The sequence below is a fragment of the Anabrus simplex genome, chromosome 1, assembly GCF_040414725.1.
Source record: "Anabrus simplex isolate iqAnaSimp1 chromosome 1, ASM4041472v1, whole genome shotgun sequence".
Taxonomy (NCBI): domain Eukaryota; kingdom Metazoa; phylum Arthropoda; class Insecta; order Orthoptera; family Tettigoniidae; genus Anabrus; species Anabrus simplex.
The window spans coordinates 13751913-13896091 of NC_090265.1; the positions used below are offsets into that span (position 1 = coordinate 13751913).

At 41.6% G+C, this 144179-nt stretch overlaps 1 protein-coding gene across 1 annotated transcript; it reads right to left on the minus strand.

The window, feature by feature from the left end:
* Window positions 1-59090: 59090 nt before the first annotated feature.
* LOC136859298 (hemolymph lipopolysaccharide-binding protein) lies at window positions 59091-121344 on the minus strand. Its single transcript, XM_068225265.1, has 4 exons — window positions 121324-121344; window positions 111098-111413; window positions 91725-91899; window positions 59091-59297 (listed from the first exon to the last, which is right to left on the minus strand). The coding sequence occupies exons 2-4, from the start codon at window positions 111411-111413 to the stop codon at window positions 59294-59296; spliced, it is 495 nt and encodes a 164-aa protein (XP_068081366.1). The 5' UTR covers window positions 121324-121344; the 3' UTR covers window positions 59091-59293.
* Between the last annotated feature and the right edge of the window lie 22835 nt (window positions 121345-144179).

Genomic DNA, 144179 nt, shown 5'->3' on the forward strand with positions numbered 1-144179 from the left:
GGTAAACAAAGCCACGTGTTTTTTGACAGCCACGTGATATTTGACAGACAACAACGCATCTCTAACCTCAGTACTGCCATCTTGACGGGCCTAAACCTCAGTGGTACCAACTTAACCTAACTAGCGTGAATAGGTAAACAAATCCACGTGCTTTTTGACAGCCACGTGCTTTTTGACAGACAACAACGTATCGCAAACCTCAGTGCAGCCATCTTGACGGACCTAAACCTTAGTGGTACCAACTTAACCTCACTAGCGCGAGATTTCAATTTGTAAACAAATCCACGTGCTTTATGACAGCTGTCATCCGCCATCTTTAAACTACAGAGCACCGTGCTGCCCTCTTTATCGCAGTAGCTGCAAATTCGTCACCTGTCATCGGCATTGCTGCCATCTTGGCGGGCCTAAACCTTAGTGCTACCAACTTAACCTCACTAGCGCGAGATAAACAAATCCACGTGCTTTTTTGACAGCTGTCATCCGCCATCTTTAAACTATAGAGCTCAGTGCTGCCCTCTTTACATACTTACCTTTGAAATGTGGTGGCAGACAATTCCACGTGACAGCAGCCATCGTTGAGCACAGTGCTGCACTCTTTGTGGTGGCGGTAAATTCCACGTGCTCTTGTTTGGAAACAAACTCACGTGCTTTTTTCTGACAGCTGTCATCCGCCATCTTGCATCACAAACCTCAGTGCTGCACTCTTTAGTTAGATACCTTTGAAATGTGGTGGCGGCAATTTGAAAAATTCTACATTCTCTTGTTTGGAATGCGCTTTTTTGACAGCTATCATCCGCCATCTTTAATCTAGAGAGCACCGTGCTGCCCTCTTTAGCTACTTACCTTTGAAATGTGGTGGCGGTAAATTCTACGCGCTCTTGTTCGGAAACAAACCCATGTACCTTTCTGACAGCTGTCAACCGCCATCTTTAATCCAGAGAGAACAGTGCTGCACTCTTTAGTTGAAATGTAGTGGCAGCAAATTCCACGTGCTCTTGTTTGGAAACAAATCAACGTGCTTTTTTGACAGCTGTCATCCGCCATCTTTAATCAACAGAGCACCGTGCTGCACTCTTTAGTTGAAATGTGGTGGCGGCAAATTCCACGTACTCTTGTTTGGAAACAAATTCTATGTGCTCTTCAGCTGTCATCCACCATCATTAATCAAGAGAGCACCGTGCTGCCCTCTTTGTGGTGGCGGATAATTTGAAAAATTCTTTTTGACAAGCAGCCATCTTTAATCCAGAGATAACAGTGCTGCCCTCTTTAGCTACTTACACATGAGGCGGTTAATTTGAAAAATTATATTTGACAAGCTGTCATCTTTAATGAAAAGGGCATCGTGCTGCTACCTTGCGGGTAATTTTTACGTCACAGCTGTCATCCACCATCTTGCATTGCTAACCTTAGTGCTGCCCTCTTTAGCTACTTACCTTTGAAAAACATCTATTTGACAAGCTGTCACCCGCCATCTTGCATCGCAAACCTCAGTGCTGCACTCTTTAGTTGAAATGTGGTAGCGGATAATTTGAAAAAATTCTTTTTTTGACCAGCAGCCATCTTTGAGTACCGTGCTGCTATCTTTATCGTAGTAGCGAGCAATTTAAAATCTAGATGCTTTTTTCTAACAGTTGTCATCCGCCATCTTTAATCTAGAGAGCACCGTGCTGCCCTCTTTGTGGTGGTGGTAAATTCCACGTGCTTTACAAAGCCACGTGCTTTTTGTCATCCGCCATCTTTAATCAAGAGAGCGCAGTGCTGCACTCTATGTAGTAGCGGATAATTTGAAAAAATTCTTTTTGACAAACAGCCATCTTTATTCAACACAGTTACCGCTATCTTACATCGCTTACCTCGGTGCTGCACTCTTTAGTTGAAATGTGGTGGCGGTAAATTCGAACAAGTTTAATCATACATCGGGGGAGCTAGAGTAAGCACGTGCTGCAGTGATGACGTCATCATGCATGTTTAGACTTCTCCGTTTTCTTAAGAGTATGTCGGTGTAAAGGAATGCAATAAGTATGCATCATAAAAACAAGAGTTTGCATGTGCTGCAGCGATGACGTTATTGTAGGTGCGCATGTTTAAACCCGTTCGTTGACTAAAAGCTTTAGTCTTCGAGAAACAGTGATGGAGAGTGGAGTGCAAACATGACGAAAACATTAATAGTTGATGTGCAAGTCTTTAAAGTAAACGGAAACAAATTTGTGTTTAAAGAGGTGGCTGTGTTAGATTGCAGTGTGTTGCGGGCATCAAAACTTGTTAGTTTAGTATTTAGCCCACCGTTCCCTTACTGTTAACAGATGAAGATAAAAAGCAGACTCAGTGGATTGAAAACAATTTAGGTTTGAAGTGGGAAGAAAATGGAATACCTTATCGTTTTCTACCTTTAATGATGAATGCACATTTGTCAAGAGCAGATCTTGTTCTTTTAAAGGGTTGTGAAAAGAAAGAATGGTTGCGTGATTTTCTACCATCATCGTGTGAAATTATCGACATGCATGAATTGGGGTGCCCATCATTTAAAACTCTTCCGAAAGAGCATAGTAGAGAAACAAGTAAACAGTCTTTACAACATGTAAGCATGCTCTTTGATTGGTTGTGTTGCAGTGCATGCCGGGAAGTAAACAACATATGTAAACTGCAGTGTCGAAATAACCTTAGTGTAAAAGAAACATTTGTAGAGTAAAGATATCATGTCATTTCTAACAGATGCTAAGTGTAACGCAGTTGAAAAGGCTATCGTAAAGTTTTATTCATGCAAAAAGAAACTAAACACTTTTACTGAAGAAGAGTTAAATGCATTACCAAAGGCATTTTTGGTTAATGTAGCTGCGAATGCTGTAAAGAAGATTTGGGATAAGGTGCCTCGTGAGTGGACTCAAGATCCTGTTTTGTCAGAGCTTCAAACGTGTAGTTTACATCATGAACACGTGAGTTTAGGTAGAAGACCTTCTGTGAGACAGTGCCGTACATGTGAACTAATAAAAATGTATCACGGGCCTAAAGCTAACGAGTTGTCTTCGCTTATAAACACTTATCAAGGCTGTAGAGAGAGTAAACAAGGAAAAGGTGAAGAAACGTGCTGGGAAAAAGATGAGGAAGTGTGTTGGACGTGGACTCATCAATAGAGTGATTGATCTTCTTTTCTTCGTGCTTCATCTCCCCTGCGGCCCTAGAACACGTTCGCCTGACACGTAGTTACACGCTGCCTGCATAGAGTATGTCGTGTAGCTGTTAGAATCTGCTTCGTAAAGTTATGCTGTGTGTGTGTGTTACTACCTAGTGCTTTAGCTGCTCAGAAGATAGCAGCACTTGTCGTTGTTGATCTAATAAAACCAAAACTGAGTGACAAAGACCGTAAAATAAACAAAGGATGAAAATGTATATATAGTCTAAAATAAATATGAATTGTCAACACATATTACAGGTGTTGTTTAATCCTACAGCATGTCCTAGTGACTTAGAAGAAAGGAAACGTAGAGGATTAAAAGAAAACACACATAAGATTTAAAGTACATCCTCTTTATTAATCCATGAATTAAAGCTGTTATTAAAACCAAGCCATTTAACATACAGTTTATTGCCACGACGTCGAAAACACGTTCAACTAAATAGTGATCAGGATATTTTGTTTTCTGCAGTTCTTCGATGTAGAATCCTCCTTCAATAGGCTGTCCTCTGAGATCGCGAAGTAAATACGTAACTGGATTAGTAAGCTTAACACTTCTGATTTGAAAAATTTCAGTGCTCCAGTTAGGTGTGTATCCTGTTGCAAAGATAGACTTGTGTTTGCTGATGCGAACAAAATCACCTTCTTTAAAGCGATGGCGACGTGGATCAGCTGTTTTAATTACAAGATGAATAGCATTTATACGAGGTGTATTCTTTGTAACAAGACGTGGCTTTGTTCCGATAGTGCGATGAGGTGTATCGTTGTAGGTAGATAAAAGTCTAGGTAGCAGATTAATCCAACGATATGAACCTTGCGCTGTAAATTCTCGCCACATCATTGTTTTGAGTGTACGATTAAAGCATTCTACAACACTTGCCTTGATATTGCTGAACGTAGAGTAGTGTTGAATGTCAAGTAACTTGAGGTAAGAAGAAAAATCCTTGTTGTAAAACTCTTTACCTTGATCAGTTTGAAGAAACCTTGGGCAGCGTTTTGATTCTTCAACAATATGTTTAAATGCTTCTTTAACTTGAGCTGCTGTTTTAGAACGCACGGGTTGTGCAAAAGCAAACTTCGAGTACACATCGATAACAGTAAGTAGATACTTATACCCCTTATTACTAGAGGCATATGGAATCATTTCTACTAAGTCTGCTTGCCAGAGATTATCTTTTCCTCGTGTAATAACGCGTCTGCGACAGAAGGTACGACTTGCTGGTTTATGTAACTCATGTGCGATGTTTACCTTTACAGGTGAGGTCTTCTCTCGACGAGCCATTACAAAATAATACCGGCATAACATAGTTCTCTTTCTATTTCTAGAATTTCTGATCCGTGACCAGTGTGACAAGACTCTTGCGATGCTCTTAAATGTTGTAATCGTTCAACGAGTAAGTTTGGGTCATTCCAGTATCTTACATCCACATACGGCAACAAAGGCTTGTAGATAACCTCAAGACTACGTGCAGTCGGATACAGCTTAGAAATAAACTCACGATACTTGTAACTCTGATTCGCATTTACAGCTTCTGTTCTCTTATAATTACGTCGTGTTGCGTCAGTAGCAAAAAGTATTGCTTTATATTTTTTAAGATCATCTTGTAAAATTATATCCTTGTCAGGTATTCGTGAGAAAAGAAGTTCTAAGAGACCTTACGTAGGTTTATACGTAACACCTTTTACAATGAGTTTGTTGTTATTAATCTTAACATTTGAATTTCCTATCCGGAAACAGTCATCTTCGTAGCGGATACCGTAGGTAGTGTCAGTTTGTCCTGTAAAAATTTTTCTATATAAGGTGCTAAGAGAGATCCATAGGTATCTTGAATGAAAGTTCTAAACTGATTGCGATACTCTGGTGTAATCATAACCTCAGACCAAGATGGTAGATTTTGCGTCGATGTAGTAGGTGTTTCAGCAATAGCATCTGTAGTTAAAAACTCAACACGCTTAGATGGCGTTGTAACATTAAATTCTTCTTCTTCTTCCTTATGTTCCTCTTCCTCTTCTTGATCTACATTCTTCTTCTTCTCTTCCATATCTTGTTCATGCTTTTCTTCATGCTTCTCTTTATGATATGATGTTTGCATAGAAGCAAAACTTGAAGTAGACTGCGGTAATGAAGTAGAATTTAAAATTTCTTTGAGTGGTGTACTTAGTTGTGCTTTTAAAAATAAATCCGTGTCTGCTTGAATACGTTTAAGCTCTTTAAATTTCCGTCGAATATAGTTTCGAGCTTGGATGATATGTTTTGTGATCTCCTTGCTAGATGTTAACATGATGATGGATTTTAATCAAGTAGTTACTGTAATTCTGTGTTAATGCATATAAAATGATCGAAACCCATGCGATATCGTCCATGCTGTACATCACTTTCTTTATCAACAACTAAAAAGCTGTAACGGTGTAATGACCAACATTTAGCACACATACGTTTAAAGTCATCGAATGTCATATCAGTGTTAACATGATCGTTATACACATGTCGCATGTTGCGCTCATCTTGCCGAAAAAGCACAATAACATTTGCGTTGTCGCGTATCAACTGCTTAGGCACACGAGCATAGGATTGGCACAAATAGATGCGATCAACATATTTGTGCCGACCCATACTAAAGAATGCACGAATAACGTTTTGCTGTTCTGTTGCGACATCATCAAAGATCATAAGAGAATTAGGAAGCACTTCGTCTGGTGATGGTACTTGCTCATGCGAATTAAATTTACAATATCTTATTCCATCTTTAACTAGATCGTGCATTACAGTTTGTAGAATAGTATATAGCGGCTGATAGAGTGACTTTGCGAAAACGTAAATATTCTCGAAGCGTACACCATTTACAGAAGTAATAAGTGTGAGTAAAAGATTTGTTTTACCGCATCCCGACCGACCTGAGATAATACATCGAACAGTAAAAGGAAACAACGTTCCATGACGTTTTCTTTTAGTTGTACTAGAACTAGGTAAGATATGTGGTACAATGTCGGTAACAGATAGTGTGTCTTGCTGCTTTATAATCTTCATGATAACTGAATCATAAAGTGCGTAATAGTAATATATATATTACACGAAACAAGAGGCAACGGTTAGTTTATGATTTGCTCTTGACTAGTAAAGTCGTGTACAGCATGGTGAAACAACGATATCCAAACGACATGAAGAAGACGAAAGTTAAATCTGTTGGATGGAAAGATGTTATAAAGGCTGCGCAAAAAGCTATTTGAGTGGAATACAATCCTCGTGTAGCTATTACAAAGGCGTTACGCGCAGCAAGAGCGAGAATTTCTCCAAAGTGCAGAGCAATATTTAGTAAACGTGCACGAATTATTCCTGTACCAAAACGAGGAGGATTTCTTCCTGCGCTGTTTGCTGGCTTAGCATCTTTAGGGTCATTGCTAGGTGGTGCTAGTGCTGTAGCGAGAACTGTCAAAGCTGTAGAAGAAGCGAAACAACAGTTGAAAGAGAGTGAACGTCATCAATCAATCAATATCAATCAATACTGATCTGCATTTAGGGCAGTCGCCCAGGTGGCAGATTCCCTATCTGTTGCTTTCCTAGCCCTTTCCGAAATGATTTCAAAGAAATTGGAAATTTATTGAACATCTCCTTTGGTAAGTTATTCCAATCCCTAACTCCCCTTCCTATAAATGAATATTTGCCCCAGTTAGTCCTCTTTAATTCCAACTTTATCTTCATATTGTGATCTTTCCTACTTTTATAAACGCCATTCAAACTTATTCGTCTACTAATGTCATTCCACGCCATCTCTCCGCTGACAGCTCGGAACATACCACTTAGTCGAGCAGCTCTTCTTCTTTCTCTCAATTCTTCCCAACCCAAACATTGCAATATTTTTGTAACGCTACTCTTTTGTCGGAAATCACCCAGAACAAATCCAGCTGCTTTTCTTTGGATTTTTTCCAGTTCTTGATCAGGTAATCCTGGTGAGGGTCCCATACACTGGAACCATACTCTAGTTGGGGTCTTACCAGAGACTTATATGCACTCTCCTTTACATCCTTACTACAACCCCTGAACACCCTCATAACCATGTGCAGAGATCGGTACCCTTTATTTACAATCCCATTTATGTGATTACCCCAGTGAAGATCTTTTCTTATATTAACACCTAGATACTTACAATGATCCCCGAAAGGAACTTTCACCCCATCAATGCAGTAATTAAAACTGAGAGGACTTTTCCTATTTGTGAAACTCACAACCTGACTTTTAGCCCCGTTTATCAACATACCATTGTCTGCTGTCCATCTCACAACATTTTCGAGGTCACGTTGCAGTTGCTCACAATCTTGTAACTTATTTATCACTCTATAGAGAATAACATCATCCGCAAAAAGCCTTACCTCTGATTCCAGTCCTTTACTCATATCATTTATATATATGAGAAAACATAAAGGTCCGATAACACTGCCCTGAGGAACTCCCCTCTCAACTATTACAGGGTCAGACAAAGCTTCACCTACTCTAACTCTCTGAGATCTATTTTCTAGAAATATAGCAACCCATTCAGTCACTCTTTTGTCTAGTCCAATTGCACTCATTTTTGCCAGTAGTCTCCCATGATCCACCCTATCAAATGCTTTAGACATGTCAATCGCGATACAGTCCATTTGACCTCCAGAATCCAAGATATCTGCTATATCTTGCTGGAATCCTACAATTTGAGCTTCAGTGGAATAACCTTTCCTAAAACCGAATTGCCTTCTATCGAACCAGTTATTAATTTCACAAACATGTCTAATATAATCAGAAAGAATGCCTTCCCAAAGCTTACATACAATGCATGTCAAACTTACTGCCCTGTAATTTTCAGCTTTATGTCTATCACCCTTTCCTTTATACACAGGGGCTACTATAGCAACTCTCCATTCATCTGGTATAGCTCCTTCGACCAAACAATAATCAAATAAGTACTTCAGATATGGTACTATATTCCAACTCATAGTCTTTAGTATATCCCCAGAAATCTGATCAATTCCAGCCGCTTTTCTAGTTTTCAACTTTTGTATCTTATTGTAAATGTCATTGTTGTCATATGTAAATTTTATTACTTCTTTGGCCTTAGTCTCTTCCTCTATCTCGACATTATCCTTGTAACCAACAATCTTTAGATACTGCTGACTGAATACTTCCGCCTTTTGAAGATCCTCACATACACACTCCCCTTGTTCATTAATTATTCCTGGAATGTCCTTCTTGGAACCTGTTTCTGCCTTAAAATACCTATACATACCCTTCCATTTTTCACTAAAATTTGTATGACTGCCAATTATGCTTGCCATCATGTTATCCTTAGCTGCCTTCTTTGCTAGATTCAATTTTCTAGTAAGTTCCTTCAATTTCTCCTTACTTCCACAGCCATTTCCAACTCTATTTCTTTCCAGTCTGCACCTCCTTCTTAGTCTCTTTATTTCTCTATTATAATAAGGTGGGTCTTTACCATTCCTTACCACCCTTAAAGGTACAAACCTGTTTTCGCATTCCTCAACAATTTCTTTAAACCCATCCCAGAGTCTGTTTACATTTTTATTTACCGTTTTCCACCGATCATAGTTACTTTTTAGAAACTGCCTCATACCTGCTTTATCAGCCATATGGTACTTCCTAACAGTCCTACTTTTAAGACCTTCCTTTCTATCGCATTTATTTTTAACTACCACAAAAACAGCTTCATGATCACTAATACCATCTATTACTTCAGTTTCCCTATAGAGCTCATCTGGTTTTATCAGCACCACATCCAGGATATTTTTCCCTCTGGTTGGTTCCATCACTTTCTGAATCAGCTGTCCTTCCCATATTAACTTATTTGCCATTTGTTGGTCATGCTTCCTGTCGTTCGCATTTCCTTCCCAATTTACATCTGGCAAATTCAGATCTCCCGCTACAATCACATTTCTTTCCATGTCGTTTCCCACATAGCTGACTATCCTATCAAATAATTCCGAATCCACATCAGTGCTACCCTTTCCCGATCTGTACACTCCAAATATATCAAGTTGCCTATTATCTTTAGAAATCAGCCTTACACCTAGAATTTCATGTGTCTCATCTTTAACTTTTTCGTAGCTTACAAATTCTTCTTTCACCAGAATGAAAACTCCCCCTCCCACCTTTCCTATCCTATCTCTACGATACACACTCCAGTGCCGTGAGAAAATTTCTGCATCCATTATATCATTTCTCAGCCATGATTCAACTCCTATTACAATATCTGGTACATATATATCTATTAAATTACTTAATTCTATTCCTTTCTTTACAATACTTCTACAGTTCAACACTAACAATTTCATGTCATCCCTACTTGATTTCCAGTTCCCTGTTCCCTTATCACCGCTCCCTAGGCCATCCCGTTTCCCTGAATGTACCTCCCTATTACCCTTCCAAACAAATTTCCTAACTTATACGTACCACTGCGGTTTAAATGAAGGCCATCCGAGCGCAGATCCCTATCTCCTACCCACCCATTAGGATCTAGAAATCTCACTCATAACAAGACGATGGAGGCAATTGCGTTACGAGGCAAAGGTGTGAACATGAAGCTAGCGCCATACAAGAAAGGGCTTGGTATCTACATTTCTCCAAAAAACGTCTACTGAATGCTCTGTCATATCGAGCTCTAACGCATGATGAAATTTTTACGTTTGCTAAACAACTAGGAATTCATTATTTTCGAGGAGTGTATATGCGCGATCAACTACCAGCGCGCCCACGTGAACGTGAAAGTGCCGTAATTAACTTGGACGACAGTCGTGGACCTGGAACTCATTACGTTGCTTATGTAAAACGTAAATTTAAAGTATGGTATTTTGATACCTATGGAGACTTACCTCCTCCTTTTGAGCTCATACGTTACTTCGGAAGCAGTGCAGACATTGTTTACAAGAAAAACCGTGTGCAAAATTTTAATACACGCATGTGCGGACGATTATGTCTTATGTTCTTATATCAAACCCAGACAGTAGAGAAAGTGTATTAGTGTCTACGTGATGACGAACAGTGAAAGAACGTTTGCTGTACGTGGAGAAGGACCTGAAATAACCGTCTATTTTAATCCACCAATCGAACTTAGCTCTGAGCCGCATAGTCTTGGACTACTATCGTTTGAAAGCTATAATAAAATCTATAATGTGCGTGATGGTGTAAACAAGTTCTATTACGATGAGTATGTGCTAACACTACCCTCAGGTAGTTATACAGTAGACGATATTCACGACTATATTGAAAGTACGTTAATTGATCAGTTTGGGGAAGATAGTTTTAGTAATCATAATTACAAGTTCTCAATCACTATAAGCAACATTACACATAAATGTGTTATTGAATCATCATTTAAGATTGACTTCAAATCACAACCTGATTCGATTGGACCACTGCTTGGATTTTAATCGAGGGAGCTCCTACCGAACGTACGTTACGAGTCTGATCAACCTATAAAACTCTTCGATGATTATAATGTGAACATTACTTGTAATATTATTACAGACTTGAATAGTAATCTACAACCTTCGCACGTCCTGCACGACTTTATTGTTACAGAGGAACGTGGATATACTATTTGTGAGAAACCAGCAGTAGTTCTTTATCATCCTGTGTCTGTAAAACACATTAGCAACATTACTCTTAGACTTGTAAATAAACATAATCAGCTTATTCATTTAGATCAGCACGCGTACGTAGCTTACAAACTACATCTTAAACCAGTATGAAAACCATCTATAAAACACGGTGTACATTCCGAAGACATACTACATGTGTGCAGAGACTCATCGAGTTAACAGATACCCATAAGCAGATACTCCAAGATTTAGGACATACACTACTACAACAGAATGGAAGAAATGCTAGACATTACGAATACAGTAGAAAGTCTTGAAAGTGTAGTACGAAGTGAGCTTCATTCCTATCAACCTTTTACGTTTGGATTAAATAACAATGATGAAATTCATTTTATTATTAATCAGCAAGATGTTTACACCTTACCACACGAAAGCTACCTCTATACTGAAGGACTACTAGAAAAGTCTGATGGAAGTGGACCAAGCACTTCACAACTAAACAACCATGCTCTAGCTTTTCTCTTTTCTGAAGCGCGATATGAAGTAAATAATGTTGAAATAGATCGAACGAAGAATGTTGGTAATACAAGTGCAATGAAACTCTACCCTTCTTTCTGTGATGAAGAAAGTAATCTTTTGCGGATGGCTGGATGCTGTCCAAAAGCTACTAACAACTGAATGATTAATGAGGATGGAACTTTTACGGGTATGTTATCACTGAAACACCAGTAGAATCGAAAATAACACTGCATCGTATACTGTGGAGGATTCCACATGTAACCTTATCTGATCGTGAAAAACTTCGATTGCTCAAGATTGTAGAAAATGATACACCATTACCTATACGTTTTAGAAGTTGGGAGCTGCATGAATATCCTGTGTTACCACCTACAAACAAGCATAGCTGGGCTGTTAAAACATCACGTTTTACTGAGAAGCCCTTGTACATAATTTTTGGATTTCAAACTAATCGTAAATTTAATCACGAAAAAGATAGCTCACTGTTTGATCACTGTAAATTAAGACACGTTAGACTATATCTCAACGGAATTACGTATCCCTAGGAAAACATAGACATTAACTTTGAGAAAAATAAGTATGGGATAGTCTATGACATGTTTTGTAAATTTCAATCATCGTATTATCAGAAAGAAGATCGTCCACTATTTACACCTCAAGAATTTAAAAATAAAGCACCGATTGTAGTTATAGACTGCTCTTATCATGAAGAATCTATAACAGAATCTCCAGTTAATATTCGTTTAGAATTTGAAACATCTGAATACATTCCTGCTAACACAGCAGCCTATTGTCTTATTATTCATATGAGTGATGTTACTTACCATCCGCTAACGAATATTGTTACGAGACTATAAATAAGAATAGATCTTTATCATTTTCATTAGTGTGTGCTTCGACATCGTACGCTATGGAACAAAACTGTAAATCTGCATGCTGTTTTACATGCTCATACGCAACATCTTATTTATCTTACACGAGTGAGTGAGGCTATTAAGATGTTCTATAAACATAGATCGTCGATGCCGAAACATCTTATTCAATACTTACCACCAGGATTTTTATATACGTACGCTGCCTCTTACGTACATAATTTTTGGGACATCCTTCCTCTACACAGTAAGATGTCGATTGAAGTAGCTTTATGCAGAACTTGTGAACGACATTACAAGCATCGAGGAGAAAATGGTGATGATGATTGGGATGGACCAAATTCGAGGATTGAACACTGTACACAGTGTATGAATGAACTTTCTCTAGTACCTCATGATGATGATGATGATTCCGAAAAGGAATAACAACAAGGTAAGAAGTATATGATCTTCTCTGTAAAGCATAACATACTTAGTATAATATATTTCTAAATGTTTTGTTTAATTTGAATGTTACAGGAGGCATTTCAGAAGCATACGTTGTCAAGAAGCACACCAACCTTGTCAGCAGCAAAAACGAACACTGTTGTAGTACATTTGTAAATAAATATTTGATCGCATTCAAATATGTTGTACTTATTGCATTGCTTTACACCGACTTACTCTCAAGAAAAACGATCAGGTCTAAACATGCACAATGACGTCATCACGGCAGCACGTGCTTACTCTAGCTTTCCCGAAGCATGTTTAAACTTGTTCGAATTTACCGCCACCACATTCCTTTACACCGACTTACTCTTAAGAAAACGGAGAAGTCTAAACATGCATGATGACGTCATCACTGCAGCACGTGCTTACTCTAGCTCCCCCGATGTATGATTAAACTTGTTCGAATTTACCGCCACCACATTTCAACTAAAGAGTGCAGCACCGAGGTAAGCGATATAAGATAGCGGTAACTGTGTTGAATAAAGATGACTGTTTGTCAAAAAGAATTTTTTCAAATTATCCGCTACTACATAGAGTGCAGCACTGCGCTCTCTTTATTAAAGATGGCGGATGACAAAAAGCACGTGGGTTTGTAAAGCACGTGGAATTTACCACCACCACAAAGAGGGCAGCACGGTGCTCTCTAGATTAAAGATGGCGGATGACAACTGTTAGAAAAAAGCATCTAGATTTTAAATTGCTCGCTACTACGATAAAGATAGCAGCACGGTGCTCAAAGATGGCTGCTTGTCAAAAAAAAGATTTTTTTCAAATTATCCGCTACCACATTTCAACTAAAGAGTGCAGCACTGAGGTTTGCGATGCAAGATGGCGGGTGACAGCTTGTCAAATAGATGTTTTTCAAAGGTAAGTAGCTAAAGAGGGCAGCACTAAGGTTAGCAATGCAAGATGGTGGATGCCAGCTGTGACGTAAAAATTACCCGCAAGGTAGCAGCACGATGCTCTTTTCATTAAAGATGACAGCTTGTCAAATATAATTTTTCAAATTAACCGCCTCAAAGTTAAGTAGCTAAAGAGGGCAGCACTGTTCTCTCCGGATTAAAGATGGCTGCTTGTCAAAAATAATTTTTCAAATTATCCGCCACCACAAAGAGTGCAGCACGGTGCTCATAGAATTTGTTTCCAAACAAGAGTACGTGGAATTTGCCGCCACCACATTTCAACTAAAGAGTGCAGCACGGTGCTCTGTTGATTACAGATGGCGGATGACAGCTGTCAAAAAAGCACGTTGATTTGTTTCCAAACAAGAGCACGTGGATTTTGCTGCCACCACATTTCAACTAAAGAGTGCAGCACTGTTCTCTCTGGATTAAAGATGGCGGTTGACAGCTGTCAGAAAAGCACATGGGTTTGTTTCCAAACAAGAGCGCGTAGAATTTACCGCCACCACATTTCAAAGGTAAGTAGCTAAAGAGGGCAGCACGGTGCTCTGTAGATTAAAGATAGCAGATGATAGCTGTCAAAAAAGCGCATAGGTTTGTTTCCAAACAAGAGAATGTAGAATGTGAGCATGCAGTTTTGTTTAAAACTCCCCTACCCAATTGTGTTTGGCAGTAGGCAAGAGTGCCCGCCATTATAAACAAATGTCCTCATCTAATATGTGACTGGCATTAGGCATAGTGTCCTGCTATTTTGATGGAAACTCACCAGCTTGGTGTGACTGATAGTAAGATGGCTGGCAGCAGGAAAAGTGGCCTGACATTATAATGATAACTGCACAACTCAATTTCGAGTGATAGTAGGGAAATTGCCTGCCATTATAATAAAAACACCTCAACTTTAATCTGTCTGGAAGTAGTAAAGCGGGCTGCCATTTTAACGAAAACTCACCAAATTGATTGTGACCGCGCTCTAGGCAATGGGGCCTGCAATTATAATGTAAACTTCCCAACTCGACTGTGAAAGGCAGTAGGCAAGTAAGCCTGTCGTTATCATCACAAATCCGTAACAAACACTTTATATTGGAAACAACGCATGGGGACCTTTCCATGCTGTTTCTCGGATAACGCTAAGAGACATGCAATTTTAAAACAGTCTTACTGTATTTACTGCATGTACGGTATTTACTTCGATATTCGAATACAATGTAGAATACCGTAGCGAAGCATGGGTACATTTGCTAGTCATTAATAAAATTTCACAAGGTCAACTGACATGAAAACCCACTAAAATCCACACGGATATTACATGATCCGGTTATACCTTCCAAGTCTCATTGTTCAACTGAGCACAAACTTTGTGAAGTCGGTTTGCTTTAAAATTCACTTCTCTGGCACAATACAACACTCTCTCAAAATCTTAAAATTGTAGGAAAAATACACTTCTAGAGTTTTAAAGTTCGTTTACATAATTTTAGGATCCATCTTTACGGCTTGGTTATAACAAAATAATTTACCGACGTAAATCATTACATATCATTTCTTTTCGTTTACTCTTCTACTGGATTTCATACATACATACATTATCATTATAGAATGTTATGCCTTTCAGCGTTCAGTCTGCAAGCCTCTGTGAATTTACTAAACGTCGCCAAAATCCTCGATTTGCAACTAGTGTTGTGGCCTCATTTAGTTCTATACCTCTTATCTTTGAATCGTGGGAAACAGAGTTTAACCATCGTCGTCTTGGTCTACCTCTACTTCTCTTACCCTCCATAGCAGAGTCCATTATACTCCTCGGTAACCTATCCTCCTCCATTCGCCTTACATGACTCCACCACCGAAGCCGGTTTATGCGTACAGCTTCACCCATCGAGTTCATTCCTAAATAAGCTTTTATCTCCTCATTCCGAGTTCCCTCCTGCCATTGTTCCCACCTATTTGTACCAGAGATCATTCTTGCTACTTTTATGTCTGTTACTTCTAACTTATGAATAAGATATCCTGAGTCCACCCAGCTTTCGCTCCCGTAAAGCAAAGTTGGTCTGAAAACAGACCGATGTAAAGATAGTTTCGTCTGGGAGCGGACTTCCTTCTTACAGAATACTGTTGATCGCAACTGCGAGCTCACTGCATTACCTTTACTACACCTTGATTCAATCTCACTTAGTATATTACCATCCTCGGAGAAAACACAACCTAAATACTTGAAATTATCGACCTGTTCTAGCTTTGCATCACCAATCTGACATTCAATTCTGTACAATTCCTTACCTACTGACATCAAGTTAGTCTTTGAGAGGGTAATTCTCATACCATACTCATTACACCTATTTTCAAGTTCCAAGATATTAGACTGCAGGCTTTCGGCACAGTCTGCCATCAAGACCAAGTCGTCAGCATAGGCCAGACTGCTTACTACATTTCCACCCTCCCCGCCATCTTATACCTTTCAGCAGATGATCCATGTAAACTACAAACAGCAAAGTTGAAAGATAACAGCCTTGTCTAACCGCTGCAAGTACCCTGAACCAAGAACTCATTCCACCATCAATTCTCACTGAAGCCCAGTTGTCAACATAAATGCCTTTGATTGCTTTTAATAATCTACCTTTAATTCCATAGTCCCCCAGTATGGCGAACATCTTTTCCCTCGGTACCCTGTCATATGCTTTTTCTAGATCTACGAAACATAAACACAACTGCCTATTCCTCTTGTAGCGTTTTTCAATTACCTGGCGCATACTGAAAATCTGATCCTGACAGCCTCTCTGTGGTCTGAAACCACACTAGTTTTCATCCAACTTCCTCTCAACGACTGATCGCACCCTCCCTTCCAAGATGCCAGTGAATACTTTGCCTGGTATACTAATCAATGAGATGCCTCGATAGTTGTTGCAATCCTTTCTGTTCCCTTGCTTATAGATAGGTGCAATTACTGCTTCTGTCCAATCTGAAGGTACCTTACCAACACTCCATGCTAATTTTACTACTCTATGAAGCCATTTCATCCCTGCCTTCCAGCTATACTTCACCATTTCAGGTCTAATTTACATCTATTCCTGCTGTTTTATGACAATGGAGTTTATTTACTATCCTTTCCACTTCCTCAAGCATAATTTCACCAACATCATTTTCCTCCTCTCCATGAGCTTGGCTGTTCGCAACACCACTGGATTTCATTATTAAAATTATTAACACCATTGTTCTAAAAAGAAAGTTGACCTGTGTTACCCTTTGCAAATTAAATTACATTATATTAAATGAAACCACATTAAATCAAGTCAAATCAAATTGAATTAAGTTAAATCAAATTGCATTCAATTAAATAATTATTTTTGCTGAATCGTCCCTACACGTTACAACTGCGAACCGAACAACGATCTAATTCGCTGACATGAGTAGATCCAACCAAAAAATCAATTTCATCAAAAAACACCACCAGCTGTCTAATTACTATATTCCACCAATAAGAAAATTATACGTTAACAAAATCACACTAATAATACATCTGTAGCGAAGGGCCCTGCAGAATATAAACGAACACAATCCCCCAAAATCTTACAACTACACTGGCTTGACTGCAGTGAGAATAGAACGCCTGCCTTAAACACGTGTCCACAATCAATAAACCACAACAACCACAAAACAATAATTATTTGTGTTGTCAAAATACACATACAAGAAATATAAATCTCGCATGTAAACAAATAAATTCTTGATGACAACCATCAGTGAGAAGCCCAAGTCCGATGACCCGGTCGAGAACCGAAGCGATGTCCCACGTGACATCCAATTACAGCTTACCTGAAATGCGCTGACTTCTAACAAAAATGATATTCAGAAGACGTTAAATATTCAAACACACTTGTGCTGTAGTTCTTCCACATTCAGACGCAGTCACTAGGAGGCTCTTAACTTGAGAGTAAACATTTACCTATCGTCGCTCTCTCTGGCGTCAGCATCCGTCTCGCTATCTCTATGACAATGCAGGTACATATTCAGACTTCTTCAAATACCTTCTAATCTGGCCTGTCTCGGGCTCTCTAACAACATCCAGTGGTTCAGTCTCAGTATTCCTCAGGATCCGCAGTACACAATTCCTTGCCTTCTATTATCAGTTTCATAATATCTCATCTCATATCTCTCACATATTTTCTTCCCCTCACTGCCTTTATCATGTTTAAAATATATCATAGCTCAACAAATCTCTAAATCAGCACAATGAAGAAACGTCGATGCACATGAACTACACTGATTTTTATCTCAACCAAAACGAAATAATTTATCCTCATGCAAAATGAAACATTCACTAATCCTCACTGGCTCGAGTCCGTAGTTCAACACTGATGGTTCTTTCTCGAAGAACAAAAATACTCATGCAACATGCCACACAATTAACATGCTCGCACAAACTATGTTCATAATGCCATCTAATCTTCATCCACATTACATTAACACACCCTGATATATCATTGGAAGATGATTAGTTCAACACACGCTCAAGAATATATTTGAAAGTTAAAATCAACACCATCACTCAAAAATTATATTAAAAAATACACACCCAGAAGGTATTAGCACCACAAAATAACTTATTCTAATCTAGCTGACCCTTGCTACATAATTAACTCAAATAGATTTCAATATTACATGCAAGAAATGACCACGTACAAATTTATTTCTACAGACAGAAGTGATTATTTATGGATTAAATAAAATCAGATGACCATCCTTGTCCGCGTCCGTGGTTGAGCAATGCAACATTCCAGCCTCAGGTGCGCCCATCGATGCTGCGCTCACACCATCATGACGTTGGAAATATGACGGTCCCTAGAGCTCTATTCCATGGCTATTCTTTGAGTACACTGTCCAGAAACAATCCGACTCACGGCACAGTTTGTATATTGCGTCCCGCACAAGACGAAATACACTAAGCATAGGAAACATACAGTATCAGTTATCACACAGCTTAAGGAACACGACAAAATAATCACCTTCACGATTCCGCCTACGTAACAGTTTAGTCTGTAGCCTATTCTCCACCGAAATCTGGCAGTTAATGTTATTTACAAGTTCTAATTTTACTCGCTAGTCCATCATTTATGATATTCAATGATTGCATAACAAATGGCTCGATACTTCACACAGTCATACTTATCATTTTGTGAAAATCAACCATTCATGTTTCCCTTATGGGAAAATTCCTGCGGATTAAGTTCGTTTTCTGCAATGTTACGATTACTATCAGTAGTATAATAAGCGGGTTCGGCCGCCTCCTCCTCCTCCCGCCGCCTCCTCCGCCTCCTCCTCCGCCGCCGCCGCCAAAGCGGGTTCGTCCGCCTCCTCCTCCTCCCGCCGCCTCCTCCGCCTCCTCCTCCGCCGCCGCCCGCGGGAAATTTGAATTTTGGCGGGAAATTTGAATTTTGGCGCGAGATTTGAATTTGTAAACAAAGCCACGTGCTTTTTGACAGCTGTCATCGCCAACAACGCAACGCTAACCTCACTGCTGCCATCTTGACGGGCCTAAACCTCACTAGTGCCAACTTAACCTAACTAGCGTGAGGTAAACAAAGCCACGTGTTTTTTGACAGCCACGTGCTTTTTGACAGACAACAACGCATCGCTAACCTCAGTACTGCCATCTTGACGGACCTAAACCTCAGTAGTGCCAACTTAACCTCACTAGCGCGAGGTAAACAAAGCCACGTGCTTTTTGACAGCCACGTGCTTTTCAACAGATTTGTAAACAAAGCCACGTGCTTTTTGACAGACAACAACGCATCGCTAACCTCAGTACTGCCATCTTGACGGGCCTAAACCTTAGTGATACCAACTTAACCTCACTAGCATGAGGTAAACAAAGCCACGTGTTTTTTGACAGCCACGTGCCTTTTTGACAGCTGTCATCCGCCATCTTTAATCCAGAGAGCACCGTTCTGCCCTCTTTATCGTAGTAGATGTAAATTCATCACCTGTCATCGGCAGTGCTGCCATCTTGACGGGTCTAAACCTTAGTGCTACCAACTTAACCTCACTAGCGCGAGATAAACAAATCCACGTGCAGCTGTCATCCACCATCTTTGAGCATCGTGCTGCCCTCTTTAGCTACTTACCTTTGAAATGTGGTACGTCACAGCTGTCATCCGCCATCTTGCATCCGAAACCTCAGTGCTGCACTCTATGTGGTGACGGCAAATTCCACGTTCTCTTGTTTGGAAACAAAGCCACGTGCAGCTGTCATCCGCCATCTTTAATCACCGTGCTGCCCTCTTTAGCTACTTACCTTTGACAGTTGTCATCCGCCATCTTGCATCGCAAACCTCAGTGCTGCGCTCTATGTAGTGGCGGCAAATTCTACGTGCTCTTGTTTGGAAACAAATTCACGTGCTATTTTTCTGACAGCTGTCATCCGCCATCTTTAATCCATAGAGCACCGTGCTGCCCTCTTTAGCTACTTACCTTTGAAATATGGTACGTCACAGCTGTCATCCGCCATCTTTAATCCAGAGAGAACAGTGCTGCAATCTATGTGGTGGCGGCAAATTCCACGTGCTTTACAAATCAACATGCTTTTTTGACAGCTGTCAACCGCCATCTTTAATCACCGTGCTGCCATCTATGTGGTGGCGCTAAATTCCACATGCTTTACAAACTTATATGCTTTTCTGACAGCTGTCATCCGCCATCTTTAATCTAGAGAGAACAGTGCTGCCCTCTATGTGGTGGCGGTAAATTCCACGTGCTCTTGTTTGGTAAACATAGCCACGTGCTTTTTTGACAGCTGTCATCCGCCATCTTTAATCAACAGAGCACCGTGCTGCGGGCAATTTCATCACCTATCACCCGCCTTTTTGACAGCCGTCATCCACCATCTTTAATCAACAGAGCACAGTGCTGCACTCTATGTGGTGGCGGCAATTTGAAAAAATCTATGTGCTCTTGTTGGGAAACAAAGCCACGTGCTTTTTTGACAGCTGTCATCCGCCATCTTTAACCAACAGAGCACTATGCTGCGGGCAATTTCGTCAGCTGTCATCCGCCATCTTTAATCCAGAGAGAACAGTGCTGCACTCTATGTGGTGGCGGTAAATTCTATGCGCTTTACAAACCTATGCGCTTTTCTGACAGCTGTCATCCGCCATCTTTGAGAACAGTGCCGCCCTCTATGTGGTGACGGCAAATCTACAAAGCCATGTGCAGCTGTCATCCGCCATCTTTAATCACCGTGCTGCCGGGTGACGGTAAATTCCACGTGCTCTTGTTTTTAGAAACAAAGCCATGTGCTTTTTTGACAGCTGTCATCCGCCATCTTGCATCACAAACCTCGGTGCTACACTCTATGTGGTGGCGGCAAATTCTACGTGCTTTACAAACCTATATGCTTTTCTGACAGCTGTCATCTGCCATCTTTAAGCTGTAAAACCCGATTCTCGTGTTAGAAGTTGTAAAACAGATTCTTAATCCGAGTTGTCAGGAAGGGCAACCGGTCGAAACAATAGTGTATGACGTGAGAGGCTAGATACTGCCAGTTTTGCATCAGGAAGGGCGACTAGCCTTAAAACAAATTCTTGTGATTTAAAAATCTTAGTTTTGCGTCAGGAAGGGCATCCGGCCGTAAAACAATAGTTCGTGATTTAAAATCTAAGAAGTGCATCCAGCTGTAAATCCCCGATTCCCCGTGTTAGACGTTGTAAAACAGATTCTTAATCCGAGTTGCCAGGAAGGGGCAACCGGTTGAAAACTATAGTGTATGAGGTTAGATACTGCTAGTTTTGCATCAGGAAGGATAACTCAACAAATTCATGCGATTTAAACACATTTTTATTCCCAAGAGATTCGAACCCGAGACTACCGGGTCAGAGGCATGCATACTGTAGGCTATAGATTTGTTCTACAGTCCTTGAAGCATCGGCACAGTCATTCTGAGCGAGTTGTGTGGAATGCGTGTGTTAGCTGAAATTGTACACGTATCTTCCGGCTCGACCTTGAACGAGGACACTGCGTGCTTGTAACTCGCGAACGTCTTCTTAGCTGAGTCCCATGTAAGCTCTTAAAACACAGTACTAATTAAGGTTGTAAAATATTCTGAAATAGTACTCCTCTGTGGTGTAGTAGTTAGCTGCTACCCTCGGAGGTCCGAGTTCGATTCCTGGCTCTGCCACGGAATGTGTAGCATTTAGCCTATGTAAGTTCCTAACGTAAAATATCATGATTGTACGGAGAGGTTAAAACACACACAGTGCCTACGCCTATCGAAAGAACCTGCACGGTACCGGCATGTAGGCTTCTCCTGGTGAAGGAGACTGCACATGGTTTAACGCCTCCTATCAACAGCCCTTACTTAATGCTGGCTTTTTTGCACACCCCGCCTCACACCATAGTTTTACGACCGGCTGCCCTTCCTGACTAGGATTTTAAATCGCAGTATACGCGATAAATTTGTTGTAGCGGGTTTTATAACTAGATATCCCGGTACCGACACATAGCCTACTCCTACCAAAGAAGCCTGCACAAGGCTTATTGCCTCTATCCGACAAATGAATCACCGTCAAGTCTTGTACTCAAAAAATCATTTTCGAGGGAGTCTGCACAAGGTTTAACGTCCTCACACCATAGTTTTATACGACCGGTTGCCCCTCCTGACTAGGATTTTAAATCGATATCGCGACATAGCCTACTCCTACCGAAGAAGCCAGCTTAACACCTCCATCCGACAAATGAATCACCCTCAAACACTCTTCAATCATTCTCGCTACTTCGGAAGATAGCGGGTTCGAACTGGAAGCCGTAAATGTTAGGCGAGGGACCTGTGCGATCGTCATAACATGATCTAGCTAGATGCCCTTCCCGACGGTATAAGTTGCCAGGATTTGAATCGCGTACCCCGACTAGAAGAAGCCTGCACATAGCTTAACGCCTCCATCCGACGAATGAATCACCCTCAACACTCTTCAATCATTCTCGCTACTTCGGAAGATAGCGGATTCGAACTGGAAGCCGTAAATGTTAGGCGAGGGACCTGCGCGATCGTCATTGCATGATCTAGCCGGATGCCCTTCCCGACGGTATAAGTTGCTAGGATTTGAATCGCGTACCCCGACTAGAAGAAGCCTGCACATAGCTTAACGCCTCCATCCGACGAATGAATCACCCTCAACACTCTCCAATCATTCTCGCTACTTCGGGGATAGCGGGTTCGAACTAGAAGCCGTAAATGCTAGGCGAGGGGGGGTCTGCGCGATCGTCATTACATGATCTAGCTTTAGCTCAATACCTACAGGTAAGGAATACCACGTATGTACCCTCGAGAAGTCGAGGATCACACGCTAACTTTCCAAGGCTCGAACTCTTAAATTCTGACACCTCGGCATCAACAGGAGGTTCGAATACGTCAGCCTGCAGGACTATAGGTGGGAGCTCTTGTTGCATTCGTTCCGACTGTACCCGCAGTTTGTCAGCGATTTTTTCACATCCGCTTGGTAACAAGCAGAATATTTAGCCGCTGCAGTCTGCGCGAAGTGCTTACATTTCTCTGTATGCGTTTATTACGTACACACACATCTCCCGTCTGCTGTGAATATTATTCTTCAGCCTTTATCTTAAGGTAAGGTAGAACTGTTAGTTACTTTTTTTATTTGCAAAGCAACTTCTACGCTAGACATCTACATTCATATATGTTTATTCTTTTTTAGGTACCGTTCGAAAGTACACAATTTTATTCATCCGAGTAACAGTCTGCAGCACGTGCATTTTTTTAAAGGTATGTTTTCGAACTTTGAGTTGTAAAGATAATTAGGTTAGATGATGCATCCTACACTACATTCATATATGTTTCTTCTTTTTTTAGGTACGACCAGAATATTATTATTCGAGTTTCAGGCTTGAACGCACGCATTTTATACATCCGAGTAACAGTTTGCAGCGCGAAGATTTTAAGGTATGTCTGACTTCTATTCGTTGAAACTTGGTTTCTTCTAAAACATCGTAACTTTAGTCTATTGATAAATAGTTGTTCTCTTTAATCCTCACGCGGGGTACGTACATAGCTATGTCTGCCCTCAAGAGGTTGAAACTTGGTTTCTTCCAAAACATCATAACTTTAAGCAATTGATAAATAGTTGTTCTCTTCAACCCGCATACTATAGACGTGGTATAATTTCAAACACGTACACATAGCTATGTCTGACCTCAACGGGTTGAAACTTGGTTTCTTCTAAAACATCATAACTTTAGTCTATTGATAAATAGTTGTTCTCTTTAATCCTCGCGCTATAGACGTGGTATAATTTCAAACACGTACACATAGCTATGTCTGACCTCAACGGGTTGATACTTGGTTTCTTCTAAAACATCATAACTTTAGTCTATTGATAAATAGTTGTTCTCTTTAATCCTCGTGCTATAGACGTGGTATAATTTCAAACACGCGCACACATAGCTATGTCTGCCCTCAACAGGCTGAAACTTGGTTTCTTCTAAAACATCGTAACTTTAGAGTATTGATAAATAGTTGCTCTCTTCAACCCGCATACTGTAGACGTGGTATAATTTCAAACACGCGCACATAGCTATGTCTGCCCTCAACAGGCTGAAAATTGGTTTCTTCTAAAACATTGTAACTTTAGTCTATTGATAAATAGTTGTTCTTGCATACTATAGACGAGGTATAGCTATGTCTGACCTCAACGGGTTGAAAGCTGGTTTCTTCTGAACATCGTAACTTTAGTCTATTGATAAATAGTTGTTCTCTTCAATCATCATGCTATAGACGTGGTATAATTTCAAACACGTACACATAGCTATGTCTGACCTCAACGGGTTGATACTTGGTTTCTTCTAAAACATCATAACTTTAGTCTATTGATAAATAGTTGTTCTCTTTAATCCTCGTGCTATAGACGTGGTATAATTTCAAACACGCGCACACATAGCTATGTCTGCCCTCAACAGGCTGAAACTTGGTTTCTTCCGTAACTTTAGAGTATTGATAAATAGTTGTTCTCTTTAATCCTCACGCTATAGACGAGGTATAATTTCAAACACATGCACATAGCTATGTCTGCCCTCAACGGACTGAAACTTGGTTTCTTCCGAACATCGTAACTTTAAGCAATTGATAAATAGTTGTTCTTGCATACTATAGACGAGGTATAGCTATGTCTGCCCTCAACGGGCTGAAACTTGGTTTCTTCCGTAACTTTAAGCTAATCATAAATAGTTGTTCTCTTTAATCCTCACGCTATAGACGTGGTATAATTTCAAACACGCACACATAGCTATGTCTGCCCTCAACGGGCTGAAACTTGGTTTCTTCCGAACATCGTAACTTTAGTCTATTGATAAATAGTTGTTCTCTTCAATCCTCATACTATAGACGTGGATTTTCTTTAATCTGCATGCCATAGAAGAGGATAATCTTATAATTTCAAACTCACAGCAATGTCTGACCTGTACAGATTCAAACTTGGTTTCTTCTGAACATCGTAAGTTTAGTCTATTGGTAAATAGTTATTCTCTTCAATCCTCATGCCATAGAAGAGGTTAATCTTATAATTTCAAACTTACAGCAATGTCTAACCTCTATAGGTTAGAACTTGGTTTCTTCCGAACACCGTAACTTTAGTCTATTGATAGAATAGTTATTTTCTTTAATCTGCATGCCATAGAAGGGGATAATCTTATAATTTCAAACTCACAGCAATGTCTGACCTGTACAGATTCAAACTTGGTTTCTTCTGAACATCGTAAGTTTAGTCTATTGTAAATAGTTATTCTCTTCAATCCTCATGCCATAGAAGAGGTTAATCTTATAATTTCAAACTTACAGCAATGTCTAACCTCTATGGGTTAGAACTTGGTTTCTTCCGAACACCGTAACTTTAGTCTATTGATAGAATAGTTATTTTCTTTAATCTGCATGCCATAGAAGGGGATAATCTTATAATTTCAAACTCACAGCAATGTCTAACCTGTACAGGTTCAAACTTGGTTTCTTCTGAACATCGTAACTTTAGTCTATTGGTAAATAGTTATTCTCTTCAATCCTCATGCCATAGAAGAGGTTAATCTTATAATTTCAAACTTACAGCAATGTCTACCCTCTATAGGTTGGAACTTGGTTTCTTCCGAACACCGTAACTTTAGTCTATTGATAAATAGTTATTTTCTTTAATCTGCATGCCATAGAAGAGGATAATCTTAAATTTCAAACTCACAGCAATGTCTGACCTGTACAGGTTCAAACTTGGTTTCTTCTGAACATCGTAACTTTAGTCTATTGGTAAATAGTTATTCTCTTCAATCCTCATGCCATAGAAGAGGTTAATCTTATAATTTCATACTTACAGCAATGTCTGACCTGTACAGGTTGAAACTTGGTTTCTTCCGAACATCGTAACTTTAGTCTATTGGTAAATAGTTATTCTCTTCAATCCTCATGCCATAGAAGAGGTTAATCTTATAATTTCAATCTTACAGCAATGTCTAATCTCTATAGGTTGAAACTTGGTTTCTCCTGAACGTCGTAACATTAGTCTAATGATAAATAGTTGTTCTCTTCAATCTTTCATGCTGTAGAAGAGGTTAATCTTATAGTTTCAAACTCACAGCAATGTCTAACCTGTACAGGTTCAAACTTGGTTTCTTCCGAACATAGCAACTTTAGTCTATTGATAAATAGTTGTTCTCTTTCAATCTTTCATGCTGTAGATGAGGTTAATCTTATAATTTCAAACTCACAGCAATGTCTGACCTGTACAGGTTCAAACTTGGTTTCTTCTGAACATCGTAACTTTAGTCTATTGGTAAATAGTTATTCTCTTCAATCCTCACGCCATAGAAGAGGTTAATCTTATAATTTCAAACTTACAGCAATGTCTAACCTCTATAGGTTGGAACTTGGTTTCTTCCGAACACCGTAACTTTAGTCTATTGATAAATAGTTATTTTCTTTAATCTGCATGCCATAGAAGAGGTTAATCTTATAATTTCAATCTTACAGCAATGTCTAATCTCTATAGGTTGAAACTTGGTTTCTCCTGAACGTCGTAACATTAGTCTAATGATAAATAGTTGTTCTCTTCAATCTTTCATGCTGTAGAAAAGGTTAATCTTATAGTTTCAAACTCACAGCAATGTCTAACCTGTACAGGTTCAAACTTGGTTTCTTCCGAACATAGCAACTTTAGTCTATTGATAAATAGTTGTTCTCTTTCAATCTTTCATGCTGTAGATGAGGTTAATCTTATAATTTCAAACTCACAGCAATGTCTGACCTGTACAGGTTCAAACTTGGTTTCTTCCGAACATAGCAACTTTAGTCTATAGATAAATAGTTATTCTCTTCAATCTTTCATGCTGTAGAAGAGGTTAATCTTATAATTTCAAACTCACAGCCATGTCTGACCTCTATAGGTTGAAACTTGCTTTCTTCCGAACATAGCAACTTTAGTCTATAGATAAATAGTTATTCTCTTCAATCTTTCATGCTGTAGAAGAGGTTAATCTTATAATGTCAAACTCACAGCCATGTCTGACCTCTATAGGTTGAAACTTGCTTTCTTCCGAACATCGTAACTCTAGGCTAGCACACTTACCCTTTTATATCCTATTATTACTATGTGTGATGCAAGTGCTAACGCTACATTTATATATTTATTCTTTTTAGAAAAACCATGGAGAAGATTAACCAGCTAGGTCATATTTCAACTCCAACTACCAAGCCGTTAACAAGTCTACCGCTAAATGAGCAATTTAAAGTAATTTCACTACGAAGATTAAAAACGAAATTTGGAGAAAGGATTTTATGTGTCTGCGAAGACTTTCAAGTTTTTTTACCTAATAGATTTAGCGTGCTAACTGATTTAGAAATAGAAGAACTAAATCAACGTTCTATTTTCATTATATATCACGGCATAGAGAACAAATCTTGTGTTATTAGTTTTACTGATGCGTAAAAGCATGTACATACAAGAATTACATCGAGAAAGCAAAAGTATGCAAACATCAATACAAGTAAAATCATTCATGATAAAACTAGTACATACAAGATGTGAATAAATACTGTAGAATTGGCATATTCTTTTATTTTAGATTAGGTATTACCTTCTCCTCCTACTCCTTCCTCTCGAAGAAGAATAAGAGCAAGAAAGAAGATGTTGATTAAATTCGTAAGTATGTTATCGTCTAGCACAGTAAGTATGTTGAGAAGAGATTTTTTTCCTAAACTATGCTTGATTCTAGTCTTGTAATATAGTGTACTACAACATCGCACTATAGTATGTGTATATATGTTTTTTGAACAGTGGTATGTATTCAAGTCTAAACTTGCACACTCTCGCTTTGCGATGCATGTTCGATAAAGATGTACCTTGACAGAGTAAGTAAAGGTAAAGGAAGTTATACACATCAATTAATGTTCTGATCACATGTTAAGGTTAACGACATCGAGTGCAGTGTTCGATTCTAGTCTTGATCACTTATCTAGTGTTTTGAGCACATCAATTAATGTTCTGACTACATGTTAAGGTTAACAACATCGAGTGCAATGTTCGATTCTAGTCTTGCTATGTTTTAATCTCATTTCATAGTCTAATCACATGTTGAAGTTAACAACATCGAGTGCAGTGTTTGATTCTAGTCTTGTTATGTTTTACAATCTTGTTTTTTGCAATGCATGTTCGATAGAGGTGTACCTTGAAAGAGTAGGAAGAGTTCGATTCTAGTCCTGCTATGTTTGAACCTGATTTAATGTTCTAATCACATGTTGAAGTTAACATCAAGTGCAGTGTTCGATTCTAGTCTTGTTATGTTTTACAATCTTGCTTTTGCAATGCACGTTCGATAGAGATGTACCTTCACTGAGCAGGAAGAGCAGCTCAGTAAGTATGTTGAGAAGAGAATTTTTTGTTTTTCTAAACAGTGCTTGATTCTAGTCTCGCAATGCTGTGTTCTGCAACATCGAACACTAGTATGCAGTTCAAGTTGTAATAAGTTTTGAACAGTAGTATGTGTGTGTTCAAGTCTAAACATGTGTCACTGCGGGTATGCGAGCGGATAACAGCCGACGAAATTGCCCCGCATAGGGCAGCACGGTGCTCTGTTCATTAAAAGAGACAGATGACAGCTAACGAAATTGCCTGCATGATAGCAGCATAATGCTCTGTTGGTTAAAGATGGCAGATGACACCTGTCAAAAAGCACATGGCTTTGCTTCCAAACAAGAGCACGTGGAATTTACCGCCACAACAAAGAGGGCAGCACTGTACTCTGTTGCTTAAAGATGGCGGATGATGACTGTCAAAAAAGCACGTGAGTTTGTTTCCAAACAAGAGCGCGTAAAATTTTTCACCACCACATTTCAAAGGTATCTAGCTAAAGAGGGTAGCATGGTGCTCAAAGATGGCGGATGATAGCTAACAGAACTTTTCAAATTGCCCGCTACTACGTGCTTAAGGTAGTAGCCATAAAGAGGGCAGCACGGTGTTCTGCGGATTAAAGATGACGAAATTACCCGCATGATAGCAGCATGGTGCTCTGTTGATTAAAGATGGCGGATGACAGCTGTCAAAAAAAAGCACATGGCTTTGTTTCCAAACAAGAGCACGTAGGATTTGCTGTCACCACATTTCAAACTAAAGATTGCAGCACTGTTCTCGCCACCGGGGCAGCACTTTTCTCTCTGGATTAAAAGCTTTGTTTCCAAACAAGAGCACGTAGAATTTGCCGCCACCACATAGAGTGTAGCACCGAGGTTTGTGATGCAAGATGGCGGATGACAGCTGTCAAAAAAGCACATGGCTTTGTTTCTAAAAACAAGAGCACGTGGAATTTACCGTCACCCGGCAGCACGGTGATTAAAGATGGCGGATGACAGCTGCACATGGCTTTGTAGATTTGCCGTCACCACATAGAGGGCGGCACTGTTCTCAAAGATGGCGGATGACAGCTGTCAGAAAAGCGCGTAGGTTTGTAAAGCGCATAGAATTTACCGCCACCACATAGAGTGCAGCACTGTTCTCTCTGGATTAAAGATGGCGGATGACAGCTGACGAAATTGCCCGCAGCATAGTGCTCTGTTGGTTAAAGATGGCGGATGACAGCTGTCAAAAAAGCACTTGGCTTTGTTTCCCAACAAGAGCACATAGATTTTTTCAAATTGCCGCCACCACATAGAGTGCAGCACTGTGCTCTGTTGATTAAAGATGGTGGATGACGGCTGTCAAAAAGGCGGGTGATAGGTGATGAAATTGCCCGCAGCACGGTGCTCTGTTGATTAAAGATGGCGGATGACAGCTGTCAAAAAAGCACGTGGCTATGTTTACCAAACAAGAGCACGTGGAATTTACCGCCACCACATAGAGGGCAGCACTGTTCTCTCTAGATTAAAGATGGCGGATGACAGCTGTCAGAAAAGCATATAAGTTTGTAAAGCATGTGGAATTTACCGCCACCACATAGATGGCAGCACGGTGATTAAAGATGGCGGTTGACAGCTGTCAAAAAAGCATGTTGATTTGTAAAGCACGTGGAATTTGCCGCCACCACATAGATTGCAGCACTGTTCTCTCTGGATTAAAGATGGCGGATGACAGCTGTGACGTACCATATTTCAAAGGTAAGTAGCTAAAGAGGGCAGCACGGTGCTCTATGGATTAAAGATGGCGGATGACAGCTGTCAGAAAAATAGCACGTGAATTTGTTTCCAAACAAGAGCACGTAGAATTTGCCGCCACTACATAGAGCGCAGCACTGAGGTTTGCGATGCAAGATGGCGGATGACAACTGTCAAAGGTAAGTAGCTAAAGAGGGCAGCACGGTGATTAAAGATGGCGGATGACAGCTGCACGTGGCTTTGTTTCCAAACAAGAGAACGTGGAATTTGCCGTCACCACATAGAGTGCAGCACTGAGGTTTCGGATGCAAGATGGCGGATGACAGCTGTGACGTACCACATTTCAAAGGTAAGTAGCTAAAGAGGGCAGCACGATGCTCAAAGATGGTGGATGACAGCTGCACGTGGATTTGTTTATCTCGCGCTAGTGAGGTTAAGTTGGTAGCACTAAGGTTTAGACCCGTCAAGATGGCAGCACTGCCGATGACAGGTGATGAATTTACATCTACTACGATAAAGAGGGCAGCACGGTGCTCTCTGGATTAAAGATGGCGGATGACAGCTGTCAAAAAGGCACGTGGCTGTCAAAAAACACGTGGCGTTGTTTACCTCATGCTAGTGAGGTTAAGTTGGTATCACTAAGGTTTAGGCCCGTCAAGATGGCAGTACTGAGGTTAGCGATGCGTTGTTGTCTGTCAAAAAGCACGTGGCTTTGTTTACAAATCTGTTGAAAAGCACGTGGCTGTCAAAAAGCACGTGGCTTTGTTTACCTCGCGCTAGTGAGGTTAAGTTGGCACTACTGAGGTTTAGGTCCGTCAAGATGGCAGTACTGAGGTTAGCGATGCGTTGTTGTCTGTCAAAAAGCACGTGGCTGTCAAAAAACACGTGGCTTTGTTTACCTCACGCTAGTTAGGTTAAGTTGGCACTAGTGAGGTTTAGGCCCGTCAAGATGGCAGCAGTGAGGTTAGCGTTGCGTTGTTGGCGATGACAGCTGTCAAAAAGCACGTGGCTTTGTTTACAAATTCAAAACTCGCGCCAAAATTCAAATTTCCCGCCAAAATTCAAATTTCCCGCGGGCGGCGGCGGCGGAGGCGGCGGCGGAGGAGGAGGCGGGAGGAGGAGGAGGCGGACGAACCCGCTTTGGCGGCGGCGGCGGCGGAGGAGGAGGCGGAGGAGGCGGCGGGAGGAGGAGGAGGCGGCCGAACCCGCTTATTATACTACTACTATCTGTGCCTACAGAAATGCTCAATCTAGACTCCACGTTTTTCAAGCGACGATTGTAAAAGCACATCCGACCGGTTCCATTTCAGACTTCCGAGTGAACTCATGATTAGCGCGTGGCGTCGTGCAGCTCGCGTACCTCCGGGCTTCCCCTGTTGACTGCACCATACTTACTGTCTCTGATTATCACGTATTTAACTTCACAAGCTGCCAGGATATGTTAATATAATTTATACGTGATTATAATAATCTTATTCAAATTTTGTAATCATTTATTCTGGATTCCAACCTTCCTTTGCACTGTAATTGTATTGGTACTTCTGCTACCATTCCATGTATTCATTTGTACGCTGCCTTGCGATTCGTCAGTTCAAAATTTCCACCGGTAGCTCTCTCTCATCTCCTTCTCAAGTTTCTCTCTCTACCGAATGGATGATGCAACATCCGCCAATCCTCTACTCGTGTAACTCTGAAGACATGGTGTAGCCTGCCGAATTTCCACATACATCATGCTTCAGTACGGTCTAGTCTTTCTAATTATTTTATCATAACATTTTATTCATATGCCAATGACATGAGCCAAATGAGTTCAATATAATGTTTGTTGACAGTTTCTAATAGACCTGCGACAGATACAACGCAATCGCTTTATCGCAACCGATTGCGGAACACAACCGTTGTCTAATGACATCGTTGCAGTTGCAGTGGCGCTCTCCTGTTGCGTTCTTCGCCAGCACCGCTCAAGTGGCGTTTTACGTTTCACAACCGGTACGCAATATTTGTATGACTTGATACTTTGCATTTCCATTGTAGCTGAATAAATCACGCCATTCCAGAGAGCTGCCCTGCTATTGGCTGAAGCGCCTGACGTTACCGAGCAAGAGAATAGACAGTACCATCCCAGATTCAATGGCTGAAGTGTTGTAAGGAACTACGTTTTTGAGTTAATTTTGTTACTTATTCTAATTACCGTCCAATCAGTTATCAAATGCAGAACATATGGCCCATTAGATGCCGCAACATTTATCATTTAAAATTAATATGAAAACATATGACTTCAAATCCGAATCTATAATTACAGACACTCTTACAAAGGCGATCGTTACGTTCACGAACACGTAGAACATAGGTATTAATCACGGCTCAATACTGTCACAGTTTAAAGAAGATAGGGAAATACGAGCAATATTCCACTTGTAGGTCGTAGGAAGTACAGTGGGCCAAATTTAAAATTATTTCGTTATGAATTTGTAAATTATGTTGATAATTGTCATTTCTATGTTATACACGGTAGTAGATATTTAAGACATTTTAAGAAATTAAATCGTCTTTATGTTACATCGTTGAAATGTAAACCGACTGGCGCTTCTCTCCATCTCTGGATAAAGTCACTGGTACGCTATGTAATATGCAAGTTACTATTTACAATCTGGTTTTTAACTTCAATGATTTAATAATATACAAATGGTGCAGACAATAAATAATTTTATATTATTAAAGCAAACTGTAATTTTAAAGTCCTCTAACCCATGTTTCCAGATTATCTGAATAGATAACAATGTTCAGTAGGTTACAAGCGTGTTGGAAAAATATGATGTTAAAACATTAGTCGACGAATCTATCGTGTTCATTCTAGCTTGGAGATTGTTTACGAAATAAGCAATAGGCCTATAAGATCGAATAACACCATTATTTTCCTCTCTTTATTTCGTGTTATTCGTGTAGGTTTGGAACATTAAAAATACACTTTAATACTTTTTAGGGCAGGTGGAACGCAAGAATTGCCCGTTTTTAAACGCGGCTCTACCATACGTTAAGTCTAAGAAAGTATTCCCCATGAGTAGTATAATACAGGGATTCTGGCGCCTCCTCCCGCGGGAAATTTGAATTCTGGCGGGAAATTTGAATTTTGGCGGGAGATTTGAATTTTGGCGCGAGATTTGAATTTGTAAACAAAGCCACGTGCTTTTTGACAGCTGTCATCGACAACAACGCATCGCTAACCTCACTGCTGCCATCTTGACGGGCCTAAACCTCAGTAGTGCCAACTTAACATAAATAGCGCGAGGTAAACAAAGCCACGTGTTTTTTGACAGCCAACAACGCATCGCTAACCTAAGTACTGCCATCTTGACGGGCCTAAACCTCAGTAGTGCCAACTTAACCTAACTAGTGCGAGGTAAACAAAGCCACGTGTTTTTTTGACAGCCACGTGCTTCTTGACAGACAACAACGCATCGCTAACCTCATTACTGCCATCTTGACGGGCCTAAACCTTAGTGCTACCAACTTAACCTCACTAGCGTGAGATAAACAAAGCCACGTGCAGCTGACATCCGCCATCTTTAATCCACAGAGCACAGTGCTGCCCTCTTTAGCTACTTACCTTCCACGTGCAGCTGTCATCCGCCATCTTTAATCTATAGAGCACAGTGCTGCCCTCTTTAGCTACTTACCTTTGAAATGTGGTGGCGGATAATTTGAAAAATGCTTTTTGATAGCAGCCATCTTTAAGCACCGTGCTGCCCTCTTTAGCTACTTACCTTTGAAATGTGGTGGCGGTAAATTCCACGTGCTTTACAAACCTATATGCTTCTCTGACAGCTGTCATACGCCATCTTTAATCCAGAGAGAACAGTGCTGCAATCTTTAGTTTGAAATGTGGTGGCGGTAAATTCCACGTGCTCTTGTTTGGAAACAAAGCCATGTGCTTTTTTGACAGCTGTCATCCGCCATCTTTAATCAACAGAGCACCGTGCTGCTATCATGCGGGCAATTTCATCAGCTGTCATCCGGCATCTTTAATCTACAGAACACGGTGCTGCCCCTCTTTATGGCTACTACCTTAAGCACGTAGTAGCGGGCAATTTGAAAAGTTCTGTTAGCTATCATCCGCCATCTTTTATCCAGAGAGCACCGTGCTGCCCTCTTTAGCTAGATACCTTTGAAATGTGGTGGCGGCAAATTGAAAAATTTCACGCGCTCTTGTTTGGAAGCAAACTTACGTGCTTTTTTGACAGCCATCATCCGCCTTCTTTAAGCAACAGAGTACAGTGCTGCCCTCTTTGTTGTGGCGGTAAATTCCACATGCTGTACAAACCCATGTGCTTCTTTTTGACAGGTGTCATCTGCCAGAGAGCACCGTGCTGTCCTCTTTGTGCCGGTGACAAATTCCACGTGCTTTTTGACAGCTGTCATCCGCCATCTTTAATCAATAGAGCACTGTGCTGCGGGTAATTTCGTCAGCTGTCATCCGCCATCTTTAATCCACAGAGCACCGTGCTGCTGTCTGTAGTAGTGGGTAATTTGAAAAGTTCTGTTAGCTGTCATCCGCCATCTTTAATCAAGAGAGCACCGTGCTGCCACCTTTAGTTGAACTGTAGTGGCGGCAAATTCCACGTGCTCTTGTTTAGTAAACAAACTCACGCGCTTTTTGTCAGCTGTCATCCGCCATCTTACATCGCAAACCTCAGTGCTACACTCTTTAGTTGAAAAATGGTGGCGGATAATTTAAAAAGAAAAATTCTACAGCAGCCATCTCTCGACGCTAATTACACAAGATGGTGGCTATACATGACTCCTTAAATGTGCTTATGCGAGATAATTGCTATACATAGCTTCTTATGAGACTCCCTTGGGATGCTTGCGCAACATGGCGGTTATACAAGGCTCCTTATGAGACACCCTAGGGATGCTTGCGCAAGATGGTGGTTGCTCTTATGAGGCGGCTTAAGGATCCTTGCACAAGATGGCTAGAGACGCCCCCCACCCCTAAGGATGCTTGCGCAAGATGGCGGACGCAAGATGGCGGACGCAAGATGCCGGACGCAAGAAGGCGGTTATACATAGCTCCTTATGAGACAGCCAGTACTCGATACAACATGTGATCAGAACATTGATTGATGTGTTCAGAACACAAAATAAGTGATCAAGACTAGAATCGAACACTGTAGTCGATGTCGTTAACATCAACATGTGATTAAAACATTGTTTGGTGTGTTCAGAACACTACATAAGTAGAATCGAACGCTGTACAACATGTTAGGGGATACCTTTGTTCCAAGAAGATCAGATTGAAACATAACAAGACTAGAATTGAACACTGCACTCGATGTCGTTAACCTTAACATGTGAACAGAACATTGATTGATGTGTTCAGATCACTAAACAAGTAGAACCGAACACTGTACAACATGTTAGGGGATACCTTTGTTCTAAGAAAATTAGATTGAAACATAACAAGACTAGAATCGAACACTGCACTCGATGTCGTTAACCTTAACATGTGATCAGAACATTGATTGATGTGTTCAGATCACTAAACAAGTAGAACCGAACACTGTACAACATGTTAGGGGATACCTTTGTTCTAAGAAGATCAGATTGAAACATAACAAGACTAGAATTGAACACTGCACTCGATACAACATGTGATCAGAACATTGATTGATGTGTTCAGATCACTAAACAAGTAGAACCGAACACTGTACAACATGTTAGGGGATATCTTTGTTCTAAGAAAATTAGATTGAAACATAACAAGACTAGAATCGAACACTGCACTCGATGTCGTTAACCTTAACATGTGATCCGATACAACATGTTAGGGGATATCTTTGTTCTAAGAAAATTAGATTGAAGCATAGCAAGGCTAGAATCGAACACTGTAAGAACATTGCTTGATGTGTTCAGAGCAAAAGTACAACTTCAGTGATTTACCTATTGTAAAACACACACTATGCACATATCGCATAGCTATCTCGCCTATCACATGCCTAGTATGAAAATCAAAAACACACTGTGCACATATCGCATAGCTAACTCGGCAACACTTCAAATGATTTGCTTAGTATGAAAATAAAAAATCTATACCGCGTAGCTAACTCGTTCATCGCACTGCTAAGACGCTTAGTAATTGCAAATACACTGATATATGTCATACGAAAATCAAGAAAGCACACTGCGTAGCCAACTCGCTCGGGTCACTCGCTTAGTAATTGCAACACGACTAGAACACTGATACACACACGGATAAGAATGTAGCGAGATACTACATACTTACATGTTTAAAAAAAAATTGGGGGGGGGGGTGAAAGATCATAAATTATATGTACACATGTTGTGTCCTCCAAGTTGTAAGACGAAATAGACGCAGTACTGCGAGTTTCCGCTATAGCTGGCGAACGGAAGTAGCATGATATCTCAGCAAAAAAAATAAAAAATACGCGTGAGCTTGCAAGTCAGACACAATGATGGATACCGCGATTCAAATCCTGGCAACTTATGCCGTCAGGAAGGGCATCCGGCGAGCATCTAGCTGTAAATCCCCGATTCTCATGTTAGAAAGAGCAACTTATTGTAAAACATTCTTAATCCCAGTTCTTTGACGTTAGGAACGACAACCGGTCGAAAACAATAGTGTATGATGTAAGAGGCTAGATACTGATAGTTTTGCGTCAGCAAGGGCAACTAGTCTTGAAACAAATTATTCTGATTTAAAATCTTAGTTTTGTGTCAGGAAGGGCATCCGGCTGTAAAACAATAGTTCATGATACAGCGATTTAAAATCTAAGAAGAGCATCTAGCTGTAAATCCCCGATTCTCGTGTTAGAAGTTGGAAAGCAGATTCTTAATCCGAGTTCTTTGACGTCAGGAAGGGCAACCGGTCGAAAACAATAGTGTATGATGTAAGAGGCTAGATACTGCCAGTTTTGCGTCAGGAAGGGCAACTAGTCTTAAAACAAATTCTTGCGATTTAAAATCTTAGTTTTGCGTCAGGAAGGGCATCCGGCTGTAAAACAATAGTTCACGATACAGCGATTTAAAATCTAAGAAGAGCATCTAGCTGTAAATCCCCAATTCTCGTGTTAGAAGTTGTAAAACAGATTCTTAATCCGAGTTCTTTGACGTCAGGAAGGGCAACCGGTCGAAAACAATAGTGTATGATGTAAGAGGCTAGATACTGCTAGTTTTGCGTCAGCAAGGGCAACTAGTCTTAAAACAAATTCTTGCGATTTAAAATCTTAGTTTTGCGTCAGGAAGGGCATCCGGCTGTAAAACAATAGTTCACGATACAGCGATTTAAAATGTAAGAAGTGCATCTAGCTGTAAAACACCGATTCTCGTGTTAGAAGTTGTAAAAGAGATTCTTAATCCAAGTTCTTTGACGTCAGGAAGGGCAACCGGTCGAAAACAATAGTGTATGATGTAAGAGGCTAGATACTGCCAGTTTTGCGTCAGGAAGGGCAACTAGTCTTAAAACAAATTCTTGCGATTTAAAATCTTAGTTTTGCGTCAGGAAGGGCATCCGGCTGTAAAACAATAGTTCACGATACAGCGATTTAAAATCTAAGAAGTGCATCTAGCTGTGAAACACCGATTCTCGTGTTAGAAGTTGACAAACAGATTCTTAATCAGAGTTCTTTGACGTCAGGAAGGGCAACCGGTCGAAAACAATAGTGTATGATGTAAGAGGCTAGATACCGCCAGTTTTGCGTCAGGAAGGGCAACTAGTCTTAAAACAAATTCTTGCGATTTAAAATCTTAGTTTTGCGTCAGGAAGGGCATCCGGCTGTAAAACAATAGTTCACGATACAGCGATTTAAAATCTAAGAAGTGCATCTAGCTGTAAATCCCCGATTCTCGTGTTAGAAGTTGTAAAAGGGATTCTTAATCCAAGTTCTTTGGCGTCAGGAAGGGCAACCGGTCGAAAACAATAGCGTATGATGTAAGAGGCTAGATACTGCTTTTTAAAATCCTATAAGGGCATCCTGTTGTAAAACGGATTCTTGTGATTTAAAATATCGCGTCAGGAAGGGCAACCGGTCGTAAAACAAATTCTTGTGATTTAAACTCCTGCGTCAGGAGGAGGCACTCGGCTTTAAAACATATTTTTAATCCCGGCCCTGCTACGTTAGGAACCACATCTAGCTGTAAAAACAGGAGCTTCAAACATTTACAGTTTTAAGCTTTAGGAACGGGTTATGGGTTACTTTTTTTGTTCTACTGCATAGAACACTATCTTTGAAGTTGTATCGGCGCAGTCATTCAGAGCGAGGTATGGAATGCATGTGTTGGCTGAAATTGTACACGTATCGTCCGGCTGTAGTAACCTTGAACGAAGACACTGCACGCTGATGAGCGACTTGTAACTCACCGTGTAAGCTCCTAACATAAATTATCATGATTGTACGGAGAGGTTAAAACACACAGTGCTAGCATATAGCCCCCTTCCTATCGAAAGAGCCTGCACGGCGTCGGCATGTAGGCTACTCCTGTTGAAGGAGCCTGTACAAGGTTTAACACCCCTCTATCAACAGCCCTTACTTAATACTAGCTTTTTTGCACACCCTCGAAACTGCCTAAGAATGTAATATACTACCGTAGGGAGAGGGTAAAACTCGGTGCCAGCACATAGCCTACTCCTACCGAAGAAGCCTGCACACAGCTTAACGCCTCCATCCGACAAATGAATCACCCTCAACACTCTTGTACTCACAATCAGTTTCGGGGAAGCCTGCACAAGGTTTAACACCCCCATCAACAGCCCTTACTTAATGCTGGCTTTTTGCACGCCCTCAGCCTGCACACAGCTTATCACCCCATCCGACAGATGAATCACTATCAAGATCTTGTACTCACAATCATTTTCGAAGGAGTCTGCACAAGGTTTAACGCCCCCATCAACAGCCCTTACTTAATGCAGGCTCTTTGCACGCCCTCGAAACTACCTGAGAATGTAATATGCAACAGTAGGATCACCCCCATCCGACAAATGAATCACCCTCAACACGGGTTTTACAGCTAGATGCACTTCTTAGATTTTAAATCGCTGTATCACGAACTATTGTTTTACAGCCGGATGCCCTTCCTGACGCAAAACTAAGATTTGAAATCGCAATAATTTGTTTTAAGATTAGTTGCCCTTCCTGACGCAAAACTGGCAGTATCTAGCCTCTTACATCATACACTATTGTTTTCGACCGGTTGCCCTTCCTGACGTCAAAGAACTTGGATTAAGAATGTTTTACAACAAGTTGCTCTTTCTAACACGAGAATCGGGGATTTACAGCTAGATACTCTTCTTAGATTTTAAATCGCTGTATCGTGCACTATTGTTTTACAGCCGGATGCCCTTCCTGACGTAAAACTAAGATTTTAAATCGCAAGAATTTGTTTTAAGACTAGTTGCCCTTCCTGACGCAAAACTGGCAGTATCTAACCTCTTACACCATACACTATTGTTTTCGACCTGTTGCCCTTCCTGACGTCAAAGAACTTGGTTAAGAATCTCTTTTACAACTTCTAACACGAGAATCGGGGTTTTACAGCTAGATGCGCTTCTTAGATTTTAAATCGCTGTATCGTGAACTATTGTTTTACAGCCGGATGCCCTTCCTGACGTAAAACTAAGATTTTAAATCGCAAGAATTTGTTTTAAGACTAGTTGCCCTTCCTGACGCAAAACTGGCAGTATCTAACCTCTTACACCATACACTATTGTTTTCGACCGGTTGCCCTTCCTGACGTCAAAGAACTCGGATTAAGAATCTGTTTTACAACTTCTAACACGAGAATCGGGGTTTTACAGCTAGATGCTCTTCTTAGATTTTAAATCGCTGTATAGTGAACTATTGTTTTACAGCAGGATGCCCTTCCTGACGCAAAACTAAGATTTTAAATCGCAAGAATTTGTTTTAAGACTAGTTGCCCTTCCTGACGCAAAACTGGCAGTATCTAGCCTCTTACATCATACACTATTGTTTTCGACCGGTTGCCCTTCCTGACGTCAAAGAACTCGGATTAAGAATCTGCTTTCCAACTTCTAACACGAGAATCGGGGATTTACAGCTAGATGCTCTTCTTAGATTTTAAATCGCTGTATCATGAACTATTGTTTTACAGCCGGATGCCCTTCCTGACACAAAACTAAAATTTTAAATCAGAATAATTTGTTTCAAGACTAGTTGCCCTTGCTGACGCAAAACTAGCAGTATCTAGCCTCTTACATCATACACTATTGTTTTCGACCGGTTGTCGTTCCTAACGTCAAAGAACTGGGATTAAGAATGTTTTACAATAAGTTGCTCTTTCTAACATGAGAATCGGGGATTTACAGCTAGATGCTCGCCGGATGCCCTTCCTGACGGCATAAGTTGCCAGGATTTGAATCGCGGTATCCATCATTGTGTCTGACTTGCAAGCTCACGCGTATTTTTTTTTTTTTTTTTTTGCTGAGATATCATGCTACTTCCGTTCGCCAGCTATAGCGGAAACTCGCAGTACTGCGTCTATTTCGTCTTACAACTTGGAGGACACAACATGTGTACATATAATTTATGATCTTTCACCCCCCCCCCAATTTTTTTTTAAACATGTAAGTATGTAGTATATCGCTACATACTTATCCGTGTGTGTATCAGTGTTCTAGTCGTGTTGCAATTACTAAGCGAGTGACCCGAGCGAGTTGGCTACGCAGTGTGCTTTCTTGATTTTCGTATGACATATATCAGTGCATTTGCAATTACTAAGCGTCTTAGCAGTGCGATGAACGAGTTAGCTACGCGGTATAGATTTTTTATTTTCATACTAAGCAAATCATTTGAAGTGTTGCCGAGTTAGCTATGCGCTATGTGCACAGTGTGTTTTTGATTTTCATACTATGCATGTGATAGGCGAGATAGCTATGCGATATGTGCACAGTGTGTGTTTTACACTAGGTAAATCATTGAAGTTGTACTTTTGCTCTGAACACATCAAACAATGTTCTTACAGTGTTCGATTCTAGTCTTGCTATGCTTCAATCTAATTTTCTTAGAACAAAGGTATCCCCTAACATGTTGTATCGGATCACATGTTAAGGTTAACGACATCGAGTGCAGTGTTCGATTCTAGTCTTGTTATGTTTCAATCTAACTTTCTTAGAACAAAGGTATCCCCTAACATGTTGTACAGTGTTCGGTTCTACTTGTTTAGTGATCTGAACACATCAATCAATGTTCTGATCACATGTTGTATCGAGTGCAGTGTTCAATTCTAGTCTTGTTATGTTTCAATCTGATCTTCTTAGAACAAAGGTATCCCCTAACATGTTGTACAGTGTTCGGTTCTACTTGTTTAGTGATCTGAACACATCAATCAATGCTCTGATCACATGTTAAGGTTAACGACATCGAGTGCAGTGTTCAATTCTAGTCTTGTTATGTTTCAATCTGATCTTCTTAGAACAAAGGTATCCCCTAACATGTTGTACAGCGTTCGATTCTACTTATGTAGTGTTCTGAACACACCAAACAATGTTTTAATCACATGTTGATGTTAACGACATCGAGTACAGTGTTCGATTCTAGTCTTGATCACTTATTTTGTGTTCTGAACACATCAAACAATGTTCTGATCACATGTTGTATCGAGTACTGGCTGTCTCATAAGGAGCTATGTATAACCGCCAACTTGCGTCCGCCATCTTGCGCAAGCATCCTTAGGGGTGGGGGGCGTCCCTAGCCATCTTGTGCAAGGATCCTTAAGCCGCCTCATAAGAGCAACCACCATCTTGCGCAAGCATCCCTAGGGTGTCTCATAAGGAGCCTTGTATAACCGCCATCTCGCGCAAGCATCCCAAGGGCGTCTCATAAGTATTTATGTATAGCGATCATCTCGCATAAGCACCTTTAAGGAGTCATGTATAGCCACCATCTTGTGTAATTAGCGTCGAGAGATGGTTGCTGTAGAATTTTTCTTTTTAAATTATCCGCCACCATTTTTCAACTAAAGAGTGTAGCACTGAGGTTTGCGATGTAAGATGGCGGATGACAGCTGACAATAAGCGCGTGAGTTTGTTTACTAAACAAGAGCACGTGGAATTAGTAGTATAATAAGCGGGTTCTGCGGCACCTCCGCCGCCGCACGCCTCCGCCCGCCTCCTCCTCCGCCGCCGCCTCCGCCTCCGCCGCCGCCGCCCGCGGGAAATTTGAATTTTGGCGCGGTATTTGAATTTTTAAACAAAGCCACGTGCTTTTTGACAGCTGTCATCGACAACAACGCAACGCTAACCTCACTGCTGCCATCTTGACGGGCCTAAACCTCACTAGTGCCAACTTAACCTAACTAGCATGAGGTAAACAAAGCCACGTGTTTTTTGACAGCCACGTGCTTTTTGACAGACAACAACGCATCGCTAACCTCAGTACTGCCATCTTGACGGCCCTAACCTTAGTGGTACCAACTTAACCTCACTAGCATGAGGTAAACAAAGCCACGTGCTTTTTGACAGCCACGTGCTTTTCGACAGATTTGTAAACAAAGCCACGTGCTTTTTGACAGACAACAACGCATCGCTAACCTCAGTACTGCCATCTTGACGGGCCTAAACCGCAGTAGTACCAACTTAACCTAACTAGCGCGAGATAAACAAAGCCACGTGCTTTTTGACAGCCACGTGTTTTTTTGACAGCTGTCATCCGCCATCTTTAAACTACAGAGCACCGTGCTGCCCTCTTTCGTCACCTGTCATCGGCAGTGCTGCCATCTTGACGGGCCTAAACCTTAGTGCTACCAACTTAACCTCACTAGCTCGAGATAAACAAATCCACGTGCTTTTTGACAGCCACGTGCTTTTTTGATAGCTGTCATCCGCCATCTTTGAGCACAGTGCTGCCCTCTTTAGCTACTTACCTTTGAAATGTGGTGGCGGATAATTTGAAAAATGCTTTTCGACAAACAGCCATCTTTAATCCAGAGAGAACAGTGCTGCCCTCTATGTGGTGGCGGCAAATTGAAAAATTCCACGTGCTCTTGTTTGAAAACAAACTCACGTGCTTTTTTGACAGCTGTCATCTGCCATCTTTAATCTATAGAGCACAGTGCTGCCCTCTTTAGTTTGAAATGTGGTGGTGGTAAATTCCACGTGCTCTTGTTTGGAAACAAAGCCATGTGCTTTTTTGACAGCTGTCATCCGCCATCTTTAATCAACAGAGCACTGTGCTACTATCATGCGGGCAATTTCATCACCTGTCATCCGCCATCTTTAATCCACAGAACACCATGCTGCCCTCTTTGTGGCTACTACCTTAAGCACGTAGTAGCGGGCAATTTGAAAAGTTCTGTTAGCTATCATCCGCCATCTTTAATCAAGAGAGCACTGTGCTGCCATCTTTAGCTAGATACCTTTGAAATGTGGTGGCGGCAAATTGAAAAATTCCACGTGCTCTTGTTTGGAAACAAACTCACGTGCTTTTTCGACAGCTACCATCCGCCATCTTTAATCAACAGAGCATAGTGCTACCCTCTTTAGTTTGAAATGTGATGGCGGCAAATTCTACGTGCTCTTGTTTGGTAAACATAGCCATGTGCTTTTTTGACAGCTGTCATCCGCCATCTTTAATACAGAGAGCACCGTGCTGCCCTCTTTATCGCAGTAGATGTAAATTCGTCACCTGTCATCCGCAGTGCTGCCATCTTTAGCTAGATACCTTTGAAAAGTGGTGGCGGATAATTTAAAAAGAAAAATTCTACAGCAGCCCTCTCTCGACGCTAATTGCATAAGATGGCGGCTATACATGACTCCTTAAGGGTGCTTACGCAAGATGGCTGCTATACACAGGTTCTTATGAGACGCCCTTGGGATGCTTGCGCAAGATGGCAGTTATACATGGCTCCTTATGAGATGCCCTAGGGATGCTTGCGGAAGATAGCGGCTGCTCTTATGGGACGGCTTAAGGGTCCTTGCACAAGATAGCTTGAGACGCCCTAAGGATGCTTGCGCAAGATGGCGGACACAAGATGGCGGCTATACACAACTCCTTATGAGACGCTTTAAGGGTGCTTGCGCAAGATGGTTGCTACTCTTAGCTTAGAGGCTAACGTGTCGTGATAGTTCGATTCATTAAATTTAGGGCTTAAATGCAAAATGTTAAATATATCGAAAACGGTGCACCGTAGAGCAAAACGGACAAAATTTTTCTGCCTAATACCTAGGTTCGCAGTATGAGGAACAAGAAAATCATAGTCTAATGATGGGATCAACGGTTCGGTTCCTACTTAGGCCCTTTGGCATTTGCTCTGTTTTAGCTTGTATTGAAGCGAGTCTTCGTAAAATGATCAGGTCTAGCTATGGTAGAGAGTATAACGTACCGTGCAGGTTCGATTCATTAAATTTGGAGGCTTAAAAGCAAAATGTTAAATATCTCGAAAACGATGCATCGTAGAGCAAAACGGACAAAATTTTTCCGCCTAATACGTAGGTTCGTAGTATCAGGAACAAGAAAAAACATAGTCTAATGATGAGATCAACGGTTCGATTCCTACTTAAGCCCTTTGCCATTCGCAGCTATCTATTTCTACAAGATGGTGGCTGCTCTTATGAGAAACAAGATGCCTTGAGACGTCCTAGGGATGCTTACGCAAGATGGCAGACACAAAATGGTGACTATACATAGCTCCTTATGAGACGGCCTAGGGGTGCTCGCACAAGATGGCGGCTACTCTTATGAAGAAAGCTAGCTTAGAGGCTACTGCGCAAGATAACAGCTGCTGTTATGCATGTGGTGGAGGGCAATTTGAAATTCTATGTGCTTAATCAACAGAGCACCCTGCTGCCCTCTTTAGCTGAAATGTGGTGGTGGATAATTTGAAAAATTCTTTTGACAGCTATCATCTTTAAACAAAGGCGACTATACATAGGCTGTTAAGGCCTTATCATTCTCCTCCTCCTCCTCCTCCTCCTCCTCCTCCTCCTCCTCCTCCTTCTCTACCTCCTCCTCCGCCTCTTATGTCAAGGCATAGCTTTATATCGAACAAGTTTAAACCTGCATCGCGAAGGCAAGCGTGTGCAGCGATAACATTATTGTGCATGTTTAGACTTTCGAAACATAAGAAGAGTAGAATCAAACGCTGTACTCGATACGACATGTGATCAGAACATTGATTGATGCGTTCAGAAAACAAAATAAGTGATCAAGACTAGAATCGAACAATGTACTCAATACATCATGTGTTTAGAATATGTCAGGGGATACGCTTGTTCTAAGAAGATCAGATTGAAACATAACAAGACTAGAATAGAACACTGTAATCGATGTTGTTAACTTCAACATGTGATCAGAACATTGATTGATGTGTTCAGAACACAAAATAAGTGATCATGACTAGAATCGAACACTGTACTCGATACAACATGTGATCAGAACATTGATCGATGTGTTCAGAACACGAAATAAGTGATCAAGACTAGAATCGAACACTGTACTCAATACAACATGTGTTTAGAACATGTTAGGGGGTACCCTTGTTCTAAGAAGATCAGAATGAAACATAACAAGACTAGAATCGAACACTGTAATCGATGTTGTTAACCTCAACATATGATCAGAACATTGTTTGATGTGTTCAGAGCAAAAGTACAATTTTGAAGATTTGCGCAGCTAACTCGCTCGGTAAACGATATAGCCAAAGTATATCTTCAAATTATTTACCTTCCATCATTCGTCTTGTGTGTAAAAATCAGTCGAACAAGTTATCGCATAAACATGGCTGAAAAAAATCGTGATAGGGTATGGAACCCAGGGGTTACATCTTATCAGAAGGGCAAAAAGGATGAAAGGACTCTTCCTCCTCCTTACCGCACATTCCTTGGCTAAAGGGCTAATGGGCTAAAGGGCTAATGGGCTAAAGGGCTAAAGGGCTAATGGGCTAAAGGGCTAAAGGGCTAAAGGTGCAACAACCTCATCGATCGCTATCAGCAAGAACGCTTGTACTTTGTTAAGTGTAGAAAATTAATCTTTATTGGTAAATGGTTTTATGTTCAGAACAAGGAATGGAACCTAGGGGTTACGTCTTACCTAATAAAATCCCCGAGGTGCGATGAGTTACGTTTTTCGAACTAGTGTTTGGAACACTGAACTTTTCAAGATGGCAAGAGTGAGGTTAGCAATGTTCTGTTGTTGGATTTTAAATTCCACGCTACAACATGCATAAGGTGGCAGCCCTTGAGGTTTACTCCCGTAAAGATGGCAAGAGTGAGGTTAGCAATGTTCCGTTGTTGGATTTTTAAAATTCCCCGCTATAACATGCAAAAGGTGGCAGCCTTGAGGTTTACCGCCGTAAAGATGGCAGCAGTGAGGTTAGCGACGCTCCATTGTCCTCCAAAGTGAGGTTAGGGTTCGTCAAAAAGACAGCTGTCAAAAAAGCACGTGGCTATGTTTACCAAACAAGAGCACGTGGTCGTGACGTCACGGTCACGTAGTATGCTGCCTCAGCATGCAAAGTTCAATGTCTGCACCTACGTAGTTAACACTCTGCTATGTTCACAAGATTTTTATACATCACTATTCTTTATGCTTTAAGTTCATTCACATAGGCTATGCTAAGATAGCATCACAAACACATGCGAACTTTGTACATTCTAATGGAATAAGTTTAGTACTGTGTGCGTCATGGATACATGATATGTGCACGCATTTAATCTTGACTATACGTAATGCTGCTGCTTTGTTTACAAGATTTTTATACATTGCTATTCTTTATGCTTTAAGTTCGTGCACGCACAAGCGATACTCGTACGCTCTAGCAGGAGAAGATTAGTACGATATTCGATACATACATTATCGATAGGTGATGTGTACACGCTTTAGAACATAGCTCATCTTTATGCTTTAAGTTCGTGCACATGGGTTAGGGATACACAAAAGCGATTGCTACATGCTCTAGCGGAAGAAGTTTAGTACGATAGTAGATGCATGTAAAATCGATAGGTTATGCTAAGATAGCAGCACACTTACATGATTTTAGCACAATCTAGTGGGAAAAGTTCAGTATGATAGTCGTTTCGTGCAAAATCATTAGGTAATGTGTAAACGCTTCGAAACAATGCTATTCTTTGTACTTTAAGTTCATGCGTACAGGTTATGCTAAGATAGCGGCACAATCTAGCGCAAGAAGTTTAGTACGAGAGTCGATGTATGTAAAATCGATAAGTAATGAGTACACGCTTTAAAACATGGTTATTCCTCGTACCTTCAGTTCATGCATCTTAGTTATGCTAAGATAGCAGCACAATCTAGCGGAAGAAGTTTAGTACGATATTTGTTGCATGCAAATCGATAGGTGATGTGTACACACTTTGAAACATGGCTATTCTTTTTTACTTTAAGGTCATGCGTATAGGTTATGCTAGGATAGCAGCACAATCTAGCGGGAGGAGATTAGTACGAGAGTCAATGCATGCAAAATCCATAGGTAATGTGTACATGCTTTGAAACATGGCTATTCTTTGTACTTTTAAGTTCATGTGTATAAGTTATGCTAAGATGCCAGCACAATCTAGCGGAAGAAGTTTAGTACGAGAGTCAATGCATGCAAAATCGATAGGTAATGTGTACACGCTTTGAAACATGGCTATTCTTTGTATTCTTTGTACCTTAAGGCCATGCGTATAGGTTATGCTAAGATACCAGCACAATCTAGCGGAAGAAGTTTAGTACGAGAGTCGATGTTTGTAAAATCGATAGGTAATGTGTACACACTTTGAAACATGGCTATTCTTTTTACTTTAAGGTCATGCGTATTGGTTATGCTAAGATAGCAGCACGATCTAGCGGAAGGAGTTTAGTACGAGAGTCAATACATGCAAATTCGATAGTTGATGTGTACACGCTTTGAAACATGACTAATCATTGTACTTTAAGTTCATTGGTATAGGTTATGCTAAGATAGCAGCACAATCTAGCAAAATAAATTTAGTACGAGATTTGATGCATGCAAAATCAATAAGTAATGTGTACACGCTTTGAAACATGGCTATTCTTTGTACTTTAAGTTCATGCGTACAGGTTATGCTAAGATAGCAGCACAACCTAGGGGAAGAAGTTTAGTACAATATTTGTTGCATGCAAAGTCGATAGGTAATGTGTACACACTTTGAAACATGGCTATTCTTTTTACTTTAAGGTCATGCGTATTGGATATGCTAAGATAGCAGCACGATCTAGCGGAAGGAGTTTAGTATGAGAGTCAATACATGCAAATTCGATAGTTGATGTGTACACGCTTTGAAACATGGCTATTCTTTGTACTTTTAAGTTCATGTGTATAAGTTATGCTAAGATACCAGCACAATCTAGCGGACGAAGTTCAGTACGAGATTCGATGCATGCAAAATCGATAGGTGATGTGTACACACCTTTTTACTTTAAGGTCATGCGTATAGGTTGTGTTAAGATAGCAGCACAATCTAGCGGAAGGAGTTTAGTACGATATTTGATGCATGCAAAATCAATAAGTAATGTGTACACGCTTTGAAACATGGCTATTCTTTCTACTTTTAAGTTCATGTGTATAAGTTATGCTAAGATAGCAGTACAATCTAGAGGAAGAAGTTTAGTACGATATTTGTTGCATGCAAAATCAATAAGTAATGTGTACACGCTTTGAGACATAGCTATTCTCTGTACTTTAAGTTCATGCGTATAAGTTATGCTAAGATAGCAGCACAATCTACCTGCAGAAGTTTAGTACGAGAGTCGATACATGCAAAGTCGACAGGTAATATGTACACGCTTTAAAACATGGTTATTCTTCGTACTTTCAGTTCATGCATCTTAGTCATGCTAAGATAGCAGCACAATCTAGCGGAAGAAGTTTAGTACGAGAGTCGATGCGTGCAAAATCGATAGGTAATGTGTACACGCTTTGAAACATGGCTATTCATTGTACTTTAAAGTCATGCTAAGATAGCAGCACGATCTAGCGGATGAAGTTTAGTTCGATGGTCGATGTATGTAAAATCGATAGGTGATGTGTACACGCTTTGAAACATAGCAATTCATACTGCTGCTCTGTTCCCAAGACTTTTAAGAATAGCTAATCCTAATGCTGCTCTTAGCGACGTCGAGCTAAGGATTGATTACGTGACCGTGACGTCACGATCACGTGCTCTTGTTTGGTAAACATAGCCACGTGCTTTTTTGACAGCTGTCTTCTTGACGAACCCTAACCCCACTTTGGAGGACAATGGAGCGTCGCTAACCTCACTGCTGCCATCTTTACGGCGGTAAACCTCAAGGCTGCCACCTTTTGCATGTTATAGCGGGGAATTTTAAAAATCCAACAACGGAACATTGCTAACCTCACTCTTGCCATCTTTACGGGAGTAAACCTCAAGGGCTGCCACCTTATGCATGTTGTAGCGCGGAATTTAAAATCCAACAACAGAACATTGCTAACCTCACTCTTGCCATCTTGAAAAGTTCAGTGTTCCAAACACTAGTTCGAAAAACGTAACTCATCGCACCTCGGGGATTTTATTAGGTAAGACGTAACCCCTAGGTTCCATTCCTTGTTCTGAACATAAAACCATTTACCAATAAAGATTAATTTTCTACACTTAACAAAGTACAAGCGTTCTTGCTGATAGCGATCGATGAGGTTGTTGCACCTTTAGCCCTTTAGCCCTTTAGCCCATTAGCCCTTTAGCTCTTTAGCCCATTAGCCCTTTAGCCCATTAGCCCTTTAGCCAAGGAATGTGCGGTAAGGAGGAGGAAGAGTCCTTTCATCCTTTTTGCCCTTCTGATAAGATGTAACCCCTGGGTTCCATACCCTATCACGATTTTTTTTCAGCCATGTTTATGCGATAACTTGTTCGACTGATTTTTACACACAAGACGAATGATGGAAGGTAAATAATTTGAAGATATACTTTGGCTATATCGTTTACCGAGCGAGTTAGCTGCGCAAATCTTCAAAATTGTACTTTTGCTCTGAACACATCAAACAATGTTCTGATCATATGTTGAGGTTAACAACATCGATTACAGTGTTCGATTCTAGTCTTGTTATGTCTCATTCTGATCTTCTTAGAACAAGGGTACCCCCTAACATGTTCTAAACACATGTTGTATTGAGTACAGTGTTCGATTCTAGTCTTGATCACTTATTTCGTGTTCTGAACACATCGATCAATGTTCTGATCACATGTTGTATCGAGTACAGTGTTCGATTCTAGTCATGATCACTTATTTTGTGTTCTGAACACATCAATCAATGTTCTGATCACATGTTGAAGTTAACAACATCGATTACAGTGTTCTATTCTAGTCTTGTTATGTTTCAATCTGATCTTCTTAGAACAAGCGTATCCCCTGACATATTCTAAACACATGATGTATTGAGTACATTGTTCGATTCTAGTCTTGATCACTTATTTTGTTTTCTGAACGCATCAATCAATGTTCTGATCACATGTCGTATCGAGTACAGCGTTTGATTCTACTCTTCTTATGTTTCGAAAGTCTAAACATGCACAATAATGTTATCGCTGCACACGCTTGCCTTCGCGATGCAGGTTTAAACTTGTTCGATATAAAGCTATGCCTTGACATAAGAGGCGGAGGACGAGGTAGAGAAGGAGGAGGAGGAGGGGGAGGAGGAGGAGGAGGAGGAGAATGATAAGGCCTTAACAGCCTATGTATAGTCGCCTTTGTTTAAAGATGATAGCTGTCAAAAGAATTTTTCAAATTATCCACCATCACATTTCAGCTAAAGAGGGCAGCAGGGTGCTCTGTTGATTAAGCACATAGAATTTCAAATTGCCCTCCACCACATGCATAACAGCAGCTGTTATCTTGCGCAGTAGCCTCTAAGCTAGCTTTCTTCATAAGAGTAGCCGCCATCTTGTGCGAGCACCCCTAGGCCGTCTCATAAGGAGCTATGTATAGTCACCATTTTGTGTCTGCCATCTTGCGTAAGCATCCCTAGGACGTCTCAAGGCATCTTGTTTCTCATAAGAGCAGCCACCATCTTGTAGAGATAGATAGCTGCGAATGGCAGAGGGCTTAAGTAGGAATCGAACCGTTGATCTCATCATTAGACTATGTTTTTTCTTGTTCCTGATACTACGAACCTACGTATTAGGCGGAAAAATTTTGTCCGTTTTGCTCTACGATGCATCGTTTTCGAGATATTTAACATTTTGCATTTAAGCGTCCAAATTTAATGAATCGAGCCTGCACGGTACGTTGTACTCTCTACCATAGCTAGACCTGATCATGTTACGAAGACTCGCTTCAATACAAGCTAAAACAGAGCAAATGCCAAAGGGCCTAAGTAGGAACCGAACCGTTGATCCCATCATTAGACTATGATTTTCTTGTTCCTCATACTGCGAACCTAGGTATTAGGCAGAAAAATTTTGTCCGTTTTGCTCTACGGTGCACCGTTTTCGATATATTTAACATTTTGCATTTAAGCCCTAAATTTAATGAATCGAACTATCACGACACGTTAGCCTCTAAGCTAAGAGTAGCAACCATCTTGCGCAAGCACCCTTAAAGCGTCTCATAAGGAGTTGTGTATAGCCGCCATCTTGTGTCCGCCATCTTGCGCAAGCATCCTTAGGGCGTCTCAAGCTATCTTGTGCAAGGACCCTTAAGCCGTCCCATAAGAGCAGCCGCTATCTTCCGCAAGCATCCCTAGGGCATCTCATAAGGAGCCATGTATAACTGCCATCTTGCGCAAGCATCCCAAGGGCGTCTCATAAGAACCTGTGTATAGCAGCCATCTTGCGTAAGCACCCTTAAGGAGTCATGTATAGCCGCCATCTTATGCAATTAGCGTCGAGAGAGGGCTGCTGTAGAATTTTTCTTTTTAAATTATCCGCCACCACTTTTCAAAGGTATCTAGCTAAAGATGGCAGCACTGCGGATGACAGGTGACGAATTTACATCTACTGCGATAAAGAGGGCAGCACGGTGCTCTCTGTATTAAAGATGGCGGATGACAGCTGTCAAAAAAGCACATGGCTATGTTTACCAAACAAGAGCACGTAGAATTTGCCGCCATCACATTTCAAACTAAAGAGGGTAGCACTATGCTCTGTTGATTAAAGATGGCGGATGGTAGCTGTCGAAAAAGCACGTGAGTTTGTTTCCAAACAAGAGCACGTGGAATTTTTCAATTTGCCGCCACCACATTTCAAAGGTATCTAGCTAAAGATGGCAGCACAGTGCTCTCTTGATTAAAGATGGCGGATGATAGCTAACAGAACTTTTCAAATTGCCCGCTACTACGTGCTTAAGGTAGTAGCCACAAAGAGGGCAGCATGGTGTTCTGTGGATTAAAGATGGCGGATGACAGGTGATGAAATTGCCCGCATGATAGTAGCACAGTGCTCTGTTGATTAAAGATGGCGGATGACAGCTGTCAAAAAAGCACATGGCTTTGTTTCCAAACAAGAGCACGTGGAATTTACCACCACCACATTTCAAACTAAAGAGGGCAGCACTGTGCTCTATAGATTAAAGATGGCAGATGACAGCTGTCAAAAAAGCACGTGAGTTTGTTTTCAAACAAGAGCACGTGGAATTTTTCAATTTGCCGCCACCACATAGAGGGCAGCACTGTTCTCTCTGGATTAAAGATGGCTGCTTGTCGAAAAGCATTTTTCAAATTATCCGCCACCACATTTCAAAGGTAAGTAGCTAAAGAGGGCAGCACTGTGCTCAAAGATGGCGGATGACAGCTATCAAAAAAGCACGTGGCTGTCAAAAAGCACGTGGATTTGTTTATCTCGAGCTAATGAGGTTAAGTTGGTAACACTAAGATTTAGGCCCGTCAAGATGGCAGCACTGCCGATGACAGGTGACGAAAGAGGGCAGCACGGTGTTCTGTAGTTTAAAGATGGCGGATGACAGCTGTCAAAAAAGCACGTGGCTGTCAAAAAGCACGTGGCTTTGTTTATCTCGCGCTAGTTAGGTTAAGTTGGTACTACTGCGGTTTAGGCCCGTCAAGATGGCAGTACTGAGGTTAGCGATGCGTTGTTGTCTGTCAAAAAGCACGTGGATTTGTTTACAAATCTGTCGAAAAGCACGTGGCTGTCAAAAAGCACGTGGCTTTGTTTACCTCATGCTAGTGAGGTTAAGTTGGTACCACTAAGGTTAGGCCCGTCAAGATGGCAGTACTGAGGTTAGCGATGCGTTGTTGTCTGTCAAAAAGCACGTGGCTGTCAAAAAACACGTGGCTTTGTTTACCTCATGCTAGTTAGGTTAAGTTGGCACTAGTGAGGTTTAGGCCCGTCAAGATGGCAGCAGTGAGGTTAGCGTTGCGTTGTTGTCGATGACAGCTGTCAAAAAGCACGTGGCTTTGTTTACAAATTCAAATCTCGCGCCAAAATTCAAATTTCCCGCGGGCGGCGGCGGCGGAGGCGGAGGCGGCGGCGGAGGAGGAGGCGGGCGGAGGCGTGCGGCGGCGGAGGTGCCGCAGAACCCGCTTATTATACTACTGGAGTTTGCCGCCACTACAGTTCAACTAAAGATGGCAGCACGGTGCTCTCTTGATTAAAGATGGCGGATGACAGCTAACAGAACTTTTCAAATTACCCACTACTACAGACAGCACCACGGTGCTGTGTGGATTAAAGATGGCGGATGACAGCTGACGAAATTACCCGCAGCACAGTGCTCTATTGATTAAAGATGGCGGATGACAGCTGTCCAAAAGCACGTGGAATTTGTCACCGGCACAAAGAGGACAGCACGGTGCTCTCTGGCAGATGACACCTGTCAAAAAAAAGCACATGCGTTTGTACAGCATGTGGAATTTACCGCCACAACAAAGAGGGCAGCACTGTACTCTGTTGCTTAAAGATGGCCGATGATGGCTGTCAAAAAAGCACGTGAGTTTGTTTCCAAACAAGAGCGCGTGAATTTTTTCAATTTGCCGCCGCCACATTTCAAAGGTATCTAGCTAAAGAGGGCAGCACGGTGCTCTCTGGTTAAAGATGGCGGATGATTGCTAACAGAACTTTTCAAATTGCCCGCTACTACGTGCTTAAGGTAGTAGCCATAAAGAGGGGCAGCACGGTGTTCTGTAGATTAAAGATGGCGGATGACAGCTGATGAAATTTCCCGCATGATAGCAGCACGGTGCTCTGTTGATTAAAGATGGCGGATGACAGCTGTCAAAAAAGCACATGGCTTTGTTTCCAAACAAGAGCACGTGGAATTTACCGCCACCACATTTCAAACTAAAGATTGCAGTACTGTTCTCTCTGGATTAAAGATGGCGGATGACAGCTGTCAGAAAAGCATATAGGTTTGTAAAGCACGTGGAATTTACCGCCACCACATTTCAAAGGTAAGTAGCTAAAGAGGGCAGCACGGTGCTTAAAGATGGCTGCTATCAAAAAGCATTTTTCAAATTATCCGCCACCACATTTCAAAGGTAAGTAGCTAAAGAGGGCAGCACTGTGCTCTATAGATTAAAGATGGCGGATGACAGCTGCACGTGGAAGGTAAGTAGCTAAAGAGGGCAGCACTGTGCTCTGTGGATTAAAGATGGCGGATGTCAGCTGCACGTGGCTTTGTTTATCTCACGCTAGTGAGGTTAAGTTGGTAGCACTAAGGTTTAGACCCGTCAAGATGGCAGCACTGCGGATGACAGGTGACGAATTTGCAGCTACTGCGATAAAGAGGGCAGCAGAGTGCTCTGTGGTTTAAAGATGGCGGATGACAGCTGTCAAAAAAGCACGTGGCTTTGTTTACCACACGCTAGTTAGGTTAAGTTGGTAAAACTAAGGTTTAGGCCCGTCAAGATGGCAGTACTGAGGTTAGCGATGCGTTGTAGTCTGTCAAAAAGCACGTGGCTGTCAAAAAACACGTGGCTTTGTTTACCTCGCACTAGTTAGGTTAAGTTGGCACTATTGAGGTTTAGGCCCGTCAAGATGGCAGTACTGAGGTTAGCGATGCGTTGTTGGCTGTCAAAAAACACGTGGCTTTGTTTACCTCGCGCTAGTTAGGTAAAGTTGGCACTACTGAGGTTTAGGCCCGTCAAGATGGCAGCAGTGAGGTTAGCGATGCGTTGTTGTCGATGACAGCTGTCAAAAAGCACGTGGCTTTGTTTACAAATTCAAATCTCGCGCCAAAATTCAAATCTCCCGCCAAAATTCAAATTTCCCGCCAGAATTCAAATTTCCCGCGGGAGGAGGCGCCAGAATCCCTGTATTATACTACTCCCATGAACACTTTATCTGATGAAATCCAAATTTTAATATAATATACCATGGAATGTTTAATATATTGTTTATAGTTTTCATAAGTTTATTTTCCCAAGAAAAGAAATGCTGCTATCAATTTTGAAAGACTTTTTTCTCGGCTCAGGGCAGTTGGAAAATGGTTTTCTTCTTTGCGTTGTGAGATATATATATATATATATATATATATATATATATATATATATATATATCCAATTGTTATGCTGTAACACTGTGAAATACGTCAATGAATTCAGTTCACTTATATCAGTTTGTATTTATGCTGGATAGAATGATATTCATTACCGACTGGTCGATACACGGAAGGACGTGAGACAATGCCCCGGCGGTTGATGCACCACCTCATTTTTATACACACCGGTAGGAATACGATATTGTGCAACCGTCTGATACAACGGTTGTCTTCAAGCAACGGTTTCGGCGACAACCGTTGTCTAAAAGCAACTGCTTTGGCCAGCACTAGTTTCTAATGCAGTGAGCTCACAGTATTCTGTAAGAAGGAAGTCAGCTCCCGGACGACACTATCTTCACATCGGTCTGTTTTCAGACCAACTTTGCTTTACGGGAGTAAAAGCTGTGTGGACTCGAGATATATTACTCATAAGTTAGAAGTAACAGACATCGAAGTAGCGAGAGTTATTGCTGCTACAAATAGGTGGGCCCTGTGGCAAGAGGGTACTCGGAATGAGGAGATAAAGGCTAATTTAGGAAGGAACTCAGTGGATGAAGCTGTACGCATTATCTGAGGCTAATGGAGGAGGATAGGTTGGACTTTGTTTTACGTGAAGTATTGCCTCGTAAATAACGGAATTAGGGGTCATCCTGTATATCAGCCTGCACGGTTGCTAAGTAACATCACGTCTCGTATATTCGTATTTAGTCATACCAATGTTGGCATTACACCCCACTCTGGGACATATTTATATCAACTAAAATACGCTTCAATCCGCAAAAAAAAAAAATTTTACAGACCGCGAAATCTTGGCATGTAAAACCCACTTTAATGTAGAATCAAATTTGCTACAGAACGCCCCGCCTTTCTGAGAACGTTACCCTTTCTCCATATAATCTAGCGATAAATAAACCTCACTGTTCCCTTTAAGAAAAGCACAACTATAAGGAATTGACTTAGCAGTGAAAATCTACGAATTCTTTCATCTTAGACGAAGCTCAGTGCACTAAGGAGATTCCATTCACTCTTTCTCAGTCGTAAATGGAATCAAATAATATGGAGAAAGGTAAAATTAGATCGGGTTCTCTTTGACTGAAGCGCTGTGTTGCGAATGTTGTTACCTAATCCATTATCAAAGAAACGACTACAGGATACATTAAGTAAATATTTTAACGTTATAGTTAGATCCGTCTGTCTTAATCTAGAACTCTTTTCGTTGCTCTGTTCAATTCCTTCATCTGCGCTTATCAATTTATAAATACTGAGGCATTCTCAGCTTATTTCTATCTATTTCTTCAACCCTCGACTGGCGTTGTGGGATCTTTAAAGATACCAGTGAATTTGTACACCCCTGGCGCTCCCTCTGCTATCGCCGTTCACTGTAGCTGTCACTGCTATCTTGAGTTGTAGCTTTCAGTAAATATTGGTTTTCTCAGGAACTTGATTTAAATATTGAGCGGTACCGTTTACGACCCCACAACGGCGTTTGTGTTACGAAGTTTGTCGTGGCTTGAAATTTTGTATGTGTACATATTTCACTCGAAGTGTGTGTTTGGTACTTTTTCTTCATATAAACCTTGCTATGGCTTCCATGTCTCGCCCTGGCGTGTCAGTGTGTGATCCTAGGACCAGGAGACGTACATGGCCTCTCGCGATTTTCTTCACCATCCTCAATATTATTGGAATAAATTCTTTCATTGTACAGACATCGCTCAAACAGAACATGCCTGTCACTTTCTGAAAACATTGGTCGGACAATTAACAGAACCCTACCTCAATCACAGGCTTGTCAACGACCGACAACTGGAAGAACTGCGAATGGTAGTGTCCAGAATTTTTTATAAGAAAACTGTTCCAAAGCTGCAACCATCCAATCAAAACTCTAAAAGGAAGTGATGTGCACTGTATCCTCGCTCTGCTGAAAAGACGACAAATCAGTACTGTGTGAAATGTAACCGTCCAACCTGCCAAACTTCCCGTTCCGTGGTGTGTAAGGATTGTGCAGAAAGAGACATGTCGTGGGTTTTAAGTGGTTGTGAAAATGACGTAAATGACCGTGTTCTATGAGTTTTGTTTACTATAACACTTAAATGTACCTTTGAATTTGCTTTGGGGCAATGAACATTTAAAATTTGTTTTCATTTAAGTTTAATTCATGGGAGTACGAATTTCTTTTAAAATCAGTAGCGGTAAAACAATTGTGCGATATCTCACATTCAGTAGAGGTGTTAATTTCTCATTTTAGCTAATTAAAAATGTAAAAGGAAACATAATTGACGTGTAAGGGTGTTTGTGATCTTCCATTCTATGGTATAGTTTTCGACCCCACTGCGCCAAAATCTTCACAACGCCAGAAGAGGATTGAGACATGTCTTTATTGTCCCCTTCTGTGTTTCGAAATACGTTTCCCAAACAGTGCTGTCACACAACGCTCACTAATTCTCATCATCTGCTATATAACAGCTTGTAATGTTTCTTCACGCATAATGCACCTTGCGCAGAATTTCCTAAACCTTATTTTAGTGATTAATTGCAATCAACCGCTATTGCATCTAACACCCTTCCTAATTTCGTAAAACGTCTTCATCAAGAAGAAGCAGAACGGACAAGAAACTTACCTCCGACTGAGAGTGACCTGGTACGTACAAGTTGTAAATTGGCTGCTGGTAGAACAGGCGCATCCAAACGGCGGCCCACGAAGGCTCTTTAAAACATTTTAAGAAATGTGAAGAAAATTTACGAAAAATATTTCATAGCCCGTCAAAAAATGTATTAATTTTTACACCCTTTGTAGAACCAAGTCAGTCATTCATTCATTTATTATTTCTCTTTTAAAGAATTCGCTCGGTCAGAACCACTTTTTATGTTAAAATATTAAAATACAAACTTCGGCGGAAAATGAACCCCCACAAATGTCAGTGTTGGGTACTCACCATGGGTCCATGCCAACCTCACTACAACTTAGCATGCAACGAATACCAAGAAATAACTTAATTGCTGTTTGTGTCAGAAGCGGTGTCAAATCTTCGTTCTTTTCGCATTGGTAATACCGCCGGTACACATTGCTACCCACTCGAAAACATATTTCAGGGAACTGCTCCTGGAAGTACGTTGCTAGGATTTTAGGCTCTTACAACTGTACATCATTGTTAACTCCCTCTGAATTGTCGTCGTGCAAGTTGTGTTTTGACTACATTATTAGTTTAAGTTTATCTTCAGGTGATTATAGTCAAATATTAATTAAAATGAACTGAAATTGTTGAGTTCTCTTCTTCCAAATTCAATTGCCCTGAGGATAATAGTGCTTATTTTTAATTTCTCTCTTTTATGCAATCGTCAAATAGTGTTTTAAGATTATTAAACTTTCATTTCAGTTGTACTATACACAAAGTTTCATACAGGTAACTCTGTTCTATTTTACGAAACTGTGCCTATCAGTAAAGTGTGGCCGAATGTGTCCCTCGAGCGCTTATAAATTGGAACAGAACAGTAAGAACAGGAAGACGAAGTAGAACTTTATTCTTGAGCATACAGCTGACAACAAGTAGTACGTATCTTCTTATAGACGATGCTCGCAGATGAAAGCCAGTTTAGCTGCGCAGTTACCGATGAATAGTGTGTTATTCCTCACCAGACCACCGCAGTTCCCTCTCGAGGTCGCTGGTTCGTTCTTCGCCCAGAGAAAGAAGCCCGAGGTGTTAAGGACGTCACCTGTGGAAACATAAGGTGACAATACTTCAAAAGTGAGAGACAAAAACAGTTGTTCCATGAGGAGGGAGGTAGTCGTTAGTCTGCAGAAAGCTTAACAACAGCTCATGGTGGCCAAGGCGAGGTACAGCTCAACGCTGGTTGGGTGTGAAAATCGATGGTGTTGATTATTGTTTTAAGAGGAAGTACAAGTGGGCAGCCGTCTTCTATCAATTTATATAAAATAAGAGTTTTATCAGTGCATTGCTCAGAATGAAAAAATAAGCATATTTCTGTACCGGTCATTTCCACAGTTAAAAGGAAATGCTATTTTTAAATTTTTCGTCATGTCTGTCTGTCTGTCTGTCTGTCTGTCTGTCTGTCTGTCTGTCTGTCTGTCTGTCTGTCTGTCTGTCTGTCTGTCTGTCTGTCTGTCTGTCTGTCTGTCTGTCTGTCTGTCTGTCTGTCTGTCTGTCTGTCTGTCTGTCTGTCTGTCTGTGTATACGCGCACCACGAGAGAATGGATGAACAAAGTTTAATGAGAAGGGTATATAACTTGGGGGAATAAGGCACCACGGTATATGCTGTAATGTATTTGTTTCAGGCTCCGCGAAATGGTAGTTTAGGGGAAGAGAGCAAATCAAATTTTCAAATATTGCTTTCATTAGTGATCCTTTCGGTACATTCTACTGTATACAACAATAGTTGTAGGGAACACAATTTCCCGACCATTTGTGTTTCGTACAGTTTTACCGTACCACCTATGATAACAGACTGTTGTTGCGTCCACGCAGAACATCGCGTCATGTTAACTGGCGATGACGGAGCTTGTCTTCAGGTGGGATTTCGCGTCGACATCAGAGCATGTCGGCAAGGAAAATAGTAAAGGTGACTGCCAAGTGAGAAAAAGTCGTCAATGAACCTAATGGAAGGAGGAAGAAGGATTCTCTACACACTGGATACCCTAATAACAAAACTATACCGGAAGGAACAATAATACAAAACAATATGAAACTGTAAATGACTACAGAGAGTATCAGGTAGATGCGTGTGAGAATCTGAGGAACATCATGAGGGATGGATAATAAATATAAAAATGCACATGCTACGGGAGACGGGTACTTCAGCTGATTAACAGTAATGGAACAAGTTCGTTCCTTTGAACAATGGAGACATCAAACAAGAGGGGAAATGCCTACAAAGGGTGTGAAAACTGGAGACTCCCTAAATCTCACACAGCACTCACACCATGTGAAACTCTTTGTTTCGTTCAAAATGAGCTCCGTTAACACTGAAACACACATCAACCCGGAAGAGCTGATGTTTCCCTACGACGGCGGCTTGCTGGTTCGTTCAGTTCCTGTATGTTTTCCATGATTAAGCCACTTCGTAGAGGTGTAGAAAGTAAGTACCTACATGGAAATAAAATGTTTCTGGACCCATAATATAGTGTCTTCGTCTACGTGTGAGGACTGTTGCGCTCTGTATAGTGTACTACCACAGTGTAAGCAACACGGCGTACACCTGTCTAGTACAGTGTAGGCAGCACGGCGTACATTCATGTACTACAGTCAATAAGTTCGTGGACTGGAACTTACAGTGTGGGCAACACCGAGTACCCATCTGTACTACAGTCAATAGGTTGGTGGACTGACGCCTACAGTGTAGGCAACACAGTGTACACCTATGAACTACAGTCGACATGTTCGTGCACTAGTGCCTACAGTATAGGCACATGGAGTACCCATCTGTAATACAGTCAATATGTTCGTGGACTGGCACCCAGAGTGTAGGCAACACTGCGTACACTCGTGTACTACAGTCAATAAGTTGGTGGACTGGCGCCTACAGTGTAGGCAATACCGCCTACACTAATGTACCGCAGTCAATAAGTTCGTGGACTGGTGCCTACAGTGTAGGTAACACTGCGTACGCTCATGTACTATACTCTATAAGTTCGTGGACTGCCCCCTACAGTTTAGGCAACACAGTGTACACCTGTGTACTACAGTCAATATGTTCGTGCACTAGTGCCTACAGTGTAGGCAACACGGAGTACCCGTCGGTACTACAGTCAATATATTCGTGGACTGGCGCCCAGAGTGCAGGCAACACAGCGTACACGTTTGTACTGCAGTTAACACTTTCTTGGACTGGCGCTAACACTTCAAAGACAACATAGTCTATTGACCTGTCTTTTCGCGTCCTCTTTCCCGTCGTGGTGTTCAGGGCGATTTCGGCTTGATCACCTCAAACGTTTCGCTACCGGATTCCCCTAATTTTTGGCATAACTTAAAATTTCCCTCTTGCTCAAACCACGATATTCTGCCCATGACATTCATCTACCCTTCACAACAGAGAGCGTAGTTCTGCACGCAACTGCCTCTTGCTGGGGCTAACGAAGAAGTGTCACGGCAACATCCAGTGATGCAAACTCTCCACCGTAGTGCACCACAGCGACACTAGATTGAACAGATCACGAACGTAAAGACCCTACGTATACAGCAAAGGAGAATTAATGTGACAACAGTTCAGACATTAGCCCCGAAAACTACAGTATATAAAAGTGATGGTGTGAGGTCACCCCTTTATCACTGACCTTGCGATGTCTTTGAACGGACTGGACAGCATGCCCAGCTTTATGGAGACAACTAAAAGAATGTGCCTGGTTCGGTCCCATGAACACCAATTACAAATCCGAATGGTGCAGTTCAGCTCAGATTGTATTTTTGTGTGTAATACGCCACATAAGTCTTATAAATGAGCCTCGTCCCTTCGCTGACCTCACCGAAGAAATTACAAGTGAGCAGAAAATCAGAATATTCACGCCATCTCACTCGTCGTAATTTCAAAAGGATGTATTACTCAAGAGCAATGGAGGTTCAGGTGCCGAAGAAGATCCCCATCCACATAGTAAAAACATTAAAGAACATCTCTACCTACAGAAGAGTGCGTCAATGTTTAAGATCAAGTGAATAAAAGGATTAAAAATTTCTCTGAGCCTATGATGTAGTTTGTGTTTCCAGAGTGCATACGCCCTGGCAGTTTATAGTAGTGAGCCTTCTCTTGCCAAGAAGACCGGGGATCGATTCTCAGTCATCGGAGAACTCGTCGGCAGTCCACTCAGCCTACATGTAAACAACCAACTAAGAAGCTACTTGACATTGACATAGCGGCCCCGGTCCAGAAAGCTAATAATTACGGCCGAGAGCATTCGTCATGCGTCACCCCGTATACCGTTCTCCAGATGTGCAATGATTGATCGTGGCTGGAGGGTTAGTAGCAATAGAAATGCAGGAGGTCGTTCGAGCTCGTTCGTGAAGTGTTTGAAGGCCCCTGGTGGCGCTGTTATCATTTGAGCACGTCTAAACGGGGAGTGATAATTCACGTCAGTACTAAGGACGTGTGCGTAGAGATCCGAAACATTCACTATCTATTCCGATGCTAAATATGCCTGTTCTGCAATCCAAGGTATGTGCAAGAAGCGTGTTTTCTTGATATCAAACAACAGGATCAGTACTGCCAGAGGAAGCACGAGCAGCCACAAGCCGTGGTCAGGAATGTGAAGGCCCTAACCCTGTCTCCCACTAAAGTTGTGGATATCTGTTTCAAAAGTTAACACCATAATCAACGAGGGCCTGCAGTAAGCGCCGACGTCACAAGCTGTTGCCTCGTCACATTTCGGAATGCCGCACAACGCAAGTGCAGTCTGGCTGCGGACAGACGGAAAATGTGCTGTTATAAGTGTTGCCTACCTTGGAAACTGTAGCAAATCCCGCTCGATTTACTACCAACCTATAGACAACAAACATTGTATGAAGAATGCCAGGAAGGTTTTCATCGCTGGATGCTGCTATAGTGGCAAGTTAACCATTCGCCATGTCGCTAATAATGTGAAGGAGAACTCTACTTACTATCAGCAACGGCTGTTAACTCCTATTTAAAACACAGATACCCCAGCAATGTATGGGAGTGCGAAAAAGTAGGTATGGGTACATCAATAAAGAGCATCCACCTACACCTCTCGTTAAGCTTGTCTGATGTTAGAGAGAATGGAAACCAAACAGCAATCCGTGCAATATCCCCCTGTGGGTGGTGGCGGTAGAATAACACCCACAGTATCCCCTGCCTGTCGTAAGAGGCGTCTAAATGGGGCCCCAGGGGCTCTGAACTTCGGAGCGTGGGTTGGCGACCACGGGGCCCTTAGCTGAGTCCTGGCATTGCTTCCACATACTTGTGCCAGGCTCCTCACTTTCATCTATCCTATCTGACCTCCCTTGGTCAACTCTTGTTCTTTTCCGACCCCGACGCTATTAGGTTTGCGAGGGCTAGGGTGTCTTTCATTTTCACGCCCTTCGTGGCCCTTGTCTTTCTTTGGCCGATATCTTCATTTTTCGAAGTGTCGGATCCCTTCCATATTTTCCCTCTGATTAGAGTTATATAGAGGATGGTTGCCTAGTTGTACTTCCTCTTAAAACAATAATCACGACCACGATCCGTGCAATACTTGTTACTTCCATTCCATTGGAGACACCGATGGGTCACCCATAGACTTCTGCGCATTTGGACTCACATAAAGGGCCTTAGGAGATAGCCGTCCACGCACTATCAATGGCCACTGGAAAGCCTGTCAGGAGGAGTGGTATGGGATATACATGCTATCTTTGCGAAAATGTCCGCCTCAATGGAAATTACTATGTCGGGCTGTAGCCAGAAATAATGCTGGCTTTCTAATTGAGCATTCGTTGGTGGGGACATGGTTTTTCATACGTTAATTACCCTTCAAACATCGTCCCCGGAGACCCCGAACGACCTTCTGTACTAGTACAAGTACCTTTAGTGGTGTGGAAGACGCTGGAGTTGAACTTGTTGTGGAAGCCCATGTGGACCCTGGAGTCGTCCTCAGCTGCAGTGAAGGAAGGATTGCGAGCCAGTATGTCCTGTAAGGTGGTATACTCCTCCGCGGAGTTGATGACAGCCAGCTCCGCGCCCTCTGATCGACAGACCTTCCACGCTTCGCCCCACGTCCGGCCCTCCTTGTTCAGCTTGTAGTGGCCTACATTAGGGTAGTACTCGTAGTCATACCTGAAGCAACAAATCTCACATTGTAGCTACTGGCCCCGACAAAAGTAGGCAAGAAGAAACTCAACCAGGACTAACTCCTATCGAATATTCTCCGCAAGCTGTCAAGAGGATATGTTGTTTCTTGTTGTGTGAGTCATCAGTCCATAGATTGGTTTGATGCAGCCGTCCATGTCTCCCTATTCTGTGCTAACCATTTCATTTCCACGTAACTGCTGCATCCTACATCTGCTCTAATTTCCTCCTCATATTCATACCTTGGTCTACCCCTAACTTTCTTATCACCTACACTTCCTTCACAAACCAAATGAACAAGTCCTCTGTGTCTTAAGATGTGTCCTATCATTCTATCTCTCCTTCTCGTCAAATTTAGCCAAAACGATCTCCTCTCACCAATTCGATTCAGTATCTCTTTATTCGTAATTCGATCCATCCATGTCACCTTCAGCATTCTTCTCTAACGCCACATTTCAAAAGCTTCTATTCTCCTTCTTTCTGAGCTAGTTATCATCCATGTTTCACTTCCATACAGTGCCACGCTTCAGATCAAAGTCTTCAGAAATATCCTTCTAGTTGCTATATCAAAGTTTGAAGTGAGCAAATTTATTTTCTTCAGGAAGCTCTTCCTTGCTTGTGCTAGTCTGGATTCTATGTCCTCCTTACTTTTACCATCGTTAGTTATTTTACTCCCAGTGTAGCAATATTCATGTACTTCCTTTAAGACTTCGTTTCCCAGTCTAATATTTCCTGCATCACCTGACTTCGCGCGACTGCACTCCATTACCTTTGATATGGACTTATTTATTTTCATCTTGTACTCCTTACAGAAGACTTCATCCATACCACTTAGCAGCTTCTCGAGATATTCTGTAATCTCAGATAAAATAAAAATATCATTGGCAAATCTCAAAGTTTTTATTTCGTCCCCTTGGAATGTGATTCCATTTCCAAATTCATCTTTGATTTTCTTTACTGCCTGTTCTATGTAAACATTGATAAGGAGGGGGACAAACTGCAGCCCTACCTCACTCCTTTCTGGATAGCCGCTTCTTTTTCAAAGCCCTCGATTCTTATCACTGCAGACTGACTTTTATACAGATTGTAGGTAATTCTTCGTTCTCAGTATCTGATCCCAATCAACTTCAGAAACTTAAATAGCTTGGTCCAATCAACATTATCGAATGCTTTTTCTACATCTACGGACGCCATGTACTTGGGCTTGTACTTCTTTATTCTATACTCCAAGATCAGACGTAAAGTCAGGATTGCTTCACGTGTTCCTACATTTCTTCTGAAGCCAAATTGATCTTCTCTCAACTCAGCATCAAGTTATCTTTCCAATCTTCTGTACACAATACGTGATAAAATATTGCAGGCATGAGATACTAAACTAATGGTGCGATAGTTTTCACACCTGTCATCACCGGCTTTCTTGGGAATAGGTATAACAACATTCTGCCGAAAATCGGATGACACTTCTCCTGTCTCATACATCTTACACACTAAATTGAATAACCTTGCCATACTCGTTTCTCCTACGACAGTCAGTAATTCAGAAGGAATGTCATAAATTCCAGGTGCCTTGTTCTTAATTAGGTCTCTCACAGCTCTGTCAAACTCGGACCTCAAAATTGGGTCTCCCATTTCATCAGCATCAACAGCCTCTTCTTGTTAAAGAACCCTTTCATCTACTTCTTTACCTTGATATAACTGTGGGATATGTTCCTGCCATCTTTCTGCTTTGTCTTCTTTCCCTAGAAGTGGCTTTCCATATGAGCTCTTAATATTCATACACCTAGTTTTCCTTAATCCAAAGGTTCCCATGATTTTCCTGTATGCAGCATCTACCTTTCCTAGGACCATACAACCTTCGACATCCTTGCACTTGTCCTTCAGCCATTCTTCCGTAGCTACCTTATACTTTCTATCCACTTCATTCTTTAATCGGCTGTATTCTCTTCTACCCTCTTCATTTCTTCCATTCTTGTATTTCCGTTGTTCATCAATCAGGTCTAGTATCTCCTGAGTTATCCACTGATTCTTAGTTGAATTTTCTTCCTTTCTAACATTTCTTCAGCAGCCCTACTGATTACATTTTTCATTACTATCCACTCTACCACTATTGCGTTTCCTTCAGCCTTTTCCGTTTAGTCCTTGCGCACTATGTTCCTTGAAACATTCCCTCACACTATTTTCTTTCAACTTGTCTAGATCCCATCTTCTTGCATTCCTTCCTTCAATTTCGTCAATTTCACTTCATGACCAACAAGTAGTGGTCCGAGTCCACGTCTGCCCCCGGGGCAGTTTATCAATCCAACACCTGGTTTCTGAAACTCTGCCTAATAATAATGAAGTCTATTTGATACCTTCCAGTATCTCCAGCTCCCGTCCACGTATACAGCCGTCGTTTGTGGTGTTTGGACCAAGTATTGGCAAGGACTAAATTATGATCAGTGCAGAATTCAACCATCCGACTTCCTCTTTCGTTCCTTTATCTCCGTCCGAAAACGCCTACTGTATTATCTTCTCCTCCTTGGCGTACCAATGCATTCCAGTCTCCCATTACAATTAGATTCTCGTCACCTTTTACACATTGTATTAACTCTTTTACCTGTTCATATATTCTTTCGATTTCCTCATCATCCGCTATACTAGTAGGCATATAGACCTGCACTATTGTGGTGAGCATTGGTTTGGAGTCTATCTTGACGACAACATTTCTTTCACTATGCTGGTCATAATAGCTTACCCACTGCCCTATTTTCTTATTTATTATTAAACCAACTTCTGCATTTTCACTGTTTGATTTTGTGTTGATATTTCGGTAGTCGCCTGACCAAAAATCCTGTTCTTTCAGCCAATGTACTTCACTTATACCAACTACATCTAACTTTAGTCTATCTATCTCCCTTTTCGGATTCTCTAACGTGCCACAACGGTTCAACTTGTAACATTTCACGCTCCGACTCGCAGAATGTCCCGATCAGTGCAAACTGAACATATCGTGAACACCGTCCCTACTTTCATCACTGCTTCGTCAATAATCATCCTTCACATTGTGTTTCTACTTGAACAATGCACGGTATACAAATTCGCCACTGAAAGTAAGGTTAGGGGGAAGGGGAAGTATTCCGTCCCCGAAGGGATTTCCAGTTTGCACGGTTGGTACCTTATGTTTTTCTACGCGCGCACGCGTAGCCTCATCCCGTTGTCTTGTGTGCATTACGTTCAGTTTCCGTGTACAAGGAGCATCCAGTTTTCATGCTGAGCTGAGTGCAGGATTCCAACTGAGAGCCTGTTACTGCTGGGTTGAACACTGATATGTGTATGAAATACTGAACTTCACTTCAGTCCTATGGGGTGGTTCTTGGCGTGCAGTCGCTACAGTGACGCGGTTGGTCTAGTGGCCATTATAATATATTAAGTAATGTTCCTAATTTCGTCCTCCTTTATTTAGAAGTGGCTATGAGAAAGGCTTTTAAGGCAGTGTGGGACAAGATAATGGGTTACAAGCGTGCAAGTAAAGCGGGTAACATCCTCGAGCAACGCTGAAAGACTACGTTAAAAGGAATAACAGGAAATGTTTTTTCATAACTGGCTTTCAAGTAATTCATTGTGAGGAAAGTGTCGGGAAGGGTTAGAAAGGAAAAATGTATTAAAATTATTTGTACTTTCCATACATTCGGTGGGAGGACGAAATTAAGAACACATTTTTGGTAGTTTAGTTTTGTAGTGTTGAACTTTATGTCAGATATTGACTACCTTATGTTGTAACACTTCCATTGTAACTTGCCTCTAAGTGGGGAATTTATTCACTAATATATACAAAACCAATTTCTAGCTTTGCCCAAAATATTTCTGAAATTATTCAAGTCCCAATCTGTTAAGGGGAAGTAATATGGACCCCTAACTTACCCTAATAGAATCAATCAATCAATCAATCCATCCATCAATCAATCAATTACTCAACATTGATTCAATGGTCGGTTCTTTTCGGGCTAACCACGCTTTCTCCTAACTGGTATCGTGATTCTCCGCAACATTCATTATTGGGGCCTTGATCATCCTCACTGGATAAAACAGCCAGAATTTAAGTCACGATGGCGGTTAAAAATTTGGTGTGGTAGTTTGGGTAGCCACGTAATTGGCCCACATTTGACATGAGCCCGCTTTCTACACAGCATCACCACTGTTTGTAGAGCATGTCGTGTTTCAGATCGTCCGCGACATCTGAATGCTGAAAACCCCGGTCAACGGACAGGAAGAGGAGGACCTAACGTCTATCTCTGGAGCCATTTAAACAAGTTCCACCGAAAGAACCTTCGAAATATAAATGCAGAGGTCTGCAAATCGGTTACACCTAATATTTCCAAGCAATTATTTTAGACAAATGAGGCAATCCACCTAATAAATACAATATAAAATTAGTACTTGAATTTATTTTAATCATGGTACTAGTTTGATCCAGTTGATATTGGGCCATCATCAGTTATAGGATCTTACAACACTTACAAAACTTAATTGGCTATATATACAGGGTGTAACTAAATAGGTGGGAAAGAGGACCTGACATGTGGTTTATTTGAAACTGTGTCCGTGGTACAGGCATTGTTTACACAACACAGACCACTTAACATTGTAGTTGTTTACTACTCACAGTTTCTCTCCAGAAGATGCTCAAAATGACTACAACGAGCTGTATTGCGTCGCATCATTGACTGTCTTACTCATTCCCATATTCCAGACGTCTGTCGTGTCTGCTGACACCATTGCTCTATTCGCTGACGCAGCATTTCGACGTTATTAACAGGTGTGGCATACACAGTGGCCTTCAAATGACCCCATAAGTAGAAGTCTAATGGACTGAGATCGGGAGAACGAGCCCTACCCATTTGTTTGGGAATCGCTGATGTCAAACTGCTCTAGCTGCAAGAGCAAAACACGCCGTGCTCCATCAACCACATGCGCTCAGTTAAATCCAGTGGAACGTCTTCCAACAAACCATATAAATCATTTGTTGAGAAGGTGCAGTATGACGCCCCTGTCAATTTTCCCCTTAAAATGAAAGGACCAATTAATGTGCCACCTATTATTCCAGCCCAAACATTAATACTGACCAGTTGTCGATGTCTGGTTTGCACAACTTCTCTGGGATTTTCACACGCCCAGACAGGAGTATTGTGAAAGTCCTGCACGCCACTTCTGGTAAACTTCACTCATCGGTGAACAGAACAGCAGAGAGGAAATATTGCTCCTGAACACACATCTGTCGTAACCAGGTACAAAATGCTGTTCTGGCTGGAAAGTCAGCTGCACTAAGACCTTGGACTCATTGAAGGTGATAGAGATAAAGGAGCTGTTCTCTTAGAATCCTCCACACTGCCACCCTTGCCGGTAATTCCCTGGTATTGCTCCTATTATTTACCTCAATATGGTTGAGAACTCGTTCCCCTGTGTCAGGTGTTCTTGTGCTCCTAGGTCGTCCATTGTCAGCAACACGTCTGTTAAACGAGCCTGTTTTGCAAAGATGCTCATGTATTCTAGTTGTTCGGTAAACATCTAATAAGAGAGTGTTCCGCATACACACGCCATGCTCCATTTGCTTCATACAGAAGGTGAATCGGGCACCCCTTTGCATCACGACTTGCACTGTACGTGCGCATAATAACAACTGACAACACGTATCGCTCCACTCTAGCTAATGACCTGTGTGCAGGTGTTTACTTTACTAAACAACTGACATCACGTGGCTTTGGATGCAAAAAATGCACACAGACTTGAACAGGGACGAAATATACAAGTGGCCTGTGTGCCCGTCAGAAATGAAGTGGTCTGTGTTATGCACACCATAAACAATGCCTGTAACACTGAAACGAGAGCAATAAACCATATGTTTGTGGTCAGGTCCTCTGTCGAATTCCCGGAGCTTTCCGACATATTTATTTACACTCTGCATATATATAAATAGATACGATAAAACTCGAAAATAGTTTTGATCTAATATTGAATATACACTAAAATAAGTCGCTGTCTTTGGGATGTTATGAATAATTTATTGAACACTTGTATAAAATTAAAAGCAATTGGTGAAGACTTAAGGCAGAATTGATTGATGTTGAATGATATCTTACAAGGGGACATTCCATACTCGTCACCACCGATTTCACTCAAATTTATAGAACATGCAGGGCATGGCTAGAAATGAAAGTACCCAAAGTGGGAACTCCAGATGGCCAAGCGTATAGAAAACAAAAATAAAAATAGAAATGTTGACCCGGCTCACGCACCGGATAAGACACTTACGTTAGTGCGCCCGTCGAGCAGTAGTTGGCGTAGCGGTAAGAGCTTGGGCTAGTAATTCTATGGTCGTGGGTTCGACTCGCCGTGTGGGGAATATTTTTCTCAATTTTTATGTTATTCATTTATTTTAATTTATTTTACTTATGCAAAAGGCATATAGGAAGTCACTCTTTTTAATGAGCGCACAATTGTAGAAAATTTGGAGTTGCAAAATTTACCGAAGTGTTCAAACAGAAATTCTTCTTTTTTTCTCCTGCATCGGCTATCTCCCCTCCTTGGGGAATGTCCCATAAACGTGAATAGTCGTTTCGCTGTAAGATTCGTTTTCACTTGACAAGTGAAGGTTGCTCCTGGCGGCTGTACACAACAATAGGTTCTTGGCGCAGGTAGACAATGACAATGAAATCCCATTCTTTTTACCTTTTCTATGCCTTTTGCGTATAAATAAATAAAATGAATTATTCACCTCTTTGTGTAACTGGAAATGAATAATACAAAATTTGACAGAAAAAACAGTCTCCAGATGGGGAGTCGAACAAACGACCATCGAATTACCAGTCCGAGCTCTAACCGCTACGCCAACAACTGCTCGGCGTGAGCGCTAACGTAAGTGGCTTATATGGTGCGAGAGCCACGTCAACATGTTTATTTTTATTTTCATTTTCTATACGCTTGGCCATCTGGGGTTCCCACTTCGGACTTTCATTTCTAGCCAAGCCCTACATGTTCTATAAATTTGAGCGAAATCGGTGGTGACGAGTATGGAATGCCCCCTTGTTAGTTGATTATGATGATGACCTAATATCAAACTATCAATACGGACATGAAAATTGTAAAATTTGATGCACAAGGAAGTCGGAGTCACATTTCAATGGCGGGTCCAACTATGTATTAATAAAGAAGGTCACCACTTCGAACACAGGCTGTGTTAGCGAACTTGTCTTGACGTACCACAAGTCCCTTTCACCTATGGGTGGGACGGTAAAATAACACCCACGGTATTCTCAGCCTGTCGTGAAATGGGGCTAAAGGGGCTCCAGAGGATCTTGACATGGGAACGTGGATTGGCGACCACTGGGCCCTTAGCTGAGTCCTGGCATTCCTTGCACTTACCTTATCAGGCTCCTCACTTTCATCTATCATATCCGACCTCTTTCACATTCACACCCTTGATGGCCTTGCCTTTCTTTGGCCGATACCTTCATTTTTCGAAGTGTCATATTCATTCTATTCTCCGTTTGGATAGTGTTAATAGAGGATGGTTGTACTTCCTCTTCATCACAACTCTTACCGTCCAGACCTGATACCAAACGTCACGTTTCTGTGCCACATAACCAACAGTGTGAGATAACATGGCAGCGAAGTACGGTCAAATAGAATATGCTCACACTTTATCCAGCCGCTCATGAATTCTCTGTCGGTTCCAGCTCAGCTAACAAGTGACCTAGATACTTACTCGTTACTTTATGCAGAACGTTTGACGTGGAGCTATTGCACGCTTCGACTTTTGTAAAGGTTTCATTCACTGTTGCGAGTTGCGACGAGCACAACTACTCCCAAAGCCATCAGAGCTCTACGGAGTGTAGTCAATGTGCACACCGTAACGGCCCGGTGTTTGTACGTGTGTGCAAAGTGTGGCCTGAAACAACAGTCAAAGGGGCAGAAGACTCGTCATCATACACTAAAGGCTCGTCTACACGGGTGCGGTAGAGTTGCTAGCTTCGCGTAATCCACTTTCCTGCCATCTTTGCTGACAACTATAGTTTTGGTTTTCTTACCGTTGATTTTAAGTTTTGAATGCTTCAGTGTATCACACAGAAGAATCAACATAATGTTTAACTCATTCTCAGAGTTCTGGGATCTCTCCTGTTTCGAAACACAATCCATTACAATAAAAAGGTAATCCTTCAAGTCTGATCCAGCTTTTCTCAAACGCTCTGCGGTTATATGATCAGTGCCTGCTGCCTTTCTCTCTTTTAAGCTTGAGAGAGCTTTCACAAATTGCTGTCTGGTTATTGGAGGACCCATTTTATCACTGTACTCATGTGTTATCTCTTCCAGTACTTCGTTACTGTCTCCGATTTCTTTATCACTGTACAATTTTTCTACAACCTGTGACAATAAAGCTCAGTGAATAGTCCTGTACTATCAACATAGATGAACAATGCACGACAGTGACCTTACTGTCCCCTCCCATAACTATGCACTGCTGAGATCGGCGATACATTTTCTGAAAACTTTGCAGGAAGGCTTCCTTTGGGATGGTGTTCAAAAGCCTCGTCACGTTTCGTCGGATGTCAGGAATATCGTCAAATCTCTTTCCTTTCAAAGCGACATTGGGTCGTGAGAATAGGAAGAAGTCTGCAGGATCCCAGAGAACATCATTCCATGCGTTGTCGTTTCGTTTCAGGGTCGGACCTGGGACACTAGGTTTCATCCTCAGTGAAAATACAGTTCATGAAATTTGCTGTCCCATGCGCCGTTTCGACAAAATCGCGTGAAGCATCTAAATGTGCCTGCTTCTGATCGTCGGTCAAGTGATGTGGCACAAGACGAGAACACGTTTTCCTCTTCCCTAACTTCTGGGTAACAATTTGTCGCAGGGATTGACGGTTAATCTGCAGTTCATCCGCTATCATGCGCACAGTTAATCACCGATCGTTCGTGATTAATGTCCTCACCTTCTCAATGTCTTCGTCAATCACGGAACTCGCCAGTCTTCCGCTACGGTGGTTGTCAGAAACACTCTCCCGGCCTCCTCGAAAACGGGCGAACCAGTCGTACACACACATCAAGGACAGTGCTTGATCTTCATAAACACGTACCAGCGTCGCTTGAGTTTATTTCGGTGTCTTGCCAAGCTCAAAACAAAACTGTACATTGATCCTTTTGCGTTCATGTTCCTGTTCACAGTTCAGAATCAACGCACTAAACGCGCACTGTGTCAAACATGTCTGTACACGGTACACACACGATGCTCAACTGAACAACATTGGGAGCAGGTGGTCAAAACCTGCTGCTAAGCAGGTGCAGCGTTGTGTGTCCCAAATATTGCCGGATCGACCGTTCTGACTTCATTTGCCGAACTTAATTGTCACAGGTTGTATAATATTCTTTCCAACGTTCACATACTTCTTTATTATCCACCAGTAAGTTTCCATCCTTGTTCTTCAGCAGAGTGGGTTTTGTTTTAGGTTGGTACTGCAGATATTTAATTTTATGATATCCTGATCTTGTATTTTATTTCTCGCAACATTTTCAATTTTTTCGGCTATTTATTTTGCCCGCTTTTCTTTCTCTTCTCTACATTTAATTGTGATCTGACATTTTATTATTTTACAGTATTCCAATTTATTTTCTTACCTCACTATATTCCTCTTTTCTATAAGATTTAATATCTCATCCGTCATGCACTGTTTTCATGCTCCAGTTTCCTCTTACCTACAACTTCATTTGTAGCCTCTACTATTCCATTCTTTATCTTGAACCATCATCTTAATTATTCTCATTATCTTGCAATCACTTCATTGGTCATCTCTTTGAATAACTGTTTAGTTTTTCATTCTTCAAACCACCCAAGTGCCATTTTGTCTTTTTGGTTTCCTGTGTTCTTCTTAGCTGTATATTGCATTTAGCTAGGACAAAATTATGGTCACTGTCAACGTCTGGACCTGGGTAACTGTGGCTAGATTTTACTCAATTCCGGTAACGTTGTTTAGCTAAAAGGTAACCGATCTTGTTATCTCGTGCTTTCAGTGTGTAAGTTCTTCTGTTATACACTTCACAGTTACCATTTCGTGTTGTTCACGGAATTCTAAGAGTCCGTTGTCCCTCTGGTTCGTTTTCCTAAACCAAACTTCCCTGTGGTTTTCTTGCCATTGAGTGAGCCAACCGCTGCATTGAAGTCACCCATTAATAACACATTGCCTTCGTCATTGGTCAGCTTGAGTAGATCGTCGATAGTTGTAACTCTCTATCATCATGGGCAGATGTGGAAAAGTATGCCTGGATGACAACTAAGTCCGTAGGTCAACTACTCATCTTTATCATCAAGAGGCTATCACTGATGTCATAAGTGTTTATTACATTACGTGAGAACTTGGCACTTATGATTAGTACTAACCCGTTGAGTCGAAATAATTCTCCGCTGTGAATAACTCGGAATTCCTCAGAGTAGAAGTCTCCATTAACCTCCCATATTGTTTCGTATATATCTAGAGTACTGATATCGTACCTTCTCGTCAATTCCTCATGGCAGCAGAGTGAAACCATGCGTACGTGGAGCTCCTCAAAACTGTGTATTTTAAGTGAAATAGCACGTTAACTCTTAACTGTTTCAAAACCTGGTGGGTTTTGACGATTGTCAAAGGTGTAAATTTTGAAAAGTGATGAGTTAGGAACGTTATATTTGTAAAAAGAAGTATAGGAGATACCTACTGGTACCACTTGAAGTGCTAAAGTGTCGATAGAAGCAGTGATGATTCATGTAAACATTGTGACGAAGAAACATCTCCGTCAATTGCTCACGTGATCGAAACTGTTAACAGGTTTAGGGAAGAAATTAAGGAAGTTAAAAAGGTGCATGACGAGAAGGAAATAGAGCAAGGCAATTCATTACACTAAACTCCATGATAAGGCCAGCCTTCTAAAGAAACACCAGTATGATATAGCTCAGTGTTTGGCTAAACTTGAATTTTTAACGCAGGAAAATATCAATGTGCGTGCCAAAGTGAAGGCTGCGGAGAACCGTACTTTAGAGGGAGAACAGAAGGTACACTCTCTGGGTGACGCGTCCCACAATACAGACCGATAGTGCGATGCTTCGACAAGGAGAAACTCATCGAACGTCGCCGTGTGAAGAGGAAGGAGACTCCAATATGTACGTGAACGACAGCCTGGTTCCGGAGAAGAGGAAGGTTCTAGCTGCTGCCGAACAGAAGAGGCTTTCCTATGAGTAAGAAATGGAACTATTAAAATGTGGAAAAGTTAGGGTTCACCAGTAGTGATCATTAATTGTATCGAGGAGCTTGAAAAGGTGTAGAGGGCGAGCTAAAATTGATAAATATTTACTATCAGATTGTACGAGGAATGAGAACCAAATTAGACCCCTTTAATGAAAGTTTATTGTCAAATAATGTAGATATTAGGTGAAACCTGGCTTGATGATACGACAGTGAGGTCTGTAGCACTGTATACCGAGTGTACCGACAAGTCAGACAGGAGAGGGGGTGGAGTGCTCATAGCAGTGAAGAAAAGCATTAAGGTCCTTAAGGCCGAAGGCTTTGCACGTACGTCAGAGGCCTTGTTTTTAAATTAGAACTACTGGGAAACATTTGTTTTGTTTGTGCTGTCTACATCCCCCCGCCACTAATCTTGAGTCATACCAGAAAGTGGCTGGAAGCCCATTATGAAATTTACAACAATAACATGATCATAGCGGGTGACTTTAGCATTCCCATGATAACAAGTACAGTCCTCAGTCCCTATGGTGGTAACAGTCGCCTTTTCGAACTAACATCTCAAAACACGGTGAAAAATTGCAATGGGATTACTCTTAACTTAATTTTTACCAACTATACGCAATTAGAAGTTTCTAGGGACACATTCCTTGTCTTACCGGAAGATAACCACCGCCCTTCTTTAAAGTGACATTTACAGCTGAAAAGTGTTCTAAGGAATTTCAGGCTAAAAATGGAAACAAGATTTAATTCTAGGAAAGCTAAATTTGAGCATCTGTACACGCAATTAAGAGACGCTGACTGCAATGAGCTATACAACAGCACGGAAATAAATTCGGCTGTAAATACTTTCTACAGTCAACTGTACACGGTGTTGCGAAGAAACGTTCCAGTGGCTAATTCACAGAGGCTTCACAGAGGTTCACAAGAGAGATTATTGGAGGCCTAAAACAGAAAGATTTCCATTTAAAGGGTAAAGGTAACTCCCAACAAATTTAAGCAAGTCAGAAGCAAAATTAAGGCAGATGTGAAAGTAGCTTATAGGAAATATGTAACGACTACCGAAGACACCATTTCACATGACTGTAAAATAATTGGTCTCATGTAAAAGGTAGAAAACGTAACTTGGGAGCTTGTAATAATATGTGGCACAATAATGAGGAGTTAAAGAGTGGAGAATCTGTTGTGGATAGGTTTGCTAGGTATTCTCAACACACTGCTCTGTACGATATTCCCACAGATAATACTAGTGACTCACAAACTTTACACATCGATAAAGTAACGATGGAAGATACTGACAGAGCATTGAGACAATTAAAGCCGAAGACATCAGATACCTCCATTATCGTAAAGGGGTTCTTAGGAAGCCATTGTATTTTCTTTATAATCTTGCTCTTAAAACACAAACTGTCCCTGATGTTTGTAAAATGTCTCGGTGATCAGCTGTTAACTAAAAGCTATCGACCAGGTTTCGAGTTTATCTTACACATTGGATCACTAATATCTGGGTTTGTATCTACAGTCACACATCTCGTTAATCTGTGTCAGGATCAATTAGATAATGGGGGCAAATGGACATTGTCTACACATATTTTGAAAAGGCAGTTGACAGCGTGGATCATGATATATTACTAAATAAATTGAGTAGATTTGGCTTCTCGCGAGATATGCTCAATTTTTTTGTACTTATCAACTGATAGAAAACAATAAGTTCAGTATCTCGGAAATTCCTCTATGGAATAAAATGTAAATTCGGGAATCGTTCAGGGTTCGAACCTGGGCCCAATTATGTTAGTGATTTTCATAAATGATTTACCTAAACATGTAAGAAATTCCAATTGTCTCCTTTATGCCGATGACTTCAAAATATTCAGACAAGTTAGCTCAACACAAGCCTACTACTTACTACAGAATGACCTTGATGGTATTCTGATGTGGAGTCATATGAACAAACTAAAAGTTAACGTCTCGAAATGTGTAATAATGCCATTCACCCGTGTGACAGTATTTAGTGTACCGAACCTCCCATTTGGACTGGTATCTTCACCATTAAACGAACTTTGAGAATGAACATTGTCGCATCACATTTAATAAGTAACATCTTTGTTCGAGCTTGTTCATCATACCTAGTCGGTCTATGATGTGCTACGCTCTGGCGGATAGGCTTTGAACTTTCGAGACCGACTGAGGGATTCTGCGCGCGTGCGAGCAGCAGCGAGGGGAAGCCACGCTTCTCGGTTTGGATTGAATTGCCATGAGAGTAAGTTGTGTGTGGTGGAGCAGCGATATGCTTCTGGTTGGCGGCTCTGATCCTGGATAAAACCAGGCCTCTGTGGACATTCGGAGCCCTTTAACCTGGCAGTTATTCCTTCATGTGTGCTAAGAGCAGTTAATCTGCATATTTCTTCTCCTTTTATGGTTGTGAAAGGACACACACGACCACATACACAAAAGTGGACAAACTCTCCGCCGTCGAAACTTCCAATTTTTGCGCGGCCGGGCGGCCTTCATCTATACTTGCCACCTAGCCGACCCTAATCAGCATATAGGTCGACGCCTCGTTGGCTGTTGATCTCCCCACGACCATGGCCTATTGTATCATCCCCGGAGTGGATCCAGACATCTCCGAAGAAGATATCATCGATGACCTACTCGCCGCTGACTTCCCAGTACATAATGCCTACAGATTGACGGTTGGCCACACCTCTACACCCTCTACGCAGATTCTAGTGAATCTCAGCGGAGAGGACGCCCTCCGCCGCCCCTTCGCTTCCGGCGCGACGATCCATTGTAAGAACTATGCAGTGGTGCAAACCTCTCCGGATATTCAAGCCCAACTCTTCGAATCACCAACACTTGTCCCAGTTGTTCACGAGCCCTCATCCTGGACGACGCTTCAGCCATCAACACCCTCCTTACCAACAACCACCATCATTACCACCACCACCACGACGTCCGCTAGTATCCTTTGTTCCCTTCCTGTCACAAGAGTTACCACTTGTCACCCATCATCTGTTATGTCGTCATCTCTCCCAATTTCTTCGTCCACTGCCCTTCAGCAACTCCCTGCTAGCACGCCGGACTCAACTATCGCCGCTTCGCCATCGATATCTTCGCCAGCCAACACCGCAGCAGCCGCCGTCCAGACATCATCGACCCAGGCATCTTCACAGTTCCCTCCAGCTGTGTATAGCTGTGTACTACGTGGAATTCCACCTGAAATTTCCGACAGGGACGTTCTACAAGAAATTCGTGCAGCGGGCATTCCGGTCCGACGTGCTATCCGGATTCGGAACGCCCATGGCCCAACATTTCTGGTTCGGCTCCAACTGTCTACATCTGAGGCCGTCCTCCAGCTCATCACCACCGGTGTCAATGTCCACGGCCAACATTATCGAGTGGAACCCTCTCATTCCCCACCCTCACCCGGTCGCCAACCCCCTCATCAAACGTCTCGTCGCCCCCGGCCAGTTCCTCCTCCTGTTTACCTATCTCCACCAGTGTGTCCACCCCTTCCTCCAACTGGTTTCATCCCCCCACCCCTCCCAACATTTGAACTCCTTCGTCTTCTCATCGCTTCCCTCAATCATATGACAGCCATCCTCCATCTCCTCACCTTGCACCTTTACCCCGGCACTTCCTTCCAAACTTCATCTCTCCCCCTTGCACAATACCTTATCCCTCACACCCTTCCGTAAATCATCTATGTGCTTTACTATGTACTTATGAATTAAATAAAGCGTTTATTCAATCTCTAGGCATAGACATAAATCCTATCCCATCTCCTACTTCTTCACATCCTTTACCCACCTCCTTCTTCAATCACATCTCCCCAACCTGCCCGCATCTCTTGGCCAGAGAGAGGGCGTTACCCTCTAGGTGGCCCTCCCCACTTCTTCAGGGTGGGGAATGAAAGCATTGTTAGTTAGTTAGTTGTGAAAGGTAGCCCTCAGCGTTGCTTCGTTGTGTATGGATTAACAAGTGTAAGTTTCAGCTTTTACCTACTCATGGGATTTCTACCTTCAAAAGAACAGAAAAATTCCAAGAATTAATTTTGGTTATGTGTTCCAAAAGTGATCCTTATCCAGGGTAATAACAAAGTAATCTTCGACTCGTATAATGACTGCAAGTTCGTTACGTTACCACGTGATCGAAAAAAGAACTTTCATCTTGATGTTTTAATAGAAAACCGTGGTGTGGACTGGTTTTCAAAATTAATTTTAAGTTCTACTATATTTTACCGCGTAAATATTTTTAGAACTGCATGTGAATCGGGAGCCAGCGCAAGGACCTGTTTAATTTTGGTTAACCTTAATAAATTTTATTTGGGGGGGGGGGGCTTTTGGGCTAATTTATCGTTTTCTGTTCTGCTTATTCCGGCTCTTATTATTTAATATTCTATTTGGGGATAGTCCTGTGTCGTTTGTCTTTCGGGACATGCTCTTTGTTGTTATTGCCTTAGGAACGTATTGTTGATTCGATTGTTGGGCTAACTTCCTTAATGTGTATATGTTTTGATTTTCGTGTGCACCTAGTGTGATGTGATCCTAAATTTTGTTTGTAATTTGTTTTTCACGGTTTTGTAATTCTTGAAAGGCGATTAGCGTTATTCGCTGGTGTAAAATACTAACCTTGCGTCGGCTCACATTGATAAAAAAAAAAGGAGTTCTTAATTGTGGAATTTTACTGCAGCCTAGGGCTAATAATTTTCTAGATGTTAAGTTTAATTAATTTTAAGGTTGGCGACCGGTCTTTTAGGTAAGCTTTAATCCTTCTTGTTTTAATTAGTTTTCTTATCGAGGACAGCATTTTGTTTTCTTCCAACCAACTCTAATTTACTTATATTTTATAGTTCCTGTTTATTGCCAGTTTGAGACAATATTAAATAATGTGAGCCTCCCCCTTATAAACATTTTGAACTGGCCTGTGAGCCCTAGAATATCTGTGTCAATTGAATGCTCGACTTCCCGTTTTAAGCTAATGTATGCCGCGCGCCGTTCTCCTAGCTCTGTTTGGCCGCGCATGCGCAGGCCTACTACCAGGCAAAACTGGCCTCCTCCTCGCTTGCTTGCCGACGCGAGAGGCAGTTCGCTTCAGTCCGCCATGTCGAACTGGTGTGGTTTTGTGTCCGGCGTCATGGAGTCGTGGTATACCTGGAAACCTCCGTAATCTTCACGTTAACGGGGATTTTCCCCGTATGAACTAGTTGAAGACCTCCTGCCTTTTCCTTTGAGCTTTTTTTTTGGATTTATTTTTCGTCTGGATACTTCACAACGAGGTCTGGATGCCAGCGGTGTGACTGTATTTTCTTCGTCAACAATGTCAGGTTAAAATTCCTCTCATTTCTTCATCACCAAAGGTATGTACCAGTGTTTGAAATCATTCTAAACGTCGACCAGAAGTGAATTTTGATACTTTCGGAGATTTCTGGAAAAGTAATAATAATAATAATAATAAATATTTGGACTTCGTCGTTAAATTAATATCAATTCGTGTGTGTGGTATCGGAAATCTGAAAAACAGTTTCGGCAACTAATCACAGTAATGTGGAAGGTTCACCATGAACTAAATTGGAATTATTAATTTAAAATTTTACTGATCTACTTTTGGCACTTAAATTGTAACCTTTTGTAAACCAAGGTACAGTCTCCAAGGTACCGAGCTTTACCTTTTCGGCTTTCTGTTTGCTTTCCTGCGTTTTGTTTTCTAATTTGTTTGGTATGTTTTCTTCTCCCCTCCCCCTTCTGGGGTTTTCGGGTGAATTAAAATTTTTCTCTAGCCTGTTTTCCTCCGTGTTTTTGGAGGCGTTGCTTTTGTTTTGGTGGTTACCTTGGCAACGGTTCGTGTGGGTATTGTTGTCGGGTTAAGAGTTGTCTGGCGTGTTGAGCCGCTGTGGATTTTGAATTATATATTTCGGGGTTGAGTGTATCGTTTACTGTTTAAATTAATTTATTTATTTTCTCCTCCTTTTATGTTGTGTTACCATTTCCTTGCCCCGCGTGAGGAGGTATTTTAACGCAAAATTCTGTTTGTCTTGGAAACTGTCCTTGGTGGAAACTGAACGATTTCAAATTTGGTAATTATGAGAAGCGACCGCGTTGAAGATCCATTTTATGGAAGAATTGTTAACTTGATACTTTTTTAAATTTATTTAACTATCCGTGATCGATCACATTTAATTTAAGGTAACATTTATGTAAGAAAGTCTATTGGTTTTCCGTTGTTTTCTGATCACATTTAATTAGGTACGGAGGTCACCCTTTCTTTCTTGTTGTTTTCATCAAGTTCTCTATTTATTATCTGTTAAAGAGTATTTATTTTTCATTAATTGTTATTTAGTAATGAATTAATTTTCTTTTAAACCCCACCTGGGTATATTCTAATTTATTTTACTTATTGTTAATTTCCTTTTCCATTTTTCAACCTTACGTTGATTTTATTTACATTCTGGCATTACGTTTTAAAAATAAACTTAGGCTTTATCATCTTAATGACTTGGTTTGTTACTTAATATTTGCCCTTCCATTAAGTTTTTTTTTAAACTTCATGTAAATGCTGGTTTTCATTCGCCACGTTCGGTGGAGCACTGCCTCTGATTAACTTCCACGGCCTTTTAGTCGTCTTCCTCCGCTGTTTCCGGTAAGTTTTTCTATGGTTCGTGTTTTTTTAATATTGTGACTGTACTTGTTGTTGTTCTTGTGCCCATCACCCTTCCTCGTGTTCGCTATCACTCCCATTTTGGGGCGGGCACGCTAACAACCTTCTCGCCAGGGTCTCCATCTGTCTCTCTCTCTCTCTCTCTCTCTCTCTCTTTTCCTCTCTCTTCTTCTCTCACCCTGGTGGGTAAGGTTATTCACCTCATCACCCCTAGGTGGTACCGGGGACCTAGAGGGTGGTGAGCGGTGAGAGTGGTAGCAGAGCGTGGTTGTTTGTTGTTCCACTGTTGTTGCTCTGCTGCCTAATCTCTGTTGTTTCTGCCTTGCGCAACCTAACTTTCCTCCCCTCCTACCCTTGCTTGGTGCAGTGCTGTAGTGAATGTTGGTGAATGAAAATCAATGACTTAAGAAACAAATGGTGTTATTGTCAATAACTATTGTAAAAGGAAATGCAAGGATCTCGTGTAATTCCCTATGTTATTTGTTTCATGTACCTGTGTATTGGAGTTCCCTGTTGCTTTCAACTGTGTTTATGCTGAGCTGTATGGACTTACCTACTTGCTGATTATGATTTTGGAACCCTTTGGGTACCTGTGCTGTAAATTTCTGCTTCTGCCTTGCTGTTTCGAGGTGACCTGTAAATTTTTCTTCCTTTTTCCTGGCGGATTTGGTGAGTGACTGCATGTAATTAATTATTCTGGGTTGGTGGAAGTTGTAATAATTGAACAACTTGTAATGGAGTATGACTTGGTTGACTCAGGGCTACTGGTGTACTACCGCTTGGTACATGTCCTGTAATATGTGTACTGGCTGTCAACCTTGTATTTTTGCTGCCTACCTGCATACTGTGGTTGCGATTTCGGTGGGAATTAATCTGGTTTAATCGTGGAGAGCTTTTCTGATCATTATGTTATGTGAAGGTTGCTCGGTTGCTTTTGGAGAGTGACATTGTGTGTCCTGGGATCACCTTGTTGTGTTACCTGTTCTGGCCTTGCTTTGGGCTCCGAGACTTAATGTTGTTATTATCATTTCTAGCATATTTCCTGTATGGTACCTCGGTGGTGTACATGCTAACCGTTTATTTGTCTTCTAAATTTAATACCTTCTTACTGCGTTAACTCTGGTGTGTGATTCTGATTATAATTTGACCTGGCCACTAAGCATGTCCAAATATGCCTACTTATATGTGTAAACGGTTATGTGCTGAAGTGTACGGTGATGTGTTATGCCCTTTCATGGTTTTGAACTGTGACCTGGTGTTATGGCGTTGGTGGTCGTATGTGCCTTTCATTTAATTGGGGCTGTGTGGGTAAAGTTATTTGCCCCTACTAACTTATGGCTAACCTCTGTTGTTTCCATGCCAGTAACCGTTCTTGGCTGTTAGTATCTGATAATCTAGTGGGCAACATCATGGTATTTTGGAACTTATCAAGCCTGTAATGTTTCTGTTCTCTTGGGTTGGTTGTTTAAATTTGGAAATTGCTTAACCTTACTTGTCTTTTATTATTTCTTTAAATTTGGTTTAAGTTTCTGTTATCTGAAGTGTAGTTGGCTTTTAGTGTGGCGTTAAATATGCACCCTTGTGAGATCATGTCTGGTTTATTTGACCTGTTACTAGAGACGTGTTCCCATCCTTGTGTGGAATTTGGTATATTGAATCTGCCTATATGATGTGCCTCAATCATTACCGAGCTTTGTGTGTTTGTGCCTTGGCTGAGTGCTGTGTGTTGTTGGCTTGAGTGTCTTTTCATTTCATCATCCCATCCGTGAATATGTATGTATGCCTGGTCTTGGTTCGTGATTGGAGTTATCCTTTCTGTCAACTGTTTTTGAGGCAGTCATCAGTTGTGGTTGGGCCATGTTGGCCGGTATTAGGTTGGGATAACTGGATGGCCTTGTGCCTGAGCTATTATAGTTTTAACTGGTTTTTTTTTCCTTCCTGATTTTTGGTCGAGCGTGTTTCACTATTTCTGGTGTGTCGTGAACCATCTTCCTCGTGTAACCTATCAACTAGTTCAAGGATATTTATCTGGTGTCTGGGCCACTTCAAGTTTTGCTACTCGTAACTTGCCTTGCTGTGTAGTAATTAATCTGACTGACCTTTTCTGAACTACTGCTTTGGATTTCATCCTGCTGTAAACATTACTTGGTGGTTTAGTGTTTCTTATGCCCGATTATTCACTCCATTTTGGTATCGTGCACTGCCATGGTAATTATAGGCCTAGAATATGTGTTGTCAAAATTTTGTTAACCTTTTGGTACTTATCTAATTCCTTTGAGTTGTGGGTTCAAGTATTCCCTACCATATCTACTTGTCGGGTCTTGTGTTGTGTTGTTGACGATCCTCTGCCTGAGGGGTGGTATATGCCCTTTTGAACCTTGATTGGGATGGCTTTGGACATATGTAAGGTGGTTGTGTTGTGACGGTACCGTGGATTATTTTTGGGGATTTATTTTGGGGTGGCATGAGAACTTCACGGCATGTTGTTGAGGATGTTTGTGTTCCTTTAATCCCTTTGTGGAGCTGACACATGTCCGGTGTGGTTTGTCATGGTTGGGTTATTCTTTGGTATTGTATTATTTGGTGATGTTGGCACCTTGGTATGGGCAGTGTTCGTGTCTGTCTTTGATTTACCTCCGTGTTCTGTGGATATGGCCATTTTCCTCTACATGAATCTACTACTCTCAGAATTAGCTTGTTGGTCTTCAGTAATGTGTCTGTTTGGTTTGCTCGGGTTTTTCTTTCCCTGTCTCCATGCATTTCCTATTGATCTGATGTCGTGTCTGTAATTTCTTCATCTGTAAAGCTCATTTTAATTTTACCTACCACTCTATGGTGTTTCATTGTTCTCAGTGGATCTCTTAGTGTCTGTTGACATTGGTGTTTATCATCTTACCGTGCTCTGGGTTTGCTACTCTGGTATGGGACGGAGTAGTGCTCCCTTGGTCGGTACTGGAATCTTCCTGCGAGTAGATTATGGGGTCTTCTTGTAGAGTACTGCCTTCTTCATGCTACTGCGAGCATTTTCCATGGACCCGCCTCGTATTCCGCCACTTATGTTTTATTTGCTTGCTCTCCTGGAGGATAGGAGAAAGTACCTGTTGGCTGTAGAGCGACAGTGTGATGGGAAAGTCACGTATTTGTAGACCGGGTAATGCCGAGACCCTATTGGGTATCCGGTGGTGTACGTTGTGAGCGTCATTGCTCGATATTTTCCATTTTGGTCTTCCGATCTGAGGTTTTACTTTGCCTTTTAATTTGATTGGCTGGCCATTGTGAAATTAATTGTATTTAAGGTTCTGTGTAGTAGGTTGGTTACTGATTCCAGATTGCGTTCCCTCCTGTGATTCTTCTATCCCTATTTCTGTTCCGTTAATTCCAGGTTGCTTATTTGTGACTAATGATGTGTGCGGTTGCCTGGTGTTGCTTGGCTGATTGGTTGTCGATGACAGACTATTCGCGAACCCTCCATCTGGATACCTTAAGAAGTCTCCAACTGGTCCAGTCAATCCTTCCCTTGCTCTAAACATGTTCACCCTTTTAAGCCTTGGATTTTCAATATTTAATATCCTAACTCTGACTTCTTGAAGCTAGATTTATCTATTGTGTCTTGGTTGCTTGTCCTCACTCTTATTCAATTAGGTGGTGTATTTTGATGTGGGAAGTTGAACCTGTATTTGAAATTTCCTTTTTTTTCCCTAGTGCTCTTGTCAGTGGATTTTGGAATCTGTTAGTGGTTGATTCTTCACTGTGTCGTAACCCTGTATCTACTAAATTCAAATCTTGGACTTAACTTGCTTTCATTGGAGTATGCCTGTGTAATGACCTTCGTCTAGTGGAAAAATTTCTTGACCTGTGTCATATTTATTTATGTTTAGTTAGTGGTGGTAAGAAGTTGTACTGTCATGCTGGTACTTGTAAGCTAGGCGTTGTTTCACTCTGTGCATCTAATTTGGGCTCCTGTGGAAAATTGCTTTTTGGCACTGAGGTCATGGCACCTTATGTTGTGGTTGATGCTCTTGATTATGGGTTGTTGTTTTTGCGGTGATTTTAATTCTGGGTATTTGATTGTTAACCGAATCGAGTGTCGAAGTTTGAGGTCTTGTTTGGCTATGGTGATGGGTGTGGTTGCTCGTTCCATTCCGGTATTATGGATACTCCGTGTACTAACTGGTGCTTACCCTGTTGACTACTCTCTTCTGTGTTTGAGTGGTGTACCGTGGCCCTGACTCAATCAAGCGTATCAAACTGTATTGATCTAAAATTTGCGGTTCACTTATTTTGGAGATTTCATTCACCAATTGCGCTTTTCTTTGGTCCTCCCCTGGTCCCGTTGTGCGTTTCTTTCCCCTGTTGTCCCCCTTTTGCAACTCGAGATCATGCATTCCCTTAATATCATAGGAGACTTGTAAAGGTATTCATGCATTAAAAATTAATTTACCACCGTGCTTGAGAAAATAACCTGGATGCGTGGACTTATAATCATGTGGTTTTGTTTAATTTTGGTCAGTATATCTGTGATTAGTGTGAGAGTTGCCAAACCTCAAGGTGAACTGTGTCATGTGTCATAAACTATATCATTGTGTGATGCATTGAAACAATGTGTATTGGGTGAACCTGAATATTTGGTGAACTCTGGTCATTGTGCTCTCTATTTGATGACAAACATTACTCTGGTGATTTACCGTGTGCTCGGTTAACGTTTCTGGACACTGATGTTGATCGCACCCCGCCTATTATTTCTAAAAACTATGTGATATGGAACTGTGTCTTGGACTATTAACCTGGTCATGTGAACTTCTAACTAAAAATGAGTTAGTCTTGGTGGTCGTTTTCTGTTGGACTGCTCCGCCCAAATTTAGTGTATGTGTGACCACCTCATCATTGATGGCATGTGCATGAGATTTTGTCGTCGATTCGGGGCGGGAGGGCTGAGACAATATTAAATAATGTGAGCCTCCCCCTTATAAACATTTTGAACTGGCCTGTGAGCCCTAGAATATCTGTGTCAATTGAATGCTCGACTTCCCGTTTTAAGCTAATGTATGCCGCGCGCCGTTCTCCTAGCTCTGTTTGGCCGCGCATGCGCAGGCCTACTACCAGGCAAAACTGGCCTCCTCCTCGCTTGCTTGCCGACGCGAGAGGCAGTTCGCTTCAGTCCGCCATGTCGAACTGGTGTGGTTTTGTGTCCGGCGTCATGGAGTCGTGGTATACCTGGAAACCTCCGTAATCTTCACGTTAACGGGGATTTTCCCCGTATGAACTAGTTGAAGACCTCCTGCCTTTTCCTTTGAGCTTTTTTTTTGGATTTATTTTTCGTCTGGATACTTCACAACGAGGTCTGGATGCCAGCGGTGTGACTGTATTTTCTTCGTCAACAATGTCAGGTTAAAATTCCTCTCATTTCTTCATCACCAAAGGTATGTACCAGTGTTTGAAATCATTCTAAACGTCGACCAGAAGTGAATTTTGATACTTTCGGAGATTTCTGGAAAAGTAATAATAATAATAATAATAAATATTTGGACTTCGTCGTTAAATTAATATCAATTCGTGTGTGTGGTATCGGAAATCTGAAAAACAGTTTCGGCAACTAATCACAGTAATGTGGAAGGTTCACCATGAACTAAATTGGAATTATTAATTTAAAATTTTACTGATCTACTTTTGGCACTTAAATTGTAACCTTTTGCAAACCAAGGTACAGTCTCCAAGGTACCGAGCTTTACCTTTTCGGCTTTCTGTTTGCTTTCCTGCGTTTTGTTTTCTAATTTGTTTGGTATGTTTTCTTCTCCCCTCCCCCTTCTGGGGTTTTCGGGTGAATTAAAATTTTTCTCTAGCCTGTTTTCCTCCGTGTTTTTGGAGGCGTTGCTTTTGTTTTGGTGGTTACCTTGGCAACGGTTCGTGTGGGTATTGTTGTCGGGTTAAGAGTTGTCTGGCGTGTTGAGCCGCTGTGGATTTTGAATTATATATTTCGGGGTTGAGTGTATCGTTTACTGTTTAAATTAATTTATTTATTTTCTCCTCCTTTTATGTTGTGTTACCATTTCCTTGCCCCGCGTGAGGAGGTATTTTAACGTAAAATTCTGTTTGTCTTGGAAACTGTCCTTGGTGGAAACTGAACGATTTCAAATTTGGTAATTATGAGAAGCGACCGCGTTGAAGATCCATTTTATGGAATAATTGTTAACTTGATACTTTTTTAAATTTATTTAACTATCCGTGATCGATCACATTTAATTTAAGGTAACATTTATGTAAGAAAGTCTATTGGTTTTCCGTTGTTTTCTGATCACATTTAATTAGGTACGGAGGTCACCCTTTCTTTCTTGTTGTTTTCATCAAGTTCTCTATTTATTATCTGTTAAAGAGTATTTATTTTTCATTAATTGTTATTTAGTAATGAATTAATTTTCTTTTAAACCCCACCTGGGTATATTCTAATTTATTTTACTTATTGTTAATTTCCTTTTCCATTTTTCAACCTTACGTTGATTTTATTTACATTCTGGCATTACGTTTTAAAAATAAACTTAGGCTTTATCATCTTAATGACTTGGTTTGTTACTTACTATTTGCCCTTCCATTAAGTTTTTTTTTTAAACTTCATGTAAATGCTGGTTTTCATTCGCCACGTTCGGTGGAGCACTGCCTCTGATTAACTTCCACGGCCTTTTAGTCGTCTTCCTCCGCTGTTTCCGGTAAGTTTTTCTATGGTTCGTGTTTTTTTAATATTGTGACTGTACTTGTTGTTGTTCTTGTGCCCATCACCCTTCCTCGTGTTCGCTATCACTCCCATTTTGGGGCGGGCACGCTAACAACCTTCTCGCCAGGGTCTCCATCTGTCTCTCTCTCTCTCTCTCTCTCTCTCTCTCTCTCTCTCTCTTTTCCTCTCTCTTCTTCTCTCACCCTGGTGGGTAAGGTTATTCACCTCATCACCCCTAGGTGGTACCGGGGACCTAGAGGGTGGTGAGCGGTGAGAAGTTTAAATAACATTTCACTTTATTTTAACAAGGTTAACTGGTTTCCAACTTACTGGTTTTTTAAAGATTCCAAAACTGAATGACATTTTATAGTTTCCAAAAGATATCCAGAAGGTTTTAAAAGCCTTCAAGAATTTTAATTTCCACGAGAATCTTCATTTACACTTTTAAGTTGTTGCAACATATTTTCTTAAGTGAATTAAAGTCACTTGTGTTACCAAACGTGGATTTTCATTTCAGTAAATCAATGAAGCGCTGCCACTGTTTCGTTTTCAATTTTTGACCGCGGCCTTTTTCTTCTTCCTCCCACCTTCTGAGCTAAGTGTGTGTTGTCGTCTTGTTTGGTGGATTCTTGTGTGTTATTGTTGTTTCTACATGACTAGTTTGACCTCTCTATGGTGTTCGCTTTAATTCCCTTTCTGGGGCGGACACGCTACCAACATTTTCATCTGGGAGCCTCACTCCTAGGCGTGTCAGGTTATAAGCCCATCGTCCGAAGGGTTGTTCTGGTGGCGTTGAGGACGGTGCCGGTTTGACCCGGAAAAAGAGTAAAGCTATCTTTCCATACAAGCTTGGTCCAAACGCCCTTCAGGAAGTTGACCAAGTCAGAGACTTTGGCGTCCGGCATGACACGGGTCTTACTTTTACAGCTCATGAAACAAGGTGTCAGGAGAGGCCTAGCGGGCATTTGGATTTGTCATACGGAACACAAAACTGTTCAGGAAGACGAATCCCATCATAGCACGCTGTAATACCTTTGTACGAACTAAACTGGAATATGCTGGCGTTGTATGGAGTCCAAGGTTCGATAAATATATTAAGTTAATCGAAAGAGTGCAAAAACGTTTTGTAAGATTCCTCCATCACCTAACACATGGCTTTTACCCATTTATGGTGCCATACAAAACTTTAGTAACCAGTGTCGGAAGGATCCGCCTTGAAATTCAGCGACAAATAATTGATGTCAAGTTCCTGCATAAATTATTAGACAATAAAATTGATAATACGTGTATTTAGTGTCCCTGTTGAATTTCTGGGTACCTCGCTCACACTGAAGAGAACGCAGCACTTGTAGGGCTGTAAGAGCTCTGACGACTGCCATTACCACTCTATAGGTTATGTAGAAACACAGGCAATAACTTGGAATTCGCCACGTCAATATCCATATTCACAAAATGTTTTGCAGGTACACTAAGAACTAACATCCCACTGAAAGATGTCAGAAAGTTATTGTAGGTACCGAATAATTGAATAATTAAGTCAGTAATATAGTTATTAAGAATTTAATTTTCAGCTTTTAAGATATAAGACGTTTATCAATGTAATTGAATTAATAATTGAGTTATCAAGATCGAAGAATTTGTGTCAATGTAATTTAATAAGTACTTTAAAGAATTTTAGGTTTACTGTAATTTGGGGTTTACTACCATGTTGTAAATCAGCAATTTAATAAATAAATTAAATCATTAATTAATTAAGTTAAAATAAAATAAATCAAAGGTTTTAGCTCTCTTCATGTTTTTGCTCTCAAAAGATTCCTCAAATTCCAAGAACCTTCATTCCTCAAGTTGTCGTGGCTTCTGTAGGAAGGATTTCACATCCTAACGACCCGAGGGGCTTTGGTGGTTGTTGGATTTCCTCCCTTACCGGATCTTGCTTTCGGAAGTTCATGATCAGTAAAATGACTGTATCTCCATGTTGAAATCTATCCATGGATGCTTATCGTAGGGAGTGTTTCCCCATTGCACGCTGCATTTGTTCAGCCGCCCCTAACCTGGAGAGCAGACGCTGCATGATGGGCTCCAGTGTCCCTTTGGGCGGTCGAGTTACTTTCCGCCACTTGGCTCCAGTAACATAGCCGGGTGAAGCTACCTGCTTCTATTAGCTGACTTAACCATTTTCATTTCATTTCATCAACTGTTTAACGTCCAGGTTAGACTTTTCCCGCGGACTCAGCCAGCGATCCTCAAGGGAGTGTCCTGGAACGTGAGATACTTGGTCGGGGGTAAAACTGCGAAGAAGGACCACCACCTCCTCCTGGAAGCCTTACGCGCTGTGCTGGACAGGAGCTTTGTGGGAGATGGGAAGATTGAAAAGAACAGGCAAGGATGAGGGAAAGAAGCGGCCGTGTATATAAGTTAAGTACCATTTGCCTGGAGAACAAGTGGAGAAATCGTGGAGAACCACTCCGGGGATGGCTGAGGTCGCAACAGAAGCCCCTCTTTGCACTTGACCTCCCCAGGCTCAGTGGACCCCGTTCCAACCCTCGTCCCACTTTTCACATTACGTGGCAGAGCCGAGAATCGAAGCCAGGCCTCCGGGAATGGCAGCTAACCACACTAACCACAGAGTCGGACTGAGTTCATTATTATCGAAGAAAATTGTTTTCAAATGTAGAGTCTTACAAATGTTTGTTTTGTTCCTGTTTACATAATTCTGTAACCATTAAACTTACTTGTCGAGTTACTTACCAAAGTTCCTTTTCACAGAAGAAGCCAAACAGTTGGTCACATCTGTGGACATAGAGACCTGGAGAGAAGCGCGACATGACCCCGCAGTGGGCCTTAGATGTATCATTCCCACATTTGTGAGGGTCGTCACAGGGCGGGCCCCAAACCATGTAGCCAGTCTCCGATAGCGACTGTCCTGAAACGAGCACAACATTGTATTGATAAGGTGGTACAACGTGGTGGACCCCACAGCATGTAGCCAGTCTCCGATAGCGACTGTCCTAGAACGAACACAACATTGTATTGATAAGGTGGTACAACGTGGTGGACCCCACAGCATGTAGCCAGTCTCCGACAGTGACTGTCCTGGAACGAGCACATCATTGTATTGATAAGAAGGTACAACGTGGTGGGCCCCACAGCATGTAGCCAGTCTCCGATAGCGACTCTCCTGGAACGAACACAACATTGTATTGATAAGGTGGTACAACGTGGTGGGCCCCACAGCATGTAGCCAGTCTCCGACAGTGACTGCAGTGCAGCGATCACAACATTGCACTGATAAGGTGGTACAACGTGGTGGGCCCCACAGCATGTAGCCAGTCTCCGATAGCGACTGTCCTGGAACGAACACAACATTGTATTGATAAGGTGGTACAACGTGGTGGGCCCAAAGCATGTAGCCAGTCTCCGACAGTGACTGCAGTGCAGCGATCACAGCATTGCACTGATAAGGTGGTACAACGTGGTGGGCCCCACAGCATGTAGCTAGTCTCCGATAGCGACTGTCCTGGAACGAACACAACATTGTATTGATAAGGTGGTACAACGTGGTGGGCCCACAGCATGTAGCCAGTCTCCGATAGCGACTGCAGTACAGCGATCACAACATTGTATTGATAAGGTGGTACAACGTGGTGGGCCCCACAGCATGTAGCCAGTCTCCGACAGTGACTGCAGTGCAGCGATCACAACATTGTATTGATAAGGTGGTACAACGTGGTGGGCCCCACAGCATGTAGCCAGTCTCCGACAGTGACTGTCCTGGAACGAGCACATCATTGTATTGATAAGAAGGTACAACGTGGTGGGACACACAGCATGTAGCCAGTCTCCGATAGCGACTCTCCTGGAACGAACACAACATTGTATTGATAAGGTGGTACAACGTGGTGGGCCCCACAGCATGTAGCCAGTCTCCGACAGTGACTGCAGTGCAGCGATCACAACATTGCACTGATAAGGTGGTACAACGTGGTGGGCCCCACAGCATGTAGCCAGTCTCCGATAGCGACTGTCCTGGAACGAACACAACATTGTATTGATAAGGTGGTACAACGTGGTGGGCCCAAAGCATGTAGCCAGTCTCCGACAGTGACTGCAGTGCAGCGATCACAGCATTGCACTGATAAGGTGGTAGAACGTGGTGGGCCCCACAGCATGTAGCCAGTCTCCGATAGCGACTGTCCTGGAACGAACACAACATTGTATTGATAAGGTGGTACAACGTGGTGGGCCCACAGCATGTAGCCAGTCTCCGATAGCGACTGCAGTGCAGCGATCACAACATTGTATTGATAAGGTGGTACAACGTGGTGGGCCCCACAGCATGTAGCCAGTCTCCGACAGTGAGTGTCCTGGAACGAGCACATCATTGTATTGATAAGAAGGTACAACGTGGTGGGCCCCACAGCATGTAGCCAGTCTCCGATAGCGACTGTCCTGGAACGAACACAACATTGTATTGATAAGGTGGTACAACGTGGTGGGCCCCACAGCATGTAGCCAGTCTCCGATAGCGACTGTACTGAAACGAGCACAACATTGTATTGATAAGGTGGTACAACGTGGTGGGCCCCACAGCATGTAGCCAGTCTCCGACAGTGACTGCAGTGCAGCGATCACAACATTGTATTGATAAGGCGGTACAACGTGTTGGGCCCCACAGCATGTAGCCAGTCTCCCACAGTGACTGCAGTGCAGCGATCACAACATTGCACTGATAAGGTGGTACAACGTGGTGGGCCCGACAGCATGTAGCCAGTCTCCGATAGCGACTGTCCTGGAACGAACACAACATTGTATTGATAAGGTGGTACAACGTGGTGGGCCCAAAGCATGTAGCCAGTCTCCGACAGTGACTGCAGTGCAGCGATCACAGCATTGCACTGATAAGGTGGTACAACGTGGTGGGCCCCACAGCATGTAGCCAGTTTCCGACAGTGACTGTCCTGGAACGAGCACATCATTGTATTGATAAGAAGGTACAACGTGGTGGGCCCCACAGCATGTAGCCAGTCTCCGATAGCGACTGTCCTGGAACGAACACAACATTGTATTGATAAGGTGGTACAACGTGGTGGGCCCAAAGCATGTAGCCAGTCTCCGACAGTGACTGCAGTGCAGCGATCACAGCATTGCACTGATAAGGTGGTACAACGTGGTGGGCCCCACAGCATGTAGCCAGTCTCCGATAGCGACTGTCCTGGAACGAACACAACATTGTATTGATAAGGTGGTACAACGTGGTGGGCCCACAGCATGTAGCCAGTCTCCGATAGCGACTGCAGTGCAGCGAATACAACATTGTATTGATAAGGTGGTACAACGTGGTGGGCCCCACAGCATGTAGCCAGTCTCCGACAGTGACTGCAGTGCAGCGATCACAACATTGTATTGATAAGGCGGTACAACGTGGTGGGCCCCACAGCATGTAGCCTGTCTCCGACAGTGACTGCAGTGCAGCGATCACAACATTGCACTGATAAGGTGGTACAACGTGGTGGGCCCCACAGCATGTAGCCAGTCTCCGATAGCGACTGTCCTGGAACGAACACAACATTGTATTGATAAGGTGGTACAACGTGGTGGGCCCACAGCATGTAGCCAGTCTCCGACAGTGACTGCAGTGCAGCGATCACAACATTGCACTGATAAGGTGGTACAACGTGGTGGGCCCCACAGCATGTAGCCAGTCTCCGATAGCGACTGTCCTGGAACGAACACAACATTGTATTGATAAGGTGGTACAACGTGGTGGGCCCACAGCATGTAGCCAGTCTCCGATAGCGACTGCAGTGCAGCGATCACAACATTGTATTGATAAGGTGGTACAACGTGGTGGGCCCCACAGCATGTAGCCAGTCTCCGATAGCGACTCTCCTGGAACGAACACAACATTGTATTGATAAGGTGGTACAACGTGGTGGGCCCCACAGCATGTAGCCAGTCTCCGATAGCGACTGTCCTGGAACGAACACAACATTGTATTGATAAGGTGGTACAACGTGGTGGGCCCACAGCATGTAGCCAGTCTCCGACAGTGACTGTCCTGGAACGAACACAACATTGTATTGATAAGGTGGTACAACGTGGTGGGCCCACAGCATGTAGCCAGTCTCCGACAGTGACTGCAGTGCAGCGATCACAACATTGCACTGATAAGGTGGTACAACGTGGTGGGCCCCACAGCATGTAGCCAGTCTCCGACAGTGACTGCAGTGCAGCGATCACAACATTGCACTGATAAGGTGGTACAACGTGGTGGGCCCCACAGCATGTAGCCAGTCTCCGATAGCGACTGTCCTGGAACGAACACAACATTGTATTGATAAGGTGGTACAACGTGGTGGGCCCACAGCATGTAGCCAGTCTCCGACAGTGACTGCAGTGCAGCGATCACAGCATTGCACTGATAAGGTGGTACAACGTTGTGGGCCCCACAGCATGTATCCAGTCTCCGATAGCGACTGTCCTGGAACGAACACAACATTGTATTGATAAGGTGGTACAACGTGGTGGGCCCACAGCATGTAGCCAGTCTCCGATAGCGACTGCAGTGCAGCGATCAAAACATTGTATTGATAAGGTGGTACAACGTGGTGGGCCCCACAGCATGTAGCCAGTCTCCGACAGTGACTGCAGTGCAGCGATCACAACATTGTATTGATAAGGCGGTACAATGTGGTGGGCCCCACAGCATGTAGCCAGTCTCCGACAGTGACTACAGTGCAGCGATCACAACATTGCACTGATAAGGTGGTACAACGTGGTGGGCCCCACAGCATGTAGCCAGTCTCCGATAGCGACTGTCCTGGAACGAACACAACATTGTATTGATAAGGTGGTACAACGTGGTGGGCCCACAGCATGTAGCCAGTCTCCGACAGTGACTGCAGTGCAGCGATCACAACATTGCACTGATAAGGTGGTACAACGTGGTGGGCCCCACAGCATGTAGCCAGTCTCCGATAGCGACTGTCCTGGAACGAACACAACATTGTATTGATAAGGTGGTACAACGTGGTGGGCCCACAGCATGTAGCCAGTCTCCGATAGCGACTGTCCTGGAACGAACACAACATTGTATTGATAAGGTGGTACAACGTGGTGGGCCCACAGCATGTAGCCAGTCTCCGACAGTGACTGTCCTGGAACGAACACAACATTGTATTTATAAGGTGGTACAACGTGGTGGGCCCACAGCATGTAGCCAGTCTCCGACAGTGACTGCAGTGCAGCGATCACAACATTGCACTGATAAGGTGGTACAACGTGGTGGGCCCCACAACATGTAGCCAGTCTCCGACAGTGACTGCAGTGCTGCGATCACAACATTGTATTGATAAGGTGGGACAATGTGGCGGGCCCCACACCATGTAGCCAGTCTCCGATAGCGACTGTCCTGGAACGAACACAACATTGTATTGATAAGGTGGGACAACGTGGTGGGCCCCACAGCATGTAGCCAGTCTCCGACAGTGACTACAGTGCAGCGATCACAACATTGTATTGATAAGGTGGGACAATGTGGTGGGCCCCACAGCATGTAGCCAGTCTCCGATAGCGACTGTACTGAAACGAGCACAACATTGTATTGATAAGGTGGTACAACGTGGTGGGCCCCACAGCATGTAGCCAGTCTCCGATAGCGACTGTCCTGGAACGAACACAACATTGTATTGGTAAGGTGGTACAACGTGGTGGGCCCCACAGCATGTAGCCAGTCTCCGACAGTGACTGCAGTGCAGCGATCACAACATTGCACTGATAAGGTGGGACAATGTGGTGGGCCCCACATCATGTAGCCAGACTCCGGCAGCGACTGTCCTGGAACGAGCACAACATTGCATTGGTAAGGCGGAACAATGTGGTGGCCCCACAGCATGTAGCCAGTCTCCGACAGTGACTGCAGTGCAGCGATCACAACATTGCACTGATAAGGTGGAACAATGTGGTGGGCCCCACAGCATGTAGCCAGTCTCTGACAGTGACTGCAGTGCAGCGATCACAACATTGCACTGATAAGGTGGGACAATGTGGTGGGCCCCACATCATGTAGCCAGTCTCCGGCAGCGACTGTCCTGGAACGAGCACAACATTGCATTGGTAAGGCGGAACAATGTTAATCCATCGCAAGAGGAAGAAGAATAAAATAAGAAATAAGGAGTATGTGTACAAATATACACAGTTCTAACTCTTGAGGCATGCAACTCAATGTTGAAAACATCCTAGCAATTAGAGCTTCGAGTTTTAGGTAAATGAAAGGTAATAAAATGTGAGAATATATTCTTTAGTTATTCCTAAAAATTACAATCATTTTCTTAATCATCGCTATCCGGTAGGTTAGGTTATCAGTTTGCCCTTTTCTACCACTACGGGCGCTAATGTGAGTCAATGTGGAGTTTCACATAAGCCCTTATAACTTCATTCGGTGTGGACATAATTCAAAGAATTAAGAAACGACTGCGGGTATTGAACGAAGGGACACATTACAGAAATAATTAAGTTAATTTGGCTTGGGTATGAATCAAGAAGGAAACGGGTAAACAAAACAAGCGATTTTAGGCTGGTTTAGGCCGGAAGTGATTTTCGAAATTTGATATTTTAGTTTGATCTCCGCGCCCTTCAACTTTGGGCACAATCGTGGAACATGTAGCCCTACTTCGCCTGCTGTGAAATGTTTTCAGCATTAAAAGAAAATTAAATATTTATTTTATAATGCCACGATTGTGCGGTGCGACTATTCTTTACTGATTGTATTATCTCATAGAAATGTTCACACAATTCACCTCGAAGTCTCCTAAAGTTTAGGAAAGAAGTTCTAAAATGCAAGAGCTGACATATGATAGGGACCCTGCAGCCACTGGACGGACAAGTTGCCATTCCAGTGCAAGTGTGCCTGCGTAGAGCGAGTTGTGGCCTCTCCAGGCTCAATGTTCCTCCTGTTGGACTACTTACGTCCCCAGCTGATACGTTCCACTTATCAGTTCCCCGATTTACGAACGAATATTTACCACAATTTATTCTCTTGTCTTCCTCTTACTTCACGTGAAAGATTTCTCTTGCTTACCGAGGACGAGTCCCCTGCTTCCAGAACGCTACGTTTCCGAAAGCGAGAGCGCAGACTCTGTTTCATCGTTCCCGTGCGCCCGAAAAGAAACACCAACTTCGCAAGACGGAAAATGAGGTTGAAAAACAGATGATGGTGGTGATGATCGTATACAAGTATCTTCAAATATTGAAGTCTTCCAGTTGGGTTTCCACGGCAGTTTTGACAGTGAAATAGATCTTGAACTTCACCGTATTCGTAGTCGTAATTCTATGTATAACCCCAACATTTGTGTGTAGCGTAGGTTCAAGGCACTCCAGTTCTTATCCTGTTCAGGGTCTTCCAGACAGGACAAGGTTGCAAAGTAGGTGCCCGTATTACTCCTGTTGGCCGATTCCAGTTGGATGGTGTGGAATTTTCTGCCAGTATTGGTTCCTAGGAACAGCTGGTGTGGCTGGTGCTGGTCTCGTGTTATTCCCTGCTTGATCTGAGACGCTCTTGTACTACTCCACTGTCAGCAGCACTGAGGACGATTTTCGGTGTTTTTTTCGTTTTCATACTGTACCTTTCCAAGGTATCAGTACATGGACCAGTTACCATTGTTCATAAATATTACGTTAGAATTTAGCACCATCGGTGAGCCTCGAACTCAGCCCGGTTGTCGAAGCCTCACCCTCCCCTACTAGAATAATTCGCTAGCCGAGTCGGTATCGCATTTTCGGGTCTGTAGACCGTCCGATGAGGCGGTAAGTTCTTTAGTAATAGTCTCTATAGTAGGGGGAAAAGTTAATTATGACAGGAATACTATTTCATTATTAATGAGAAGAAACTATATCTTGTATAACAAATTTTTACTTATACTAGTGAAACACATATTATTTACACGGATATGCCATACAAACACCTTACATACAGTAATTTGGGTGATCTTGACGTTTAAATGTTCGGTAGTCTTTTTCTACACTTCATTATACGTTCAAATATTCAAACTTAAGAAGGCGTTCCCTCTTGGATTATTTACACTATCTCAGATTTTGAGGGGGCACTTCCTCTCGAATTATTTCATTCTACACTCACATTACTCACACACATATTCAATCAGTATGGACACACCCCGCTGTAAATCTGTTTACCTGCCGAGAATTAATATATTCAAATTGTATCCAATTATGATATAAGTCTGCTAGAATCGGATGAACTGAAATAGGCAATTTACACTCCCAATCCTTTGAAAGTCGCGTTAGAACACTTCCTTAAGTTAAACTTTGCCAAATATGCAGTATAATAAACACGCTCATTTCATTAGGATGTTTATCAATACATATATCAGGACATTATTTACACAACGTTGCTACCTATGAACAAGCACTTAGCGACTTCAATACCAGACATCATAAACAAAGTATCATAGCACTACCTGCAATAAATGGACAAGAATATATACATTTCACACACACACACACACAATGAATCACAGATGGTACAAGCCACCCGCTGTTGGTAACAGTGAACATAAACTTTCACTGTCTCCTGGACGAACCCAGGGTCTTCTGAGACGGGGTATATCTAACCTGGAATTCCCTGCACGCTGTTAATAATTAAGAAAAGAAATTGGAGGGATCCTTACTTTAATGCTCATTTGGAATCTCCGCGACGTTGGCTCTATTTAAATTAACACACGTAATCTCTGTGCCGAAAGGAAAGAAACTCGCCACTTGTATCTGTTCTATTTCACTGAAGAAAACGCCTTCACTCCCCCGTTTAAAGGGGCTCATAAAACTCCAGCTGTTAGCTGCCCGTGATACACTTCCAAAGAGCGGTCCACTAAGCCTTCTCGGACAATGGTTTCACGGCAAATAATCTATCTCACTTCTTTTCTCTCGGGCCACAATGCCATCACCACAAATCTCGGCTTTATATTCAGCCGTAATCGACACATTCATATCGCGATATCCATATCGCTTATCTTAATAACAGACTTCAAGGGAACTTCACATTTTCATTTCACACTATATATTATGGCTACAGCCTGTTCAGCCATCTCATTTCTCCTCTCGGTACATTGACTACGATGCAGATTTAATGATGATCTCCTGCCATAAGGGTCAAAATTAACTTGCGCATTCGCGAACTAATTAATTAACGATGTAATATACCCACTGTCTTGATGCCTTGTTCCAGGTGCCTTAGTTACTAATTAGGATGGATCTCTACCAGGTGAAGCGCACCAAAAAAAATGAATTACTGAAAAATCTTGATGACTCGTATATGCTATGGAAAGATGATAACTGGAGTCATGTTTACAGAATATTTAAGCCCTCTCTACTTCACAGCGCTTCACACTTAATTAAGCTGAGGTCCTTATAATTACGTCATACATTACTAACCGTTATATACCAAAAAATGGAAGTAAAATATGGTTATTCCCAAACCATGACGACTGTATTTAATAAAAACCAAAAGAAATGAGATTATTATTATCCCACTGAAATAGGAGATTGGCGAAATGCATTATATCTGTATGCAACTTTACTTTTAAATTTACAATAGAAAAACGACTTACAAAGCTACTTAATATTTTGGAAGTGTACTCAGCCTTTCTGGATACCTCGAGCACAGCTTTACAGGGAGGCAACCATGGTTTACTCGGCTTCCATCACGTCATCAGCGATGCGAAGACCTATGATGACTTCCTGGCAGGTCACGTACATGACAGCGACGTTCCAGACGTTCTCTGCTACAAGGCGAAATTCCGGCAAACAGCTAGATGTCTCGTTCTCTCCAGTACACAGGCAAAACTCTGGCATTCAGCTGGATGTCGACGTTCTCATAGACATGTAAATGAGGGGAAGTTATCTTATGTGAATGCGTTAGTTTACTACACATCACAATTTGAATATATGGTTGGATCTGCTCAATAGCACGAGCATTCCAATCCAATGCCGTTAATGTCCCAGAAGCCCGACATTAATCCCTTCTCATTTATCTATTCTTCTTGTAGGCAGCTATTATAGGCCCAGAAATTTCACTAGTTTCCCTAGAAACGACAGTGGTTAGGCCACTAATGTATTAGCATTCTCGTATTTCATGATACTAGTTCAGGCCTGTTCTATTGCACTTATCCATAAGTCGAGCTCTCAACTGCACTACGGATTACTTTGACGTGGTACTGTCCTCAATGGGGTCGACAATGAGCCGTTCACTGACTTTCTTGGCAATTCACATTTATATCGAGCACGCTCGTTCCACACACTTCGCTAAGTACGTCCCTATATATGTTAACTGAGCCGTATTAGCTTAGATACATAGGAGGCTCGATGTACGACCTCTTCTACACACGGACATCGGTTATTGCGGTTTCGTGCCGTTCCTATTTTATTACTTAGCGGCACACTGCACACGCTAACATCTCACTCAAATGGTGATTATTTCCACATATATTCACAGACTTTAATAAATCACTGTGTTTCACTGCTCACTTTATAAAAATTATTTCTCCACAGACGACTCTCACGCACTAATCACGACGAACCACTGCCGCACTGGCGTTGTACTGAAATGAACTGGGTAGTGTCTGCCTCTCAGCTCTTGAATATATAGGCGAGCTACGCGAGAGACTCGAATGCTGAGGGTGGGGGAAAAATGCAATTTCTTCTCAGAATTCGGTCCGGTAATATGAAACGTAGAGTAACGAACAGGGTATCAAAATGTTGCTCCTCTATTCCCATTTGCACTGAGTGACTGTTTTTGAAATAGCTTCGTAGATTCTCAAGCAATCTCAAAAGCGTCCTTTTGTCTCTGGCGGTGAATGATGAAGAGCGCTGGGGATTCCTTGTGTTCGCTGGCACGGTTAGGGTCCAACATCTGTTAGTCATTAGGACGCACCCTTGTTTACAGCGTAGTTACCGCTCTGTCAGTTAAGTAGATCACTTCTCGGTCTCATAATTATGCGTAAAATTCCCTGATTCAAATGAATGTTTGCGCTTAATTATCCATTGAGTATTTTGCGATTTATAAAAATTAACAGAAAGAAAACAGCTGAATGCGATAAGTTGGCAGTGGTGAATGAGCGAGGAAAACAGGGTATAATGTTAGTTTTCACGTTAGATATACTCTCTGGGCTCAGCTAGTGACCTAGATTCTCTGTCACGTGATAACGCGTCTCTTTTCATCTCGCTCGCGGTTGGAGTGAGAAAACTTCGAGTACAAGCGCTCTTGAACCGCCTTGCTGCTAATTACCAGCAACTAGAGCTGGGTCGCGCGACTCTGGATACTGCAAATCGAGTCCTGGAGCGGGCAGAAAAATTCTAACTTGGGCAGTTTTTATCGTAGAATGACGCGGAAAACGGCATGATATCTACAGGGCGTTAACGGGTTGGAATAAAACAAATAGGCGCTTAACTAGACTTAGCTTAAAGGCATACAGGGTAGGAGACGGATCATACCTAATTACAATGAGAACACATTCGGGTTAAAGTTTAGATTAATACAAGTGGTTTATTAGGCCTTAATGATGATGATAGTAATGACGCATTTATATACAAATGAATTACATGGATTATTATCAATTGTTGTTGTTTGTTATCGACTTTTAGTCGTATGTGATGGATCCGAGTATTATCTATCGCAGAGCGATCCATTATGACGAGATTCGAACGGAAAAACACTTATCATAGACACTGAGGCTGTGTGATATCATTGACCAATAGGATTAACATGCATGCAACGAGTCTGAGCAATCCCTATACTAAACACACAACTATTCCCCAACGAAGTACCGAGAAGGAACTCATAAAAATGTGGAACAAACGCCCGGGTTTGAACCGACCCTCACTTGTATACAGTTCACCACCCCGATGGTCAGCACCATCGGCAACTCAATTATAATCACAACAAGATACATAAACACTTAGAGAACACAAATTATATACAGTTAACACGTGAGACATCCAGCCTTCGGTTGAGCATTGGGGTACCAATGCCGCTGTCGGGAACTGAACTGACACCCCTTGGGATGGAAGTGGGACTCTGAAAACCCTAAGCTACATTATACTCAAGTGTGTAATGACAGTAAACTAACAAGTACTGGTAACAATCGCCGTGTCATTTATTAGCGACCACATCATTCTGGCGTGTTGAATATTTCCATTATTAGGCGACTCTTCCGGGCCACGTTCTCTTTAACTCAAGGCTCCCCCTTATACGAGCGGACGAGCATACAAAAAAAACAACACTTCTCCTCACTAGGTCAACTGCCCCACCCCCTGCACGGCGGGTGGTCAATGGCCTCGGCCTTCACAGGCATAACGCCCTTTCTTAACAAAACACCCCATCTCGGGGATCGTTCACTAATAAACTGAGCTTCATTGTTCATTAAGCAAAATTACATCGGCTCTCAATACTTCACTTCAATTCAACACACACATTCGTTTACAATATCATGATCCCGCGACGCGACACCGGTTTCTATGATACCAATACTTGCATGATTACCATAACTACAATTTATTATTATTATTATTATTATTATTATTATTATTATTATTATTATTATCGGGTTCATCATTACACTATCTCCCAACACGACTTACCTGGAAATTAGACCATACTGCGTGATCATAATTAACTTCCTCGTAATAACGATGTAATTAATCCATATCTAAATTGTGATTTCTGATAAAATCGTCACACGGTAATACAATTATGAATTAAATATTCCTCAATTTGCACTTAAATTGTGATAAGCCTGCCTATTAAAATTGTACCATTCCTATCTAAATATATGTCAGTGGAGGCCTGTGGTGTCAGTTCCGAAGTCATATCTCGTAGTTCTGGGTGCTCACGAAATAAAATTACACTATTTACCAGCCATGCATTATCAACGCTGGACTAACTACAGCCTAACTTGAATTACCCTGAATTACTAAAATTTGGTTTCCTGACGCATCAATAATTACAAGTTTCCCCAAATAAAATGATTAAGTCAATCTACTACTGCATGCAAACTTATCGTATTACACCTTTATTTACAATTGATTGCTCAGACGTGTTACTAATTAAATAAAGTAAATAGAAGCTACGTGTATCATGGTAGCACATCTACATTACTGAAGTTACAATCTCTAACATTATAGCGTCAGGTAATGATAACTGTTCCCCGCCCAATCTGATCACGTCATATTAAATATGATTAATACTCATCTCCATCACGTGATGACACGTTGTCAGCTCAGGAAGTCCATTGCTGGTTTAGTGCTGACCCATAGGCACCAAAGCAGTTACTGGAGGCACCATTCTTCTTTCCAACCGGGAGTCCATTGTTCTAGGTTGACGAAACCGCTGGCAGTATTCCTGAGGCACACAATACGTCACTATTTATTCCAAGATTTGTTTAGTTACATTCAGTGTGAACGTTCAGCCGCGATATCGGCCCTCACTCCGCAATCCGCGGTCCAGCACCGGATTCCGCGTACCTTTGTTACTACTCGACACAGTAGCGCCGTAGTAATAATAATATTATTACAAATTATATTAAATGTTCGCGACACGTCCCTGATCTTTAAAGTTTAGACACTAGCATCGCGTCTATCCAATCTCTGCAATATTTACGCACAGTACGCGATTTCACTTGTAAATTAAATTTAAATTCACTCAAACAAAAGATCGCTGGAAGCTCGACTGCACATAGCTTCGCCGTCTGTAAGCCACAAATCCCGACTGACTCTTGTCCCTTCCTGCAGTAGTTTTTACTAGGGAGCGATACCCCTTCCACTAATTTGCGTAACGCCTATTCCCGGCGTACTCGAGGTAAAATAGTACGGGTGACCGGTGACCAATATCTAGTTGGTGCGATTGAGACATAACCACTCAATTATCCTTCGGTGAATCTCTTTAAATTAATTAAAATATGTTCTGCTTCCCCTACCACACGGGGTGAAGTCCCTCCGTCGAGGACGTGTCATGAGACTAACCAGATGGCCTCAGTACATTTCCACGCAGAAACAACACAGTATTCTTTCTTCGGCTGAAAGTTATCACGGAAGAGGACATTAAACACTCTAAATAAATGTCCCAGTAACATTTATCCCTTTTAAATCGGGAGATGAGCCCTTAATTCGAGTTTTATTAATTTTCTATCTCGTAGGTAATTCAGTTGGCCAGTCCGATTCCAAGATGGCTCCTATATTTCGTTTCGAAAAAGTTAGTTTCCCCTCATTCTGTGAGTCTTGAGGAGGGATGTCTTCTCTCGAGTGATGTCACAGGGAATCCCCATTCGTAACCCCTCCCGGGTCTAAGTTGGCTTGGCTTCATCTGCAGGGCCCCCGCTACACAAAGGATAATACTGCGCAATAAGTCGCAGACAAAGAAATCTCGTAGAATAATTTTAAAATACACAATTTATCTATCTCAATGGTATGAATATTAATTAGTTTCGGTATGACCTCTATTAATGGTATGATTATTAATCATTTTCAGCGTTCTTTCCCTTTAATAGCATTGCGTGCGTAATTACGGAGATCGATATCAACCTAAGGTCCTTGGATCATGCCCCTGTCGGGTTCAGTATCATGACATACCATATGCGACGTTGTAAACGGTCACATCACCAAGAAAGTGCTGCCGCTGTACCTTCATTACAGCCATGGTCACTTCGTTCCCAATCCTCTTTCATAAGAATTAGTTGATTGGGTGTGTTATAAAACGAACATCAAGAAGTGAATCGTGTAGATAGTGCCTTTGAAAATCAAAGTGAGCGCGAAGATCTCTTTAAAATCTTCGAATACTTGGTATGACATGATTCATAACATTCCATGACAGGTGTTAACACTTCCACGTTCAGAAGAGCCATCGACAGGAGTTGCACCGACAAGAACATAAGTATGGCCATGTCTCCATCTTGGAACTAGTTCGACAGTATTGAAGGTGCAAAGAGATGAAAATTCCCCCCAATCGAGGTTTAATTCTTGTGTTGACGGAGTGATATCGCTGTCAAGATCAGAAAACACCTTCACTGGGATAATCACATTAACGACGTTCTGAATGAAGGTCATAATGTTGGCGGTTACAGTAAGGATGTAAAGGAGGGAGCATGCGAGTTAGACTATCGTACGGGATAACTGAAAAAGATCCAAAGTAAAGCAGCACGATTTGTATTCAGGGGAAATCGAGCGAATATGTTGCCAACTTTGAGCTGTGTAGACTCGAGAGTAAGGAGACGAGCTGACCGACTAAGCGGTATGTTCCGATCTGTCGGTGGAGGGATGGCGTGGATTGTCATTAGTAGAGGAATAAGCCTCAGTATAGTTTCCAAATGTAGGAAAATCTAAATATGAAGGTAAAGCTACAAATGAAGACGAAAATTTCATGAAAATATTTGTTAAATTGAAGAGGAAATGAGGGATTAGAATAATTTTCTGAGGGAAATGTTCGATAAATTTTCAACATCTTTGAAATAATTTAGGAACTTACCAGGTGATTAACTGATCGGAAAACTACCACCAGGGCTACAGCCCTCAGTGAATAATGATAATGATGAGTTCTCCATCTCTCCGTTGGGTGAGAGCAATTTCCTTTTTCTCATTTACCCAGCCAGTTATTTAAGTTTCCCATTGGTACTGGAGCTGGTAGCTCGATCATTTTCTCATACAAACTTATTCTTGGACGACCTTCTACTGTTTTCCCTTCTGCCTGTCCTTCAGCAGCAGTGCTAACAAGCTTACCCTCCCCCCATTAAAAATGGGCCCCCCGTTTCCTGATAAGGAAAGTTATTTGGTAGTATAAGATTGTATATTATTACAATGATGACCAACGATGATGATAATAACAATAAGTTAAACAGTTTACTTTTTAAATGCGGAGTAATTAAAACAATAGGGCTACACTTACATGGCGCGAACACACACATACAAGAAATGCATATCCAATTATAGTAACTGCACCCGCTCCGTACGTTTAAAACTAGCGCCTTCGATAACGCCATCTGCATCATAAACTTTGAAACTACTAGTACATGAAGCTTGGACAGTTTTCGACAGATGTCTCTATTATCAACTTACGTTGTGCACCCTGGGGTTAAGGTGAAGTATTAATAGTCAAGGGTAATTTTGTATGTCAAGGTTTCCTAAACTGAAATGTTTAGTGTTTGTTTTTGATGTTCAAATTTTATCAACACTTCTATCCCTTCCAGCTTTGGACAATCAGAAATGTTGATATATATATATATATATCATTGTCCAGTGAGAATTGGGTGTGTGTCAGGGTCGTGGCCCAGATTTTTCTGGAAACTTCCCCTCTGCTATCAAAGCTGGCACTTTTCGGACCAGGTTGTCTTAGTAATCGCTCCAGTCTAGACAGTGTTCGTAGCGGAGGCGGGGACCTAATCTTCCACCTTTGGGAGGTCCACCAGCTCAACGTAACGGCAGATCATTTTTAAAAATATGATAGTCTTCCAGAGCTGGCTCGAGGGGAAAGTCTAAAGTCAAAAGAACTTAACTGGAATCAGGGAATAGAGAGTGACGTACGCTCTTGTATTTCCTCTCAACTTGATCTTGAGGTTAATATAAAATCTATCTTGTAATTTCTGCAACTCAAATATTTTTCTCCGTCTTGTCACCTCCGTAGTATAGGCTTAGCCTCTGTAACGTCGGCCCATGAGCCTACTTAGGGTTTTATTCATTTCATCTATTTCAAGGAGAGCAAGTGTTCGCCCCCTTACCATTTTGGTTTTTGGCAAGTAACTTTAACCTGTTGTTTTACTGAAGGTCGTGTAGACAGGGTACTTGTTACCACTTGTTACCACTATTTCATTCATGTCATGTTAAAGATATCAGACTGTCGAGCGTATGAGAGAGAGTTTTGTTAAACGTAGGCTGTGCCTATGATAGGCCTGGAAAATGTAAACTAATAGAGCGAAGAAGTTCTTACTATTGGTGTAAAGGGAATTGGGACATCCGTCTGCTCTACTATTGATTGAAAGAATCACTGGTGCTCAGGTAATGGGAGCTTCAAGCTCAGTCTGTAAAATTGTTATCTGATTATTCCAGACCTCTCTAAAGGAGTTTTTCAAGCTTACGATCTAAATTTCTATAATCCCCCATGGCACTACAGCTCTATTCGTAACACCCCAGTATTAGCCATGCTAGATTTCTCTAAGAAATTCATAGCTCAAACCAATCCTCTTCATCTGCTGTTGCTGCTGTCCTTCTTCAAGTAACTGAACTCGGATGGTGTCTTGTTGCCTATGCATCTAGGGTCTTATCGGCTCAAGAAGCCAAGTACTGCATCTATGAGTTAAAAGGATTTGCAGTCCTGTTTGCCTTGGAGAAGATCCTCTTTTATATGGAGTATGTTAAATTTGAATTCGAAAGTGATAAGCCTTAGGTTGTGTTTTAGCTAGGCCTCGTCGTACAGGACGTTGTTCTATCCGTATTTCTGCTTTTCAGTTCCACGTGCGACACATTACAGGATCAGGGAATGTGCCACATGTTTTCGGGTGACGTTGGTCCATTGTCTTCCCCTTCCATTTCTATACATTCTTGTGTTAGTGGTATTTTGAATGGTGCCCCTATGTTATTTCGTGACATCGAGAAATATCAACAGGAAGATCTTGTGTTGGTTCCTATAATGGAAACCCTTTCTTCTGGGAAACATGGTGTCCCTTATGTGCTGAGGAACGGGGTTCTGTGTTGCCCTTCGAGGCACGATCAGAAGATGAAAGTTGTTGTTCCACCTGTTCTTGTGCCCGTTATCTTTAGGTACTATCATTAGACCGTATTAGGAGGGGGGGCATTTAGGCATCTTCAAAACCAGAGTTAAAATCAGATAAATGTATATCTAGAAGAGTATGGACGGCTAAATCAAATAAATGGTTAAAGCATGTAAATCTTGCTTGTTTAGTAAGCCCATCTTTTCTACTAAACCACGGCTATTGTCATCACATCAAGCCTCCCGCCCTGTGGAGCGTTTGTATATAGACTAAGTCGGACCCTTTCCCCAATCTAACGGGAACGGGAATAAATTCATCCTCTTATGTGTAGATGTCTTCTCTAGATCTTCGTGGTTATTTCCGACCAAGTTGGCTACCACTCAGTCTACCATTTCTCGTCTTTTCTTTTCGTCCTTGCCAGTATATAGTTTCGCAAAACTCTAGAGAATTTACATCTAATTTATTCTGAAAATTCTGTTTTCATTTATCCATATCACATATCACTATTTCTGCTTATTACCCTCAATCATCCCTGGCTGACCGCGTCAATCATAATATTCGATCTGCTTTGATAGCTTTTCATTATGAAGATCATTCCAGGTGGGATACTTCTTTGCATTGGTTATGTTTTGCTCTAAATTCAGCCGTTCAGGAGTCTTACAAGTTCACTCCTGCCTCTCTCCAACACGCCGTTGTCTAATATTGCCACAGACAATAGATCCCGATAATATCAGCGACCTGTGGAAGAAGGCTAGAAGTAACCCTAATTCCTCTCTTGACAAATTTAAGGAGAGATATGATGGTGGACGGAGGCCCACCAATTCAAAACTCGTAGATCAGGTCATGCTTACGAATTTCGTACCTGCAGGGAAGCTTGCTCCCAGATTTCACGTGCCATATATTCACCAGTCACACTTTTGGTGAGCAATCCAGCCACTGAAAGAGTATTTAGGGTGAATTTATCACAAATAAAACCGTCACTAAATTCTTGTTTTGCAGTACAGGCCACTAAGTTATAGCAGCGAGGAAGTAGTTATATTTCTTTCCTTAACAGCCTAGAATCTTAACATTAATAATGTAAATTGAAAAGTGGAGGCCATCTGCCCCGCTGATATACATTTAGTGTATTACCTTTTATTGTCCGACTCGTTGGCTGAATGGTCAGCGTACTGGCCTTCGGTTCAGAGGGTCCCGGGTTCGATTCCCGGTCGGGTCGGGGATTTTAACCTTAATTGGTTAATTCCAATGGCCCGGGGGCTGGGTGTTTGTGCTGTCCCCAACATCCCTGCAACTCACACACCACACATAACACTATCCTCCACCACAATAACACGCAGTTACCTACACAGGGCAGATGCCGCCCACCCTCATCGGAGGGTCTGCCTTACAAGGGCTGCACCCGGCTAGAAATAGCCACACGAAATTATTATTATTACCTTTTATTGTTCCCCTCTAGAGAAAGATTGATTTTGCGCCGTCACCGGGTGCCGTTACCTTTCCCCCGCCTGCAAACCCAGCCGTATTCTACACACTCGTCCTTGATGCTGCCCGCCTTGTCTACACCGCCAAATCAAATCTCTCTCTCTCTCTCTCTCTCTCTCTCTCTCTCCATATAAACCATTACTGTCGCCCAGGAACTTATTGTTTCAGTGCCCTAATTGTCATCTGCCGCCGAGTTACATCATCAGGCGAGTGATGCTGGCCCACCGCGATCTTGCCCAGTCACCTTCCTAACGGCCTACTTGAGCACCATCCTTACCGGCAAGGGGAAATGGGAAACCACGGAATACCATCTCTAGGGTTGCCGACAGTGGGGTTCGAATCCTCTATCACCCGGATGCAAGCTCACAGCTGGGGGCCCCTAACCACACGGCCAACTCGCCCGGTTGTACCGAGTGTAACATTCTGCTTGAATATTGGCGGGAAGTATCTGGGGAGTTAGATAAATTTCTTCTTTAGCATGCCATTTCTCTGGTTTATAAATTTTCTAGCATATAACACACTGGTTCATCATAGCATTCGATTTATTCCATCCCTACACCGAGGCACTGACTGGAATGAGCAGTGTGAATTTTTAACGGAATAATGGCAGAGGAGCGTCCACGGCAGTCTGATGCCTGGTCATTTCAGCTCTGGAAGTTTGATCGGCGCCGTAGTACTGTTCGTTGCAGTGATAAAATGTGCTGATTTTCTTTTGATCGAGTATTTTATATGATAACATTGACGTTTTGTAATGACCTATGTTGGCTTCAGATAGAAAAACTACAAAGTCAGTATTTCTGAGAATTCCGTAGCGCACGGGTACATCAGCTGGTTTGCTAATAAAGTGATTGTGAATTTTTGATTTTGAGATCTTACCGTAGATAGTGACGAAGTGTCCATCGAGGAAGAAGTCGTGGAAGCCGAGAGGAGAGAATGCTGGGATTGCGACCTCCTCCTTGAAGATGCTGTACAAGAGGTCGAACTCTGCCTGCGAGTTGATGATGGGGAGATGACCTCCGTCGTTGTGGCAGACGTCGTGTGCTTCGGACCAAGACAGACCCTTGATGTTGCCCCAGTCGGGGAAGAACTTGTAGTAGCCCAGGCCTGCGTACAACTCGTAGCCTTCGCGTACTGACATGTGGACTCGGAGGATGGGGACAACCAGCAGGACCACGGCAGCTCTCCACAGCATCTAGACAGAGACACTGCCTTTATTACACCGCGCAGACAGCTTGACTCACTTCTCCAAATGCAGATATTAGTCTCATAACAATATATATATATATATATATATATATATATATGTATGTGTGTGTGTGTGTGTGTGTGTGTGTAATGCCCAACCAAATTTAAGACTGACAGAGATCTGAAACTTTTACCATAGGTTGATGATTATGGGACGAAATGCACCTGGAAGCCAAGTTTCGTTGGTGATTTATGAACGAAACACGGCGGATAACATGTTTTGGGATATGAAAGTCTGACGCACATAATATGGGCACTACAAGTCAAAGGGCCATTTTAAGTACATGGCGTAGCAAGCCCTACACGAGGAGCCATACTCAGTCCGTGATATCCATAAGTGTTTGTCCGCGTGTGCGATGCCAGTGAGATCTGCGGCACGCGGAGATATTATATTTTTAACATATGAGGATACAGCATTTGTATGTTCATGTCGACATCCACAACAGACATTAGGCTCAGTTATTTCTGAACAGAGTGTACTGGCGAGGAACTATGCGCTCGTCCTTGAGCGATTATGTTTTCCCTCAAGAAGTCGAGGCTTACAGATGAGAACATTAAGAACCAACTGTAATTTTAACATTACCTGAAATGCTAAAAGTAGGAAGAAATCCACAGTTCCAGCCTTCAAGCAAGCAACTCAATGTTCGAAATATTGTAGGGGTATGAGCTACGAATTTTGGGTAAATAAAATTGAATAAAATATTAGAATATATTCTTCACGTATTCCTAAAAATTACATCCTTGTCCCGTCGATTGGATTAGCAGTTTGCCTTTTTCTACCACAGCGAGTGCTAATGTGAGTCAATGCATAGTTTCACCTAAGCGCTTATAAATACAGTTGGTCTGGACATTTTTCAAAAAATCGAAACAAATCCCAGGAGTATTGAACCAAGGAACACATTACAGAAAGAACAAGGGAAATAAGTTCGCTCAGCTAGAATGTGAATAAAGAAGAAAACCAGTAAAGACGCGAGCTATTTTAGGCCATTCTTCGGAACTGCATTTATCCCGCAAGTGATTTTCGAAAAAAACGTCTAGCTTGATAGAACTATCCAATACTCACAATTTCAAACCTTTCCGGGACCTTCAGATCTTCAATGTTCAGCAAAATTGCTTACTGTTACGTTTTCAGTATTATGGACACGCCGCTTTGCTCAGAAAGGTTTTTAACATCATGAGAGAGTAACTTTGAGATTTCTCGTCTCTAAAGGACACAACATCAAGTAATATAATTTTCTCTCGAGCGTTTGACATCATTCCCGGCCCAGTCAGTGATGTCCTTATTACCGGAGTTCTGTGGAATAATTGTAATTGTATTGATTATTTCCTGAAAAGTATTTTTTTTAACTGAGCAAAGTATTTCTCAGGTCAGCCCAAATACTTTCTTTGTATTTTTCCATGACTGATCTTTACAGCAGGTCAGAGGTAGACATTGAAATTATTTCACTCAACTCAGCTACGGGAGTTACTTGCACAGAGAATCCATTAAATGGTAGACAAACTAAACTCAGAAAACATCTCGGTATGGAAGAATGCCAGTATAGTTTCGCTAGACCGTTCTTCGTTGAGCTAACTTGAAAACACCGTGTAGCTGCGAAAACAAACAAGCACGTGTTGTGTGCGAGTCATTCACGGGCTTCCTCCGCTATCCACGACTGACGAACGAGGGAAGCGGAGCCACTGCTTCACTGAGCACATGCCAACCCACGTCTGTGCCACAAGCTTTACCAATTCTTCACTTTCACGTCAATGTCGACAACGTATTTCTTTCAAACTATACCTTACAGGATTTTGAAATAAACTGGGTTTTTTCAGAGAGTTTTCATACTCTTTCAGTTTCATCCAATATTTACTAGAGGAAGTGTACATGAGAGTTATTTAGAACAAGATGTTTAATCAAAATCATCAATGAAATGAAAACAGCATACATTAAATGAGTAAACCTCATAAAATGACAATTGTCTTCCTTCGTGGTTATAAATGGTAAGACCTGAATGTTTAAAGCTCCTTCGTGGAGGGAACTCACCTCTCCGTTGCAGAAGGGAAGCAGACATTTCATTGTACTCAAAATTAACATGCCGGAGACTGAGGCGTGACGGAATTGTTAGCGTCGCGTAATCTGCTCTCGTCAAACCTGCCTGCCTGTAAGCGGAATGGACCTGCGGCCATACATCCCAACGGGACCATCTCCTAACAAGTTAATTTTAAGAATATGAGGTTCATAACCAGAAAACAAGCTTTGTCCTTCGAATAATTGTATCTCTGGTCAGTAGCACGCGATCGTTCACCTCTATATAACTACGTTACTGGAAAGCCCCGCTTGTTTCACACGCTGCGATGCGTTTCATTTGTTTTCTGGGCAAACTTCCCTCTTTGTCATAACAAATGTAAATTGTAAGTACTCTCAGAAATGAGTAACATTGTCATTCCAAAGTATCTTAACGGGGGTACTTGGAGAAGAGTGAAGGGACACATGTTTTCCTTATGTTTGATATTGCTGATAATATAAGACTGTCAATACAGTGTTGAGTGACTTGTGGACTGCAGATACTTTCCGGCGAAAAGTTCAAAATATATATTGGCAGTTCTGGGACATCGCTTTGACGGAACTTCTTCCGTCTTCCTCTAAATATTTGTGTGAGCCCAGTTTTTTCATGTCTCACCAAAATGAAAAGTAAGATATGAAAGCATTAAAACCCACAAAACGATCAAAGTATGGCTCTTCGCACGCTTCAGCCCAGACCGCATCAAATTAAATCACGAAATCAGCCTCATATTTCCCGTTAAGTCAACTTTTCTTAAGCATCTTTACATTTTCTTCACATCACAATTGTGTGTCTGACCTGACCTGGCCGCGAATTGAACCCGGGGCCTCCGGGTAAGAGGCAGGCACTCTACCCCTACACCACGAGGCCGGCTACAAATTCCAGTTTAAGTTTGTTAAAACTTATGGTTTTCTGATATGAAGTGTGCAAATTATCCTCTATTTAATCAGTGTGAGTTTAATAATTACATGTGTTCATCTTATCATTCATCATTTTCAAGACAACAAGATTCATGGACAGATAGATAGATAGATAGATAGATAGATAGACAGATAGACGGTTCATTTGAACTGGCGAAGATTAGAACACTAGTCTCTATCTTATAGTCAACCAATAAACCCGTAATTATATACGATGAAATCTGAAACTAATTCCTACACTATAGTTCTGACTTCCATGTCTGACGTAACAAACAACTTACAAATTAAATGGACTTTTGCTTCCGAAATGCAACGATATGGTAATATCTACGAAGAAATCAATAGAAACAACAACAATAGTACTGAGCTAGATAAAATTACTATTATTAATAACACTAGCCAACATGATTTTGTGGTAAAATAGAAAATGTGTAATTCTTATGGAAATCGCTGCCCTGTTTCCGAATATGATGCTATTTTTTCCTATCATGTCTAGTTTTGATGCAATTCGGTGTTTTAGTATCTGCATCAATTCGTAAGATGTAATGTTGACAGATGTTCTTGGGCAACATTTTTTAGAATACAACTATGTGATTTGATTTTTTATTGTTTGCATTTTATTATAGATTTATTGTTGTCTAATTTTTCATTTTGTAGTTGTGGGATTCCTAGTAAATTCATAACAAACTCCTCCAGATACGCAATAGACCGCGAGGTATGTAGGATGATCTGATAAGGGACTTAGAGCTAACCAAAGAAAAAAGTGAATTACTTGGTTCAAGATTGCGCGAAAAGAATATGTTGGCACACGGTGTTACATTTTCCTGGTACCGAAATCGTGACAAAGAATTCCGAAAGTATTATACTCAAGAAGATGAACTTTTACTTTGTACGGATGTTTCAAATCATCTACGTCAATTGGGAGAGATAGAGTATGATCCTAGTAACTGGCGTTTGTTTTTACTCTTCCAAAAGAAGTCTAAAGGCCGTTTTGCTTCATAATATAAATGTTATGGCATCCGTACCACTTGCACACTCCACAAAAATGTCTGAAACATATGGGACCTTAAAGTTGGTGCTTGAAAAAATTAAATATCACGAGCATGGGTGGCAAATTTTCGGTGATTTGAAGATCATTGGATTGTTGCTGGGACAACAAAAAGGCTACATAAAATTTCCCTGTTTACTATGCGAATGGGATAGCAGGGCACGGGATAAACATTGGGATACAGTGAATTGGCCAGAAAGGAAACAACTACAACTAGGATCCAAAAATGTCTTGAATGTAAGTCTTATTGACCGTGAAAAAATTCTACTTCCAACCTTGCACATCAAATTAGGATTGATGAAACAGTATGTTAAGGCATTAGGTAAAAGTAGCCTATGCTTCGAATATGTATCCACTAAATGTTCCTCATTATCAGATGCAAAAATCAAAAAAGGCGTATTTGATGGACCACAGATTCGTAAACTGATGAAGGATAACAATTTCACCGACACGATGACAAAATTGAGAAGGAAGCATGGAACGCATTCAAAGATGTAGTGACTAAATTCCTTGGCAACATTAAGGACCCTCAATACAAAGAAATTGTAAGAAAAATGTTGGTAAAGTTTAAGGAACTCGGTTGTAATATGAACCTTAAGCTTCATTCCTTAGCTTCGCATCTGGAATATTTCCCTCCAAATTTAGGACCTGTCAGTGAATAACAAGGTGAAAGGTTTCACCAGGATCTCAAAGATGCAGAACGACGCTATCAGGCACGCTGGGATGCGAATATGATGGCCTATTACTGTTGGTCGATTGCACGGGACGACCCTTCTAGAGATAATTCAAGAACTTCAAAAACACGGAAATTCCCCGGAAAACGGAAAAAGTCGGAGGTGTGAATCTAACCTGCACATAATGTAACAAAACTATGTATTTTAACCATGTACTTTTTATTATTGGTACGGTTATATTATTTTAAAAGCAACTGTACAGCCGAAACTAAATAGGCGCTTTATGCTTCAGTTTCATGAATTTCAATATACATTAAAAACATAATACAAACCATCTACTTGCTTACAAAACAGCATTTATGTGTATTTAATGCATTAAAATATGATTACGTTTTGCAAGCTGAAATTTACATTAATATATCAAATTTAATCAATACCAATTATCAAAAATTTTACGTAAGAAAAAATAACATTTTGTAAAATGGCCACTAAACCAGACGTGATACGCCAAAATTAATTTTTTCTCGAATTCTGCGTTAAGAAATTCATTAATGCCACCTATTTTCGTTTTTACCGCACAAAAAAAGGTTTCTTATGCAGGACAGTGTAATTTTATGGTCACGTAGCTATCAGCTTGCATTCAGGAGATCGTGAGTTCGAATCCACTGTCGGCAAACCTGATGATAGTTTTCCGTGCTTTCCCATTTCCTCACCAGGCAAATGCTGGGGATGTATCTTAGTTACGGTCACGCTCTCTTCTTTCTCACTCCTGTCCCTTTCCTATCCCATTGTCGAAAAAATATTTATATGTCTCGGAGTGAAGTAAAGTAATTTAAGAAAGAATGTAAAGTCTTTCAATTCTTACATTTGGAAAGGTTTCAGTACCAATGTTACAACTGTAGGAACGGACTGAGTGGTTCAGACGGTTCAGACGCTCGACCTGTGACCCCAGCTCCACAGGTTTGTTCATGGCTCAGTTGGGTGGTATTTGAAGGTGCTCAAATACGTCAGCCTCGTGTCGGTAGATTTACTGGCACGTACATGAACTCCTTGGCGTCAACATACCGCCACCACGTCTCCGAGAAACGCGAAAATATAGTAGTGGGACGTAAAGCCAATAATAACTGTAGGAGAAGCAGGATTTGGAATAACGATTATTTCAACTGGGAAACAGCCACATACTAGTCCAGTTGCAGCTTTGTTCGAACTTCCAACAGAATTCGAAAAGATATTTTCTTTCAATGAAGAGAACAACTCGACTGCTTTTTGAGAAACTGAATTAATTCACTGTCAAAATCTCGTCAGTGCTTTGGCATTCAAAAAGTCGTTGCAAAAACCACTATACTTCAGCGTAGAGTTCAGTATTGCTTGAACTCTATCAACGAATGTTCGTTCTAAGTGTTGCGCCCAGAAAAACCACTATGATTCAGCTTAGGACTCTGACCACAAAGGTTAAGCATTGCTTGAACTCTATCAACGAATGTTCCTTCTAAGTGTTGCGCCTAGAAAAACCACTATGTTTCAGCTTAGAACTCTGACCACAAAGGTTAAGCAATGCTTGATTTCTATCAACGAATGTTCGTTCTAAGTGTCGCGCCTAGAAAAACCTCTATGTTTCAGCTTAGAACTCTGATCACGAATGTTCAGTATTGCTTGAACTCTATCAACGAATGTTCGTTCTAGGTTAGTATTCCTTCCTTCACATTCGAGGAGCAGCGACCATATCTTTAGTTTCGCAACCTTTCTCAGGCCGGTGAACAATTTCGACGCAACCCGTGTGACGGCTGTGTTCAACGTATCGCGATTAACGGGATAAACCGACATACCTGGCAATGCTATTTGCTTTACGTCGCACCGACACAGATATGTCTTATGACGACGATGGGACAGGAAAGGCCTAGGAATGGGAAGGAAGCGGCTTTGGCCTTACTTAAGGAACAGCCCCAGCATTTCCCGGTGTGAAAATGGGAAACCACGGAAAACCATCTTTACGGCTGCCGACAGTGGAGTTCGAACCCACTATTTCCCGGATGTGAGCTCACAGCTGCACGCTCCTAACCGTACGGCCAACTCTCCCGGTACCTAGCAATGAGGGTGTGATCTGGCTATGGAGTCATCTTGATTAAGTTATTGAACAGTTCGGCTCTCGACTCCAGCGTTGTACCGCTTCATGTGACATGTCACTTGATTCATCTCCGTGAGTTATGCAAGCGAAAGAGAGCAAGTAGAGAATATTTGACAGAACTGAGTTCGTCAAAATGTAAAAAAATGAATTTATTTTGCAAATTGTTGCTACACACTGACAAAAAATTGCTTAACAGCTGTTAAAAACGCTTTCGAGGGGTTGAAATGACTTATTACATCAACTGAACGTCCAACAACGTCATGAGTTACCTGAGACGAGCGTCGTGTTGTAAGACGCATCCTCCTTATAATGTCACTGTATTATTTTTCAAACAAAACTGAATTTGTTTACACACATAAATTAGCGTTATGTAGTGCATTACTATCAGTGTTACCAATCACAAGTATGTAGGCACTCACAATTCTCACACTTATTCGTGCCTTATAACACATATTTCCGAAATTTCACTTTTACTTTCTGATTCTTCAAACAGGATATCGTGTTCAGTACCATCAAGGGTATTACTTATACCACATTTTTTAAATTAATTGATGACAATTTCTCACTTGGTGGAGATCGAAATTGCCTTTCTGGTGCCCTATTTCTTCCTTTTTTAATCCCTTTACCTCCAGGCTTGGTTTTTCCGTCGGACTCAGCGAGGGATCCCACCTCTACCGCCTCAAGGACAGTGTCCTGAAGCGTGAGACATTGGGTCGGGGGATACAATTGAGAATCGCCCGGGCGGCCTCACCTGCTATGCTGAACAGGGGCCTTGTCGGAGCGATGGGAATACTAGAAGCGTTAAACAAGGAAGAGAGAAGAAGCGGCTGTCACCCTAAGTTCAGTACGAACATGGCATTTGCCCTGGAGAAATGGAAACTACGGAAAACTATTTCGAGAATGGCTGAGTTGGGAATCGAGCCGCCTTTACTCAGTTGACCTCCCGAGGCTGAGTGCACCCCGTGCCAGCCCTCGTACCACTCCTCAAATCTCATGCCACAGCTGGAATCGAACCCGAATCTCCGGGGGTGGCAGCTAAACACTAACCACTACACCACAGAGGTGGACTTCCTGCCCTATTTCCATGTAATTTTCCGTATTCCACAATTTTTGTTTTAAGTTGCAAGTAAAGCTATTCTCTACAGCTGATATTGTGTACGGTAAATTGGCACTACTGGAACTTGCTACTGAGTTAAAAGTGAAAGGTGTTCATTCTACCCTTCCTTGAAGGTTACATGTAACGGTAGTGACGGTCGTTAAGGAGGCGGGCGGCCAACTCACCATAGCCGCTGCATTGGATCATGTAACTCAATGTCCAAATATGACAGATCTTCTGACTATACGACGCAGCTGTATTGTAGGAAGTATTGGTGCATCTTGTGGTCCACAAATTCGATATACGGAAAATGTGAATGCGGATAGTGAGCTACCCTGTTAGACACTCACCTAACTGTAATTATTGCTTTACTAGTGAGTATTACTGGGCATCCGTCCTGTATAACAATAATGCTCGTGATTATGGTTTTCGAGGCAGCACGACTGGGAAATCTTTTACCCTTGAGATGAGAGCCAAAGGAAGAATGGAAGAATTCTATTAGAAATATGGAGGAAGCCGTACAAGAAAATCTAGGACCTCTAAGGACGTATTAAATGAAAGATACTCTAAGCTTCAGGATCGGAAGAGGAAGTCTGGCATCAGCATTTTGAAGCAATATGCCGTTAGTGGCGGCCTTTGGGAATTAAAGGTGGGGGCATGGGACCAAAAATGTATAGGCAACGAAAAGAAGCGAGAATCTGGGGTATATAGTGGAGGGGAGGGAGGATTTGAAAACAAAATTTAAAAATAGCTATAAATAGTAAGTTTTCGGTGCTCTCTGAGCGAAGGTTGACAGTTTATCAAGTTAACTGCGGTAATAATAGTTGTTATGCTCTGCATAGGTCTGAGATTTGTACTTTGAGAAGGAAGGAAGGAAGAAAAAAGATTGAAATGTTTTTAAATCTGGGTATGGGAGAAATGGAGAATATTAACTGGCAAGACAAATTAAGAAATGGAGTAGTATTGAAAAGATTAGGTGTGAAAAAAGGACGACAACGTTGGAAAGTATTCAAAAGAGAAATAAGAATTGGTTAGGTCACTGTTTACGACGGAAATATTTATTAACAAAGGCATTGGAAGGAATAGTTGCAGTGAGAATTTTCAGACGAAGAAAGAGGTATCCGATGGTGGACAGTGTGAAAATTAATGGAAGATGCCGGAAGACTGAAATCATGGCAGAAGACAGATCGGCTTTTGAAATTCATGCGAAAACCTGCAGACACAAAGACAACCGATGATGATGATGATGACCATACAATAAAACTTTGATGAAAGGAACAATTACAAACGTATTACAACTAAAGAGAAGTCCGGCGTGATTATTCAACAAAAAGCCCTTTACCATGTGACTACATACCAACGGAGTAAGAGACTCTAGATAGAACTACAGGGACACATCGAGTCAGTGTGCCAGAGTGACAAATGAGTGCGGCAAGCGGATAAATAATACCTCATTTATATGACCTTGGCAAAAATATAGCCCTGATTCCCTTCCTCGCAGTACGTGCTGGAAGTGGCACAAACCTGCGCGAAGCCCCGAGCTTGGCGGATTGCTAAGTTACTAGGGGCGAAATGAGCATTTCCTCTCAGTGACGTCGCCGCTGTGTGCGCCTCTACTACGTTTGGTTTCCAATTTCTTTTACGTCGGACTGACACATGGCGACGATGGGATAGGAAAGGGAGCAGGTGTAGTCTTAAGTAAGGTACAGCCCAGCATTTGGCTGGTGTGAAAATGAGAAACCACGGAAAACCATCTTCAGGGCTTCTGGCAGTGGGTTTCAAGCCCCCTATCTCCCAGATGCAAGCTCATAGCTGCGCGCCCCTAACCACGTGGCCAACTTGCCCTGTAGTGTCCTGTGGCGCTGTATGAATCCTTTAAGAGCGTCGCGAATGAGAGCGTCTGTTAGTCGCGGGTGTCACACACGGGGCTGCTCAATGTGGATACCTACCTCTGTCACGTCAAGTGTCGATATCAGATGACAAGAACCAGGGAGCTCCTCAGTGTGTGGGGGTATTTGTACACATGCCTGGATTTTATCTACCACGTGACTACAGTACAGGATGTCGTCCTCAACGAGGGGGATAACACTGTTTACGGTCACCGTTGCTTATCACTGTGATATAACTTTAATTAGACCAGGAGCCGGAACGAGATAACAAGCCATCAGATGGTTACTTATCAGGAGGTGGCCTTCATTACCAACCAGAAATGTAAATTAAGTACTCGCAGTTGTTTTCAAAATAAGCAAAAGTTTAATATTCTGGACGATCGGCCACTAAGAGATCCAGCAGCAGTGAGTAGCTTTTGCAGCTGTACCAGGTTCATAACGTGGAATACGTTTCTCTCAGAGAAGTGAAGTACATACATGGGATTAGATTGTTGTCGAACCCATCTCCCGTTTCTGTATTAGGTCGGGTACGAAGTAAGATGAATCTTCGTAGTGAGTTTTCAAGAAAAGATGTTCTGCCTGACGTCAAAGTTAATGAGATAAAATGAATAACGTGATACATGATAGTCGCAAAGTACAGGGTGAAACCCGGTGCCGGCACATAGCCTACTCCTGTCTGCTCAAGGCTTAACGTCTCCATTCCACGGAAGAATCACCATCAAGACCATCATATCGCTCCCCACCTCTGTACGAACACTCCGGAGAGGTTTGGGTGCGTATACCACCATCCGCCTCTGGGTGGGCGGTACAATAACACTCACGATATCGCCTGCCTGTCATACGAGGTGACTTAAGGGGGACCCAGGGGGTCTTATATTGCCAGAGTATGTTGGCGAGCTCGGGCCTCAGCTGAGTCCTGGCACTGCTTCCATTTGCTTGTGGGACGTTCCTCACTTTCATCTATCCTGTTCGACCTCACTTGGTCAACTGTGGATCTTTTCGTCCCTAGGGGTTTTTAATTGTCACTCAATTCGTGCTCCTTGTCTTCCTTCGACCAATAACTTTATTTTGTCGAAGTGTCGGACCCCTTCCATGTTTTCTAATAGACGATGGTTGCCAAATTGTACTTGCTCTTAAAACAGTAATCACCACGAACACCTCTCCTGACTCGAACTGGCTAACCACGGTGTGAGACACCTTAGCGATGATGGCGGGGCAGATACAACAACAATGCTCAGGGTGCGGCTTGCAGCGGACGCAACGAGTTGGTTGTTTCTTTCCTGCAATTGGCTCGCGTGGTGGCGACTTCAGTCTACAACGGACGGAGTTCGGAGGCAAATGTGTGTCTTCCTTTAAGAATTAGACGAGTGTATAGTTGCATTGTTGAAGAAGTGGAAAATGAAACATGTACTTGAAGGAGACATGACATCATGGAAGATGAGGAGAGCAAGCTTCCTCGATAACAAGAGATCACTTTCATTTTGTTCTGTCAGAAATTGAGAAACTTTGTCATTTGCTTTCCAGAGATTAATTTAGGCCTACATTATACTTTTCAATGAAATACTCATACTTGTGCCCGGATTAGCTTTACAGACTGACTACTGTCTGTCACTATTTGTAAGTGTCGCAATTTCGCTTGTGATTGCAGATCCATTGACAATCTTTTGACCGACAGTGCCAAACTTGTGCAGAATAAATCCACCGCATTCAGCTTGCACTTCTCTTCTTTTTGTTGTTCCCACGTCTACTTCGTGCTTACTCTCCTTCTATTACTTATACATTGTTCACATACTCGTAACGTATTTCCTCTCAAATTCCACATGATTCAGAAATTCTAAATACGGTGCCATGGGTCAGGTACGCTTCGAACGGGCTACAGACGTTTCCAGGTCTCTCCGATGGATCTCAGTTAGAGTTTACAACTTTCGCCGGAAATAAACACACTGTATATTCCAACTTGCTGAGCACTTATGATGTAAAGTCACCGTATTAAAATACAAATTATTCTCATATTTAAACTTGTATGTTTTCTCACCTGTTTTATTATCCTAGTCGGAGGCAAACTTTCCCGGATGTTATCTCTGAACACAACATTCGTATAATTCTTATTGGAAGAACCACACATTTCACGTTGAACTACAACACGTTCAAATATTTTTGAAATTCATTATTTATTGAGTCCAAATTTCAAACGGGAACTTCAAAGACTCAGCGCGCCGGACAAATCAAACCTGTCACTGCAGTGCTCGGCTGTACGTCCCGCTGCGCGGACACCTCTCTGACTCGTTCTTCACCCACTCGGTTCGTTGGTAGTTTCTAATCTAGTTAACACGTTAATGATCAGATATAGTTTTCCTGGCCATTTTCCCCTTTGGGGTTGACACGTGTTCTTGATTTGGCCAAGTTTTCCGACCGGATGGCCTTCCTGACGCCAAGCCTAGTTGGAATGGATATTCAGTGTTGCGCGCTTTCTTGCTGATTGCTAGTGATGATACAGGTCTAAATTATATCCCTGAGCCAGAAGAATAATTGCACCAGCCGGGAATCGAACCCAGGGTGCTCTCAACGAGTACAATATCCATTCATCTAAGCAGTCGCACTCTGAAAATAATTATTTTGTAAATTTATCACTATTTTTAACATGTCAACTGACGTGGTCAAGGAAGTTGTAAATAGTCTGGTGGTCGAGCAACAAGTGCAACTGTATTCTATCGGCACTCTGAGCTTTACGCATCGACATTTGTCGATTTCAACACAAAACAGCCGTTGTCTAAATTAAGTTTCCGCTTTTTCCAGGCGTAAAAATGAGAAACAACGAAAACCAACTTCAGAGTTACCCATGGTGGGATTCAAACCAACAGTCTCACAAACGCAAACCTAGAGTTACGCGGCCCATACCATGATAGTTACACTCCCCTATAGCCATAACGATCGCCGAAGATTGGCAAACTAATTTGCCTTGTGTAAAAAAAAAAAAAAATATTTTGAAATGTATAGATATAGAAATAACATTACACTTTAAGCTCTAATTTCAATGCATATTTCACCACCATATCCCAAAGACTGTGTACAGAGCCAAATGTTTGTTCTGTCACAATTTTCTCAAATTGTAGAGTCCTACCGTTATGTAACGGCAATTTATTTGGACAGAATTGCAAAAGTTTAGTAACAGTTTCAAATTCCTTCACAATATTTTCATTCATATGACTGAACAAAAGAAAATAAGTTTATTGTTTTACTAAAAGGAATAAAACCAATCGATGAAAACTCATTTGCATTTGGGGCTTTAGCTAAATACATTATAGAGAATTCGTGGTAATTTGCGAGATACCGCACGACATTGACTGCCAGCGCGGCCTTCAAACTGAGTGTAGTGGTGCACTATACACTATGAATTGTGCCGAAAGTGTCCCGTTCCAAGCCTTTCTTACCTAAAAAGTGGTTACAGGAAATTCCCCATTCCACATCGGAAATAAAATTATATTCTGTGACGTTTGCAGTAAAGAGGTGAGAGAAACTTGTTTTATATTTCCCCAAACGAGATAATATCAATTTAGAAAAGAAAACACGATTTTTAATTGATGCTATTAAAATACATACAATTGAAGCTATCGAAATATATTTTAGAACCTATTTGGATCTATTTTAGGCAGCACCTAAAATTCCGATGTCTAGTAATCACCATTGCATGTTTCCTGGAGGTTTTGAGTGTCATGTATTGTGTGAATACGAATAGAGACGTGTCGCAACAAACACGAACACCCAGTCCCCGAGCCAAAACAATTAATCAGGCGCGATTAGTATCCAGGATCCAGCCCGGAATCGAATACGCGTCCTTCTGAACCAAAGGCTTCAACGCTGAATATTCAGCGAAGGATTCTGCCAAAGGGAAATCATTATTGAGTTTCATTACTTCTATCAGTATTGACATTCAAGTGTTGTAGTATCCGCCTGATGTTTAAGGTCGAGCTGGCGTGACGTAAGTGTCTCAGTTTATACGGAAGTATGCACTATTGTCAATAGGAGAGGTGCTGGGCAGGCTCTCTGATTGGGGCACATTATTTAAAATAAAACTTTAAAATCGCAATAAGAAAACCCTGACCATATTCCGGCTTGATTTACACTACGCTCGATATAAACAGTCAGTCATGTTTCAAAGGAAAGTTACACACTGCAGTTTTTGTGTTACAATCTAGGAAGGTACAAGCTACGAGTTACAATTCCTTGGATAGGAATGACAGTATTTCCGTCTTCAAATGTCAAATTCCTGTTATTCATTAAGCAAAAAGTAATATAATTACATAATGCAAAAATGACTTTGCACAGTGTTGTGTGACTTTCCATGTTCACTGAGTTTAAAATTTGACAGACGTCCGGTGACAATAGCTAGCTTCTAAATGACAAGACGGAGTTTCATCACGAGTGAGGACAGAGATATTCACTATGCAGTATTAAAGTACAACAACAATACTGGATAAATGTAGAGCATGCTTTCAGGTAAATAACCGCACTAATTTCATTCCCAGTAAACATGACTGGATTATTAGTGAGTTTATCATGTAATTTAAAGCAAGCAACACGTTGTCGACCTTAACTCTGTATTACATTAGAACTGTTCCTGAGGCCCCTCTTGAAATGTAATTCATTACGTGCATCACACAAATATTTGAGGTTCTAGTCCTAACACTTGCAATTTTGAGTTTGAATTTGAGTCGTATGGCTTTTAGTGCCGGGATATCGCAGGACGGGCTCGGCTCGCCAGGTGCAGGTCTTTCTATTTGACTCCCGTAGGCAACCTGCGCGTCGTAATGAGGATGAAATTATGATGAACACAACACATACACCCAGCCCCGTGTCATTGGAGTTAACCAATTAAGGTTAAAATCCCCGACCCGGCCGGGAATCGAACCCGGGACCGTCAGAACCGAAGGCCAGTACGCTGACAGTTCAGCCAACGAGTCGGACAACAATTGCATTGAACACAAATGACATGAATTTCTTCCCTCTGCCTCCATTTCAAACTCGTGATTGAGAGTGACTGGGAGAACTTGACGGCCTGTGACGTAGCCACAACGTCACTGTGCTGCAGAGTGTTAGCCCAGCTGATAGATCCTCTATGACTTGTGTACCTAGGCCTTGGAAATCTATCCAACATCTCCGTTGATAAATTATTTCACCCTAATTCTACTATCATATAAATGCAGCATTTTTCCTCTTGAATTCCAACTTTATCCTCGTATATTCATCCTCTCTACTTCCAAAAGCTCGATTCAAGTTTCTTCGTCTACTAATGTCATTCCAGGCCATCTCTCCGCTGATAGTTCTGCACATACCACTTAGTCGAGCAGGTGGTCTGTCCAACTACTTACTTTTCTGATTTTCCTTAAACTCTGAAAATATCATAGAATAATAGTTTTGAATTATTACATTTGGACTGAAAATACGTCATAGAGTTGAAGCCTGTAACGTGTGAATATGGCAGTTTGTAAAGAACTCCTTAACACGCCTCGAGATATCTAAGTTCGACTGTATTTGTTTCCAGTTTCTACATTTTTGGCGTAATTTATGAGTTAGTAAACCATTCTATACCCACAACCATGCGTTAGACAATGTTCTGTAATGAGCCACTTGCCAGCTTACGACTGCCACCTGAGCGGAGTTCCTTAGAAAACTCTGTTTGAATTTCATTTTCACTCTCATAGTTTATTCTGAGGGTATTGTGTTCGTACCAACGATATATTTCACAGGACCGCATGGCTAATTAAATTATGTCTGAGAAACGAGAACACGTAAGTGGATCATTTCCATTCTCTTCAGACTTCTACACCAACTTAAGTGGTGAGGAAATAAAAGTTAGTGTCGGGTGCGAGAGTAAGGGAAGTGCCAGCGGCAATTGGTCCCAGATAATCGCAATTAGTGTAACACGAACACAGACCCGGATGTGGAAACAAGGAGAGTGTCCCTGATGTTGAAGCCTGGTTTCAAAGAAGCTGATAATTTATCAAACATCCCTTTTGACTAATTACACCAATCCTTAATTCCTCTTTCTATAAACGCGTATGTGCCCTTATTTTTATTCATGAATTCCTACTTTATTTTCATTGAATAACAATGCTATGCAACAATTTTTCTACAGAGAAACTGTTTATATTTTCTAGTTCCCCCAATGGGTAGTTACAAATCCCATATTTACTTTCCTTTCATTACGTCCAAACTTTGAAAACTTTTTTGAAATTCAGGAAAATGTCCACATTATGAAATTAATATAGAGTATACATTTACATCAATCATACTCTTATTATTATTGTGTTAAAGCTGGTGATTTAAATATAATGGAATCACTAATATCTTATAAAACAAGTGAAATTAAGAATTATGAACAAAAAAATCCTATAAATTTTTCTCGCTTTTATTGCAAGGACACTTTAAACAAGTCCATAGGCAAGCAACGCAAGGCTGAAACTACGAATTATAAGTAAATGAAATATGATAAATTATGGGAATATATTTTTTATTTATTCCTGAAAATTGCAAACATTTTTAATCATCGTTATCCGGTAGCAGTTTGTCTTTTCCTACCACTACGAACGCTAATGAGAGACAATGCAGAGTTTCAATTAAGCCCTTATAACTACAGTCGGTGTGGATATTTATGAAAAAATCAAATCCTACTGGAGGGTATTGAACCAAGGAACACATTACAGGAAGAAAAATATAAATAGGTTAACTTTTCCAGGATTTGAATGAAAAAGAAAACTGTTCCAGGGTTATCCGTGGATCACAGTGGGATGAAAGCAAGTGTGGGCACGATATCACAAATGAACTTAAAACTTTAAAAAAGGTTATATTTATTTTTAGATCTCAAACTTAACAACATTCTTCACTTAGTGAGAAAAGGTACAATGATAATTTTGATACGAGAATAGAAAACTCCAGAACAGGGAAATTAACAGTTTTGGGCTTCAAGATACAACTTTACAAGTTTACAATGACGCCGATGTAGCACTTTGCTCCAACTGCCTTCCAAAGGCACCACTCACTATTACACAAAAACCAGAAAGAGTTTACAAGCTCTCCGAATTCAACAAAGGAGACTGGCCTCCAATTTCTCACAGCTACTCAAGGCAACTTTACACAAAACCTTCCTACCTCTTACAATACCTTTACACAGCGGTATCTAGTAACCATACTACTGGGCCTTCGTGAAAATGATGAACAGTTTAATATTACTGGCCCAAACTCAAAATCGATGGAGGCGTACACTTACGCTCCTTGAAAACTCAGTTTTAAAACCCTACTTGGGCTAGTGGCCCGATGATGCAGAGGCTAACCTGCGTTCGTCAAAAGTTTCTGCAAACCAACTTTTCGGAAAAATACTCATAAATAATTTTTTCAACTGGAAATGATTTTTTTTTTCAAAATTTCGTCTGCGTCACCCCAAGGAAGGACACTTGGTTGGGGGGAGGTCATTACCGGGAGGTACACCTCAACTCCGCAGATTCAAAATAAGCGCCTTAATGAACTCCTCTATCGAACAAAATGTGAAATTGCTACTACATCAAGTTGAAACTTTAATTAGAAGATGTCACCCGTAATGTCTTAACTAACTGTGTTATTCTGAAGTTGCCTAAACTCACTGGTTTTATTTGCTGTGTCTTTTGTTTACGTCAAGAATTTTGGACGTTTTTCCACAGATGTCACTACCATAAAACTACGGTCATGCACTCTGGTGCAAGGTAAAGGAAGTGTTATTGAAATAAATTTTGTGTTTATAGGATTTCTCTACTTTCATTTGTTTTTATGTAATACTAGGTTTGCAACACTTCTGTCTCATTCCGCCAGTTTTGAATCTGGCCAATGAAAATTTTATGTAATTAATTTTCAGCCCATCACAGGCGTTTTGTTCGGTTTTGAGTGTAACTTTTGAGTTCAGCCAATAAAAATGAGAGGGTGGGTCCGGATAAGTCCTAAATTCTCTCGAACCTTCCCAGACGTTATATCAGTTACGGCTTTTCGAGGTTCCTTGTCTCTTGATCGTCGTTTTTCTGAGTGTGTGTGTTAAGGCAGGAGGCGGGCACCTCATTCGTCGGTAGGCAGTACATCAGCCAGGTAATGGCCACATAAGTTCAATATTTCTTGCTGTTTCCGCATACTTATCCGAGGGGAAGGTCCGCATTTTTAACTATGTAACCGTTTTAATGTAAACGTCTTCCTTCATGTAAAATTTCATAAAATCTTTAACTCTAAATCGGGGATAGAGAGTGAGTTACCCTTTCGAGCTCCCCTGCATCTTGGTTTGAGGTGACTACCATTTCGTAACTGTTTCCTTTCCTGTAATACATTAGAGTTATTTTCATGGGAACCACCTCAGTAGCTTCGGACTAGCCCCAGTTTCATCGGCCGAGTGCCCTGTAGGCTTTTAATATTTCATTATCTGAGAGCGCAGTGTACGCCTCCATTCTGGTTATGTTCGGGCCATTTATTTAACCTGTTCCTTCCGCAAGGGCCCGGTAGGTTGGGTACTAGATACCCCTGTGTAAAACTATTTCCATTTATAAATCGTGCCTTGTGAGGCCAGAGAGTGTAAGACTTTAATTTAATGTTGAATTGAATCGGCTGTAAGAAATCGAGAGCATGTAAGCTCTTTCCAAAGATTTTTTATAGTGTGAGGTGCCTCTGGAAGGCTTAAAATTGTAAATTTTCGAGCAAGTGCTCTTGAATTGGGAGATTTCTGCGCTTGACTAAGTTATTCCTCATTTTGAATTGTGAATTTTGTAAACTTGATCTTGTAGCCCAGAAATTGTAAATCGAGAGCTTGTAGCCAAAATTGGTTAAATGCCCTTTTCTGGGATTCTCTATTTTAATCCACAAAATTGATATTGTTCACTCAGTGAAGAAAATTGTTAAGTTGGAAATTCTAAAAGAAATATATCCTTTAGTTAAACTTTAATTCAATTTTGATATTGTAGTTACACCCATTCGCCCCAGTACCTTCTTTCGCCTCTTTCTGCTCCACGGATATCTTAGTAATTATTATTATTATTATTATTATTATTATTATTATTATTATTATTATTATTATTATTATTATTATTATTCCGGAGTATTCGTGGACCAACAGAGGTGAAAGAAGGTGCCGGGATGAATGGGTCTAACTACAATGTCAAGAAAAGAATTTAATACTTAAACTGAATGTTATATTTTTTAGAAACGACAAATTAACAACTTTTCACTTAGTGAGATAACAATAACATTTCAGGTACAAGACTTAGAAAAATCCAAGATGTCAGAACTTAAACACTCTTGAGCTACAAGCTCCGGTTTTACAATTCTTGAGCTCCTAGCTCAAATTTACAAAGCTCACAAATTTATACAAGGGCAGAAATTCCCTGATACATGGAGCACTAGCTCCTTGAACTACAATATCAGGCCTCTCAGAGGCACATTTACAACACTAGAAAAAGAGAGCTAACGTGCTCTCGGTATTCGAAGCCTATTCAAGGCAACGCAACATGAAAATCTAATAATCGCTTGCCTTACAAAGCACTATTTACAAAAGAAATCCTATTACACAGAGGTATCTAGTATCCAACCTACAGGGCCTTAGTGAAAAGAACAGGTTAAATAAACGGCCCGAGTACAACTTGAATGGAGTCGAAGATCGAGCTCCAAAAACTTTTAAGACCTATAGGGCACTTGGCCGACGAAACAGGGGCTATTCCCAAACTATGGAGGTGACTCTTATAAGAATAAATTCGAGCATTACGGAAAGGAAGAAAACCAGTTACAAAACGCAGTCACCTCAGCCAAATATGAAGGGCAGCTCGAGAGAGTACATCACTCTCTATCCCCGATTTACAGTTAACGATTTTATGAAGTTTTACATTGGCCGGCAGAAAGTTACATATTTAGGAAAACTAGATTACATAGTTAATGTTTCGGACCTTTCCCTAGGGATAAACTGCGGAGCTAGCAAGAAGGTAAGATGTTATGTGGCCATACCTTGTCGGAGAACTGCTGCCTGGTGAAAGAGGAGCCGCCCGCCTCCTCCTTGACACACACACTTAGTTAGATGACGATCAAAATGGCCCAGAGACGAGAAAATCCGCAGTTTATAAACCCTCGGGGAAAGTTGGAGACCTTTCACGAATAAACCTGCCACACCCTCTCCATTTATTGGTCAATTCAGAAGTTACACTCAAAATCGAAGAAGAAATACGGGATTGGTTGGAAATTAATTACAAAAATTAGGGATTGGCTAGATTCAAAACTGGCGGAAAGAAAAGGTAAATACTGCCAACCCAAAAATAAATGAGCATCAATTAGTAAAAAACAAATTATGAATACAAAACTTCTTCAAATCCAAAGTACTTTCACTTCACACCAGGGTGCATGATCATAGTTTTTGGTAGTGACATCCATGAGAGAATGTCCAAACTTATGGATGAAGGGCAAACAAAACAAGTAGAAATTCACACAGTACAAAAAACTTCACAATAACAGTATTATATCAGATTTTTGTGGTGACATCTTCAGAGTAAAGTTATAACTTGTTGTATTATTGGTTTCGCATTTGATAGATAGAGAAGTTCTTTTAGGCACTCACTTTGAACGTGCGGCGTAGAGGCGTACCTCCCGTACAGACCACCCCCCCACCCCCACCAAAGGACCTTCCTAGGGGTAACACAGAAGAATTTTGAAAAAAAAATATTTCACTTTGAAGAAAATTTTCTAAGTTTTTTGTGATAGGTAGAAACTTGTTAAACTCCAGCTTTAGAGTGTCTTTGTTGTAGAATTATATGAAATACATGTTGATATTTTGACGGCAAGTCCTGCCGCTGCTGCCGATATCCAGTCGAGTTCGCCCGGACCCCTCAAGTACCCTCAGATACAGCTCTCCCGGTACTATGAGAGGGGTAGTCGTGCTGAAGGACGTCGCAGATTAGACGTATATCTACAGTCCACAGATGATTTGAGGGTAGGGTTACCGCACTTCAGCCTTTGCCGGGAAGGTGGACACCGGCGCGCCGTTCACAAAGAGCCTTCACTGGAGCGAAGTGGGCCCATACCTCTTTCTAGTTTATCTCGCCGGATGTTGCTGCACAGCGGCTGATGGCTGAGGGGGCACTGAAACCGTGAGATCTAAGCGAAAGAGAAGTGTTACTGAAGACGTGAGATTAGAGGGTACGATCTTTATTGGTCATGCTGAGGGGCGGGCGGCTTGGAAGTCTTTTTTATGCCAATGGTGTGGATATGCAGGAGACGGGAACTTAGTAATGGCCACTCAGGAATGGACAGCAGGAAAACCAGAGGGAAGATCGTACATACAGTTTATTTGTATATACATACCAAAATAAAATAATTTGGGAAAGAAGGCCTCCCAATAAATATAACCTTCAGACTGCTGCTAAACTTGAATGGCTCAGTTAACAATGATATTACACAGGTTTGATCTGAGAGATGTGGACTCTAAAGATCCTATCTGTGGCTGCATTGCTCACTAATAATGCAACGGGCGCCAGGAAATACAATATGTTGCACGGCCCATGAAATCTGTGGGCAAGCTTGCCCGCAGGAACAAAGTTTCTAACCATGACTTGATCTCCTACTTTTAAATTAGTGGGCCTCCGTCCACGATCATATCTCTACCTAACCGTTTGATTCCACACCTTAAGATTGGCCTTAGCCTTCTTCCATAGATCTCTAATATAATCGGGATCTATTGTATCTAGTAGGATATCATTAAGTGACCAAAGGTTAGAGAGCGGCGTGTTACGCACAAATTTAAACATCAGAGAAGCAGGAGTGAACTTATGGGACTCATGAACCGCCGAATTCAAAGCCAAGGTCAACCAATGCAGGGATGTATCCCACCTGCAATGATCATCATGATGAAATGCAATGAGGGCCGATCTCAGATTACAATTGACCCGCTCAGCCAGAGATGTTTGAGGATAATACGCCGATGTAGTTACATGTGATACAGACAGATCAAAACAGAATTTACGGAAGATGTTGGAGGTAAAAGCTGTAGCATTATCAGAAACTATATATTGACAAAGACCAAAAGAAGCAAATATGGTATTCGAACAAGAAATAGTGGACTGAGCGGTTGCCAGCTTGGTCGGAAATAACTAGGAAAATCTAGTGAAACCATCTACACACACTAGAATGAATTTGTTGGCGTTCCCCTTAGATTGGGGGAAGGGCCCGACGTAGTCTATATAGAGGTGTTCCATGGGGCGCCACGCTTGATGAGAAGATAATAGACCTAGCTTAGTGGACAAGGTGGGCTTACTAAACAAGCAAGATTTACAAGCTTTCACCAATTCTCGAATTTCGCCGTCCATACCTTTCCAAATAAACATCTCTCGGATCTCTTCTCGAGTTCTGAATATGCCTAAATGCCCCCTAATGGGGTCTCATCATAGTACTTGAAGATCATAGGTACCATAACAGCTGGAACCACAACTTTCATCTTTTGGACATGACACGACGGGCTATATAAAACCCCGTTCCTCAATACATAAGGGACAACATGTTCCCCAGAAGAAAGGGTTTCCATAATAGGGGCCAGCACAGGATCTTTACGTTGATATTTTTCAATGTCCCTAAACAACATGGGGGTATCAGTTAGAATGGCATTTACATCCGAAGGTATGGGCGCGGGAAGAGAAAATCTATCTTCCTGTTCAGAGGTCTCCACATCATGAGCAAACATGCGGCTTAGTCCGTCCGCCACAATATTTTAGGATCCTCTTATGTGCCCAACATCAAACTGGAAGGTAGAAATTCTGATGGCCCAGTGGGCTATACGACCAGTACGACACGGCCTAGCTAAGACCCAACTTAAGGCTTGGTTATCAGTTTCCAGGTCGAACTTAAGGTGTTCCAGATAGAGGCAGAAATTCTCTAATGCAAATAACACGGCCAAACTCTCAAGTTCATAAATGGAATACTTGGCTTCTTGAGCCGATAGTGTCGTAGATGCATAGGCGATGTGTCGCCTTCCGAGTTCAGTTTCTTGAAGAAGCACAGCAGCAACCGCCGACGACGAGGCGTCGGTTTGAACGATGATTTTCTTCGAGAAATCATGCAGAGCGAGGACAGGGGCGTTGCAAAGGTCTAATTTTAGATCTTCCAAAGCGGCTTGTTGAGACGGCACCCACTCAAATTTGACGCCTTTCCTACGAAGTAAGTTCAAGGGCGCCGCTCTGTTGGCGAAATTAGGAATAAATTTCCTGAAGAAATTCACCATTCCGATAAACCTGGCAATACCTTTGATGTCCTTAGGTGGTTTGAAATCACGGATGGCCTGTGTTTTAGAATGATCGATCGAAACACCATCGGACGACACAATATGTACTAGGAATGACATGGAAGGTTTAGCAAAAGCTACCTTAGATAACATCACAGTTAACCCTGCCTTACAAAGGCGATTAAGGACCTCTTTTAGATGATCGAGGTGTTCTTCAAAGGTCTCAGAAAATACGACGATATCATCAAGGTAATGGTACAAGTATTCGAATTTGATGTCGGAGAAGACCCTATCTAGCAATCTCGTGAGCACGGCTGCCTCCGTGGGGAGCCCCAAAGGCACGCGGTTGTACTCATACAAGTTCCAGTCCGTGGGAAAAGCTGTTAGATGTTTTGATTCTTCTGCTAGAGGGATCTGATTGTACGCCTGATTAAGATCTAAGATGGTGAAGAACTTAGCTTTCCGAAACCATGAAAAACAAGAATGAAAGTCGGGAAGGGGCACAGATTGTAACACCACCTTCCGTTTTAAAGTCAATCACAGGCCTGAAGCCACCTTGAGGTTTCGGAACCAGGAAGATGGGCGATGAATACGCCGACTTCGAGGGTCTAATGATACCATCCTTTAACATCTGATCGATGATCTCCTTGAGAGCCTTCATTTTGGGAGGAGATAGCCTATAAGGTGGAAATCTGACCGGGATCGAGTCAGTAACCTCAGTCTTGTATTCAATAAGGTCAGTAACACTAAGAGTATCAGAAACGGACATAAGGAAACGACTTGACACAACTTACGAATACTATCAGCCGGCTCCTCTGGTTGATGTCTAAGGTGTAACAACATCTCATCCTAGGTAGGCGAAACAGATGAGCATGAAGCAGAGTTACACTTAAGCAAAGGAATATTACAGTTACTAGCAAATTTGATAGTTCACGACTTGCTCTGAATGTCGAGCACTAGACCAGTAGAAGACATGAAATCTGCTCCTAATATTATGGGGCAAGACAAGTGCTTGGCCGCAAACAATTTAACTTTCCAAGTAAATTTGCAAATACGAATTTTAGCAAAGATAAAACCTAAAATCTCTAATGGAGAGAAGTTAACCGAAATGCATCGGACAGAAGTCGAACAATAATCAGAAAGTTTACTGACAGACATTAATTTTTAATACCATTCAGCCGAAATAATGGAACAAACACTCCCTGAGTCTGAGCCACACCCACCCTATCAGTCACAACATAAATCACTGATCCATAAAACACCTTAGATAAATATTCATGAGGTACAATATTTGAGGTCCTGATCGTGCCGACTGGGCAAGGCGAAGACATAACCCTGAGCTGAAAACCCCCCTTGTAATCAGGTTACCAGGGAAAGACTACATCTATTTGAAATAAAAGAAGAAATGGTTTAAACTAGGGAATTTATTAAATAAATATGAGAGAAGAAAATTAAACCAAGAGAAGAAAATCACACACAATAAATAAGGAAATTAATCTTAATAATCATGAACATACCTTGTTCTTTTCACATAGTTGAAACATGGCGTGAACTCAAGCTAATACTCTCCAAAGGTATTGATACGTAATTTAAAATGCTCACTGCCCCTCAACACATCACTATTACATTACCAGCAGCTTCCTTCCCATCGTTAACAATTCAACCAGGTCGCCCGTTTTACCAGGATTCACATATCCGAAACACTGCTTTACATATTTCATCAGGCAACTAACAATGAGAAGCCTCAGCACAACAATCCCCGTGCCGGAGAACAAAAGGCAGATAAGAATAACGACAGATGAGACTGAGCACAGCCTCTATGGACCAATCAAACCCAAGACAGATCCAAAGAATACAATAGGTACGCCCATGCGCAAATATGAAACCAACATGGCGGGTACTCAAGCTGAGCATCAGCCATGAATAATAAATAAAATATATAGCTCTGCGCTGAGAACAAAACAAGGCGCAGAATTAGAAAGACAAATACAACAGGTCGATCGACGTATCAGACTTTTCTCCCCCACACATCCCAACTCACATGCATACCACATTCATGCACACACAATGAGGGTATCGGGAAAATAAAACATGAACGGCCGTTCAGATTTCGTAGTCAAATACAAACCATAAATTATGACTCCACGGTCATTACCAGCGGGTCTCACGTACACAAATGTTTGCGTGCGGCGTGCAATTACACACAAGGTCAGGATTGAACATTACTTTATTTACGTCAATGGTATGTTGTGTCTCGTACAACCTGGATTGAATCTCCTGTGGTCGTGACCAGGGGCACATCATGAGGATCACGCAGTATTAAAGCACGCAATGCACCAAATCATAACCACAAAGACACTTTTCCAATTGTCGCTACAAAACCACAAACACATTCATTCAAAGCACATCGTACGACGGAGCGGAAAGATGTATACCATGGACTGTAACATACGGGAGTAACTCGTAACCAAATTTAAATATAAACCAAACTATCACATACCTGTGATTATCAATGGTAAAATCGAATAGCAGTTAGCGTGAAAGGTCCAGGCTTGAACATATTAAATGAATATTTAATGCATAAAAATGTCACACCAAACAGAGCGGCAGCCATTGTTAGTATCCGCCCCACATAGAACAGCAGAAGAACTCCACAGAGTAAAAATTATCGCTCTAGCAAAACGAACGACCTCACAGATAAAAACATAGCGTGTGCTGCTCCCTACTGGACGTCATTAGACTGACACATGTAAACATTGAAAGACAAAACTGAAGGAAACCATTTGCATAATGAAATGTCAAATCATGGAACATGCGACAAGCATGGTTCAAGTCTAATAGAGCGGTAACGGGCTGACTATTCAATTCCACCTTCAGAAAAGGTACAAGTGCGGGGGTCTCGGCCGCAATCCTAAGGCATTCTTTAGGGCATTCAAATGCGGGGTTAGAAGAACTTCTACCTTCTTCCGAGCTTTCGGTAGGTTTAACAGGGGCTGAGCCTGGAAAAGATGAACACACTGACTCAGCCGATGACACTAGTCATTTCCTATTATTAGAGTTCGCGGAGGTTGCACCAGAAGTTGAACAGGAGGGGGAGCTACTGGCGTTAGGGCAATTCTTGGCGATATGAGAAAACAAGCAACATTTGAAACAGCCTTGGGATGACCCAGCTCCATTATTTGTCCCACACGATTTTATTACTGGGCACTTATTACGGAGATGATCTGCCGACCCACAAGCATAACATTTGCGGGTGGTAAAAGTTCGGCGAGGTTGAGGCTGAAAATTACTCGAAGATGGAGGGGGCTCCTTAGCGACATGTAAGGTGTCGGAATACCGCACTCCCTCGGCAGAGACCGCCATAGCCTCTAATTCTGCGAAAGTTTGAGGACGCGACGCGAAAAAGAAATACGACTTGTAGGGCGGAGAAATCCCTTCAGCAATTGTCTGCACGATTTGATCTTCCGGGAAATGAAGAGCGAATACTCTGGTGTAGAACTTAATATCTTGGATGAAGTCTGCCAGGTTTTCATCCAGTCGCTCTACTCTGAAATAGTACCTTTGAATCAATGATGACATTGCGCGAGCCGGAATGAAGTTAGCTAAGAGATGGGCATGGAAGTCTTCTATAGAAGATTGCTCAGCTATTGCTTTAACTACTTTGTGCGAGAGGACACCGATGGAGTAAGGGTAAATTGTTTGAAGAATTTGATAGTGAGAAAGGGAAAACACTAGAACGTGACCTTGAAATTCAACTAAGAATCTTAAAAATGAAACGACATCATTAGTAGAATTAATAGAAAACTTAGAGATTCCCCTAAGCAACATAGCCAAAGGATGACCCAAACTACTGAACCCAGGTGACATAGTAGGTAGCGGCCTAGGGGGCGAAGAAGTTTCAGACACAGCATTATATAAAAAGAAAGGTAGAATTGAGGTGCGACGATCAGACTCATTTTCTAATGGGGCAGAAGTTTGTTGAGTTGCTACAGATTTTCTACCTTCCATATTCTTGGAAGAATCCTCCTCACTTACGATGTTTATCACCGGGGCTTGGTCAGTGTTGGGAGTAGCTGCTCCAGTCAACAATTGAAGAACATTATTTGACATTTCAGAAAGGTGTTCAACAAGGTTACTAGCCTCCTTAGCATGATCTTCTTTTAGTTAGAAAGACAATAGGTCCTTAACCCTACTATAAAAATGGAACAATCTAGCCTGTACTCTCTTAAGTTGGTTAGCAGAAGGATCACTCACTTCAAAAATACTAACTACAGATGCTAGCTCGGTGGTGTTGTCGGTGATAGTGGATAGAGCCTCATCAATATCCTTCTCTCCCAAAGTTGGGATAATAATTAGTAATTCTAATGACTATTTAAGCTTGGTGGTATCTGCCGCAACCGTGCCTCCAGATTGAACATTCCTAATAAGTAATTCGTAAATCAATTCCTCCTTGCGCAAGTAGCCGGGATGGAGGTCTTCGCGAGAGCAACACATGATGAAAGAAATTTACAAATTTAGAAAAGGAGAAAAAAGAAATACCAGCGAATGAGAAAATTGTTAGAGTACAAATCGAATCCAAAGTTTAGCCGTCAAAACGGCCTTAAATGAGACCCATTCAACCACGCTCTGCTAGCACTTGTTCCGGGGTATTCTTGGACCAACAGAGGTGAAAGAAGGTGCGAGGAAGAATGGGTCTAACTACAATATCAAGAAAAGAATTTAATACTTAAACTGAATTCTATATTTTTGAAAAACGACAAATTAACAACTTTTCACTTAGTGAGATAACAATGACATTTCAGGTGCAAGACTTAGAAAAAATCCAAGATTACAGAACTTTAACACTCTTGAGGTACAAGCTCCGATTTTACAATTCTTGAGCTCCTAGCTCAAATTTACAAAGCTCGCAAATTTATGCAAGGGCAGAAATTCCCTGATACATGGAGCACTAGCTCCTTAAACTACAATATCAGGCCTACCAGAGGCACATTTACAACACTTGAAAAAGAGAGCTAAGGTGCTCTCGGTATTCGAAGCCTACTCAAGGCAACACAACATGAAAATCTAATAATCGCTTGCCTTACAAAGCACTATTTACAAAAGAAATCCTATTACACAGAGGTATCTAGTATCCAACCTACAGGGCCTTAGTGAAAAGAACAGGTTAAATAAACGGCCCGAGTACAACTTGAATGGAGTCGAAGATCGAGCTCCCAAAACTTATAAGACCTATAGGGCACTTGGCCGACGAAACAGGGGCTATTCCCAAACTATGGAGGTGACTCTTATAAGAATAAATTCGAACATTACGGAAAGGAAGAAAACCAGTTACAAAGCGCAGTCACCTCAGCCAAATATGAAGGGCAGCTAGGGAGAGTATATCACTCTCTATCCCCGATTTACAGTTAACGATTTTATGAAGTTTTACATTAGCCGGCAGAAAGTTACATATTTAGGAAAACTAGATTACATAGTTAATGTTTCGGACCTCTCCCTAGGGATAAACTGTGGAGCTAGCAAGAAGGTAAGATGTTATGTGGCCATACCTTGTCGGAGAACTGCTGCCTGATGAAAGAGGCGCCGCCCGCCTCCTGCTTGACACACAGAGTCAGATGACGATCAAAACGGCCCAGAGACGAGAAAATCCGCAGTTTATAAACCCTCGGGGAAAGTTGGAGACCTTTCACGAATAAACCAGCCACATCCTCTCCATTTATTGGTCAATTCAGAAGTTACACTCAAAATCGAAGAAGAAATACGGGATTGGTTGGAAATTATTTACAAAAATTAGGGATTGGCTAGATTCAAAACTGGCGGAAAGAAAAGGTAAATATTGTCAACTCAAAAATAAATGAGCATCAATTAGTAAAACAAATTATGAATATAAAACTTCTTCAAATCAAAAGTTCTTTCACTTCGCACCAGGGTGCATGATCATAGTTTTTAGTAGTGACATCTATGAGAGAATGTCCAAACTTCTTGATGAAGGGCAAACAAAACAAGTAGAAATTCACACAGTACAGGAAACTTCACAATAACAGAATTATATCATATTTTAGTGGTGACATCTTCAGAGTAAAGTTCTAAGTTGTTGTATTATTGGTTCCAGATTTGATAGATAGAGGAGTTCTTTAAGGCGCTCATTTTGAATGTGTATATCCCGGTACAATTATTATTATTATTATTATTATTATTATTATTATTATTATTATTATTATTATTATTATTATTATTATTATTATTATTATTATTATTGTTGTACCATGCGGTACACCTCCATGCCGCGAATTCAAATATTGCGCCCGTTTAAACTCCTCTACAGCAGAAGTTTCGAACCTTGAAAAATGAACTAATTCTACTATTTCTTTAAAGATGTCACTAGTGTAAATTTGGTAATCTTGAAGTGTTCTGAACTGTGTCTATTTTGATTTGTGTTTGTTTGCTCCGTATCAAGAAGTGTGGACATTCTCTTCTAGATGGCACTACTTAAGAACTATAATTGTGCACTCTAGTGCGAAGTGAAGGTACTGTTTTTTGAAGAAATTTGGTATTCATAAGTTTGTTCTTTGTTAATTTTCTTTCAGTCATTTTTTGGGTTGGCAGTATAACCCTTCTCTTTCCACTTGTTTTGAATTTAGCCAATCCCGAATTTCTCTAACTAATTTCTGACCAATAACGTTTGTCTTTTCCGATATGGAGATGTTGCTTTAAGCTATCCAATAAAGTTGAGGGGGGTGTGGGTACTCATTCTTGAAAGGTCTCGAATGTTCCACGAGGGTATTTAAACTGCTGATTTTCTTGTCTCGGTGCCACTTCATCGACATCTTGCTTAGTGTGTGATTATGTAGCAGGGGGCGGGAAGCGCCTCTTTCTTCGGGCAGCAGTTCATCCACAAGGTAATGGCCGTTTAATATCTGAATTTCTTGCTAGCTGAGCAGTTTAACCCTCGGGGCAGGTTCGTAACTTTTCTCGTGTAACCTACCTTTAAAATGTAGTAGACATTTGGTAACAATTCCGTCTCTTTAACTACAAATTGGGATAGAGTGTGCCTACCCTCTCGAGCTCCCACTCATATTGTTTTGAGGTGACTACGTTTTCATAACCGTTTTTCTTCTCTTCGTAATGTAATAAAGTTTTTTATCGTGTCACCTCCTTAGTATGGGATTAGCCCTTGCGTAAGCGGCCTAGTGCCAAGTAGGTTTCAAGAGTGTATTAGGAGTGCAAGCTTCGCCTCCATTCTATTTTGTATTATGGGCCAGTAACTTAACGTGATGTTTTCCTTCATGTAAAGGCCCTGTAGGTTGGGTATCAAATACCCCTGTTTCTTGGTGTGCCTTAAGGGCAGATTGAAATGAAGTTTGTTGTAGCCTTTGATAGGCTTGTCAAATTGAGAGCGGGTCTGCTCTTTTCCTTAACACTGTAATTAGGAGCAAGTGCTCCTTGTACTGAGGGGTTTTCTGCCCTTTAGCTATTGTGGTGGTGAGCTGAGAGCTCAGAAATTAATCTTGGGTCTCGAAGCCCAAGTCTTGTAACTATTGTAATTTCTTAAATTGTTTTCCTGCTATTTGGTACCTGTTATTCTATTGTTGTTATCTGTTGATTTTGAAAAGAAAGTATAACCTTGGTTAAAGTTTTAAATTAACTTTAATTTCGTAAGTTGAGACCTATTCCACCCAGCACCTTCTTTCACCTCTGCAAATCAACAAAACATCGTAACAATTATTATTATTATTATGATTATTATTATTATTATTATTATTATTATTATTATTATTATTATTATTATTATTATTATTATTATTATTATTATTATTATTATTATTATTATTATTATTATTGTACCGGGCGGTACACCTCCACGCCGCTAATTCAAACATTGCGTCAGTTGAAACTCCTCTACTGGAGAAAGCCTGAACTTTAACAACCATATTAGTTCTAAGGTTTCTCAGAAGATGTCTTTACTGTAAATTTTGAAGTGTTCTGAACTATGTCGGTTTCGATTTGTTTTTGTTTTCTCTGTAGTAAGAAGTGTGAACATTCTCTCCTAGATGGCACTACTTAAGAACTACAATTGTGCACCCTAGTGCGAAGTGAAGGAACTTTTCTTTTGAAGAAATTTGCTATTCATAAGTTTGTTCTTTGTTAAATTTATTTCAGTCATTGTTTGGGTTGGCAGTATAACCCTTCTCTTTCCGTCAGTTTTGAATTTGACCAATAAGGAATTTCTGTAATTAATTTTCCACCAATAAGGAGTTTCTTCTTCGTCTGGTGTATTAGTTTTTGGCATCATCCAATAAAATTTTGTGGGCGGGTTGTAATCATTCATGAAACGTCTCGAATTTTCTACGAGGGTATACAAACTGCTGATTTTCTGGTCTCCTGGCCACATCAGTAACATCTCTTCTAGTGTGATTATGTAGCAGGGGGCGGGAAGCGCCTCTTTCGTCGGGCAGCAGTTCATCCACAAGGTAATGGCCGTTTAATAACTTTATTTCTTGCTAGCTCAGCAGTTTAACCCTCGGGGCAGGTTCGAAACTTTTCTCATGTAACCTATCCTTAAAATGTAATAGACACTTGGTAAAACTTCGGCTTTTTAACTATAAATTGGGATAGAGAGTGCTAACCCTCTCGAGCTCCCACTCCTGTTGTTTTGAGGTGACTTTGTTTTCACAACCGTTTCTTCTTCTTTTTAAATGTAATAAAGTATTTTTATACAAGTCACCTCTTTAGTATGGGATTAGCCCTTGTGTATACGGCCTAGTGCCAAATAGGTAAAAGTGTATTAGGAGTGCAAGTTACGCCTCCATTCTAATCAGAATTTTGGGCCATGTAATTGACCTGTTTCTTTACTGAATAGGCCTCAGTAGGTTGGGTATCATTACCCCTGTTCTTGTGTGCCCGGAGGGCAGCTTAAAGGTGGATTTTGGTGTGGCCTTCGAATAGGCTTGAGCTTTGAGAGCGGGTTGCTCTTTCTTAAATTTGGTTTCTGTGTGCCTCGAGCAGGCTTAACTGGGTAATTGGGAGCTAGTGCTCCTTGGCATGATTGGGGTTTTCTGCCCGTTTGTTGAACCTTGTACATAGGTAAAGTTGGGCTCATTGCTCAAGGATTGCGTGTCTGGGCTCGAAGCCCAAATCCATTAACAAATTGCAATTGTACATTCTTAATTTGTTGATATGCTACTGAGTACCTGTTATACTTGTTATTTATTTATCTTGAAAAGAAAATATAACCTTTGTTAAAGTTTTAAATTAACTTTAATTTCGTAAGTTGAGACCTATTCCCACCAGCACCTTCTTTCACCTCGGCTGTTCCACAGATATCTCGGAACAATTATTATTATTATTATTATTATTATTATTATTATTATTATTATTATTATTATTATTATTATTATTATTATTATTATTCCGAGGTATCTGTGAAAAGCAGAGGTGAAAGAAGGTGCGGGCTAGAATGGGTCTAACTACAAGGCCGAAAGATGAATTAAAATTTCTATAAAGGTTATACTTTCGAAACTTAACAATCGTGACATACAATTTGAAAATACAACAAATAACAACAAGTTAACAAATCAGGTACAAGACCACGAAAGCCAAGATTTAGAGATACATTAACAATCTGGGCTTCGAGCCCCACCTTTTACAATTCCTGAGCTCT

Bases quoted from the DNA above. Each gene is read 5' to 3' on its own strand.
- LOC136859298 (XM_068225265.1), bottom strand. From the start codon at position 111,413: ATGCTGTGGAGAGCTGCCGTGGTCCTGCTGGTTGTCCCCATCCTCCGA. The intron at 91,900-111,097 runs GTAAGATCTCAA...TGCTCGTTTCAG, and splicing joins ACACTTCGTCACTATCTACG to GACAGTCGCTATCGGAGACT.